This window comes from Ptychodera flava, chromosome 11 (assembly GCF_041260155.1).
Source record: "Ptychodera flava strain L36383 chromosome 11, AS_Pfla_20210202, whole genome shotgun sequence".
NCBI classification, from domain to species: domain Eukaryota; kingdom Metazoa; phylum Hemichordata; class Enteropneusta; family Ptychoderidae; genus Ptychodera; species Ptychodera flava.
Window position 1 is genome coordinate 13,329,389 of NC_091938.1, and position 117,730 is coordinate 13,447,118.

Genomic DNA, 117,730 nt, shown 5'->3' on the forward strand with positions numbered 1-117,730 from the left:
GTGTCAGTTTTGTCATGATTAACATTGTTTTACGACACAAACCGCTTACAGATGATAAGATGCATTCTTGGGGTAAACATCTACAAATGTACAGCATTTAAAAAGATTGATACATTTTTGTACAGAAATTGCATTATTGCTATTAGATATTGCCATTATTATGGATTTTTAACCCCAGGAAGTTGGAAAATTTCACACTGATGATCATAAAAAACTGAGATCACATAAAATGACATTTCTACCTTTTCTACACACTAGTTTGAAAATATTGTAAATTCTTGAATGCTGGACATTGCTATTGAGATTATTACAGACAAAAGAAGGCTGAAAATTTCAGCTTTTCACATGCCAACATTAATACAACTGAATTTCAAACTAAAATATTCCTTCATTACCTGGACTTCGAAGAGTTAAATTACTTCTACTCGTATCACTCCTGTTTTAAAACTGACAGCGAGAGTTCCCGCAGAAATAACATCGCCACAGCAAATTAACGTCACTTATTCTTGTAACTGTATAACTGACTATGAACTCATAATAGCAGTAGATTTGGTATGGCTTCATTTTACAAGACAACAATAATAAATAACCACCTCTGTTCTACTGCATGATGAACACACATGAACAAAGTCAAATCTACAGTTTACATGATTTTTGTGATACTCATAGCTGCTCCACACTGGATGCTTGAAAATTTTCCTTTGCATCAACTGCACTCCACTTCTGCTCTGACCTGCATTTCTGAACTCAACACCTCTAACTTGGAACTGTTGTGGATACATCTCAAGCTTGGAGAGATTGCAGATAGCATTTCCGTTCGCTATTCTGCCAATAATGCATTCACTACTATGACACAACACATGGGTACACAATATCTACTTCTACAAACACACCAAATATTCAAACTCCTTAACATCCTTCATGAGGAAATAAAAGTAAAATGCTAGTCATCCTCAGCATCGTCATCCTCATCCTCATCATCATCGTCATCATCATCATCGTCTTCATCATCGTCATCATCATCACTGTCATCTTTGCTGTCGGATTCATGCATAGAGTACACTAAAGATTCTTCCTTAAGACCTCGCACTAGCAAAGGAGCCTACAGGACAGAATATGGTGACAGATGAACACATAAAAAATTCCCAAAAGCAAAGCTTTTCAAAACATGAATGGTCTGGCGAACAGCAATGGCAGACAAACCTCTTTTTTGGTAATCTGCCTGAGTTCCATCAATTTTTTTTCCAATTGCACAGACATTGACAAATACTTTCTACTGAAATTTATCACTATTCAAAAAAGTCTACAACATTACCACATACTTATCTAGTGACCAAAAAGTCTAACATGAAATACACGTTTCTTCATAAATATCTTAACACATCACAACCTATACTTTTTCAAGACTCAAATACAACAGGAAAATATGCTATGCTATAAAGACATTACAATCTTGTAATTATGTTTCTCATGACTTTGGGATTTTACAAGCCAGTTTTCTGAAATCCCATCATTGTTATCACTAAAACTATGTTTGACACCACAATGACAACAGAACCTACGATATACATTCAGTATATTCTCTGCTGTTTATGGTTATATACATGTCAAAATTTCACAGTGTGAGCAAATTTTCAAGAGGTTTGAGCTTCTGGCACGGTGGATAATCTAGAAGCGGCTCGCACAGCACATGCTTTCCTTAACAGAAATGTTTCTGCTGAACAAAGACACAATCACATGAAAAGAGCTACAAGTACTTCTACAACTACTGTTGTTGGGACAGACAGATTGTCTGAAGGATTCAATTTTCATAGTTCATTTCTTTAAAAAGAATTGAGCAAATCCATTAATCCTGAATTGCAGACATATGAGTCATCATAATATTCTCTGAGGTAATATGCAGTGATAAAACAGCTGCATGATCCGACCTTTACTATATTTGATAATTTGTCTCGAGATAAAAATGTCAGTATAAAACTGTCAATTTAAAGATATGACTTGCATCCCAAGCAATCCATACAGTAACTCAACTCAACCCTATGTTGGTCATATTCAGTCATATTCTACACTGATGTGTGGACTTTGCTAGTGATGCTATGATGACATATGCGATCTGAGTTCATATGAGAAAACACCCAAATGTGACATTTTGAAAAGAAAAATGTTTTTCAAACGAAACGTTTCTGATTTGATCCTAAACTAAATTTCATTTGTCAACTTTGTATGGAATCAAAGATGGAGGTCATTGCACTACGCTATTGAACTTGTCTTTTAACTTCCTTCTCAGTACAAGTTCCAGTATATGAACATTCCATCTTAGGAACTTAAAATTCACTGTGCAATTACAAATTTCTCCAAAATGTAATGGCTTTTTTACTTCTTTTGCATGATCTGTACATAATTTTCATGATCAAACAAAATTTGACAACTGCCGTTGAAATAATATATTACAAAAAGACAATATCACTTGAATCTCTGAGAGATATTAATATGCAGCGCACATCAGACAAGTATCTTCAGAATTTCTGCAAGAGAACACCACATTTTGGACCTCAAATTTCAGGCAGAAGTTTAAGAATACACCCACCAGGCTTTCAAGCATATTCTACATGGCTGAAGAGAATTATGTACTTTATAACCCTATGGTTGTGTTCTAGGTGGAACAGGTTTATGACAGGAAAAAAATTATCATTATTGTAGAAAAGATAATGAAATTATTGTTAAAAGAAGGGATACTCTTATGTTAATGAAGTCAGTCAATTTCTTAGTGTGACAGTTGCATAAAATTGAATGCTATGAAAGAAATTCAAAAATCAAAAAAATAATTCTTATTGCGAGTTGTTAGCTGCTGTATAAACACCCGTAGGAAATTAAAAGCATTGTCGGTATGGAAACAAAATTGGGAAGCTGTGTTGTTAAGGGAAACAGCACCTGTTAAGCCGAACCTCTGTGGCATCGTGGCTGCATGTGCTTAAACTCACTTCAAAGTTTTCACCTTGAGTTGGATGGAAAAAAAATAAACAAACAAATAAAACACACTTGGAGGTTAGTACTTCATGGTGCATGGTAATTTTACAGCTTTCATTGCTTGCCTGCTGTGTTTTACATTTATTGTCTGAAATTGTCAGCCAAAATATGTGCATTAGAAGCTGTAATGTCACTAAGTTTACTTAGAAAATAATTTCTCCCAGTTACAAAGCACTTTCTATGATTATGTATGAAGGGGAAATTATACCTTTTCTTCATCCTCTACAATTTTTTAAATTTTAGTTTTTGCAACTTTTGTTATGTTTCTGTGCCCTAAACAAAATTTCTACTTCGCCTTTTCATTCAAATCAAAGTTCAGAGACACAGCACAGTGAAAATTTGCAGCATTGTGTTGAAAACACAATAGAAAAGATAGCTGTCATACTGTAGTGTTTATCATTTTGAACTAGAATAAATAGCAAGGAAGTTCGACAGACCATACATTCATTTCTTATGCTAACTTCGTTTCTGTGTTGTTTTCAATGATGGCTTTATTACCACTGCATTACAGTCTCTTTAAAATTTTAATGGAATTTTCAGAACATCAGTAACATAAGCGGAGTATTTTTTCATATCATTCTTTGTCAAGATGTGATAATACTGAGATATATTAATACTCACTGATTGCTACTGTCAGTGAACATTTATATATTAATATATGTGCAGCAACGTCACTGATTACATTTCAAAATTCTGAATTTTTTTGAAGATTTGAAGAAAACTAGGATCATGAGTGTTGCTGCTTTGTCTTTGTGACATTACAGCTTCAATTCATTGCAAACTCAAACTCTTTCATTTCAGGACATGAACGGACAGAGTTTTACATTCACTCATCAAATCAAATGAAAGAAACAAGCAATGGCAAATGGAACCAATAATGTACCCAGCAATGAAAGCGTAACACAGCAAACACAGAGTAACAGAAAAACCGACCCAAATGAATGCTGCAACAATGTTAACATTAACATGAATTGATAAAATCTGTGTCATTGAACACTGTTTGAGATATTAAAACAACTCTTGGTTTATATGATGGATGGTGAATGAAGGTCAATCAAAACACAGATATAGATTTTTGATGTAGCATGATGAACTAAATTCATAGAGGTACAATATCATTAATATGAAGAACCTTGCCCAAACTAAGATCATTGTGGAGTCTTATATCATGATTTAGTAACTTTCACACTGAAGACAGCCCTCACACATGATTTATTTGAAATGGCTAGTACTTCAAACATAATTTCCTTGCCAACTTGACAAAATACCTTTTTCAGGAATATGTCGGCAGCAATCAGCATGAATTCTTCAGATGTCATCGTTGATGTGTTTCTGTGTTTTGATGAGATGTTCTGCATTGAAGTGAAAAAATATGAATATCCTTAGTCCTTTCATCAGGATACAAATGTTCTTTCATTGTTTGTTGATGGCTACACAGGGATATTATATATGGTAATGAGGGCTATATACCATATGTGGACATATATTTGCAAGATATTTACTTTTTAATATACAGGGGCTGCTGAGCTGTCTGAAAATATGACATGTTCAAAATCAAAATAATAAAAAATTTAAATATCAAACTAAGAAGTACTTTTCTTCTCTTTAACATTAACCTTCAACTTTATCAACTTACCATACTGTTAAAACTAACATCTAAATCCTATCACTGCCTATGTATCTGGTATAAGCACCTAACTTCCTAGTGGGTTTCCATACATTTATATTTCCACTAAGCTGAACATCCTGGTTTCAAAAAAAATTAAGGAAAAAGAAAGAGTAGTGCTACTTTTAATGTGTGTCCAGACAATGACAGAGGAACGATAAACATGCAGTGTCACATACACGTTTTCATATCATAATATTTGATATCACCTCGTCACCACTATAGTTTGGTCCAAACCTATTGATATCAATGGCCATTGTGGACCTGTTTACAGGGCACTGAGGTGAACAGGTACACTTTTACCATCAGGTTTTGGTAATATTATATTCAATGGGTGGTTGGAGCTACATAAAGAGATACTGGGGGGCAAAAGGATTAAGTTAAACCAATATGCATACATATTGACAGCTATGAATGAAATCTGGAAATTCCAAATGTTCAGTGGCTTTATCAAATTCATAATACATCACTTACTTCCAACAGAGATTCTGAAAGTTTCTCTGGTCCAAGTCTCACTCCAGCTTCTAACACACTGCATGGAAAGGAGAATAAAATATTACAAATATGAAACGTAGAACGCACAAAATGCACAATTACAGCCTATTCAGTTAATATCAGATATTTCATTTAAAGATAAGTATACCCTTCTATAACAGTTCATTGACTCTGTCAGAGCATGGATGTCTATGTTTTTACATCCATGGTCAGAGTGTCAAGGCTGAATGAAGCTTAGATTAGACAAGGCATGAAATTGCAACTTCCCAAAAAAATGTGAGCAGACAGTAACTTCCAACTATATTCAATAATGATGAATTTTTAAGTTGCAGCTTTACAGAGCAAATGATGAAGATACATTCTTACCTGACAGGATCACTGGTTGTCATGGAGACCGACTCATCTAATATTTTGAGGGCAGCTTCACACAATTCTCTGTTGGCATTGCCGGTGTTTTTGTTGTCAAAGTCACTGAACAGGTTCTGTGTCTCTTTGACATAATCTGTGTATGTTAAATGTCATGTGAATTAATCAGAAACAAAAAGTTTGACTAAAAAGGTGTGACATACTGAACTTTAAATTTAAAGACTCAGGCATGTGTTGGCCTCATCGTACATTCAGACTTCAAAAGGAATAGCTGCACAAATAGAAGTCTGAAGTCAATCTGAATTTTTCAGTTGTAAAAGTGAAAAGATTCCACACTGGTTTGGTGCAAATCACTACTAACATGCTGGGTATTTCTCTGTGGTGTTCTATACTTCTACAATACAATTAAATGTGCCTGAGGGACAGGTAATGTATTCAGACTCTCAAATGTATACAACACTTTGCTAGTATGCTTCTCGTGTGGACTCATCTCAAAGTTTTTGGAGTCAACAAGTTTCACCATCTTGTTTTTGTGAAAATTGAGACTTTAATTTTTTTCCTATAGAGTTAACAAGGAGTTAGCGGCCATCTTGGATTTCCAAATATCGGTAAAGTATAGGTACTGTAATTTGCTCAATCAGTACATAGTACCAAAATTTGCATGGTAATCCTTTATTTTTATTCTTGATTTTGAAAAAGGATGGTTTAAAGTTTCCTGAGGGGAAAATGGAGCCAAATTTAAATCTTTCCGTGTTAAGAGGCATGCTACCTTTACACATACACTTTTAATGAAAATGATATAGTCATTCCAGAGCGAAGTGTGTGTTGACTTAACATGCATTATAAATTTCCTGTCAGCAGTCTGAGAGAACAAACAAAGACATCACAAACCCTGAAGGTGTATGCTTAATCTCTTTTGTTAGCATAGTGAGAATTAGGGAAGGAATTCAACTGAATATAAATTACTATCGTTTGGCAATGGATGGGGAAAGCATGCTTTTAAAACCTCTCCCTTGCCAAGTTCATATTTCACCATCAGGTCAAGTTAGTTAAAACTAGTGAAGCACAACATGTCCCATATGGTGCATTTTCACAAAATGTTAAACATTTGAAGGCCCAGACATAGATATTATTTTTATGGTATATAGATGCTATAACATACACTGTACTAAGTCAAGTGGCTAAAAATATGTACTGTTTTGGCTCAATACTGCTTTTTACTGACTAGGCAGATGGGGAAGTGATACTGTCTGGCAGGAAAAGCAGTCATATATTATGAAACAGCAGATGTTGGATAAAAGATTTTAAAATGTGACATGCTTTCAATATTGCTATCTGCTTTATCTTCATCATTTCCCAATGAATCTTAGGACCACTACACATTGGACTGGAGAGGGCAGTCTTCTATACACTTTTCAAATAACTGTGAACATGCATGTACAAGACAGTAGTAACTTACCGTTTAAAACAAGACATGCTAACACCCCCGAGTAGTACACATCATACGGAACAACCTCGTAGTCCCGACACTGTATTCTTCTCAACAACTTTTCAGAAATTGCTGTTGGTATATCCCTGACGGAATAGAATACAATGTTAATCAGCCTAGCACACCTTTTTGTGTAAACTTGGTATTTCCGTGTACATACTATGCACATTTCTTTGACAATCTCTCACACAGTGTATCTACAGAAATTGTAATCATTTGGCTAGGGGACATGCAAAATCACATGAGTTACACATTTCAATCCAGATCTCCATTTCTCATGATGATTAGCAAGCTTAGGTACTAAAAAGAACGCACTGTCAAAAGAGATACCATTACACTCACTGAGCTTTCAAAATAGATAACTTCATTCCAAATATTGTAAAACTCAATGTCAAAAGATTGTTTCATGGACAGGGTAGATGGCCATATATTTCAGAAGAATAAATGTATGCACTTCAGAGGAACGGTTTTGAATATTTAGGGAACTGCATTACATATCCTGGTTTAATAATTTAACGATCATCTTGTGAGTTGGTTATCATTGAAACACCGGACGATTACTAACCTGCACAAGTTATTGAGTAATTCTGTGTACACTGTTCCTGTTAATCCATTGTAGCCTTTGGCACCTGTGTGTGATATTGAACTGGTGTTATTTGAAGGTTACAAGATAGTTGGCAACTTTGCAATTCAGAGTCTTCAAGTAGAAGAGGATTCCGGCTTACCCTCTCTTTCATTGTAAATTTTTAGACACGTCTACTTGTACTACACTACATCATATACCTAATCATTGAAAGTATTTTATCCTTTTGTGTACTCTCTAAATGTTTAGATTTTTAGATTCACTTATTTTTACAGATTAACCCTTTGAGCGCCAAAGTCAATTTTGTCACCTTAACAAAATATACCTAGTCAATTTTTTTCAGATTTTTGCCAAAATTTTGATAAAACACTGTAGCCAATGAAATGTGATGTCCATTTAGTCCAAAATTATCAAAAAAATTCAGAAAAAATCATAACAATTGGTAACATGTTGCAATAAAATTTTGGTGGGAAAATTACAGCACTCAAAGGTTAATACGAGAACAATAACACCATATGCTGACAGCCCCATTGATGAAAAAGAACGAAATACATACCTCGTTAGCAATTTTGGCAAATTTACCTCACTGGTTAATACTATTACTGGTACTAATGTATGTAAGAGCGTACCTGATTGGCTGAGTGAGTCGTATGCTGCCACAGCATTCATTTCAAATGCTGGTCTTGTGTAGTGTGTGAGCTGTAACCTCTGGTATGCTTTGGTGACTTTGCCGGCTCTGTTGTCACTTATTGCCTCAAAGCTGAGTGAAAGAACACAATAGTAAATCAAATGAATATACACCTGTCAGGCTACGTAGTAAATAAAACAATGACTAAAACACCTGAAGACAACTTTACAACAATATTTATTTTCTGTTAACTTTAAAAAGCAAAACTCTCCAAGCTTTGAAGGACATCTTCCAGATGTGGATATTTCCCTGCATGGAGTTACTTACATGTAAAGACAAGCAGAAAAGAGTTTGTGTGTGATAGAAAACATACCAGTGTGAATTTACAGAAACAATTTAAGATCAATTTTCACTGGGTATGTGTGTTATACAGTAGTCATGGTTTGTATAAGTTCACCATGTATAAATATGCCTAAATTGTGATAATGCAAGCTTTGACTTTGAGTGACGTAAGATTACAACACAATCATCCTCTGTTTTCTATCCTATATCATAGAAACAATTTGGCTGTTTCCCATTGCAGACAATCCTATTAAAATTGGAAAAGCAATTGAATATCAAGCTTTTATATGAAACATTGAACACTCATTACATCCAGAAAAGAGCTTTTTGTAAATGAGAGCCATGGACCTGATATTTGACTTTATCAGGTCAAAGGGCGGTCATGTCCCTTCTTGGAACATAATTGTAACTTGGGTTATTGTGTTGGTTTCAAGTATAGACTCGGACTAAATAACCAACAATTAACCAATTCGAAGAGAAAGAAACTTACTATTCAGCTAAAAACAGAACAGGATCTTCTGGTCTGTTTTCAATCATTTTGGAAAGTGCATCCCGTAGCTGAGTCCCAACATTTGTTCTTTCTGATAGCAAATAAAAAATATTTAATAATATTTCAAATATTCAATATTTCAAAAATAAAATCACTTAAAAAGTTCAAACGTCTAGCTTGAGTGGTAGTGCTTCTTGACGAGAAAATGTGGCATTCTGAATAGGGCTCTAATTTTGCAGATGATCTTGACACAGCCATATACTGCAGTACGATGGCACGTCACACAGTAAGTGACGCTACCCACAATTCTCCATGATCCGTACACACGGAGATCACTCACTGAACTGAAGCAAACTTCTTCTGTACACAGAACAGCTCAGTCCATATTTCAAAGTTCTGGGACCATAGTTTTGATAATCATAATTCTCTAATTTCTCACTGTGAATAATTAGAAGATCAACCCTTTTCCGAGAGGAGATAGCAATTTTGTGATTTTGTCAACATAGATTTTTGACATATGCAATATTTTCAAGGAAACTAGGGAGTAAGTTGCATCTGGTTGGCAAAAGAAAGGGTATTGATTTTTATTGAATATTTGTAACAAAGGAAATTAACATGTCTGACAGGTGGTATGATGAGACCATCTTAGTTGCTGATCATAGTAACTTTACCTTGACAAGTGTAAATTTTTCGCACCTCCAAACATTGAATTCTTATTCAATTTACTCCTGAATTTTAAAAATGATCCATAATTTTGGAACATAGTTTTAACCAATAATCCTCTAAATTCTAAGTTTCAAATTGTTCAGAAACTGATAAATTGAAGAAGCCTTTAGCAAATGATGTCTGAGCACACAAATCAAGGGAATTGTGGGTAGTCTCACTTACTGTGCGTAATGGCCCTTCGACTTTAGAGAAAATGCTAATACGACCCCAGAGTGTCGGTACAACCATAGGACCCTCGAGAAAACTCTCGAGGGTCTATGGTAAAACCCACGGCTGAACTTGTCATATGAACCGAGCCTCGCAAACGTCACCGCACCCACCACCACCAACGTTGACGTGTGTACATCATTCATATCGAGTCTGTTCATATCATCACAGTACTATATCGAAGCCAAGCTATCGCCTCTGCCATTATTTTTGCCGTTATGCCAGGCAACTAGCTCATTTCGTCGTGCAATCTCCATGACAACGTTTACAACATTGCTCCTGTGAATGCAGTGCAGCTTACAAAGAATCTCTCGAAAGAAGTTCGCTACGGAAAGAATGCACCAGCTCCTCAGACTGTCCGGACCTGGCTAAGAACTGCATAGCAACATACAAGAGCGGTGTCCGCTACCTATATTCTGAGGATAGTTATTAAGCCTACCCAGAAATTCCCTGTTACTCTCCGGTCTGTCGTCTCTCCTCCCCGCCATCTTGTTCATAGATAAACCAAATTTACACCTTCTTGTAAGCCTCTTTTTGGTTGGATCTTGCTATGTCAATGATAATGCGATTGGTGCATTTCTTACTTCTTGACCAATCAGACAAATGCGTATCATGTGCCTAATTTTATTTAATTGGCTGCAAGTTTTGCGCATTCCCGGAAGTTTCCTACTGTAGTTGAATCCAAACAAGCGCCAACCCGGATCTTTCGGGTAACTTATACAAGAACGGGACAAAAGCCTAATGGAAGGCCACCTAATATACACCACGAACTATCTACGGACTGAGTTTATCTAGATTTATTTGTAAAGGACGATTAGTAAGGTTTGTACAAAATGTTCGTCAGGCTCAAGGTGTTGACATTCAGTCTCACGTTATGTTGTCATTGCACTTTCGGCGGTGACTCGTCCAAATTTGATGTTGGCAGAGGACATATGAAACCGTTTGGATTCCAAAGCGACCCTACAGAAACCACAGAAGAGCTGGACTATGTCCCGCACCCTACAGAATTTTACGAAAAGTACGTGAAGCTCCGCAAACCCGTCATGTTCAGAGGGGCTGCCACAAAGTCGCAGGCGTATCACCTGTGGACGGAGGAATATATCAGGAAAGAGTACGGGAACTTGACCGCACGGATCGAGGGAAGACACGAAAATGCTACACGGGTCCCGTTGGGCGAAGGTGGTATTTTAGGTAGAGACACTTTCGATCATTTTATACGCAACTATCAAACAATGGATGCATACATGATATCCCAAGTACCGAAGCCAATGGAGAAAGATGTCGCCATACCTCCCTGTCTACTTTGCGGAACTTTTGCCAAGAGTATACAGGTATATGAAGATAGCTGCAGAAGCGATAACTTTAAGTTTCGGCCTTTCCTTGTAGCCAGACTTAAGATATGTGAATTTAAAATTTCATCATAGATAAATGTTAGGGGTAAGCCAAAAGGTGATTTATGTGGAGTTCACACGTGTACAAATGTCTTTAGTCACCCTTTCATTTACTTTCTCTTTAATCAAAGTCATTCACAATTTATCCTTAAAAAGGGGAAGGTTCCTTATCAGCTTTATCTCTGAACAAATTGACTAACTGTGCACTACTTTCAAAGAAGAACAAAGGACTGAAATAACATAAACAGCCAATGTGAACAGCCACTAATGTGAAAACCAGGGATTGAAAATTGCCCCTTAACATGCTTAACATCATGTGCAAACTCCAACTTATGTATTTTGTTTCTCATGAATAACTACAGTTTTAGCTTGTTCACCTCAGTTTCCTGTAAACAGGTCCACAATACCATTGATAACCATAGGTTTGGCCAAACCACAATCATGAAAGGGTTCAGACCATAATTGACAAGAGTAACATGAGTGGGCAAAGGTTGTGGATGTGGTCTGATCATGCGATATCAAAGTCATAGAGATGTCAAAGCTGGAGTGATAACAGCTTTCAGTCTGTCAACAATGATTACTTTAACGGTACAGTCGTAGTGCATGCTGGTCACTGTTTCAAAGGAGATACACCATACAAACACAAGAAATTAGGCACAGGTTTATGATGTAACTAATGTTACATGATAAGTGAGCCTTCAGAAAGAAATTTACTGACAAATAACCAAAAGGAAACGTGAGAGAGAAGAAATTTCTAAAGTAGGAACACAGGCTATAAATAAGGGTTAATCAATCATGAATTCCTGTCAATTTTCATACAACTAAATTCAACAAGATATCCTCAAGCTTCACTCATTTCTTGGACTCATTTCCTTATCTGTATTTTGCATTCACTCTGAGTATATGCATAACTTTCAGGTAGAATTTGATTCTTTTATTTATTCCAGGAAGTGCACCTGTTTATGAGTGCTGGCGGTGGCAAGACCTTAATTCATAAAGACCTGTATGATAACGTCCACTGCCTCTTCAATGGAACAAAAGAATGGCTGATGATTGATCCAAGTCAGGTTAGTTTTTGTGCAAAAAACAACCCAGCAACTTAATAAAAAAGAAACTCTCATTTTCTCAGAGTTCTACTGTTCAACATAAACATATTAATATTGATAAGCTTCTGCTAAATGTCAAACTTTCACAAGACATATCCCAGTCTGATAGTAAGTGGTCTTTCAAAATTTCTCTGCCAACTGTCAGAAGCTAATCAAATAATTGAAAATTTTTATTTCCATTTGCCATACACTGATGTCCAAGTCCTGTGGATAGATGTTGAAATCAGCTTATTTTATGTGGAAAATTTGTTTCACATCCAGAATTTGTTATATCATAGACCCTCGTTTTTCTCGAGGGTCTATGGTTATATCAAGCACTACCTTTCAACTAAACAAGTTTGATCAAGTATCACTCATTGTCTCATTATATCTAAGAGGGTACAATGTTCTTGTAACCCTCCCACCCCATTTCTCTAGCTATGTATCCAACTTTGACATAGAGGACAATCTGATTGTGCCAAAGTTTGATTGTGAAAGTGTAACAGTATAGAATACCCCAGGTGGTTATTGTGTGATCTGTGTTAATGTGACACACAAGCAACTCACAAAGTGTAAAGAATTTCTTAATCACTTTTTGCTTCAACAAGTCATCTTCCAACTGTTGGGAACATTTTAAATATTACCTTTGGCGAATTTTTTGTAATTAAACAACTTTTCTTTTCCTCCAACACGATTGCAGAGTAACTTGGTGTATTTATCCAGAGACTCCAAGAGAGAGTTTGGTGGCCATGCCATGATTGATGTGGATGCTGTAGATCTCAGAAAGTTCCCCAAAATCAAAGATGTGAAATATTCCCATGTGACCATGAACAAAGGAGACTGCATGTACATTCCCAGTGGTAAGTGCACTGACAATTATTTGCTTCTGGTGAGCTACAGAATGAAGTAACTTCTCTGGTGCTATAGCCGCTGCAAGGGATTTCTCGGGGTGTCGTCAAAGGCAAAGTGCTTGTAAGGTATAAACTTTATCAGCCATGCTTTATTGCAAATCACGTGTAGTTGCTAATGAAGAAAGTGTAAAAACTACAATTTATTGCTAGAGCTGATCTCTTGAATTTTGATATTAAAATATCTATTTCCATTGTCAGTTAGGTCTTCTGACTCTTTCATGATAATATTTATGTAGTGAAACTTATAACTATTGGTATTTCTATTTCTTCCTTGGTCATAGAATACATGTAAGTATGTACTTTTACTATGATACTGGAAAATCTTTCAAGAAGACTTACCTTTTGAAAAACAATGCATGAAGCTCTGCTAATATGTTAGTTAATTTTTTATTGATTCCCAGTACTTATGTTAATTAAGGTTATTTATCAAATTTATTTTTAATGCTACTTTTGTATTGTTGTTTCTTGTTAGCTTCTTTTGTTGTTAGAAAGATTTTCCAGACATTGTTTACACTGAGACTTTCAATCAACCACATAAATGTATCCAGATAATACTGGTCATGCATATGTACCAAAGGGATAGAGAAGATTCAATTTTTTTACAGTACAGATATCCAAACAACCAGATCACACAGGGAACAAATTTATTTGCAAAGCAGTGCATTCAAAGTATACATCAAAACATTCCTGAACATCAAAACGGGAATGCAACCACATCGGAAAATTTGCGTGAATGAAACGTTTTCCAGCTATATTTTACATAATGGATCAACCTTAAAATTTGAAAAGCATGGGGAATGTACTGAAGTATTATGATCAGGGTTCAGGACATTAAATTACTGATCTTTACTGGCAATACTGTGTTTTCATGAACATGGGTTGTGAAAGCAATGCATAAAGGTCAGCAAGCCACATGTTTTGACAGTTAGTATAAAGAGGGTGATTCCCCCCCCCCCCAAAAAAAAATAAATAAATAAATTGCTGATACCAGTTTATCATTGGCTGCTTCAAATCTGGTGGAAGATAAATGCTTCAGTGTTAAAGTAGCTACGGCAAAATGCTAGGTGTGATTTACTCACTGTTCCAAAGTTTCACATTCTAAAAACTCAAATCTTTTCTCCCAATACAGGCCATCTTCATCAAGTACGGTCTAACGGATACATGAACACAGGTGTTGCCATATGGTTCTCAGTCTTGACAAAGACACACAACTTTGATAGCTCTGATTGCGCAGAAATAGAGAATACCAAGCATTCTGGATCTCTGGACTTCAAACCCATGAATGAAGTTGATGTGATCTGGACATCTGATGGGTATGGGGAAATGCATCAAGGTCACCTAGATATATATTATTTAAAGTAAGCTGAAGTATTTCAAATTTAGTCGTCCTGAAAATTTACTTTAGTGCACGTGATAGAGGGACCGTGTTCAGTGCTACAAGCATGATAACTCTATTTACTTTTATCTCCTGCTGTTATAACTTCATTTGATTTGCAGATATTAGCGGTAGAAGTGAGACTGCATTAGAATGTAGTTCAGAACAATTAATCTTAGGGTTGGATCATGGATAAAAGTGAAATATTTTAAGGTAGTATGCGCCTCGAAAGTGAAAGACTTAAACTTTTGCTCAAACTTTCCTTAAGAAATCTTTCAACCATTCTCTTTCAAAATCAAGAATAAAAATCGGGGGTCACTGTGCAAATTTTGTTACTGGAGAAACAAATTACCCAAGATTTACCGATATTTGAAATTCAAAATGGCCGCCATCCCTGTGTTAATTCTATGGAGGAAAATAACATTTTCGATTTTCAAAAAACTAAGATGGTAAAAATTTATCTTACACCAAGAGCTTTCAAATGAACCCCCCTGACGAACCCTTTTGACCTTGAGTACATCACAATGAATCAACTGGTTAAAGTTGATCTTGTTCTGTACACATCTCTTGTGCAATTACAAAGGTGTCATGCATCATAAACATATTTCTTTATTATCATTGGCTCACTGAGAACAAACTCCCATAGACACATACAGTGCCATTGTTAGTTTTACAGTTAGCCGTTCTCATATCAGAGAATAAGTGTTGTATCTAAACTGAATGATTTGTTTCTACATATAGGACTATTTTACTCACCTCTGCAGATGAAGAAGGAAAAATTTGGTTGGAGTCATTCACCAATCATTTCCTTCAGGTATGTTGAATGATTTTATATACAAGATGATTTGAATGATGTGATACATCATTCAAACGTAAACAGCAGCATATTTTCAAAAACCCTACGACCAAAACCTTTTCGGTTTTAAATGCACTGTACATTGATCAAGTTTACTATCATTACAAAGAATGGCAGACACGGGAGGTTATCTCTTACAGATGCAGTTGACATCCCACAAATAAGCATTTCACCGCTGTTACTCCTTCAAAGTCCTTTGCCCCGCTCAGAGAGAGAGAAATATTATTTCACAAAGTGTTTACTGTTGGCTAACATTGCGTATTACTAATGACCCAGTGACTAATGTATCTTGTTCTCTGCAATTGTAACCGAGTAATGTTTCTCTTTATCAGAGAGGTGATAAAGATGAAGATCATGAAGATGAGGATGATGATGAAGATGATGATGATGATGCTGACTTAGTTCAAAGTATCAGAGAGCAGGTAAAAGCACACATTAGAAACAAACATGGCCACTGGATTTACACAAGTTGAAGTTCTTTAAATTGCAAACTTAAATGTGTTCCATGAGAAAGTTATAGAATCAGCCACATAATAGAATTAAACTTTATGCTAATAAGGTAAGAATTTATCAGCAGTACAAAGGTTGCAGTGACAGTCAGGTAGGATAAGCATTTTCATGTCCTTCCAACTATGGCATGATCATAGGAAATCTTATTGTTTGGGATAATGTAAGCAAGTACATATTTATTATTGAGTACAAGAATTCATAAGCCGAAGTACTTGATGATGTTACAAACAGCTTCTCAATTGTAATACTGGTATATTATATTAAAAAATCCATTAACTTTTTAATTATTTACTTTTTTTTTACTTTTTATTTTTTTTTACTTTATTTTACTTAACTTTTTTTAACTTTTTAATTTTTTTACTTATTTTACTTAACTTTTTTTAATTTTTATTTTTTTTTTTATTTTCCATTATATTTTGCTATGTTTGTAAAGTATAGGTTTATTTTCTACTGACAAAATCCTGTTAAAATGTCTGATATTAAATTGGTCATTTGTGTAGTTCCCATTGGCGATTAATAAGTCCAAACAAGAATTTGTTTATCAACAATAATATCACATAATGTACATAATTTGTTGTGTTGGCAAGGCTAATATTATGTATTTCAACTTACTATATGAGAATGAAAACAAAAAACATTTTTTACAGATAAAAATTAATGAGAATATTATCAGAAGTTACAGCCATTATGGCCAAGAAAAATAAAAAGTTTGTTTCTCATCCTTGTGTGCCTCAATTCAGGCCCGCCGCGTCAACCTTTTTTTTCTGCTCATGAGGAAATAAAATGAAAAAAATAAATGCAAAAATGCGCAACGATAGTGCATAACACAGTGCTGTATAAAACAGTGCTGTATACAAAATAACTGACACTAACATTCCATTCAGAGCTGTACACATATGTCAATGTTATATTAAGCTGTCAAAACTGCATTGCTGCACTAAAAGTCAAACCGCAGAAATGTTGCTACAGTGTATAACAAAATATTAAAGCAACACTGCTGTGCATTTATCTCTGCGTGCATTCCTATGTTGTTTTCATGTTTTTTGCTTGTTCGTGTTGGTTGAAGAAAAAAAAAATTCCGAGGAAAAAAAACAGCGTCACCGCGTAATTTCTTGCAATATGTCGAAGATGAGAAATAAACTTTTTATTTTTCTTGGCCTATTGGTGTAATTTGTGTATTGTGCATGTACTACCGTAGGCTGTGTTCACAAGAAAAGAGTGCATAGGAAACGCTTAGGTGTATAGCCATAACAAATAAGCATATAGCAATCACCAGTGTTTTGTATCTTCTTAGTTCAAACATCTGCTTGACCCAGAGGGTAGAGGTTATGTTACCAAGGAAGAGGTCAGCTCACTGACTGTCGACCAATTGAAGGAACTACTTTTGACCTTTGACCACAATGATGTTTCAAATTCCTTGGAATATGAATATGGTTATATCTCTGCAGAGGAAATCACGTGAGTGTTGCCCTTGTATGTTTACGCAGCAGTTAATAAATTAGCTGTTTTGCCAGGAAAAGGGTTTGTTTCAAGAGAAGCTGCATTCATTTCCATTTCAAAAAATTCCATTTGCAAAGATTGCCCGTGAACCAAATGTAAGTGGAGTGCATAAATGCACTGTACGTGTCATGCAGTTCTGAACAGTAAATTTCAGGTGTGCTGAATGTCAGAATTACCACTGCTCTCAAACATCCATGTCCTGTGCTTTCTGTTGTTAGATCTATTATGTTAGACCCCCCCCCAAGAAAAACATAAGGAAGAAAAATCACCATAATAAGATGCCATGGGGTTATATTTGTATTAGAAAAAAAGTGTGGCTTTATTTGAAAGTTGTTATGTGAATTATCAAATATATCGACAATTGTGTGAGCAATATATCTGTCATACAGAAATCAAAGTAGCTGCTGGTATTAACATTAACTCTGTCACCCAATATGTATCTACAGAACTTCATCTACAGAAAATAAAAACTAAGGTTATTACAAAATTTGACACTCCAGGGTGACTTAATCATAGTAGAAAAGTTCATAGAGATAAATCTACCAACAGTGTACTTTCTCATCTTTGTCACTAGATGGCTCTTTCCATTTGATAATTGGTTAATGTTGAGTGCAGCCTTCTGTTACCCTAATAAATACCAGCTTTCATTCCATTGATCCTATTACAGCAATTTGATATCTGGATTATTTGCATTTGATGGTCGCTTCCTTGGAGAAGACTTTGTGCAGAGCTACATAAAAAATGTGGGTGGCACAGCCCCTAAGGCAGAGGAGGTAAGTAATGTGGGGGTGGGAGGGAGAGGTCAACCAATGTTGTGTGACAAACATATCCCCCTTCCATAACTTCATACTGACTTCTTATTGCTATAAAGAATGAGAAATTCATTTTGAGGTTGTAAAGATTTTCATTAGTATATGCTTGATTGGAAGTAGCAAGACTACTTGGTGCTTTTAGTTAGGACAAGGTTAATGCAAGGAATCCAACTCAAGTTTGTGATATAGGTCGAATTGTCTTCCATAAATGCTTGTACAGTCAAAACCAACCATATACCAGTCCATGTCGCAGAAAACACTTGTCAAACATTCTGATCAGGCAAAGGCCACATCAACATTCACTTATCTGGAACATTATTGTTGGTTTAAATCTCATCTGGGTCTTATTGCTGTTTGGTACTCAGATTTCACTGTATTTGTATTTCTGTACCATTTACAAGTACCGTTACCTTCTGAATTTTACATGTACATTCAGCTTATTTTAAATAGCATCCCACGCTTGTTGCACGTCTTTAAAGATGTAACTCTTCTATTTGTGATTTGATAATGCTTTCTTCTTGCAGATTCTGACTGCCCTTGGAGCTGACAGGGACAAGTATGTCACCATAGACATGGTGGATAGGAACCTTGAGCAGGCACTTGCCAAGTACCGTGAAGGAATACCACACGACTCAACAGTTGAACACTTGATGTTTGAACATCTCGTCAAACATGATGAGCTCTGAGTCTCCAAAAAGTGACAGCAGCAAATTTGTGTTCATTAGAATGTCTTTCCTATTGTGTAGCCATTATGTATGTCTATTTTGCCAACATTTCACACCAAGGTGACAGGGGAGCATGCATGTATATCTTCTAAGGTAGTTACTGATAATTCAAAGTGACAAATATGATCTCCTCTAAAGGACTGATATGTGCGGTCATTCCTTAATCAACCATCGAAACGAAGAGGACTGAGCGTACTTCCCAAGGTTTTTTTTCAAGTTTACTCTTTAATTCATAAGACAGTGGTAAAAGTATTCAGAATGCTTTGCATATGATTTACTGATGTTTGTATGCATTGCTTGCTGAGAGGAAATGTCATTGGTTTTTGTTTTTCAGTCTCTCTTTGCTCACAATTTTGATAGGCATGCAGGCTTCAAAAGAAAAATGTGAAAAAAAATTATCGAACGAGATAAGTCTATCAACCACCAACAAGGCTTTGTTAAGTGTAACATTTGATTTGTTGCCATTATCTTTGTTCTATTTGTTGATACAGTTCCTTTTCCAGCTCCCCATCATGTGAAAACGCCAACAAGTTGAATATGTCAACAGGTGCATTGTTGAATATTATTGTTGCAAAACTGAATTGTACTCTAGACTAGAACTAATCTGCCAAAAATAGCATTGCATATTGTATACAATGCGAAGTGTATGCAAGGCAGATATTTTTTATTTTAGTATGCTTTAGAAACAATCAGAAAGAAAGTTTTTGTCAAGAATCAAGACATGTAATGAACATCTTATAAAAAGTTAGAACTATTATCCCATCAAAGAATATGAAAGTAATAAAGTACATTCCATTAATCAGCAGGTGTTTTTAATATTCTATAAATTTTTAGAAAGAAGCTGATATTCTTAGGTTTGCTGTCAAGTTCAAGACAAAAACTGAATGTTTCTGTTAATATGCCTACAGAAAATAGGGTAAGGCAGTGAGAATTTTTTCCTTTTTTATTTTTGTTTTTGTATTACAGGGTGTGACATATCAAAAAACGGCAACATTTAGCGAAATTATGATGGATGTTCAAAAATGAGAAAAAAGTTGAAAGTCGAAAGATTTTAAATAGCCTAGGTTATGAAACATATCTTTTATTTGGCCTTATTGACATTACAAATAGTTTTTACCAGAGAGCTCTTTCCTAGATGAAAAAACTTGACTGGTTTATGTATCTTGCGGAAGCAAGGGAAACCATTGTTGGAAACTGTAATAGGCAGCTTTCTTACCAGAATAATTTTGCCTTCATTTCTGGGTAAAATTCAGGCAGCTTCAATACCAGAATATTTTTTCTTCATTTTACAGTAAAATATTACTGTAGTAAAACAGACTGTACATATGGTGATCAGACTTCAAATATAAAGGTCAAATCAACGCCATTTTGATTCCTCAAAATGCTAGTATATCATTATACAACTTGGTGCAACTGTCAAACTTTTGCATGATGATCAAAATTGTACATTTGGTGGTCTCCTTATCTCTACGATTGCATAATGTCAATATTTTATGAACACATTTACACAAGATTTGTATATTTTTTGAACAGAGCATAGTAAAATTATTATGTAATGAGGTTGTGTTCTTTGGTATGTGTATCTCAAAGATGTGAAACATGTTAATTTCAATGCTTGTGTTATTTTTGTATATACAGTTTAGATTTCAATATTTCATAATACAGCTTTATATATCTGTGTGTGTGTGTGTGTGTGTGTGTGTGTGTGTGTGTGTATATATATATATATATATATATATATATATATATATATATATATATATATATATATACACATACATACACACACACACACACATATAATTTTGTAAAGATCAACTTTCTCCTAGCATAGAATTGGAAAATGTATGTATTATGATTTTAGTTATTAAACTCATTTCAACTCAGACATCTGAATCAGAAACTCAGATTTCTTTTGTTTCATTTTTTGCAAACATACCCTCAGGATATTGAGACAAATGTTATGCATGTTGATTGGAAGGGAAATGTGTAATAATGACTTCATGAATAAAATGAAAGCACACTTCATTTTTGAGATGTTCGAATGATGAGAATGGAACTACAGGAAATTAAGTAGAAAGGTAATATAATTGATCGAGTGAACATTTATGTCACGGTAACATATGACAGAAACATCAAAACAAGTATAAATTTAAGTATAAGAATGAGTCAAAGTTGCATCCCTGCAGGTACAAGGCTTAAAACTTTAGCCACAACATCAACTTTGTTCTTTATCTTATCATGTAGATGTAGTAGAAAGTGTTCATCCATGAAGACGTGGAATTTCAGTTGCATTAAATTGAATTGAAAAGTGACCTTAATGTCATCAATTTCGAATTGTGTTTTCCTTGCTATCCTGCTCTCCTCACCCAGCGCTTATCACAGCGCCCTCTGTAGCTAGGACTTGGTCTTCACACGTCACACGTGAGAACAGTTACTTGCAATTTACAGTAGACCCCCGGAGTAGACCAAATTTTTAAATTCTTTGTTTTGCGTACATACGCGTGTTGTGGAGATTTTCAATGGAAAAACACGGTGTATTTGATAGAACTTGACCCCATAGCTTATCTGCCAACAAATCTTCATTTTCAAATTTGGCAAAATATACTCAAACCACATGCACCAGCATGCTTGCAGAATCACATTGTAAAAGAAGTTCCTGCTTTGATCGTTGAATTGGCACTCATATTAAACGAAGCAATCGGATAACTGAAAGTTAAATTTTCTGTGTGTGTTTTTGAACCGCTACCTTTTCAACGTTTGAATGGACGCTAAACAGAATTTCAATTCGCTGTCCTGAACATTACACTTTTTTATGCGAAAGTCACTTCGTAAATATCACTTTCGGCTCTCAGCAGCATGCAGTATAATTTTCCAGTTACGAAACGATGAATACAGTATACTTGCTGCTTTATGAACACGAAAATTCACAAGCCGCAGTCGAGGACCATCAACAAGCAAAATTCTATCGCATCGATCTTCGTTTGTCTTCACCTGTCATCGCGGGCGAGCTGTGCTAATTTCTGAATTTCTGACCAATAAGAGAAAGCCATGTCCCTGCGCAGAAGACTTTACTGGTACTTGTTCTGCGCATTTCCGGAAGTCCGCGACAACACCTGAGTACTCTTGCAGTGGAGAAAATGCGTCCACCGCGGCTACTGTTGACGGTTTTCGTGATTGCAATTTGCTCAGCTCGTCTGTGGCACACGACGGTTGGCGATGAAAGTTCGTCCGAACTCGATGTCGGGCGGGGACATTTGAAACCATTTGGATTTCAACGCGACCCTACGGAAACCACAGAAGAACTTGACTATGTCCCACACCCCGTAGTATTTTACGAAAAGTACGTGAAGCCCCACAAACCTGTTGTGTTCAGAGGGGCTGCGAAAATGTCGCAGGCATATCACCTATGGACGGAGGACTACATCAGAAAAGAATACGGTAATTTGACGGTGAGGTTAGAAGGCAAGAGCGAGGGTGACTCTAGAGTGCCGCGAGGCGAGGGTGGTATTTTGGGGAGAGACACTTTAGATCACTTCATGCGTAACTATCAAAGCATGAATGCATATGTGATATCCCAAGTACCAGGGCCAATGGAGAAAGACGTAGCCATACCACGGTGTCTACTTTGTGGGAGTTTTGCCAGGGGTATACAGGTATGTGATCATTATCTGGCGCAATGTACTTTTTAAGCAACTTTACTAATTTAGGATGTCAGACAAAAAATATATCGAGCACTATTTTTCCTTCTTTTGTCCCTGTTTATTGCAGCTGTTGATACCTGAAATTTGCCAACACTTGCACATTCTAAAGGACCATGAGTTGCCCTGTAGTTGTGAGGCAAATTGCTTTGAGACGCATCTGAGATTCAGTACAGTCGTCTCTCCGATACATGTTGTTAAAGTACCATGGTGCATCTGTTTCCTGCGCTATGCAATTCAAGGAAACTGAAAGAAAACATTAAGCTTAACACAAATTTCGACCGGCTGATTATTTCACACATATCAAGCAACCTCTTATGAATTTGAAAGAGTTACATGTTATGTATAATTATATCGACGGAAATGGGATTGTTTCTTTTACTCTGTCACCAGGTTCTCCATGCATACATGTGATTTACATATCAATGTCTTTCATATTATTATTTTGTGTCCACACAAACTCTCATTATAGCAATAATTACAGACTTCAGATTAGTCATTTAATTAGTCTCTTTACCTAATGACCCTTTGAATTACCAGATAAGGAGTCACAAGTTACTGACTGAGCAAGTTATAGGCAAAAGTTTGGATGACAACCCACAGCAAGTTAAAAGAACTCAGGTTATTGGTTTTAGGGTGTACACATCTTGTAGACAAATTAAAAAAATCATCTCAAAATGAAAAAAATACAGGCTTGAACCAATCACTAATAGTTTGTGGATAATTTGATAAACACTTCCAGTCAAACACTTTCATTCATTGAGGTACACTGAGTAGCAAAAACCGTGCTTTACACTTCCTTACTAACATTGAATGGAAAAGTTTTGTTTGGAAAGTTGTTGTGCACATTAGTTTTAGATTGTGCACATTTGTCCACCATTGATGAATAATGTGCAGTAAAAATGCAATTGCAAGCCGATTTTGCTTTCATGTTGTTTTGTTTCATTTTTGTTTGCTACCTTTTGTTTGCTACAAAAGGATGAATGACAATGGAATAAAGCAAACCTAATGTGTGGAGTGCAATTAAGAGGTGCTTTTATTCAGTGATATTAAAATATCACATTTATCACATGACAGAACTCATTATGACATAGATGAGTTTTTTCAATAATAAGGTAAGTTCTTTTCAAATGATATGGAGCCAATTGAAGTTAACCCTTTCACAACAATGGTTTGCCCCAAAACCCATTGTTATCAATAGTGATGCCAGACATGTTTACAGGGAATTGGAGGTTAACAGGTTGATAAATATGATACTTTATCATGTTGAATTATGATATTCTATAACATGAACCCAGTATACTTTGTTCTCATGAGAGGTTATTACAGAATTGTATAGAGATGGGAGAGGGGACACTTTTAATTGTTCAATAATTAGTCTTCTGTAGGTGACTGTATTTTAGAATTTACATTTGCACATTTGTTCACTGCAGGAGGTGCATCTGTTTATGAGTGCTGGTGGAGGCAGGACCTTGATTCACCAGGACCCGTATGAGAATGTACACTGTGTTTTCAATGGTACAAAGGAATGGTTGTTGATTGACCCAAAGCAGGTAAGCAAGTCACAGTTCGTTACAATTTCAAGTGTTATCTTAAGTCGTGTATACGTTTAATAGCTGCCCTGTTCCTGTTTCTTGTTGTTCAATATTTTATACACGAACAGCTTTACTGTTAGACTGGAAGATCCGTAACTCGAGGAGAGGATAGGGAGCATCCTCGAGCAACTGATCTTTCACTCTACTTTACTGCGTGTCCAGAGTGTCAACAGCACACCTGAGTTGCCCCATTCATGTTTCTTGTTTACACAAAATTAAACTTCATGTCAATCAATATGCTTTCCTAGCCTTCTTTATACCTTGTATTTTTCTTTGTCTGTTTCCACCACACTCTGAACATAAGCACTTTGAGATTGCCAGTATGGGGCAACAAATGTGCATATGTACGAAAATAAAGTTAATTCTTTGAACAAAAGTGTGTTGCAGATGGGCCTTAGCTTAATATGTGGTTAAGTTTTCAGTTTTACCGGTGCTCTCACTCAGGTTCATATATTATGTATAATAAATGATTGGATTTCTGAGTAGTCTAGAAATTGAAAGCAAAATAGAAATGAGAGAAATGATTGTGCCCTCAAGACTACATAGATACTAAGGTATCTCAGTACAACGTTCCATGCATGGTCAATTTTACTTTCTGCACAGTCCACCATTGGTTCAGTGGCTCTGGCCCTTTTAACCCGTTTCTGTCTCTTCTCTTAGAGTGATCTGGTATACTTGTCTAGAGATTCTCTGCAGGAGTTTGGTGGCTATTCAGAAGTTAATATAGATGCCGTTGATCTCATAAAGTTCCCCAAAATCAAAGACGTGAAATTTTCCCATGTAACCATGAACAAAGGAGACTGCATATACATGCCTAGTGGTAAGTGAATGTCTATAAGTAGTAAGGCACTTTATTTGGCACAGATTGCCATCAAAATAAAGAGAAAGTATCAGTAAAGATAAGTGGAATCTGTTTTACAGAAGTTACAACAAAATTATTATGTGCTTTGATGAATTATTCTTGGCTGTGTGGCTTCAGTGGCAGAGTCAGGACAAATAAGATTTTGAATGTAAAGGTTTAGATAGAGGCGGTCACATTTTGGAATATTACAGTACGGGGAAAAATTAATGAAGGAGTGACATTGCTTTTGCAGAAAGTGATGTGAGATAAATTTGTGTGGGATTTATAGGCTGAAGTGACCATGAATCAATTTTGCTGAAGTGACCATGAATCAATTTTGCTGAAGTGACCATGAATCAGTTAGGCCAAAGTGACCATGAATCAATTAGGCTGAAGTGACCATGAATCAATTAGGCTGAAGTGACCATGAATCAAATATTTTGATCCTAAAATAAGGTGCTGTATGTAGGCTGCAGCTGCTTTACTTTGAATTTAATTCAGCTTGGATGGAAAATTCAAAGACCATTCTGTGAAGTGATGCATTTCTTTCCCCAATGTCAGGTTATCTCCATCAAGTGCGGTCCAATGGATACATGAACTCTGCTGTTGCCATCTGGTTTTCATTCTTCACAAAGACTCACCAGTTTGACAGCTCTGATTGTATGGTAGGAGACAGCACAGAATCTCTCAGATCAATAGACTTCAAACCAATGAGTCAAGTTGATGTTCTGTGGAAGTATGATGGTTATAGTGATCTAAACCAAGGACACATGGATATCTATGTATTGAGGTAAGTAAGAACTTTTATAGAAGCTGTTGCTTGTATTGCGCAATGTGTTAATAGTCAGAATGTCTACATGTATTACTCAAGTTTCACTCACAAGAGCGATCATCATGAGAGAGTACAAAACTCAAGCAATGGACAACTCTGAGTTTTTGATGTGTTTTTTTGCATTTTACATTTTATATTGCATTTTTTGTGTTTGAATCCATGGCTAATCTCTGTGACTATTTTTTACCCTGATTGACGGTTTAAAGGTATGCAGTCACCTGTAATCTAAATGTGCCCATATATGATCAAAGGGGCGTTCCTTGATATTCAAATTGCCCATGTGAGGGCGCTGTTTTTAAAAAGCGGCCACCCGCTTAAAATCTGTGATTGGTTAGATTTTCTCTTTCCATGGTGTCTGTGGCAAACTTGGAACATTTGACAGTATACCTTTAATGAGTATCAATAAAGTGAAAGTTGTGGTTACTTGCCCTGTCCGTACTAAAGAGAACCAAGGCACAATCTGTGATGTTTAATATTTATTGTTTCATATTAGGATGAACTTGCTCATGAATACTCTTGATTTTCACTTTCCGATTGTGTCTGTGATTATATCTTTCTTACAGCATATTATACAAAATGATCCAAATAAAATAAGAAAAATAAACAGCAAAGAGACAAGTGTACCTCTCAAATGCTTGATAATAAAAAATATACTATTTACTGGCAATAGGTACTGACAATCAACTCCATTTCAAATGCTTTGAAAACATAAACATATTATAGCGTTTGAATTTGCCATTTAGTTTGTTTATATATTTTCCATGTAGGACTGTGTTACTGACTTCTGCAGATGAAGATGGAAAGATTTGGTTGGAACCATTTACTGTGCATTTTTTACAAGTAAGTCCTGCAAACTGTACCACTTTTCAGGTTGAGAAACTTTTTATATAATCTCATCATAAAAGATATTCCCAAATCATAAATGAGACTACATAAGAACTTAATTAAAATACTATTACCTGTTTATCCTTTATGTTTAACCCTTTGAGAGCTGTAATTGATCTCAGCAAAATTTTAGTACAACATTTTATCAATTTTTATGAACTTTTAAGAATTTTTTTGATAATTTTAGACCAAATGGACACATTGTTTTTTGGCTACAGTTTTTGATCAAAATTTTGGGGAAAATCTGAAAAAAATTGTCGGGATCAGAAAAAAATTTTCTGTGTTATGTCCTATAAAAGGTTACAAAAATTGACTTTGGCTTTCATTGGTTAAACTGATACACTTGTGAAAGAGAAGCACGCTCTTTATGAAAATTAGCACTTCTAGGGCATCTTGATATCCCATCTATTGTTAAGAGGGCATTTTATCAGGTCAAGTTCCTCAAAGCTGCAGACTGTAAGTACAGTAAATGCATCTTGAGCCATCAAAGGAACTCTGCATTTCTAAGAGATACTGGCTGAAAGAGTTAGAAAAGCCGTCTGTATACCACAGCATTGCAAAGAGAACTGAAGATGATGCAGAGTCACTTCCTTCAGATGGGAAAAAAATTATGGCATCACTATTATATAATGTTGAAAAGTGTGTTTATCAGATGAACAAATTGTATATTGAATGAAGCATCGTCAATCTTTCTATGACATTGTTCTCCCCAGTATTTTCTGGTGGAGTGGTGGCCAATTTGCATAACAATAAATACAATTGTCATGGTATTGTTTCTATTGTTTACCAAAAATAGCCACCACTATATACTTGCTCTGGTATGGAGAGAACACTGTATGATATCAAATTTTTAAACCAAATGGGAAAATGTTGTCTTTTTATCAGGTGCATGATGATGAAGAAGTGGATGATGGTGACAATGATGATGTTTCTGATGAAGTGCAATTTATGAGAGAGCAGGTAAATCCGTTCACAATATGATACAGAAATAAAATTAAACATCTCATTCGGTGTCATAGGAGAGAAGAAGACATTACAAATCAATCATTTTTCCCATATTTAAATAGTTGCTGTGAAATAAATGAGACATTAAAAGAATGATTTTTTTCAATTCAACACAATGTAGCAACCAATTCGTTGGTGATGGTATCCTTGAGACAACAGAGTGATGTACCCATCCTGTGAACTTTGACCCTGCATGTGATTCATGTGTGGCAGAGTATGAAATTATCAGTCTTGTTGAAGTAGTAGTAGTCTTTCATCAAGTTATTATCGATCTTTCAAAAATTAGGTGTATAGACTATCTCTAACCTTTAGCGAAGCACTTACAGACTTGGGTCAGAGGTCGCATTATGTCGGAGCACCTGCAAATGGCTAAATCTTTCAGTCTACCGAATGGACAGAGAGTTAAAAAAGTGAGCTATGCAAGTCTGACAAAGAACTTTGCCGGCTAAAGTTTGAATTACTTTAAAGCAAGTCTTTTTACCTAGCATGTGTTTTTAGCTAATTTAGCTAAGTGTTTAAATTTACTAATTTAGGATGCTGCTAATTGAAACTTTTCCTCATGTTTACCAATGGTGAAGATGTGTGATAAGCTGAATTAAAAACATGGCGATTGCAATGAAAATCGAAAATCGCTAAAACAGCAAGCAGCTAATTCAAAATGTTTTACAGTATCACTTAAGGTTGTACGCGGCTCAAAACTGAAAGACTTGAACTTTCGCTCAAACTTTTCTTAAGGAGACTGTAAATCCTTCTCATTCAAAATCACAAATAAAAAATAGTGGTTACAAATTACGTGAAATTTACCGCGTATGAAATTCACGATAGCCAATATCCATGTGTTAACACTATGGGGAAAAATTAATGTTTGAATTTAAAACAAAACTGGATGGTGAAACTGCATTTCTTAGGCAAGCTTTAAAGTGAGCCCAGACAAACAAACAATATACCTGAAACATCTGAAGAAAATTTTTGTGTGAGTTTTTTGCAGTGCCCGAGGTGCAACAGAAATGGAAGATTATCACTCAAGTTTGAAAAGGAAACTAACACCAGTCTGTTCTTTCCAGTTTATACATTTACTTGATCCAGATGGGAGAGGGTATGTGACAGTTGAAGAGATCAACTCACTGACCATCGACCAATTAAAGACGCTACTTCTCACATTTGACCCCACCGATGTATCTAACACCGTGGAGTTTGAATACAGTCACATAAGTTTCGAAGAAATCATGTGAGTGTTTGTTACATACTGTGACCTTATAATTGAGATCATTAGAATCATAGAATCATAATTGAGATCATTAGAAGGTGACAGTATATATTAAGACCTCAGTTTACATGTACAATGTACCATATATTTTACCTTATCATTTAACAATTGATGTATCTATAGTTATTTATGTACATGTTTATACACACACATATACGTACACACACACACACACACACACACACATACATACACACACACATATATATTTTTTTATTCCTTTTTATGTAACGTCTATGGGCCTTGAGCCTGATTTAAATAAATACATAAATAAATAAAAAAAAAAAAAAAAAAAAAAATATATATATATATATATATATATATATATATATATATATATATATATATATATATATATATATATATATATATATATATATATTTACATCAGTGTATGCAAAAGGGTAATATCAGCGCAAGTGAGTGGGCTCTATCAACTAAGGGATGGTTTATCACCTTTTTTTTCTGTATCATGTGTGTGAGGCTCAGCCAATCACAGTAACTGAATAATATATGAGGTGTAATAAATATATAATATTATTATGAAAAGATTATCACAAAACAATATCATTGCTGACTTGAAGATTCAATCATTAATTCTTATGTTATCCCTGTAAAATGTAATGGAAATTCAATTGCCCATATTGCAGAAATTTGACAGAAAAATTGTTAGAGTCAGGTGATAAGTTCCTTGGCGAAGATTTTGTGAAAAGATATGTTAATGATATTGGTGGGACAGCTCAAAAGGCAGATGAGGTAAGTGACCCAGGTGAAACGGTCAAAGGTCAAATGTTTGAATTGGTTTGCAAGTTTGCTGCTGGCCATAAAAATTATCATAAATCTTGAATCTTCAAAGTTTTAAAATCACCCATGTAGGGGTACCAAATGCTAAACATCTGTTTTCGATGTTGATATGTGTCAAAACAGTAAAAGAAATTCTTGTGTAGTTTCGATTTGGTGCTATAAATAATGTTCAACATTCGACAGTCTCACAATAACGTTTGCTGTATGACCCTTGTACGCTTATCTTGCTGTCAACAGTGTGTCATATATCATCTTTGTTATTTAAATGAGAGTACTTCGTTATCACACATTTATTTCAAGTACATGTATTGAAATTCACCACCGTTATCGTTTCTTTCCTTTCAGATTCTCTCTGCCCTTGGAGCAAGCAGAGATGAATTTGTCACAAAAAATATGGTGCAGATGAATATAGAACAGGCGGTAGAGAAGTTCCGCCTTGCAAGAGTACATGATCCGACTGTTGAACACATGTGGTTTGAACATCTTCTCCGACACGATGAATTGTGAATCCATCTTCAAAATGATATGGAAGGGCTTTAAAGACAAATACGGTGGAAGAGTGTGGTCTGGACACTGATAGCCTATCCTTCTAAAATCAATTCAAACCCATCGTCTAATTGTCTTGTCTTTAAGTCAAATGTTGCAGTTTAGGATAATATAATTACCGGGTAGACCAATCCATGTTGGGTTTTGGGTAAAACTCTATGTTAAAGGAACTGTTAAGGCCAGTTAAGGTGATCAATGTAGCAGCATGAACATGAAGCTCACAATGGGAAACACTTTACAGCATTTCAGCTGCGATCAATTCCGATAGTGTTATAAGACAGAACAAACATAGGGTGCAGAGGAAGTAGTAAAGTTAGTGACCAGGTGTGACTGAAATAAAGATTGAATACGTATGGGCACAAAAAGGGTAAACTTAAAATCAAATTTTGTTTCATTTTAGTACTCTGATGAAGGGTGAGGTATGCATACATATCCAGGCCTGTCACATTGTCACCATCAGGGAAGGTGTGAAAAATGCTTTATTTATGTATATATTGAAGATCAGACGATTAACCTTCAGAAAGGCGAAAAAAGTCAACTTGTCAAACTTTAAGAACATGCAAATTTCCCACTTTTTTGGTCCATTATCTTATCACATCGAAGGTCACTGGAAGTGAGCCTAACAGACAGTTTCATGGACCCTTTAAAATTAGTCAACTGTGAAATGGAACCTGAACTTTTCATATCCAAGGTCACTGGGAGTGATCCTAAGGTTTTTATGTGAGACAATTTCATGGCCCCTTTAAAGTTAGTCAACCGTGGATTGCACTACACATATCCCTCTTGTTATGGTGTTGTAATGAAAGACCGGTTGAGTACACTCTTTCAAGTAAACTTTTATGCACACTACTTGCCATTTTACTTTAGAAGCAGTTCTTCAAACATTTTAAAAAACTGAGGAACAAATTGATTACATAATTTTGTACAGGTGTTTCAGTTCAGGCATATCATTTACAACATGTTAATTGTCAACATCTCATAGAAACATTTATTTTGCAGAAGTTCTTGTCATTTTGCAAGTTTTTTAGCATTTTATACATTTTTACAGAGTTTTATAAACATTTGTAAAGCGTGACAGATATAAATGACTCACAATATTTAAACCGTGGCAGAATATTTAATTTTCATCTTTTTTCATAGACACTGAATGTTATATATGCCATATGGTCAGCATTGCTGCCTTATTGTGTGGCACTAAGAGCTCGGAAAGTTCTAGAACTTACAATGTGAAGTTCATTACTTGATCAGTCACTCTACACGTTAACTAATAGCTCAACTCCACTCAGAGGACGATCGTTTTAGCCTTTGCTATTCCATTATGTTTGAACAAACAAAGTGGCATATTAGAGATTGGATATTTGCGTTGTTTCAATTCAAGTTTGTGGAACTGGGAACAGAGTAATCATGTTGCTAAAACTCAGGAGCCACTGGCCGATTCTATTTCAGCTCTAAAGAATTTACCAAAATCCCTGTCACAGCTCTCAAGGTTTCTAAAATGGATGTATATTTATACTTTACATGGAGTACATTTCACACAGAATGTATTTGGTATCATGGAAATAATTTTGATGAGAGTTTGTAAACTTTGGTGTGTTCTTCAAGTATTTAATAAATTTTTCATGTAATTGCAATCATGATTTTACAATGTCATTGTTTCAAATTCAGTTATGGCCCTAGCTGTCACACCTTGACGATTTAGCCACCATATGCCATTTAACATCTGAAAAATTCCGCAAATACGCTGGCATACATCGAATGCGTTGTGGGTTTTGTCACGTGGTTTTGTATAAGTTAAGAGCATGCTGAAGCACGCTGGTATAATTGTAGTACGGCCATGTATACGTCCAAAATTGAAAAATACATCGAAGTTCAGCATAAGTCAGCGTTTTAGAGAAATTTTGGTATGTCAGTATACGCTGGCTAAATCATCAGGATGTGGAGTGTGACAGGATTAGGTCTCAAGAATGGAGCTTCTTTAATGGGTGGACTAAAAAAAAATAAAGTGACATTCCATCTCTATGCTGCATGAAAAAAGGGTTTTCCTGAAATCAAACAAACTAAATGAACTTTTTAAAACTCAGTTCGTTGCAGGAAATGTATGTATGCCATACATGAGGTTTAATCAGTAATCCTAAAAATAACCCTTTTAAACATCTCAGAAACTTTCATGAAATAAATTTCTTGTTATGTTATGTTTCTTGCTGGACAGTTGACAGCTACTTGAGCCGTTTTAGTCTCTGTGCCACTTATGGTTTCCAGTAGTAAACGAACGAACATTCATCTGCCTATGGACTTTTTGCCGGTCACCTTTTTTTCATGTTGACTTCTGGCCTTTACATATAAATCTTAGATTATCATTACAGGTTGTGATTCGAAAACATATCCAGTTACATACATGTGTAAAAGCAGAGTTAGATGTTAAAGGGAGGGGGTCGTGCCATTTGCGGCTGTGTGACCTTGTTGATAAACATGTGCCTCTTTCGAGAAATTGACCATGAATGTCAAGCAAATGTGAAGGAAACACAGCAATTGATGCATGTTCATAGTTCACCAGTTTTGTAGCTTTCGAATCACTGCAAGACTTTGCTAAATAAACTTTGGTTGAGTCCATTTATGTGAAGCTGCTTTAGCCATGCACAAGGGATGTCAGGATATGTTGAATGTGCAAAACAACAAGTATGGTCCCATAGGCATAGTAACAGACGGGAAGACCCCCCTCCCTATGAGAGGCTCAACAGTGTACAGTGATTGTGTTTTTTTTTGAAAAATTGCCTGGCATCAAAAAGACAAAATTATAAACTTGACCCAAAAGTAGAATCTGACAAAATACAATAATACTGTAGTAAACATCAGTGTGGTAGTTTAACCACACACATATGTTCATTGTTTGTAAAACGGGCTCAACATTGAGTATTGCAACAATGATAGAGGAAACAAAAACAAATTGTCATCATTAGGCCAAGAAAAATAAAAAGTTTGTTTCTCATCCTCGCCCACGTCAATTTAGACCCGTCGCGTCACCCTTTTTTCTGCTTATGAGGAAATACTACAAGGAATAAAATGAACGCAAAAAATACGCGACGATAGTGCATAACACAGTGCTGTATAAAACAGAAGTGTAAACAAAATAACTGACGCTACAGAACTGTACACATAACACTAAAAGTCAAACCGCAGAACTGTTGCTATACAAAAAAAATACATAACTGCTGTGCATTTATCTCTGCGTGCATTCCTATGTTGTTTTCATGTTTTTTGCGCGTTCTTGGTGGTTGCAGGATAAAAAAATTGAGACGGAAAAAAACCGCGTCACCGCATCATTTTTTCAATATATAGGATGATAAACAAACTTCATTTTTCTTGGCCTAAGCGTAGGAAACTTTCCTTGTTCTATTGGATTTCCTAGAGCTGTCACCCCTGGGCCCCTCCCACCCCGTCCCCATCCCTGCCATGATACTCATTGATGACCTATGAAATAATCAATATCAAAGTTCCTTATTTTGTGTTTTATAAATCTTAACATTGAATTATACACTTCCGTACACAATGAACACTGACTTCCAAGGTACGCAGTTTTTAGTCTGTGTTCCCATCTCTTTAGTAGTGACCACCCCTCCCAGGAAATAATGGTACATCCCGAAGCACATACAGAGATCGCATGCTGAACGCATCTCGCCATTTACATACGAGTCTCGAAATAACCTCTTTACAGCGAAGAGATACCGCCTGACAAGATGCTTTCTGCAAGAGTTTTGCAAAGAATTTTGAGACCAAACTGGCGTGTTTTGTCCTGCTATAGCTATGCGACAGTGGCAAAACCAAAGCCTCATTTAAACCCGGACATCCAGTTCAACCAGGTATGCATATCCTCAGACCAAAATCTCTAAGCTGAGTTATTATTGATTGGGTTGGTAGCTGGAGGCAGTGCTCGCGGTCAGTACTTCGTCCCGAAAGCTCTCATCGATACGTCAGTCTTTATTCGAGCTGTCCATATACTGGCGCCTCTGGCGGAACACCGAAGAGGCTATTTGTTGACGCTCGGATTCCTGAAGCTTCGCAATGAAATCGTAGCTAATTTAAGGTAGCTTTCCACCTTTGCGATGACCTATTTTCAAACGTGAATTTTGCCATCAAGATGTGTACTTTTACCCAAGTATTATATATCACCTAAAAGCTATTTCTATGAATTTTTTTGTTTTATCGAGAAAATTAGTGTGCGATGAATTTTTTTGAAGATCTTAGTGAAAGTGTAAAGAAAATGGGTGGTCTCACGTAAAAAAGTTTAAGTCTGAGCGGATAGGGGCTATTGTTTAGGTGTTAACGGGCAATTGGTCTTCAGAATACTGGCTACAAAACCGTGTCTCAGATTTTTGAAAAAGGCCTTAGTTTTTTCACATCGTTGAGTCAAAGTTTATCCACCAATTAGTCTTACAATGCTGCCTAATTAAGCAGCAATAACTCGACTTTAAAAATCTTCATAAAAAAACTGAGACATGGTTTTGGAGACAACCTACTTGACAAACGTCTGTGAAAATCTGGTGAACTTCCGTTCACGCGTTCTCGAGTTAAACTCTTTTGAACGTGCTGCAATGTGACAAAATGCCGAACTGAGAAAAAGGCGATTTAGTAAATTGGTTCGGGTTTTTCCTTTTGAATGGCAATAAACAATGTACTCAATCGACAAAACACTAAAACCAGATAGTGAAATCAAAGTGTTCAACTTCAACAGTATATTCACTCATTGAAATCAGTGTCAACGGTCGAAATGAGGCTAAAATGGGTGAATTTTGGTAGCGTTGTACTCTTTTTAGAGCGCAATCTACACAGTAGCTGATGAGTAAATAAACTTGGGGAGTGCCAGGGAAGGGATTATGCATAATCTGTTGACTGATTAGTTGTAAGGTTTAAATAGAGTATTAACTGTTCGACCTAACTGTCGGAATCTCCAGGCATCTCGATGCCGTCTACACGAGCGTTTGGACTAATTACCTCCATGACAAGCGTACACTGTAGTGTAAGTTTATGGCAGCATTCGATTCGACCTCGGAAACGACTCACGGCTGCGGAATGAAAGCGAGCCCGATGAGTGATATAGAGAAAACAATATTGGCTGACAACAAAATATCTGCGTTTGTATGTGGATGTACATTTGCGGTGTCCTGTGATCATGGAGATAAAAAGAACAGCTCCATGCTGTGATCCATTACGGTTAGAGTAACCGAGGATTCTAGTACGCAGCCATTTTTTAGATCTTCACGCGCCTTGAAAACCGATTAACACTAATCAAACTACGAGAATTTCTGAGACAATAGTTCGTCCTCACTCTGTACAGCATTTCTGTGGGTGAAGACCGTTTCTGGAGTCATTTATGCTAAGATGAGCCAATCGCCTGTCGGCGGCATAAAAGTCAAAGGAGAGAAGTTGAGAAAACATGAACATACAGAAAAGTACGTCATTTCATCAAGCGCAAGTTGCATGCCATAGACCGCTCGTCAAGCGTCATACGTCACAGATAGATAACTCTCTGCTGTCGTTCGTATCCAACATGAGTACCATCGATTCCAGGCGAATATGATATCAGACCCGTTTTCATTACATGTAAATTTCAGGATTAGGATAGTGTTTTGCACTGTATTCAAGTAGTTAGCCCGCAAGCGTCTCATTCAATGGTTTACCCACAGGGCTCATAAATGGCTATATAAGTCAATATTAGAGCGTTTTCTTTCTTTTTCAATGTTACAAATAAACTGGCTGACCTGAAGAGCACAACACTTGTGTAGCTGTCTTTTGTGTAGCTTGTATTGGCATGTATAGTGCGCCCTCAATAGGGAGTGTGATCATATGTAAATGCGACCTTTAGTTCCGTGACCTCTAGCCATTCCTACTTCCTGTCCTCGCTATGCTTACTGTACTAATTTCCCAAGGGGAGCAGCTCTTCGCCAAGCCAAGACCATCAGCGCCGCAAAGTACCTGGTTACTTAAAATGCATCATAAATATTCATATATTTATGTGGGCGAGTCTGCATTAATGAGCGTCAAAAAGCACCAGGGCTACCGGCGACCTCAAGCATGGAGCAACATGTTTGTTACGGCTCTGGAGCTGGCGACTGTTGTTTTTGGCAAAAACGCAGAGCAAAGAAAGTCCGGTAAAGTATTCAGTGCGTTGTACGCGCGATCGAGCAAACATCGTAGAAGCCGTCGACGGCTCACGGGAAAATGGTCGAAAATACGTGTTCTTCTTATCTTCAAGAAAGTTAGCAGGCGTACAGAATGAGTCTCAGGAGGTAGCAGAGACATGGTCTCAGATAGTCAATAATAAAGATGATACAAGTTTATTTATTCAAAGTAGTTCATTATTTTGCAAGCTAAATCTACGATACCGGTCGGTCTCGTAGTAAACTGCCAACGAAGCCTGTGCGTTGGCTCGCAGTGGGACTGTAGCGATGACCTCAATGACCCGAGCGCGTTCGATACACGCCACAAGTGCCGCTGCGATATCACAGCTACATGAAAAGGGGATGGCCTGGTACCACCCAACAATACCAGCACCGACACATTTGTGAACGCAACACTACATTGTAACCACTCTATGTATAAAACCATAAAAGTTACAAGTACTTTTATTTAGTATGCAGCTTAATCTGAACAACATATCAGGGCTCAAAGTTGCGACCATTTTAGTCGCTGCGACCAAATTTGACAAAGTTGCGCCTAAAACATGTAGGTTAATCGCATTTTGCGACTAATTCTACGCAAGGAATAATTCCCACCGTATTTCACAGAGTTTGCAAGGGTCGTGACCCTGAAATCAGACGTGCCAAAAATAGATTTTAATAAACATTTGACGTCGTCCAGCCACACAGAGGCGAGCGCGTCTCTACCACTACTTTGTTTTGATATGAGAGGTTACATGTTGCCAAACAGCTGTCAAGACATGCGATGAATTTAATCACAAATTAAATCACGACCCAATCAAATATCAGTATCATGTCAATGCTGTCATAATCAATTTTATTGAACCAATAACCATCACAGGAATTAGCAGTAACTAACGAAATAAATCACAAGCAAAAACTTTCCCCCACGTGCACACTACCTATATTGCAGTCCAAGATGTCGGGCCCACTAGATCGTTATTTTGGAAAGCAAGGGAAACTCAAGGTCGATCATGTTGAAACTGGGTCTGCCAGTGAAGGAGACGCAACAACAAAAAAACGAAATCCCCAGCAGAACACTAGGGATATTGATAGCACCAGCGATCATACTGTTCACGGACAGTGTACCAGGTCAATCATTCGATGACGATGTTCCGTCTGTGACGTGTACACATGACAAATGGATCCGCAGCACAGCAAGAAACCGAGTCGGAAAGTCGATAGCAGCCACAAAATACAGGAAAAACATGCCAAACAAAAGTATGGGATGAAAAAGTAAAAAAATCCCTTGCAAAATACGTGACAAGTCGAGAATTTTGAGATTGGTTTCGGCACGACAAAGAAACGGACTTGAAATACTGTTACTGTTACCAAATTGTATGTATAAACGCAGATTTAGAAAAAAGTACTACGAGATGAATAATGAATGGCAACTGTTCATGAACCTTTATTTGATATGTACCACATTGTTTGAACAGTTTCAAAAATGCTCCTAGTTTTTTTGGGTTTGCTCCTAAAATTTTGGACTTGGGAGCAAATTGCTCCCAGCTGAAAATATTAACTTTGAGACCTGCATATATATATGCATTATTGGATAAGAGGTTGAATGGGTCACAGTATGTGGAAGGACTGTAACCGGCATGGGTAAACCGTTCAGTTAATAATGTACCATGGAGGTAGTAGCGGACTACCTCCATGCATATACTATGCATACACAACGGGCAACACGACTCAATCAAATCCCGTGCACTTTTCCTAGTGTTTGACTGTTGCTGCTGTTTTAAGCAGAGTTTGAGAAGTACCGTAAAAACCCGATCAATTCGACCAGAATAAAATAATTACTATTTCAAAATCGTCGATTTATTAGGAAATTAAAACTGCCGAAATAATTTAGTGGTCGAATTAATTGGAACGACGAGGATGAAATTTACGCGAGACATGTTTACCATGTTGAGACTGCTTCAAAGCATGGACTGTGAAATTTTGTGAGGTCGACAAATTAGGTAACAAAAAACCTCAAACGCACCTGGGTTTCACATCAAAATCAAAGTGGCCGCGATTACAGACGGAGCGATCTGTGACACTGCCACCGGCCGCTCGACGGACGACGCGTAAGTTGACATCGACGGTGTGCCAGCCCTTGGAAATATATTGTAACTCCCTGACAGGCAGATGAGATAGTCTAATGGCGTTTGATGTTATATTCGATATCAGACTCAAAACAAAACGTGAACAATGCTGATAACATATTGCATATTTCGTATCGAAAACCGGTAAAGTTCGTAACTGGTGACATGTCGCGGCCTGGAGAAAGTTCATCACCATCGATCGAATGTCCGTGACGCTTTTTCTGCCAAATAGACATATTGACATAAGACATATTGCACAGGGAACTTCGCGGTATGGCAATTATATGAATTTTACCGTGAAGAAAATCTGTGACTTTAAACTGGCCGTACAACCAACAGTAAACATGGCGGAGCAATGATACCGACTTCAGATACTTCGATTTTATTTTCATTGCGATCGCTGGTGAGAGCGAGTCGTCCGGTCGAATTTTTTCCCACTGGCTATTCGGCTTTGAATTTTCAATTGCCCTCATGTGCTAAAAACAAGACGGGCGTTCTCTGTGAATCAACAAGTCTTTTGAATATGAAAAAATCGGACATCTGAACCTCAACTCGCAGCTTGAAAGTTGTTCTCCGAATCGGGACAGGGACATCGATGAGGCCGGATTTCACGTAATAGCTATGGAAACCGACGGCTCGTTCGGTGTAAGAAAGCATGCGATGTACGTCTACGTTATTTTTACTGGTTTTGAGAACTTCTAACTTGTAATCTGTATATCTTCGCACATCGAACCGATATTGTATACCTGTCACAAGTGTAGGCCTATAGCTTCGAAATTTTATGGGAGAGACACCACGACTGAGACCGACAGTAGCGGCACAACAAACTATTCCGAATTAGGCCAAAATAAAAAATATGTGCTAGCTAGCTAGCTAGCTTAAAAACTCTGAAAGTTACAGTAGTTTGAAAATGGCGAAAAATAACTTTTTGACTGGTATAGTATACACGGTGCCGTCCAATTTTCAACTCTGTCTCACAAAATTTTTGGCATTTTCAAGTCTGTGTAAAGAAAACAAAAGCTCCTTATACCGTACTCTTACAATATATTGCACAAAAAGTATTTAAAAGCAGATTAGTTAGAGAATTAATGTTATTATACAGCTATATTTTTTTCATAGGGATACCCACAAAATGACTCTTAGCCATATGTTGAAATTTTTTGACCATTTGTCAAAAAAATCGAGCATATTTTAATTCTAAAAAAAATCATAATCCTGGAAGTAGACAAGATAGAACCATCATTCAAACAGTTTTTTGAATCCTGAGACAAGATCTTCAAGAAAACATACAATTCAAGTAAGTTTAACCAAGAACAAAAAAGGGCCTGGTATCCCTATATAGCAGGCCTCGTCTCAAACAAAATGGTGAGTCGCGATGGACATATAACGTGTACTCAATTTTGTTTCGCAAATGCGATCATGGTGAAGAAAGGTCGATTTTGTCTACTGTTACATGTAAACAGAACCGAACATTCAAAGAAATTTTGGAGGAACACCATCCAGGTTTTTCTGAATGTAAAATGTACTATATTCGAGTTGAATGTGCCAGTGATGCTGCTGGGCCGTGGTTGGAAGTACAGCAGACAAATATACAGGTCGGCGAGGCTACAAACAACTTCACCGTAAAATATGTGCGTTTTTCTAGCGAGTGACTGCAAAAAGCTGAGGATTTACCTTTGGATAAACAGTTCACTTTCCTGTCAAAGAATTGTTATTCAGCCATATCAATTTCCGTGGCAGTCTATTCTAATAAACCAATTCAATTCTACTGATGAATATTTTATTTTAATATATTGGTATTCAATTTAAGTGCGTTTCATGAGGAAATTGTTCACTGGTAGTTTGTTTGCGTACAAAATGCACATTGAGAAATAAAAAAAAATGAAAAAAAAATTCCCTACCTACCTACCCTATTTTTGAAAACCATGTAATCAGAACAGCACATATTTTTTTTTGCCTTATGCGTCCGTGTTTAATACAGACATCTCTGTAGGTGATTCTGGTTTCTCAATCGAAATGAATCAAAAGTCCGACATTGACAACATTGACATAAAATATGTCCGAAAACTTTTGTTTTATTCAACCAACTGATTCATCTCCTTTGATATCCCCTAAGTTACATGTGAACAGTCCGGAAAGACTGACATCGATGTCTCCCGGGCCCCCATGCATACAGTATGGCCGTACGAGTTCAAATATTTCAGTGTTATACATTTTCTTGTCCTTCTCTTTCTTTTTGAGCCAGAGTCATTATTGTGAACACGGCTAACAAATAAATAATATTTCTTCACCGTTTTGCAAAATATCTCGTCTCAACCGGGCGCATGGGCAACGTCTTCGCACGTTGGTCAAACTAATGACACTGTAGCCTAGTGTAGGTCAGGATACTACCTCCATGGTCAAAGTAAGATTGAATAAGGAAGACGAAAATGCTGTCATCGATTGACAAAAATGAGAAGGAACGAGTCAGTAAATATCAATCCATAAAGGGGAGATCAAGACTGCCATCCCCCATGATTAATCAACTGAGAAAAAAATATATATTTCGATCGACAGACTTACACAACCAGAGACAGCATTTTATTCAGCTTTAAAATAAGTCACCGCCTTTCCTATAATAACACCCCGTTTGCGTTTCGATCTACTCTGCTCTGTCCCCAATCGGAATGGTGTTAGGTGATAACGCAATCTCGACTGGCTTTTTAACCTCCCAGCGATAAAATGGGAACAAAATAGGCATACGAACTTTAATACCTGTTGCTGTACCACTGAGGTGATCTGCCGGCTGTGTCGCGTACGGGCCATGTGCAATACATCGTGTTTGTAAATATGTTAATTTCCTGTTTATTTCTTGCATACGGCACGCCCCACCACTCTTGAACGAGCCGTCACTCACCAGATTACGTCCTCATTATAAAGTATAATCAAGTTGCCCGCACATGTACTTCACGGCGCACATGGGTCGCTTCGGACATGGTGCTGGCAGCGTCCAATTTTCTTCACATTCTACATTCACGAAGGTTCATTTTTAGACTTTAATGACAATGTCAGATCGGTGTGCCAAAACAATGGCCGTGTCCGTCAAAAAAAATTACCAAGATTTCATGTTTTCGGAGATTCACCATAACAATCATACTGCGGATATGGCCGGATCTGCCTCCCTTGGGAAATTAGTACAGTAAACACAGCGACGTCAGTAAACACAGCGACGTCTGTACGCATGGCCGGCCATATGGAGAGGGAAGTAGGCATGGCTAGGTCACGGAACTAAAGGTCGCATTTACATATGATCACACTCCCTATTGAGGGCGCACTATACATGCCAATACAAGCTACACAAAAGACAGCTACACAAGTGTTGTGCTCTTCAGGCTCAGCTAGTTTATTTGTAACATTGAAAAAGAAAGAAAAACGCTGTAATATTGACTTATATAGCCACTTATGAGCCCCTGTGGTTTACCGACCAATGATGACATGTTGATGAAAACTCAGGGCGATTACGTTATTACGTTGTGACGGTCAAATTCATATTGAAATTTGTCTTCGGTCCTGCAGCATTTTGGCACTGCCATGATAACTGATAACAATGTTGTCGTGTCCATTCCCATAAAATCATTTGATTCACATTCGTCCGGTGTACGATGAACATTTGTTAGTCGACGTATTACCTTGTCAAGGTCGGTAACGAAATGGGACAAGGAAAAACGGGACCGCGGGATTGAAACGACTTCGACATTTCAGTTCACTGCCGTTGTGCCAAAACGTCTGCAAACCAAAGCAGCTATTGTTTTGTGGCGCGTGATTTCTGCATTGCTACGTATTTTGCCTTGGGAAAATTTCCTGTCGATGTCTTGAAGCCCATGCAATTGTTTCCACCTTGTATTTTCTAATCCCAAGTAGTTCAAGAGCCGCGGTTTCTGATATTTCATTTTTATTCATAAATTGTTCAACTCACTCAGTATTCTCATCGAACGGACGTCGGGTTTCTAGACCTTTTGGCGCAAAGTCGTTTCGGCCGCACAATTTCCGACGCCAAGACGTTTAGGCAACGCGACCAAAGACGTTTCGGCACTACCTGGTTGGGGGAACTCGTGCCAAATGTTACAAATCAAAACACTGAGAAGTATAGTGTCAGCATTCACATGCTCTAAAGTTTGTGAGAACATGGTGAAAAACCGTGAGGAAAGAGTTTCATATCATTTTCGATAGCAATAGCCGCCGACACTGTCAAAGTTTGAAAAGCGGCGCCTAAACGGCACTGTAAAAGTCATACTGGTCAGAACGCAAAGGTCACTCTTATGAATATGACTGGTCTGTCAGTTACATATAAGGTTGAAGGGAAAAAAATAAATCGTAACGGGGGTGTCGAAATGTCTTGGGGCCAAAAGAAGCCGAAACTTCGGCCGAAAGAGGCTGAATGTTGCTTGAATGTTGAAGATGTGAAGGGTGTCTGTTGCGGTATTCAAGTGTTCCCGCTGTCACTGAGGCCGCCAGTGGAACGTACCATTTATGTATACGGGACAGCCTCTTCAAAGATGTTTAACAGTACGAAACTTATCCACCACTCCTGGTGCTTTTACAAAAGCACAAAAATGTCCCAGATAAAACATTTAGTGTGTGGGCCATTTTTGTAATCTGAAATTGTACCGTCAACAATGTCATAAGTCTGACCTTGTCCGATTGTGTCGATAAATTATGATCTTTTGGGAGCGGCCACCCCTATGAGAAAAACGGTAAGACCCACCTTTCGCCAGGTACACTCTATAGTCTTGACCCACGCAGTGAACGGTAGGTGTTAATGGGATTTTCACAGCGGATGTTGTCTAAGTGCATGTGAATACTGTGACGCTGCTTGCTTAGCGTAATCCCTTGTCAATCAAGACTTAACGGTAGTCTCAAATGCCAAAATGTACACCTGTGCCTCTCGTACATTTTTATTCCAAAATTTCACCCAAAAACAGGAACTTCACGACCAAGATATTCTACACACAAGGAAGATCAATATTATAGAATACTTTTCAGGGATAAAAGAAAAATCGTGTTTTTATCTCAAAATACCAAAACAAAGGCAGAAAGCTACCTTAATGCGCCATGTGCTTGCTTTCGTCTATTTTTTACATCCATGGTTCAGCGCAGCTTTGTTTTCCTGATGAGGACAATAAGTCCAGGGCTACGTCACAAAGTATCGCAAATGCAACGTGACGTTCCTGCAGCTCGGGCACTTTCGATTGTCCATAGACTCATGATGTCATAAATAACGTAATTTTTCATTTGTCTTATACTTTCACTACGCTCTTGTCGATGTCGTTTGCAGTACCAGTAACTTACTCCACGGTTTTATTTTCAAATTGACTGTAACCTGTATTATGGACAATTTACGGTCAAGGGCAGCTCGACATGGTGTCATAAAATTGGCGTCATCCTCATCCTCAGCCTCTTGGGTCACGCGGAAATGAGGATAAGCGTGACACTACAGCGTCAGCTTCACCGGCGTCAGATCCGATTATTCTCGACTGCATCCGGTGGAATGATCAGTGTAAAAATGATTGTAAAAATGTGCTCCAAGTTTCACATCACTTTAAAAGTTAAATGTTAATCAAAACACCGTGGCGCTTGTATTTCATCATAATAGTAACCTCTCACCTTAATATCCGTTTCTCACGATGTAGTAACATTACAATATTCTTAGCCCTAAGTTCAAATCAGTGTGTGAAATTAACTTAAAATGCATGCTGGTCCGAAGGACCAATAGCAAATGGAATCTACTGGTCCTTCTTGACGTATGTTGGCCAACAGAAAACTGACAAAAAGCCCTTCAAAAATGTACTTTCAATTGAAAAGAGCTGATAACATGGTACATTATCAGTCTCTCCTACTCTGGTGTTGTTATATAATATTGATACAAATAAATGAACAAATATATATTTTAAAATTTAATCTTTTTTTGCTCAATAATATATGCCATGACTACAGGTAGGTATCACCAAGAACCAGATCTCTATGGAAAAAGGTTTTATAGTTCATTCCAAAATTAACATGGGAAAAAGTCTTTCAGTTTTCATTCCAAATTAATATGTAACAAGTCATCGTTGATGACACAGTCCCCACTTGTTAATGGGTACTTTGATTACAGGTCCTCAGAGAGGATAGAGTCCTCTTCATTAGGTCTGTGATAAAAATACTTTTGAATAAATTCGCTTGATACATGTGTGAGTTGTAGTTCAGGACATGGAAAAATCGTAATAAAATGGCCACACGGTGGCCATATTGGATCGTATCACAAAACAAATAAATGTGCATATGTATGACATAGGTCAATGTCCTTGTAGCAAATTTGATTAAAATTGGTTGAGATATGCCTGAGTTACGGCTTGTACATGAAAAAATCATAACAAAATGGCCGCACAGCAGCCATATTGGATCGTATCACAAAACAAATTAATGTGCATATGTATGACATTGGTCAATCTCCTTGTACCAACTTTGAATAAATTCACTTGATACATGTCTGAGTTATGGTTCTGGACATGAAAAAATGTAATAAAATGGCCACACGGCGGCCATATTGGATCGTATCACAAAAAATCAATGTGCATGTGCATGACATAGGTCAATATCCTTGTACCAAGTTTGAATAAAATCGGTTGAGTTATGCCTGAGTTATGGCTCTGTACATGAAAAAATCGTAACAAAATGGCCGCAGAGCGGCCATATTGGATCGTATCACAAAACAAATTGATGTGTATAGCTATGACATTGGTCAATGTCCTTGTACCAACTTTGAATAAAATCTGTTGAAACATGCCTGAGTAATGGCTCTGTACATGAAAAAATCGTAACAAAATGGCTGCACGGCGGCCATATTGGATCGTATCACAAAAAAAATTGACGTGCATATCTATGACATTGGTCAATGTCCTTGTACCAACTTTGAATAAAATCAGTTGAAACATGCCTGAGTTATGGCTCTGTACATGCAAAAATCGTAATAAAATGGCCGCCTGGCAGCCATATTGGATCGCATTACAAAACAAATCGACGTGCATCTGTATGACATATGAAGTAATCCTTGTACCAAGTTTGAATGAAATCGCTCCAGGCATCTCTGAGATATCTGCGTGAACGGACGGACGGACGCACGCACGCACGGACGCACGCACGCACGGACATGACCAAACCTATAAGTCCCCCCGGACGGTGTCCGTGGGGACTAAAAAGTCTTTCAGTCCTCATTTTCAATTAACATGGAAAATAATTCCAGTTTTCATTTCAAATAAACATGGGAAAAGTCTTTCAGTTTTCATCTCATATCTCTACTACATGGGAACAAGTCTCAGTATTATATTGCGGTTCTTAGCGTGTTCCACTGCGATTTTATGAACCTCTGACTAACTGTACGTGTGAGACTAAATTCGAGAGTCTAAAGTTGTCAGTACTAACCACAAACGGACCGGACCTTAGAATAAGTTGAGAAAGCAGATTTACAAGATATGCCGCTACCTTATGGGCAGAGCGATCACCGTATGTAGTGCTCGTCGGCATGGCATGCAGTACATACATCTTCGACTTATCAAATAACAACCAGTCGCGGAACTCATTCTGCCTTTTGCTAGCATGGGGACACACTGACCCATAGTAGGTCTAAATGGGGGACAAATTAATTTTGGGGGACGTGTAATGTATTTCAATAAAACAACACTGTACAGTCATTGTGTGTCATCATGACCTGGTACTATATTTGGTGTTGAATAGGCAAGTCAGATGGGTGCATTAAGGGTAAGAAAGTATATAATAGGCCACTGGTGTTGTGCTAAATTGTTCTAACGTGGAACTTTCAGTATGGTATGTGCATAAACTGCAGAGTTCCCCTAAGTCACCAAAATGATAAGCCAACTTTTTAGCTAAATCAAAAATCTTGTAGCCAATTTGAACAACTTTTAGGCAGTTTATGATCTCAAGTGCAGCAACAGCTTTTTCGGCATTCAGGAATTCCTAATTTTACAAATCAAGATGTTGTGTATGTTGTTCATGATAGTTTTTACATTGAAGAAATATTTGTTAAGTTTTTATTTCATCAATTATCTGTGTTTTTATGACATTAAAGGGATTGAAATACTTTTTTGTCATTTCTGGTGGTAAACTTTTGCCACCAGAATTAGTAGGCAATTTTAAAATCTGGTAGCAATGTGAGTGTATATTACCAGAGATACAGAATACTGATTCTGCAGCATTCAGTCAGTGTTCTCTAAATAATTACGGCTTTCATGCATTGGTGGCCATTTTTAGCGCACATTTAGTATATTATGTATGTATACCAAAGAGAGGTTATCATATAAGGTGAATCGGTTTATTTGCATCCATTTGCATGTCTGTCTGTATGTATGTATGTATGTCCGTCCACATCAAAAACTCCTAAACCGCAGCACCTACTGTCTTAGTATTTGGCACACAGGTGCACCTAGGGCCTAGGGTGGAGATGTGAATTTGTTCAAATGAACTTGTCAGTGTAAAAAATATGCAAATGAGGGGGGAAAGGAAAAACCCTGCAAATTACTAAAACTCTGTAACCATTGGTCAGATTGGTTTGAAACTTGGCATGCAGATTCCTTTAGGTATTCTAGATTAGGTGTGTACAAATGGGGATAAAATTTGCATGTTTCTATTTTGGTGTAATTTTTAGCTCCCATAGCCATATGTATATGGCAATGGAAGCTATTCTTATAGGCTAGGGAAATGTCTGTATGTATGTATGTCTGTATGTCTGTATGTCTGTATGTCTGTCCGTCAACATCAAAACTCCAAAACAGCTGCACATTTCATCTTGATATTTGGTGTGTACATGGATGATGGGCTGTAGATGAATTTTGTTCAAATGAAGTTGTCATTGCCAAAAATATGCAAATTAAGTGAAAAAATGTAAAAACAGTCAAAATTGAAAATCTCAATAACCACTGAGCAGATTACATGAAAAATTAGCATGTAAGTACTTTGGGCTGACCTGAAATAATTGTGCTTTTTTTGATTTTTGATATTGTTGAAAATATACAAATTAGTGCCAAAAAGGCGTTTTTGGTAAAAAATCTTCTTCTTCATGAACCGCTGGTCAGACAGCTTTGATATTTGGTGTACAGGTCCCTAGGGATAACCCAAATTGGATTTGTTCAAATTGTGATGAAATATGCAAATCTGTATTTTTAAGGAATTTTTTTGTCATTTTTGGTCAAAAATTTATTTCATCAAAACCGCTCGTCTGACAGCTTTGATATTTGGTATACAGGTCCCTAGGGATAACCCAATTTGGATTTGTTCAAATTGTGATGAAATATGCAAATCTGTATTTTTAAGGAATTTTTTTGTCATTTTTGGTCAAAAATTTATTTCATCAAAACCGCTCGTCTGACAGTTTTGATATTTGGTATACAGGTTCCTACAGATAAACTAAATATGATATATAGAATATATGATGAAATCTGCAATTTTGTATTTTTGGTGCAATTTTTGACATTTTGGTCAAAAAATGTGTTTCTCAAAAACTACTTGTCTGATGCCTTTGATATTTGGTATACAGGTTCCTGGGGGTTCTCCTAGTGTGATATAGTGAAATTTGATGAAATCTTCAATTTTTGTATTTTTGAGTCAATTTTTGCCATTTTTGGTCAAAATATTTGTTTCTCAAAAGTTACTCATGTGATAGCTTTGATATTTTGTATACATTTTTATACATAATTATGATGAAATCATCAATTTTGTATTTTTGCAGCTAATGTTGCCATTTTAGGTCAGGCCATCCTGAAATGAGCTATCAAAGATCTCAACCATCTTCATCAATACATATGTCACAAAAGTTGCTCTCTACATAACACAGCAGAGCTCTGTCGACTATTGGGTCGCTTGTTTTTTTCAAAACCGCTGGTCAGACAGCTTTAATATTTGGTTAACAGGTCCCTAGGATGACCTTAGTGAGATGATTTCGTACAGTCAGGAAATACTTTATTTTGTATCCATGTCTATAGTAGCTTCAGGGACATTGGCCCTATGTTTAAGATAATGTTGTGATTCAGTAAGCATTTGAAATGGTAAACTGTATTTGGTGTTGAAATGCGGTAAAAAATAATGAGAAAACATAGCTGAGGTGATTTCAGCAGGTTTGGTTTCCAAAAAATATATTCAAAGTTTTTTTCAATGTTAAAGAGTGATTGGGGGGGGGGGGGGGGGGGTCCTGGCAGATTTTGAAAAAAATCCAAACAAATGTCAATAAAAAAATCAGCCACAGAAGGTTTGTCAAAAAGAAAAGGTGAGATAGTGGGAAAAAAAGAATGTACAGTGTATCGGATAAAAAGATGTTCCTCATCAATCTTCCAAACACCCCTTTTATCAAATGGTACACACCCTGATGTATTTTTGTGTGCCATTAAACATGCAGTGTATTTTAGTTTAAGATGTCAATCAAGTTAGGTAAGGATTTGAAAGGAATAGTCAAGTTCACCACAGTTTAACTTTATCTCTTGTGTCATCATCCTTGTGTAATTGGTTAAGTTTGTAAGTTGCTCCAGATGTGGATGTACCAGCTGTTCTGGAAGAAAACAATGTTTACTTTTCCCTATAGGGTTCTGAGTTAATGATTGCATGTTGAAATCTCTCCATGTATCTGGTGCATGGGCAAAATGTAAATATTGGTTGCATGTTATGTATTTCAGTCTATGTCAAATATTGTAAATGAAAAATCAAAAACAGTTTGCTGTGTGCTTGTAAAAGATAACATGTATTATGTCAATTAAATATTAAAACTGCCTTGCAGTTTGATTGTCTTAAAATTATCACAGAAGTAGAAAATGAAAAGAAACTAATCAAATTGCTGTAACATATTCACCCTCAGTGTCTGTAGGCCTATACTTAACTATTTTATCATTACATTCAGCTTTTTGTTATATATCTTTATCACTCTCCATGGGCCAAGGCACACTTGGGGTCAATGTCATCACTCTGTGCCAGTCTGTGAATGTCAGTCTGTCTGTATTTAGGCCCATGTTTCATACAATTGGTGGTTTGTTTTGATAACTATATTTGGTATATAGGGATAACCTAGCAATACAATTTTTTTGACAAAATGTGACATGACTTCGGTGACCTTTGACCTCAAATATACATATTTGTCCATAACTCAGTAACCACAAGTGCTACACCCTTCATGTATAGTATGATGGACACCTTATGATGCCACATATTGTACCTCATTAATTATGTGCATATCTAATTTGAGCAAGCCAATAGAGCCTGAGGTCTGATTTTTGATATATAGGGATAACTATAGGAGAGAATTTTTTTTGACAAAATGTAATGTGACCTCGGTGACCTTTGACCTCAAATATACATATTTGTCCATAACTCAGTAACCACAAGTGCTACACCCTTCATATCTGGTATGATTGGACACCTTGTGATGCCACATATTGTAGCTTATTAATTATGCACATATCTCATTCTGAGCAAGCCAATAGAGCTGGATGTCTGATTTTTGGTATATAGGGATAACTATAGGGAGAAATTTTTTGACCAAATGTCATGTGACCTTGATGACCTTTTACCTAAAATATATGTTTATGTCAATAAATAAGTAACTACAAGTGCTATGTCCTTTGTATTTAGTAGGATGGGAGACCTTATGACAACACATGCTTTACCTCATTAATTTTGCACACATCTAATTCTGGGCAAGTGAATAGAGCTAGAGGTCTGATTTTTTGGCATATAGGGATTAATTTTTTCAAAATGTCATGTAACCTCAATGACCTTTGACCTTGATTATACATATATATGCATAACTCAGTAACCACAAGTTCTATACCCTCCAATTTTGATAGGATACTAGACCTTAAGATGTCACATCTTGTACCTCATTTATTATGCGCATATGTATTTCTTGGCTGGCCAATACTGCTAGAGGTCTGATCTTTTTTCCCGATTTAGAACCATAACTTAGACATGCCTCATGTGTTTCAAATTGGGAACAACGACATAGACCTATGTGCCCATAGATCTCAACATATACACTCCAGTGATACTTCTTAATGACCACATTTCCCTGCCCCATCAAGACTAATACTCCTATTACAAGTGGGGACTGTCATTGTCAATGACTTGTTTAGTTAATGGTTGTATCACAGTATTCAATATTTCTAATTCTGTATTTTTTCCATTTTATATTCTGAATAAATACATTAAACATATTTCACTGTCTCCAGTACATTACATTTAAGTATTTTCACTTCATGCACTTTATCCCTTTCACACATGTTCAAATATCTGACCAGAGAACAAACACTAAATAGTCCAGGATGGGAGCTACAGTGTCATTGACGCTATTTTTTCAGTTTTTAGTCAAAAAATCATTTTCTCCGAGACCGCTAGTCTGATTGCTTTGAAAGTTAGTATACATGTTCCTCAGGATGATCTCAGTCAAGTTTATACAAATTGAATTGAAATTTTCATATTTGTAATTTTGGGGCAATTTTCCCAATTTTTGGTCAAAAATTCTTTTATCCAGAAATATTGCCCCAAAATACAAAAATGCCGATTTCAACCTAATTTCAATGTATGATATGAAGATAAACCTTAGGAAGCTGTATACCAAATATAAAAGCAATCAGACAAGTAATTTTTGAGAAAAAAATTTTTAACCAAAACTGAGAAAAATTGCCGAAAAAAATACAAAATTGCAGATTTCATCAGGATTTGAATACATCGGATTTTGATCAACCTTAGGAACCTCTATACCAAATATCAAAGCTATCCGATGAGAGAGCATATTCGGTATACAGGTCCCTAGATTTGTTCAAATTGTGATGAAATATGCAAATTTGTATTTTTAAGGAATTTTTTGTCATTTTTGGTCAAAAATTTATTTCATCAAAACCACTTGGCTGACAGCTTTGATATTTCCTATACAGGTTTAGAGGAATGATCAAAATATGATGTATTCAAATTATGATGAAATCTACAATTTTGAATTTTTGGGGCAATTTTTGCCATTTATGGTCAAAAAATTATATCTCAAAAAGTACTTGTCTGATAGATTTGATATTTGGTATATAGTTCCTACAGATAAACTAAATATATTGAAATTTTGATGAAATCTGCAATTTTTTATTTTTTGCGCAGTTTTTGCTATTTTTTGTCAAAAAATTTGTTTACTCAAACACTACTTGTCTGATAGCTTTGATATTTCGTATACAGGTTCCTAGGGGTTATCTTAGTGTAATATATTAAAATTGTGATGAAATCTTTAATTTTTGTATTTCTGGGGTCAATTTTTGCCATTTTTGGTCAAAATCTTTGTTTCTCAAAAGTTATTTATATGATAGCTTTGATATTTGGTATTCAGGTTCCTAGGGTTTATTTCAATGTAATAGATTATTATAATTATGATGAAATCTTCAATTTTGTATTTTTGCAGCTAATTTTGTCATTTTTGGTCAGGCTCTCCCGAAATGAGCTAGCAAAGATATCCACCTTTGTCATCACACGTGTCACAAAAAGTTATTGTCTACATAACACAGCGCAGCTCTGGCTTGGTTTTTCAAAATCGCTGGTCAGACAGCTTTAATATTTGGTATACAGGTCCCTAGGATGACCTTAGTGAGATAATTTCATACAGTCAGGAAATACTTAATTTTGTATCCATGTCCATCGTAGCTTCAGAGACATTGGCCCTATGTTTATACAATTTTATCTTCCCAGATCTTCATCAACAATGAATGGCATGATTCTGTCAGTGGAAAAACTTTCCCAACCATTAATCCTGCCACTGGGGAAAAGATCTGTGATGTTGCCGAGGGTGATAAGGTAAGTGACTTGACAATATCAGATCAAGAAAGTCATGTTTTTCCTTCCCAAGGCCATGTCAAATTCCTGTCCCTTCAGATATTTCCAAGATGTTTGTCTTTAAAGGGGAAATCATCTGATTTTGGGAAGGGAGGTTGGGGGTTGGAGGGTTTTTAGAAAAATTGCAGGCAGTTACTGAAGGTCCAGGAAAACAAAATAATTTTATCTCATTGGAGCTTGAGAATCAAATTGTTTTAACAGACAGAAATAAAAAAATATCCAGATATGCCTGAAATCAGCAAAATTACTGAATTGTGATTCCAACATATTCTCTGGATGTATAATCTCTTCTTAATGCTACTTACACAGAACGCTGTTGTGAAACAGTGACATGTACTGGTATGCATACAGTATACTGGAAGAAACTGCATGTTCAAAAATCACTAATTGAGAAAAAATTGTGTTGCTTCTGGATATGGAGAAAATACGATGTGATGCCAGACTAGTTACAACAACAGAAAAACAAGTGGTTTCATATACCTAGTAGTTATACACAAAAAAAATTGCTGCCACACACACTTCTTCCACCCCACCCCACCTCAGAAATCAAATGGTTATCCCCTAAGAGCAGGATCCTATAAACTTTACTTGGTTTTGCTGAGTCGATCAAGTTCCTGGAGATCCCATTATACATTGTATATCAATACAACCATATTAGGGCAGAAAAGACATGGCATACTAGGTGTACCCAAAACTTAGTAGAGACACTCAGTATGCCAAGAAAGGGAAGGCCAATACAACATGAAATGGAAGGCCAATATACCAAGAGAGGGAAGGCCAATACAACAAGAAAGGGAAGGCCAATACACCAAGAAAGGGAAGGCCAATACATCAAGAAAGGGAAGGCCAATACACCAAGAAAGGGAAGGCCAATACATCAAGAAAGGGAAGGCCAATACACCAAGAAAGGGAAGGCCAATACACTAAGAAAGGGAAGGCCAATACACCAAGACAGGGAAGGCCAATACACCAAGAAAGGGAAGGCCAATACACCAAGAAGGGAAGGCCAATACAACAAGGAAGGGAAGGCCAATGCACCAAGAAAGGGAAGGCCAATACACCAAGAAAGGGAAGGCCAATACACCAAGAAAGGGAAGGCCAATACAACAAGAAAGGGAAGGCCAATACACTAAGAAAGGGAAGGCCAATACATCAAGAAAGGGATCGATCGAAGGCCAATACACTAAGAAAGGGAAGGCCAATACACCAAGACAGGGAAGGCCAATACACTAAGAAAGGGAAGGCCAATACAACAAGGAAGGGTAGGCCAAACTAGATAAGGCCAGGAAGAAAAAATAAATTGTTCATCGGAATCGCCGCTTCTACTTTGGCATATTTGGAATTTTTTTTTTTTTTTTTTTTTTTTGATCGCGGCAAATTCTTACTTCCGTATTACAAATATTTTTAGTACTGCCGCTGGTGGCGCCCTACACTGTGTCCGGTTTTCGCGGGCACGGGATTCTGAATGAAACTTCATTCGTGTTCGGACTTAGTTGACCGCCAACACGTTGTTGTTACGTCTAAATTTGGCGAATCACGACGCAAAGTGGGTCGATTTGGCCAGAAATTTGCTCGTTTTGTAAAGGTTAGTACATGTCACATGAGTATTAATTTGATCGCCAACATTCGACGTGATGGCCAACAGTTAGTTCCAGAGACGCTATTCAGTGCAGTGTTTGTCCTGATATTACGTTCGGCGATTTGTTCAACAAGATCGTGACAGCAGATGGACGGTGCACCCGATTGAATGAAAATTGCATCGAAAGTATAAAAAATTACGGCAATGACAAAACACATGGTTGCGTCGATGTTAAAATACGATCTGAATGATGACTATATAACTTCACTCCGATCACAGTACAGTGTTGTTAGACCATTATGTAAAATGTGTATATATAGACAGTGGTAAAGAGGCCAAAACATGGGGCCAAAGTAAAATGAAAAAACTCAGATGCTAGGTCCCACCAGGGCAATATTAAGGACAATACTGAATTGTTGAATTTCAGTGATTTGCTGTACATTTCAGTTTTATTCTGAGAGAATGTTGAAATGCTCAGAATATGTTGTGCAAACACTAACTGTGAATGTAAGGCCTATGTTATTGTTGGGAAATACAGTATTGAATTCAGTTACCATTATCAGTGTTTCTTGTCTGAGATATTTCAGGTAAAAAGGGAAACAATTATCTTGCCTTGTCTGCATCTGTGCAAAAATGCCACCGCGTTACCTTCGGCCTAAAAAAAAAAAAAAAAAAATTTCGCTCGCCGCTCCTGGGACTTGGTCCAAAAATCCGATGAACAAGATTTTTTTTTTCTCTGGCCTAAAGCCATTGATTTCAGGCCTATGAATAAATTCCAAGCATAATAAATCAACCTGATAATAAGTTGATCAGCTGATCATAAATGCACTTAGTATAAGTGGATGTATTTATTCACAAAATCAAGCACTAAGTTGGGCCAAATATATGCCTGCACGATTAATTGCATCATGATTTGTCCTGTCAGATTACAGATCATAATACTGTATGCATAAACAGTCAAGGCACATCTCAGTTTGGGGGGGGGGACTTTTTTACAGAGAAAAAACTCATATTGACTCATCTGCAATATGTCAACTGTTTGTTCATGTACAAAAATGTTGATTGTGCTATTTGAGCAGTAAGTCAGACATTTTGAAAGGCTACTTTTTATATGATGTCTTTCGGCAAAGTACGACGCGTCACTTTTAAAATCAGCACAACACAATGTGGACAACCAGTGTTTGCATCCTTGTATACCCAACATTTGTCCTCAATGTGTCATGTACCGTTATGTATAAGGTCACTCGCCCTATCACCTATGGTGACCCTGCTATTTCACGTTGGTATGGAAATAAACACATATTTGCCCATTAATCACATGTGCAGTGGCTTCTCCAGTTGCCAGGAAAATGAGAGATGTCAGATCTGAACAGCTACAGCTGTGTTATTTGTCAAAATAATTGCAAAGAAGGGACGCTGACTAAATTTCCAGCTCCAGAGTTGTGTTTGGCAGTGAGCAGAGTGAGACAGTGAGAAATGCCCGAGGAGAAATGGCATCAGCAAATTAGCAGACAGCTTTGTGGTTAAGCCTAACAAAAAAAATTGTACTGTTCCAATAACCCGACCTACCTACGGTATAATTTAGTGTCAACCGTAAACTTTTTAAAGCTACGTAAACACAGAAGTAAAAAAAGAAAAACCCGTAAAATCACTCGTTCGTTACTTGGCATTTGATTTTTGCTTGAATGAGGATGTCTTTTATGGTTTTTTTTTCCTTTTATATGTATGATACAATTTTCTAGAAATGTTATAGCCAGTGTTTGACTGCCCTGAACCCCTGAAAAATGCATATTTAAAATAAAAATATTTTGGGAAAAATCCCTGCATTAACCCACCTACCATATTTTTGAAAGCCATGGTATCAGAACAGCACAGTATATTTTTTTGACCTTACCAGCTTTGTCTAGAAGTGAAATGATTTGAACAACCATAAATGTGATAATTTATGCCGCATCTTGCAGTTTCACTAATGCTTTCACCTTTAAACTTTCTTTGACATCAGCATTCTCTGCCTCTCTAATTCATGAGAGATTTTAAATGGATGCTTGGCCCTAGGGCTTTGAAGTCAGTGTTTGTACTGTAGTTTAATTGTTTGCCTTGACATTGGTAGCCAAGTTAGTTGGTGTCTATGGTTCCAAAACTATGATTTTAATTCCTTAATGTGGGTAGCTTTTCGCTGATTGGCGGGAACTTTGTTAGCAATGACTTGGTGTACATCTACAAGCATATACTGTCCTAAATTATACACCGATTAACGGTAACTCATATGGTCAAGTTGTTCAAAATCAGCAGAAACATCAATCCACATCAAAGTCATGTATTAGTATGATTGTTAGTTTAATTGCCTTTATTTAAAGTCGACAAGTCGACAAACTGGTTCAACCAAAGGCTTTTCTCACACAGTGTCAAGTACTACAAACTTTACTCTATGTATATTAAAAAATATAAACAGAAAAAAAACACCGATAACAGATAACCCATGCTACAACTGTGACACAATTTCTACCAGGTCTAGCAAAGAAATTGCCCTAAAGCAAGACAAATGAAAATGATCGTGCATTTGTACTGATGTTCCAAGGTCAAGTGCATCGCAGTATAATTTACATTGTGTGGGACATGTCAGCTCAGTCAAAGGATTAAAGCATTGGAATAGTGCTCTACTAAATTGCAATGAACTTGATCCTCACAGGGTTATATAAAATCTGGAAAACCATTTGATTGTGTTGTTTTATGCATAACACAAATGCTTAATCACCCCCATTAAAAGTTTCTGTGTAAGTGGGAGACAAGTCAATCATATACAAGAAACATTAGAAAGTGAAACACTAAAATTATGTTATTTTCAAAAGGAAATAAAGGTTACAATGTATTTCATCGTAAATTATATTTTGTTACAAAAAACGCGCGTGTAACCTTTGCCAAAGGCCAAATACAAATTACATGTACATTGAGAGTTGTTTTGCTTTTTTATACTTGATTATTTTTAACAGGCTGATGTGGACAAGGCAGTTGTTGCGGCTCAAGAGGCATTCCAGTTAGGATCAGCCTGGAGAACCATGGATGCTTCGGATCGTGGAGTCTTACTCAATAAGCTAGCAGATCTTATTGAAAGAGACAGAGATTATCTTGCTGTAAGTGTTTGATATACACACCAACTGTTGAGCCATGAAGTTGTGCATTAGTGTGCAGAGATCTGTGAGTGTGCTTGCCTGAAGAATTTGCTCATGGCAACAAATAATATGAAATAAATATAATGTACAGAGAAGCCTTTGTTGGAGGCAAATGCCAGTGGAATTATTAATTAGGAACAACAACCAAATTTATTCTTTGACATCAAGAGCAAAGTACCGGTAAATCAATGTAATAAATGTGTGATTGGAAATTGCTCAAAAAACGGACTGAATATTAGATATAACAAATACATATATCCACATTGAAGCATACTGTGATATATTAGTCAATGCAAATTCAAGTGAAAAGAAAGACATACTACTTGCACTGGTGATGCAGGATCAAGTTTTTGCCATGGGTACATGTACATGTACATCACAAATAACACTGTGATGCCATACAAATACAATGACATTTGAAGCTCTTGCTATTTTTATCTCCGCTGTCTGCGATGCGGAGCTTGCACATGTATGATATGTTGATGTGTGGTGGCGTTCAGCGTCTGCCGTCCATCGTCCAGAGTTCCACTTCTAGCATTCAGTATCTGTCAACTTTTTACATTGAAGCTTCTTTAAAACAGCTAGTCCGATTTCTTTAATATTTTGAGTACAGGTCCCAGGGATGATCTTAATCAGATTTGTTCAAATCATGATGAAATATGCAAATTTGTATTTTCAAAGTAATTTTTTGTCATTTTGGGTCAAAAAATCTTAAAAAATCTTCTTCACAAATTCATATTTGGGATGTAGGTCATGTTTATGATTTGGTCAAAACTTTTTTTTACCAACACCGCTCGTATGATAGCTTTGATATTTAGTGTATAGGTTCATAGGGATGATGAAAATATGATATATTCAAATTATGATGAAATCTACAATTTTGTACTTTTGGAGCCATTGTTGTCATTTTTGGTCAAAAACATGGAATTTTTACTTTCATAGCACAAATTTCAAAGACAATTACACCAGTGATGTTCTGCATATTGTCCAAAAGTGGCTAAAGGCATCTCTGTCGTATGTCATCTGTACTTTATACACTTGCTCTTTTGTTTGCTCAAACTGTGTGGTTATGAAACATAAATATTTAGTAGAAATTCGTTTAGATTTCATGTGATACTTTTTACAGGAATATAAACACAAAGAGCACTTCAGACTTTGGCAGAGGAAAAACAATATTGTTTTATCGTTATTTCAGAGTCTGGAAACACTCGATAACGGCAAACCTTTCCATGTTGCCCATGATGCTGATCTAGGCCTGTCAATTAAATGTTTGAGGTAAGATGAAATGTGCCATCATTTGAAGGTAGAGAATGAAATCAATACCTTTTTTCACAAAGTTGAATTTTGTGTAAATCTCGTTTGTGCTCATGACATCACCTACGATACAAGACATTCAAGTTCAAAACAAGCACAAGTTCAGAATAGTTATCAATAGCTTAATGTAATCTTTAGTATTTTAAGAATAAATGTTCCTATATTCATGCCATTGATTTTCATATACGAGATGATAAATCTATTTGATCTTATGGAAGCTAGGTCCTTTGATATTCGAGTGTACGAGGACCTGTCGAAAACCTCGGTAACTACAAACCTGTATGGTTTTTGTTGAGTCTATGGTTTGTATTGTATGTACAACAGCAAAAAGACAAGATTGGGACGCATATGTTCTTCTTTTAATAATTGTTTGTTTTCTTTACAGGTATTACGCTGGTTGGACTGATAAGATTCATGGCAAAACAATTCCAATTGGTACGGATCATAATTAAATTTTGATTATTTGTGACTTCTTAGTTTTAACTCGAAACATGAAATATTTTAATTCCAGAAGTGATAGTTTTAGATTTAACATCTGTAATATGGATTGTGATTACTCATGAAATCTGGCTATGAGTCTCATCCTGTTCCTAAAGCAACCGATAGTGGGAATTTCAAGTTAACTTTAAAATGTTCCTGAAAGATGCAGTGATTTCTGTTGTAGCATGTGTACTTGTACTTCTTACATAAACAATTGTATCATAACTTTTCATCCATTTCCAGATGGGGACTATTTTTGCTACACCCGTCATGAACCTGTAGGTGTGTGTGGGCAAATTATACCGGTAAGTTTTGCATCCATATTTGATACAGTTCCAACACAGGGTATGATATTTGAGAGGGAAGAATATTTTGAGTTCAAAGCATTACAGATTTTCACAATTGTTGAAGGCATGTAATTTTACATGCTTTGTAAATTTGTGTATACCGGGCCGGTACACGGGGCATGTGCTAGGATGTATGGATGTGAGTGTGAATGCCTTATTAGAACTCATGTTTTGTCATGGAATGTCATGAAAACATTGTAACTTGTCATGTTTAAGTTGTCTAATCACCATTATCAGCTAGTGGTTTGTAATATGGTCAAATGACTTTTCGCGCTTGATTTCTTGCCAGGTAGATTTGCATGTAGGTTCAATGGCATGTACAAACCAATAAAACATAGGTTATCTTTCATTTCTCGTAGTTTATTGATGGGACATGTGCTAGCATGGATGGATGTGAGTGTGAATGTTTGATTAGAACTCATGGTTTGTCATGGAATGTCATGAAAACATTGTAACTTGTTACGTTTAAGTTGTCCAATCACCATTATCAGAGGTTTCAATATGGTCAAATGACTTTTGTGCTTAATTCCTTGCCAGGTAGATTTGCATGGTAGGTTTGTATGTACAAACCAATACAACATAGGTTACCTTCCATTTCTCTTAGCTTATTGATATTTAAACTATTTCTCCCTTTTCACCAAATGATCTTTTCTGTTCTCCTTTCTTTGCATGTATTCCCACAGTGGAATTTTCCGTTGTTGATGCAGTGTTGGAAGTTGGGACCAGCCCTGGCAACTGGTAACACCATTGTTATGAAACCGGCAGAACAGACACCTCTTTCAGCTCTGTATGTGGCAAATTTGATAAAAGAGGTAATTGTCAGTTAAAACTTTTAATTACAAGTCATGTAACTCCTCTGTCTTTGGTGTTTGCTCATATAAAAGCACAGAGCATACAGCCAATGAATGAGACAATTTTAATTGAGCTGTGTGTGTTTGATGCCACCTTTCTGTTTGAAAAGCGAAGAGGCATTACGACGAGTCTCAGGGCAGCCCTTTTTGCAAATATTATTGACACAACAACAAGTTATGATAAGAAGATTTAGATTTGATTGATAGATAATAATTTCACTGGTTCAATTCTAGTCATATAACACAAATCATTGGATGACCTGAGCCCATCACTTCAGCAAAATCTTTGTAAAAAGTCAAATTATGAGCACTTTTCTTGTTATCAGATTGGATGAACATAAAATACAAGGAAGAGCTCGATAGGGATACTTTGTGTTTTGAACAAGCTAGCCAAATGAAGAACAATAATTGATCTGTGTAGCCAAAATGCTCATTCTGACCAATTTCCTTCCAAAGGTGTAATTATCCATCCTTGGACATACAGTATACTTCTGTGTACATGTACATGTATGATCGGTAGGAGTACCAGTATTTTGACATGTATCATACTCTGATGTGTGTGTCACTGGGCATTGGAACCACAACGATTTTGACATTTTAAACTTGTTCATTTTTACGTAATTGCTATAACAGTATCTAGGAGAAATTTTTACAAACATTCTTTCATACCATCAGCAATATCTATTTTAAATAATACAGAATGAGTTGAACTCAATTTGTAGTTTTAACCACTTTTTTGTTCAAATCACTTTCATGTGCTGTTGATCAGCAGTGTCTTTGTAATTGTGTTTCTATGTGTGCCATTTTTTTGTATTTCATTTTATTGTATGTATTTTACTGCGAGTGAAAGAAAGACGATTTTCCATTTTTTGGACAATAAAGTTATTCTAATTCTAATTCTAGTTAAAGCCTGTCTCATGAATTTCTTTGCTGATTTCAGGCTGGTTTCCCACCTGGTGTCGTCAATATTATTCCGGGATATGGCCCCACAGCTGGTGCCGCCATCGCTGAACACATGGATGTGGAGAAAGTTGCATTCACTGGTTCTACGGAGGTAATTATGTCACAAAATGTTTAACTTGTAATCACTTGCTCTATCTGTCACAAACATTTCGGACTTCAACTATATTGTAAACATGATGTTTTTAATGATATATAAAATCATAAATTATAAACATGATATCTGGAAAAAAGGATTTGGACCTTGAAAATTGCTGAAAACATCCTCATTGTCTTTGAACTTGATGCTACTTTGAGTGTATGGACCCTGGTTTATCTTTATAAGGCCCCCAAAAATAATTTCTTGTCACTGCGCCTGCACGCATCATTTCGGAACCTGCATGTCATATGTCTTTTTTTAAGGGGTTACATACTCATCGGTACAGCTATCCTTGATATCCCTGTTTGCATGTCCAAAAATGTTCAAAAGAAAACGGAAGTATTATGCAGCCAGTGATAAAAGACAATAACTGTTGCATCAATAGTGCCAAATCAGCATAGTTAGGAATAAAAAAAAAAGAAAGGAAAAGAAAGAAAAAAAAGAAAACCATGTCACCGCATCACTTTTGCTGAATGCCAAGGACCAGAAACAGGGGTTTGTTTTGCCTAACTGTTCATTGTATACTTCAGTCTTGCCAAACAGCGCTGCATTGATTCATTGCCAGTGTGAAACGTACACTTGTAGTTGCCATGTACTGTCAGAAGACACCACAATGATTGATCATAATGGATATAGTCTGGTATCTGATCACTTGCTGTCTAGAATACATAATGTGTATCAAAACTCTGTCTGTCAAGTTATGAGTGATGCAGGTGATATTGGTCAAAACATTTTCAAAAAGGTTGATATATCGTCATTTATAGGAATTAGAAAAGGGGCAGAGCTCACAGAACATGTATCCTCTCAAATAAATGGAAAAAACCATGATAGTACAAGCGTACCACAATGAGGTCAAAGTGGATCAATTTGTCATCTGCCCAGCTAAAACTGAACATATTGCCAGTGGTATGACAGAATGAGACATCCTTATATAGTTCACAAAGAAGATTGTTTCTTGTCAACATTTTCCACATTTTTTTTACAATATATTTTACCCCTTCACCATAATGGTTTGAACCAATGTAATTGTTTTCTATGGTAAACTTAGACCTCTAGACAGGGAAATGGGGTTGAAAGGGTACACAGTTTAGTATTCCAATGACATGCAGTGCAGCCAGCCAGCAACAAGCTTGCAGTATGTTTACATCTGAGTGAGTCGGAAAGTGAAAACTTATGTCTCAGAAAGATGACTAACTTACATAAAAAGAATTTTAACTTTCAGTGATGTTTGCTGAAATTTTAGGTTGGACACATCATCCAGCAAGCAGCCGGGAAAAGCAATTTGAAGAAGGTTACCTTAGAATTGGGAGGAAAAAGTCCGAACATCATCTTCAGTGATGCAGACAGTGAGTTTGAAAATATCATTTTGTCTCAAAACATATGAAGTCACCTGCCTGCCATGACACAATTCTTCTGAACTTTTTTACCTACTTGCCGTACCGGCAAGTATCCAAAAGTTTACTTGCCCAATGAGTAAACCTGCCTGCCCCAATTTTTTGTCTGTTTACATTTTTTAGCTCACATTTGGTGTACCAATGTGAGGTTATCGTATAAGCTGAATCAGTCATTTGCATCTGATTTGCATGTCTGTATGTCTGTATATTTGCGGGTATGTGCGGATGTATGTCCGTCACACACAAAGGCTCCCATACCGCCAAAGCTACCATCTCAGTATTTGATGTACAGGTAGATGCAGGGGTTGAGATGTGAATTTGTTCAAATGAACACATCAGTGTCAAAAATGTGCAAACGAGGTAAGAAAAAGTGAAATCCTGCAAATGTGCAGGAGGCATGGCAGTGAGAAACAGGCATACTCCACTGATCTTGACTCATTTCCTGTCATTGTTTATGAACTGTTACATATCAACAGACCAGCTGCAACCATAGACAGTAGATGGGGGAAGACCGTTTATACTAAACTAAGAGGGGCTTATTTCTGCTATGCATGTTGCTAAAGTTGACCTCCAGTACCTAAAGTTAGACCTTAATTGCTTTTGTCATTCTTGTTTTTCTGGTTTAAATATTTCTTGTTGTTTTTCTGGTTGTACTGTGCAGAAATCATTGCCATAACATCAACGTAGAATTTTCCTCCACTGAACAGATAGAAACAACATTTATTGTTGATCATCGGTAACCCATACTGGTATATACCAATTCTGATCAAATTTGAGCGACACCGTATAATTGCGGTATTTTTGTTTTGTTTGTATCAATGTTCATGTCAATTATATTGTCACAATCCGTACATGTAAGTGTTGGTGTTTGTGATCTCTACCAACTTGTCCACCAATATTCCAGTGCAAGGTTGGGGTCATAGAGGTGAAGGGCATGCAGACCCATCAATAAATTGGCATCAGCATATTGAGTGTCTTTGGAGTCAGTTGTGGCAAGTGTAAGTTTTAGATTAATGAGGTTAGATTTCCCGAGGGAGGAGAGACAACAGCTGGATATCACTGTGAATCTCTGAATGTTGACGTCTCACAGATTAGTTGTGAGCTGGTCAGTGTAATCCCTGCTTCCGTGACTTGAAAGTCAATAGCAGCTAGCATTGTTTAACAAAATTTCTTTCGTCTTTTATTTGCAAAACATGTGATTATGGTCAAAGTCTGTCACTTGCCCGAATAGGAAAGTGCAATTTAGTTTTACTCACTCAACGTCAGGTTTTACTCGCCTTGGGAAAACGGGTAACCGTTAAGTTCGAGCCCTGCAATTTCAACCATTTCATTGAATATATTCATAACAAGTGTCAACAAAAAAATCTGTATTTTTCACTGCGTCAATTGTTTCATCTTGAATGTGTGTAACTGGCCGGGGTGTGGTTTAGCTATTTTCACAAAATTTAAGATTACATGTATTTCTGCAGATTGCTTTCAGTCTGTCACCTTTCCCAACTTTAACCAGACTAAGGTGTGACAGACGTGAAACAATGAAGCAAAAAATTGATTACTCAGTAAGAAAGTTGTTGCTACTTCTGAGCATCATGAACTTCATGCATCTTTGTTGCTAAGTTGTCAATTGATGAATTGGAAATCTTTTTTGTACACTGCTGACACAGAAAGAAAAGTTTATCAAACAGGCTACAGTGTATAGCTTGAATGTTATCAACTTTATAAAATCCTTTGTCTGCCAGGCCAGTCCTCATACATCCAGCCAAGTCACTTGTAAGCATTAGTACTGCAGCCAAAACCTATTTTATGTGTGTCTACTATAGTCTTGTACACTGTACAAGAATGTGACATTATACTCTATAAGATTGTAACATTTTTGTGCTCTGGAATTGACTGGCTGTGGAGACATTACTGAATTTCACTTGACTTAGCAGGATCAGGACCCTTTGTTGCAAGCTTCTTGGCGTTCTGAAAATCAATGTCATTTCCACTGCTTTGGCAGGACTTGGTCAAAAGGTATGTTAATTTTTCATTAAGTTCAATTGAATCAATTAAAATTAGTCAATTTTTCATCTCGTTGCAGTGCACGATGCCGTGGAAGAGAGTCACTTTGCGCTCTTCTTCAATCAGGGTCAGTGTTGCTGCGCCGGGTCACGAACATTTGTACACGAGAGTGTGTATGACGAATTTGTCGAGAGAAGTGTTGAAAGAGCCAAAAAGCGTACTATCGGCAATCCTTTTGATGACAGCAATGAGCAAGGGCCCCAGGTGAGATGACATTTAGAAACAATACATAATCAGTTTTAACCCTTTCCTTCCTAACTGCAAATAAATGTGTAGGAAAAAGAGGGCGCCCTCATGGGCGAACTGCACATATATGTGTAGATAAACTTTCAACCCAATTAGAATACTCAATTCCTCTTATAGGGGGTATAATGTAATGATCATTGGAAAGGGAATTTCCTGGCCTTTCTAATGATATACATATCACCTGTAACTGAATATTCATACTTAGCACCTAGTTGTTTTCTTTTGCTTGCGCAACAGTTATGCACGTAAACTTTAAAAATGTTGGAATTGGACAGTGTGCAGCTAGGCATCAAATTGCTAATATTTTTATGAAAGTGAGTTTTTTTGGTGACAGACAGATAAAAAGACAACATGCAAGATGACGACAGAAATTTTAATGTGTATATACATGGCGGTATAAAGAAAGACCCCATACCTTCATTGTATATAGTGCTCAAGTTTGAACTTTGATACATTTATGCAAATTAGGCATGTTACAATTTGCAAAAATTTGTTACATTGTTGTAAAACCAAAAGAAAATTCAATACTGGTTATCTGGTTATGATGATATATGACTTAATCATTAACACTTCCAAAACATCAGGTATAATAGCTGTGTTGTGAGTAGGTCTGATATGCTAATTTTAACTCAGGCCATAAGGGTATACAGGGTTTCTCTATAATATAGGAAGGAAAGGGTTAAGGTAGAACGTGCCTAAGGGACAGATATTCAGACTCTCAAACTTTTCTGCTATATCACTTGTGGGGGTTCATTTTGAAGCTCTCGGTGAAAGAAAACTTTTCAACGCCTTATTTCTTCGAAATTCAAATTTTTTTTTTTTCTCCATAGAGCTAACACAGGGATAGTGGCCATTTGAATTTACATATCCGTAACTCTTGGGTTATTTGTTTCTCTACTTCTGAAATTTGCATGGTTACCCCCAAGTTTTATTCTTGTTTTGAAAGAGAATTGTTAAGAAATTCCTTATGGAAAGTTTGAGCAAAAGTTTAAGTCTTTCACTTTCGAGGCACATACTACCTTAAATGTGTCCAAACATTTCCTTTTAGTTGTTGGAATTATTAATCACCATTTTAGTGGCAACTTTGCTTATAATCCTACTAACATAATGACAGCAGCATATTTGTTTTTTGTCTGATAAAGCTGTGCTGAAAATCTTTTTAGTGATGTGAAAGTCATGCACTTTGAAATAAATTTCTCGCAAGGTAAATCTTTGATCAAGTAACTAATACCTGCATATTTTATGATCAAAAGGCAGCAGGGAAAGTTTTTGAAGTATAATGTTTGCGCAGAGTTCGATGAGGGAGATTTGAGTGGTCAAAAGGTGATGCTAAACTCTGGCACTGAGGGCGCTCTTTAAGAAGTTTGTGGTTGGCCAGGCTGAAACGTGAGAAAATAACTCAGAATATTGCAAGAGAAAAACCAAGACATTCGAACTGACCGCATGTCTATGTAATTACATTGCATGCTTTATTTTCTTGCCTGCCTGCCATCCAAGCATTCTGCTTATTTTTCGATAAATTCAAGTTTACATGCTTTTCTTGTTGTAAGGTAGAATGTGACTGGGGGACAGATATTTGGACACTCAAATATTTGCAATTATATACTCTCTTGGTCTACCATTTGTAGAGGCACATTTTAAATCTCTTGATGTGAATCAAGATTTCACTATCTTACTTTTTATCTTAAATTTATATTCCGATATGGAGTCAACACAGGATGGCCGCTGCTTCAAATTTCACTCGTCAGTAAATGTGAAATAATATGTTTCTCTACAACCAAATGAGATGGTGATTCCTGATCTTTATTCTCAATGTTGAATGAGATTGGTTGAAAGTTGGCTTTAGGAAAGTTTGATCAAAAGTTCAGGTCTTTCACTTTGAAGGCACATAGACACCACCCTAAAGATTGATTTTCACCAAGAATGTGGACAGAGCTGTTTCTTAGGGAGCCGTCATTACTTATGGCCTTGGGGGTCACTCAAAAAATTGAAAGCTACAAGGGGGGTTGCTCAAAAGTGGAGAACAAGAAAGGGGGGGCTACTCAATTTTGTTGATATGTACTGAAGGATTTAGTCGAGTTACGAATTAATACAACAATAATAGTAAAGATATGTATATTCATACCCGGTATTTGTGTGTACACACACACACACACACACACACACACACACACACAACACACACACACACACATATATATATATATATATATATATATATATATATATATATATATATATATATATATATATATATATATATATATATATATATATATATATATATATATATATATATATATATATATATATATATATATATATATATATAAAATAGCCATAAATGTGGAGGCACCGTGGCCCAGTGGTTAGGGTAACGGATACACTGTCAGAGGGTGGTGAGTTCGAGACCCGGTTCAAGACCCGGTAGGTCCAGAGTAACGGACTCACTGTCGGAGGATGGTGAGTTCGAGATTCCAGCACGGTGTTGTGCCCTTTACTCCTCAGTGCTCCATTGGGGGAGTTAGTGGGCTATTTACCTCATCCTGTAATTGGGCTAACGCCTGTTGGATGATGGACTGAATAAAAAAAAAAAAAAAATATAATGATAGCTCCCTTAAATCTTTTCACGATTAAATTTGGTTCATCTCCGTAATTTTCATTTGGGTATACAGACATATCATCAATGGAGATGAAAAAGACAAGAATTGGACCTCACATACTTTACATCCTTTGTTGCCACTTAGTTGATTTCAATTGTAATTCACATCATTACGCTGGTTGGTTTGTGTTGTAGGTGGATGAAGAACAAATGAACAAGATCCTGCACTTGATTGACAGCGGCAAGAAGGAAGGAGCCAAGTTGTTGATTGGTGGCAATCGCTATGGTGATAAGGGGTACTTCATAGAGCCCACTGTCTTTGCTGATGTACAAGACAATATGCGCATTGCCAAGGAAGAGGTAAGAAAGAAATCATGATGGTTTTCAAACGGGAGTAATAATTTATCTCAAAACATCATTGCAAATTTGTACCACCCTGTTCAATACTGGAGTAGTTGGCATGTTCCATACATTTCTTCATAAGCATGTTATCAAGTCTTCACCGGTTTGATGCAATCAAATTTAGTTTGAAGGTAGCCTGTGAATATTGTGTATGGATGAGAAAACTTACGAAACTGTTTGAGTAGACAGAAACCGTTGACTAGCAGTGGACGCACGATCACAGGATAGTGAGTTCGAGCCCCGGCATGGCCATGGTGTTGTGTCCTTGAGCAAGGCACATTATTCCTCATTGCTCCTCCCCACCCAGGAGTGATGGGTACCTGGTAGGACAGTGGTTGTAATGTGTGTGTTTAGCTCTGCTGCGCTTATTGGCTGCACATGTGAGCTGTAGTTTGCTCCCCAGGGAGTTGAGTGGTATCACATAGGTCCAGTGACCAGGGGTAATAATAATTGTAAAGCGCCTTGAGCACATGAACTTGTGGATATGTGCGCTATATAAGAACCAAATATTATTATTATTATTATTTAATGATTTTTGTATGTAAGGATAATGTCAATTGGATGATAGTCAATTGATGAGTCAAAAAAAGTTGTGCAATGTATGGATGAGAGAAAAAAAATTATCTCAAATTTTAGAAATTTAAAATGGTTTCCTCAGTGGACAGAAACATTTTTGAAAGTGATCAAAACTTCATATCCCCTTGAAAAGTTTCAAAAATGAGCCACATTTGCTTTAAACAAACAGAAGAGGGTGGAATTTTTAAGAAGGTTCTCAATCTGCCTTTCAGGTGCCTTATTCTTTCTCCATGGCCAGCAATCATCACAATCGTTACAATCTTGACATTTGACCTCTTGTTTACATTGTCTTGCCAGATCTTTGGACCAGTGATGCAGATCATGAAATTCAAGGACATAAATGAAGTGATTCAGCGTGCCAACACAACAGCTTACGGCCTGGCTGCTGCTGTTCACACAACAGATATCAACAAGGCTATCATGATTGCAAACGGCATCAGAGCCGGAACTGTCTGGTAAAAATTACGTTCTCTCTTCGGAATCCACCACCACAGTGTTTCTCTGATATACAAAGACGCTGTCATAACCACAGTGTTTTATTGTTCGCGATGTTTTATTGGTGTGTACTATATATGTTAAAATGTTAATATCATTATGTAAGTTAACTGTGTGATGGTATTACAATCAATGCACTATGACGGATAGCTGTACAACATCATGCCGTATGCAAATTGACAAAATATGTCAGCAACTAAGAGGAAAAGAAGAATGCCCATTTTGCCAAGTAGATGCGGTATTGTCATTATTAGCTTAAAAGTAGTTTTCTTACATGTTCAAAATGCACCAGTTTTTTTGTGTCAGACATGCAATCATGAGCAAAAATACTTTCATATTTTATGTTCAGTAGCCTTGGTTGCTCGGCGCATAAAAAGTTCCAATACTACAGAAACTCATGATGCAGTGGAATTGGTTGCTGTGACGACAGCTCTAGTGTAAATCCCTCTTTGTTCAAAAGTTCACAAACTTGTCCTATACATGTGATAATACAATATAAGCCACAGGGGGACACTCAATTATTCATCCGTCAGCTTTTTTAAGGTCAACTGCTATGGTTTATTTGGTACTCAGGTTCTATTTGATGGATACAAATTGGCACACGATTGATACTGTCATATTTTTTTTTGGTGCCCTGACTCAACCATGGTTAGACCTCTTATTACAGGGACATAGGAATGTAAAGTATTGGAGTGGTTTCAACTTTGCATTGGTCAATTTCAATTTGCAGGATCAACTGCTATGACGTGTTTGGCGCCCAGGCTCCGTTTGGCGGATACAAAATGTCTGGAAGTGGACGTGAACTTGGAGAGTACGGACTGGAAGCTTACACTGAAGTCAAAACAGTAAGTTCTATAAATACAATAGAGGAAAGTGCAAATGGTAGTTTTGCTACAGTTCATGTGATATCAAGAAAAGGTGCTTACAGTGAATTGCTTTGAAGCATTGGCATTAGATGAAGTAGACATATTGTCTAAATCGAGGTGTTGCCAACACTGTCTGGTGCAATTAACAGCTAAGCGGTAACATGAGTCGATCATAAAGAAATCAACTCTGCAAAAGTTGAAACATTGTGTAGCGGGATGTTAAAACAGTACCACACATATCCATGCACTGCACACCCTGCTAACTGCCCAGGACATATGCTGTCAGGTTTATAACGCCTTTCGCATGTACAAATTTTTGAAGGGATGTGTATGGATTGTGTGCTGGTTAAAAATTGTATTGCTGTAATGAGATTGTAATTTGTTGAAGTATTTTATTTTAGTAGTGAATAATAAGTGGGTCAGTCCAACCACAGTCCATATGTAAAATTTGCAGCAGGTACTTGTAGATAATGGATACATGAGGTGTGAAAAATAGTTGACAAGACCCATCTGCTACTATACAATAGATGTTTATGCTTCCTAACGTTTCGGACGTACACGGACGACCTTCATCAGAGGCTATACAGACACAATGGTTAAAAAGGGAACGAAAATTACATTTTGTTCGAATCGGTCAATGAATACGATAACAAATACGCAGATATTTAGCGTATATTAGGCACTGTAGAAATGTTTTGGTAGCATGTAAAGTCTATGGTAGAAATGTGACTACTGTAAAAAAGGAACAAACAAAAAATGAAATAGCTGAAAACAGCAAGTTGAGTAGGGAAATTGAACAATGCAATGTATTGAAAGGTCGATACTGTAAGAAACCAGAAATGAACTTACAAGTTTGTGGAACACGTCTGTTCCAAACAGACGTGTTCCACAAACTTGTAAGGCAGACATGATGTGTTGTGCGGATTGAGTGGTGTTGTTTTGACTACGTCTGACCTCCCGCTAGACATCATTTCAGAACCTGCCCATCATGGCCTTTTTTCTTGGTGTGGGGTGTTACATACTCATCAGTATAGCTATCCTTGATATCCCTGCTTGCATGTCCAAAAATACTGAAAAGAAAAAGGAAGTATTATGCAGCCAGTGATGAAAGACAATAACTGTTACATTAATAGTACCAAACCAGCATAGTTAGGAAAACAGAAAAGAGGAAAAAAAAGGAAAAAAAAAAGAAAACCATGTTGCCATATCACTTTTGCTGAATGTCAAGGACCAGAAAAAAATATATTTTGGCCTAACTTTCTATTTAAAATTTGGTTTAGCAAGTAAATTTTGATATTTTCTGCTAAAATTGATAGAATATTTTAGAACTTACAATAGAGGGTTGCTTTGCCGTGATACAAGAAAATTGTACAGGATTGCTAACTCATAAATGTTGAAAGTGAATCTTATTTGAAATTAGAACACCATTTATAAACAGAAATTATCAGTATTAGATCATTGTGAAAATGATAAAAAAAATACTGCAGGACATTGGCACAGTGTTGTGGAAAGTATGAATACATGATACTTGTGTCTGAACGCATGTGGTATTTTTCGTAATAACCTTATTGTTAAAGTTCTAACATTTTTATTACCAGGACACAAAATGGATTTTGTCATGGCTACATTCAAACAAAGTCGAAACAGTATTTCTTCTTATTTGAAAGGCTGGTAATAAAGTGCAACAAAGAATGTGCAGACAGCCTGTGAACCTACATACATGTACTCAGAGCAAGACAAACCCTGGCATTCATCCAATGGGTGCCTTGAAACTATTCAAACTAAATGTCCACAGATGTGTACTGTGCTTTGGGTGCCTTGAAACTGCAATCAACATCACTAATTTTTTGCACATATTAAATTATCATAATATTGTTCTTGATAGTGCGTGTATAAGAATGGATTACGTTTGTATAAGTGTACACTGTCAAAAAAGAATTAAGAAGTAAATTATGTTCCCGTAGTTTGTGTGTTGGCTGTTTACTTGTTTTTGGTAAATTCCTATTTGTTGTTTATTTCCACAGGTAACTTTGAAAATTCCACAGAAAAATTCATAAAATGGCAGACTTGTCACCATTGGTGCCTTCAAAGATGACAAGATGACACCATGGACAAAATTGATAAGTTACATTACAAAGTTTCCTATGGCAGTAACTTCTTCAATGTACTTGTAGCCAAACTTGTAGTGCTAATAGCCAGTAATCCTTCGCTTTAACCCTTTTCCTGTCAGACAGTATCACTTCCCCATCAGCCAAGTAAGTAAAAAGCGGTAGTGAGCCAAAAACATATGTATTTTCACCCACTTGGCTTGGTATGTTATAGCAGCTTTAGTCTGTAAAAATCATGTTCACAGTATCTCTGTCTTCAGGGACCTTCAAATCTTCAAGTCTTTGTTAAAATGCACCATATGGGACATGTTTTGCTTCACTAGTTTTAACCAACTTTGACCTGATGGTGAAATATGAACTTGGCAGGAAAAGGGTTATAGTCATACACAAATTAAGAATTGACAGGGTTTGTTGTATGATGTAGAGAGATTGAAGAGCTTAAGTTGTGTCTGTTTCAGCTTTCAACCAAAGCATGTATAGCTTTCTTTACCCTTCACTGCAAGAATTTAGTATACTCCTATTGTTTTCCATGATAATATGAGACCTGTACACTTGAAATGGGGGTAAGATGGTGTAGACTTTTGGTTTTTATGTGAATTATTTTTTTGAGCAACTTTCAGTTTACCGTGATGAGATCATGTGGACGTTTACCTCAAAAAAAAAGACAGTGTTGAAAAGAGGATAAGTAACACTCTAAAAAAGCGATAGTATGATAAAAATATAGGGTAGCTTAATATTCAGGAACCCCAAAAAGTTGTTCGTGATATTGTGTATCCCAGATACAGTGACACATTTTTGAATTACATACAACGGGTAACCAGTTTGAAGTTTAAATTGCAAAACATGATCGGATGAAGTATCTCACAAGACATTCTTCAGCATTCTTTCTCAATCAGACAAAAATATGGCCATCATCCTACAAAATCAAGAAAACAATTTCTCAGTCTTTTTGTTTTGTCCATAGAATAATAATAATAATAATATTTTTATCGCTTGCTTGTAAATATAGGATTTACATCACATTTGTGGCAATAAAAGTGTGATACAAAAATAAGTTAAAATTTTCTTCAATAAAGATAAAGTATTACAGTATAATAATAGTAGCTAATAATAAATATAACTAGGTATTTCTTTGTTTATATAAAGTAAAAATATAATCTGCAAGTTGTTCATTAAAAGATAACTCTTGTTTTGTTAGTAGAGAAATAAGCTGATTTTCAGTATCGTCGTTTGGGAAATTGATTTTATTGAAAAAGTACTTTCTTTGGACTTTGTATTTCTGACAGACTAATAAAAAGTGTGTTTCATCTTCAATACTGTTGGTGTTACACTGATTGCAGTATCTTTCAGTAATTGGGGTTTTTGGAATAGTGTGTCTCCCTTTTTCAATTGTTAGATCATGATTGCTAATGCGAAGTTTGGTGAGCAATTTTCTTTTCTCACCTTGTAACTGTGTTAAGTAGGGTTCTAATCTAAAATTATGTTTTATTTTGGCATACATTCTTAGTTTACTATTTTCATCAGTGATCAAATTTTTCCAAAAGACTTCATAATTGTTTGTTAAATTTGTTAGTCCCCACGGACACCGTCCGGGGGGACTTATAGGTTTGGTCATGTCCGTGCGTGTGTGTGTCTGTGCGTGCGTGCGTGCGTGCGTGTGTGCGTCCGTGCGTGCGTCCGTCCGTTCACGCAGATATCTCAGAGATGCAAGAAGCGATTTCATTCAAACTTGGTACAAGGATTACTTCATATGTCATACAGATGCACATCAATTTGTTTTGTGATACGATCCAATATGGCCGCCAGGCGGCCATTTTATTACGATTTTTTCATGTACAGAGCCATAACTCAGACATGTTTCAACCGATTTTATTCAAAGTTGGTACAAGGACATTGACCAATGTCATAGATATGCACGTCATTTTGTTTTGTGATACGATCCAGTATGGCCGCCAGGCGGCCATTTTATTACGATTTTTTCATGTACAGAGCCATAACTCAGACATGTTTCAACTGATTTTATTCAAAGTTGGTACAAGGACATTGACCAATGTCATAGATATGCACATCAATTTGTTTTGTGATACGATCCAATATGGCCGCCAGGCGGCCATTTTATTACGATTTTTTCATGTACAGAGCCATAACTCAGACATGTTGCAACCGATTTTATCAAGCGTTGGTACAAGGACATTGACCAATGTCATAGATATGCATGTTGATTTGTTTTGTGATACGATCCAATATGGCCGCCAGGCTGCCATTTTATTACAATATTTTCATATACAGTGCCATAACTCAGACATGTTTTAACTGATTTTATTCAAAGTTGGTACAAGGACATTGACCAATGTCATAGATATGCATGTCAATTTGTTTTGTGATACGATCCAATATGGCTGCTTAGTGGCCGTTTTGTTACGATTTTTTCATATGCAGAGGCATAACTCAGGCATATCTTAACCGATTTTATTCAAAGTTGGTACAAGGACATTGACCTATGTCTTACATATGTACGTCGATTTGTTATGTGATACGATCCAATATGGCCGCTAGATAGGCAGCCATTTTATTACGATGTTTTCATGTACAGAGCAATAACTCAGACATGTTTCAACGGATTTTATTCAAAGTTGGTACAAGGAGATTGACTAATGTCATACATATGCATGTCAATTTGTTATGTGATACGATCCAATATGGCTGCCTTGCGGCCATTTTGTTACGATTTTTTCATGTCAAGGGCCATAATACTCTAAGGCATATCTTAACCGATTTTATTCAAAGTTGGTACAAGGACATTAACCTATGTCATACATATGTATGTCAATTTGTTTCTTGATATGATCCAATATGGCTGCATGGCAGCCATTTTGTTACAATTTTTTCGTGTCCTTAGCCAAAACTTGGGCATGTCTCAACTAATTTTATTCACCGATTTTATTCAAACTTAGTACAAGGACATTGACCTATGTCATACATATGCACATTGATTTGTTTTGTGATACAATCCAATATGGCCGCCGTGTGGCCATTTTTTTCTGATTTTTTCATGTCCGGAACCATAACTCAGACATGTATCAAGCAAATTTATTCAAAGTTGGTACAAGGACATTGACTTATTTATACATATGTATGTCGATTGGTTTCACGAGATGGTCCTATATGGCCACATGGTAGCAATTTTGTTATGGTTGTTTCATGTCGAGAGCCATAACTCTGGCAAGTCTCAACTGATCTTATTCAAAGTTGGTACATGTACATTGACTTACGTCATACATATACATGTTGATTTTTTAAACAGTAAGATCAAATATCGCTACATGGCGGTGATTTTGATACAATTTTCAGATGTACAGAGCCATAATTCAGACATATTTCCACCAGTATCATTCAAAGTTGGTACAAGGACATTGACCTATTTCATATATATGCTCGTCAATTTGTTTCACGTCATGTAGCAGCAACATGTCAATTATTGAAGTTTCGTAAGTAGGCTTATATGTCAAGAAATACGTACTGCATCAAATTCATGAAACTTTATACAGATGTTAACTGATGTTGAGGTCACATTGCTTTAACATTAAAAAGACATTTATCAGTGTCATTTTAATTAATTTGTAATTGCATAAGTAATGAACTTTCCTAATTAGGATGATATAGCCACAAATTAATACAGCGTCAAATGTGATGAAACTTGATACAGATGTTGATCTCATAGTGTTGTAAATACTGCATCAAACTTTATGAAATATGGTACCAGTGATAATCTGTCAAGTGTTAGAATTGTATTCAAAAATGTTTTGCAACATCCTGTTGATTAATTCCTAGTTGACTCATTTTATGAACTTCAGGATGGTGGCCTACATTGGTTTTATGTTTTCATCACCATGGAACTCATTCTTGGCCATTGAGCGCCATCTGTATCAAAGTATTTTTATCACAGACCTAATTAATGAAGAGGACTCTATCCTCTTAGGACATGTAATCAAAGTACCCATTAACAAGTGGGGACTGTGTCATCAACGATGACTTGTTTTCATTAAACCAGTTATAACTTTGTGGTGTTTAAGTGATGGAGCTTTATCAAGGAGAAAGTCCATTCCATTGTCTTAAATTAAGGCACTTAAACAGTTAAACCAGGATCTATTGTTAGTGTTGTTTACCATTTGCTCCAGAAAAGCTTCTTTAGCAAGATTACAATGTGGCAGTTGTACGATATGAAGCCAGTGTTTAACAATATTAAGTTTGATCTCAAGTAGAAGTGGGAATTGTCCTAGAATAATGTTTCTTGTTCTGCTCCAAAATTATTTCACAGTTCCCAGTGTTCATATGGTGGGTATAGCCTCTTTGTGTATATTGTCCAATGTTATTACTTACACAAGAACTTTAGTACAATCTAGATTTGTCTGTCAACAATGACAATTCATATTGCATGCAACACATTTTTTAACGAGGCCAATACTTTGCATTCGAACGTGCTTTAAAGTCCAACTAGCTGTATCTTTTAGCATTATTTTTATGATTTTACTTTCAAGCTATTATAAGTTTGTGAGAATGTACTAATTTCGATGTGTGTATACACTTATTATTAACTACCCTATTATTATTAACTGTATGTGCAATTTTGAACAAGATAAAGATTACACTGCAAATGAATGTTTGCCCAAATATTAAATTGTTGCCCCATGAAGAAAAGCAAAAACCGTGGATACTGTGCATATCTGCACTGAAATCTTTACATAAACTGCACAGAGTAGTCAATGTAATGTATAGGTGTGAATGTTTTCAACTGTGACACATTGTATGTTCTGTTGCCTTTGTAATATACCAAATGTCATATTGAAAATGGCGGTTTCCTAATGTAGTAAAAGCCCATATCCTTCAGAGGGTAGAATTCAGAGGAAACCAGGAGAAAATATGAAGATATTTTGCGGTCAACAAAGTTAAAGAGTTACAGCTAGTTGGGCTTTAAGAAGAAGAAGAATATGAAAATGTATTTGTGTCATCCATAGAAAACTCTGATTGCTTTATGTGCAAAGGGAATGTACCTGCCACTGTTACGATACCATTGCATTTCACAGGATCCTGATGCAGTTCACTGTGTTAGTGTGTTTTTCTTATACTGAAAATGAAAAGAACATTGTATTTTCATGATTCTTTTTTCTGTTCACCATTTAAACTTGACACCTGGGTCATAGAGAGGTCACTTGTACTGCTCAGGATTTCCACTGCTATCTCAGAAAATTTGATGTCTTTTTTTTTGCAAAATGCTGCAAATCATGCATAATTTGACATCTTTTCCTCAAAATTGTCGTAAAATCATGCATAATTTGACATCTTTTTATAAAAAATGTCACAAAATCTGCATAATTTGACATCTTTTTCTCAACAATGTCGCAAAATAATGCATAATTTGACATCTTTTTATAAAAAATGTCACAAAATCATCAATAATTTGACATTTTTCTCAAAAATGTCGCAAAATCATGTATAATTTGATATCTTTTTATAAAAAATGTCACAAAATCATGCATAATTTCGTGCACAGCGCAGTGACAGTGATCTCATATTTCTTTCAGTATTTTGCTTTTTATGCCAAGATACAAACTTGCCATAATTATCGTTCAGAGTACAAAGAGTAAAGGAGAAAGTGTGTTTGCTGAAAATGTGGAAAAAAAACTTTACAGCGAGGGCATGAGTTATCGGAACACCAAATTAGGTAATTACCCAGCAACTTAGCTGAGCACTTTGCAATTTGACCTGGCGTTTACCTAAACAAGAGTCTGTTTTATTGTCTGAAGACTGATAAGAAATCCACCAAACTCAGCAGGCAGCTCCCACTGAGTAAACAGATATGCCTACATTGGAACAACTCATTGTCAACTGGCATCTAGTTCATGGGAAAATTGTGAAAAGAGGGAATAAGTATTATGATGTAACACAATCTATTGTACTCATTTTGTGTCCTGGGCCTGAACCTGACAGGTTTGCCTCTGTCTGTTATTTTGAATTGAAACATCGCCGCATCCCTTGTATTAATCTAGAGTGTACCAAACTGTCGTCAAATTTACCATCTTCCATGAGCTCACCATCGACGATGATGGAACAATCCATTTTTGGACACCGTGGTGCTAAGCACCAAAGGTGTCCTTTGTCGCCACAATGTCTGTTTGTGTGTCCATCTGTCCGTCCGTCCGTCTGTCCGTAGACAGATTTTGTTCCACTCATAACTTAAGAACCCTTAGGTCCAATGTCATGCAATTTGGTATTTGGTATTATCATGATGAGACTTAGATCTGATTAGATTTTGGTGGGTGTGGCTTATTAATTAATTGCTCATTTGCATATTTTATGACTTTTTTGCCATAGGGCTATATCTCAAGAAATATTGAACCAAATTTGATGTGACTGTACACATACTTAATTACCCTATAGCATAACTATGGTAAAAGTTTAGTAAGTTTGGTTAATTAATTCTAATTTGCATATTTAATGAATTTTTGTAATAAGACTACCAGTATACTCAAGAACTTCTTAAGCAAATGTGATGGCCATACTTTTATCAGCTTGTAGAAACATCATAGTTAAGAAACAATTATTTTTAAATAATGCTACACCATGAATACTGTTTTATGTGTGATTATTTTTTTCAATAAAATAAAAATGTGTTCAGTGGTTTTTCTCATAGGAGTGTACGTTAGCAGTAAGGGGTTCGTAAAGTTGTGTTTGCGGCGCCATCTAGTGGTCAGAACCAGTAAGGCCTTTCAACCTCGCTCTCATGCATCGAGCAGGCATACTTTCTGTGTGTCGCTACGAGATTCAGTTCCTGCTACGTCTATCTACAGTCACACCAGTGGAGCCAGTACGACATTCGGTAAGAGGTTTATTTTTGTATCCGTATTTAGAGCATGTGTTAACTTTGCGTGTACCAATAATATCTGTGAGTGAATGAGAGGTGAGAAGCTGTGTGCGGAAAGACACGGCCTCGAAGGTTATCCAAAGCACGTCACTGATAAGTCGTGTTAAAACGTGTGGCAACATCTCACCACACATCGAGTATACAGTATGGGCCCTAATTATGGTCTAGTTTAAAAAGAGTATCTAAATTTATGAGGGATCGACTGTAATCGTGTTTTCAATATTCACGAGTTCATTCGAAAAATGTTAGTCGCGTGATGACGACGCCATTGTTTTACAATTAGGGCTTGGGCGTGCATTAAAAACAGCCGTTCCCCTGATTTCTACCACACTTCAATTGATTCTTATAGTGGAAACTGAAAGTTCAACCCCGATTTGCGAGAATTTTTGGTTGTTTTTGGGCATCGTAACTTTTGTGGAGTACGAGTCGGGGGCCCCTGTAAGGTTGTGCCGTCACGGACATAGCGGAGTAAGCGAAATGTGGTGTTTACATGGTTCAAACTAGGATATATTTTCATTTTAGCATACCGAGTCTGAAAACAAATGACCATCCTGGTTCCACTTTCAAATTAGTAAATTACTATATCTTGTATTTTCACTGATATCGTGAAACTTGCCAAAATGTCCCGATAGAACTTGTAGACCACGCCGTTTTCCCGTTAAACACAATTCCCCGAATGGCGTCATTTGTTATGCCCAATCAGATTGAGCGTTCTTCCGCACGCTTTCCAATACATTCGACATTACATAGTACAAGATATCGTAAGACGTAATCGTTGCTATGATTGGCGGAAGCGTTTTCATGCCCTTCGGCATGTCGATAGGGGCCATGAGGTAAATTTTCTCAGTAAACGCAATATCAAGAGTTTAATACGAGCGTGCGGAAGTGGGGCAAAGAATATGTAAAGACATTTAACAATTATCAAACGTTTATAACCCATGTGTTGCAAAATGTAACTGGAGCATTTTTCTTTCCGACCATTGTACGGCGGTGCACGGACAGTGGGCTATCGCCAACGGAAATATTCACAATATAGCTAGCAAGGCATTTCTGTGTTCAAGATATGACGGTTGATGAATTTCATTCGGTTGTAAAACGAATTTTAAAATTACCCCTCTGTGTCATAGTGTGGCGTTCAAATTATGGCTAAACATTTCAGTTTAAAATGTTGAAAAATGAAGTGTAGTCCACAGTTTGTTTCAACATATGCATATTTATTACTGGTATGTTATTTCATTTCAATAATTTAGCCCATCTTTAGTGTGTATTTTTTTATTTCTTTATATAGTCCATATTTGTTTAGCGGCGTTCTAAAATTTCTGAACAATTTGCAAATTATTCTGATGATATTTCAGATGCATATATTTGTGGTGATGATAACATAGTTGGTACTTTGTACAAAGATTGTAAATTTTGTGCAGTCCAGCTGCAATTGAAACATCAACTGATAATGGTGTATTAGTTTCCTATTGGATTTATATGTCAGAATTGCACAAATCTGTGCTGAATAAGAATAATGACACTGATCAAGAATCCTATCTGATTTCAGTTTTACAGTGGCTATTGGGAGAATGTTGTTCGCAGAGGAAATGCATAATGTGCATTGAATGTAAAATCAAAATATTTAATATGAAATTTAAATCATTTTAGTGAATCATAGCTAGACAACCTATCTCTCACATATTTTCTTTCTTTTGCAGTACTGGTATTCACTGTGTCTTTACTGCAGCTGCTAATTAAAAAAAGAGCCAAAATAAATCAGAATACACACACTTAGTACACAGACATTTGACAACAACATCCAACAGTGACATTGACAATACATACTAACAAGCAGAAATTGTTAGTTCTAGAATATACAGAATATTATCTCACATAGTGAGTGTCTGAATATTATTCTGAATTGTATTCCAAAGCACATTCTGAAAGTACTCTTCTGGAATATACAGAATATTATCTCACATGGTGAGTGTCTGAATGTTATTCTGAATTGTATTCCAAAGCACATTCTGAAAGTACTCTTCTGAAATATCCAATTACAGTACCTTCTGAATACTTTCTAATAATACTGAGCTTTTCATAGTTCACCTATGCACGTATTTTGAACTATCATTGATAGTGAAGGCATTGACAATAAACATTATGCATTATATATTTAATTGACCTTGACATTTTAGAAATACACTGACAAATATGAAAACAAAAAAGAAAAGTCAAAGAGCATCAAACCTTGCAAAGAAATTACACATGGAGAGCCGAAGGTCTTCCCCAAAAAGCCAATATGAGATTGTCTCAATCAGAGGTGATGGCAATTGTCTATATCTTGCTATAAGTTATGGGATCTACAATACCGAAGATTACCACATACAAATCAGACTTGGTGTTATTGATTATTTAACTGCACATTGGGATGATTATAAAGATGTAATCAAAGTTGAATATGCAAGGTGGCATATCCAAACGAAAGAGGAATATGCACACTATATGAGCAGACATGAACCAGGTTTAGCTACATATGCAGGTCATATTGAGTTGACTGCAGCTGCTATTGTGTATAATGTATGTATCCAAGTACATCTTGACCCTGCAAATAACCCCATAGACACTGTTGGCAATATCAATGGACCACTAATTATCCATCTTGTTTATAGAAATGCCATGCCAGACAGTGGACATTATGATTTTCTGAAACACATTCAAGTTCCATCACAGTTCCTACATGTAGACAGCAGTGCAAGAGAGAATGGATTCAAAAAAAGAGGGCTGATCCAAATTTCAAACAAAATGAGAGAGAAACCGATTTAATTAGAAAGAAAAGAAAACGATGTGATGAAGAAAACAAACCACAAGAGCAACAGGCAGATTTATTTCGAAAAAGAGCCAAGCGGATAGATGAAACTTACAAAGCTAATGAACAAGTGAAAGACAAAATTCGAAAACAATGTGTTCGTTCAGATAAAGATTATAAAATGACAGAGAAAGAAAAAGATCAAATACGAAAAAAGCTTAAACGTTGCCATACACAACATAAAACAACAGAACAACAGAAAGACTTAATTCGAAAGAAAACAATTCGCAGAGATAAACAACATAAAGCAACAGAACAACAGAAAGATGTCATTCGAAAGAAAGCAGTGCGTTTGGATAAACAATACAAAGCAACAGAACAACAGAAAGATGTTATTCGAAAGAAAGCAGTGCGTTTAGATAAACAATACAAAGCAACAGAACAGCAGAGAGATGTAATTCGTAAGAAAACTCTGCGCTTAGATAAAAAATATAACACAACAGAACAACAGAATCAGGCCATGTACAAGATAACAATGTGTTTGGATAAACAATACAAAGCAAAAGAACAACAGAAAGATGTAATTCGAAAGAAAGCAGTGCGTTTAGATAAAGGATAAAAAGCAAAAGAACAACATATGGTTCAACCCACCGTTTGACAATAGCGTCAACACCAACATCGGGCGCAAATTTCTACATTTAATCGACAAATGTTTCCGCCACGATCATCCACTCAGGAAGATATTCAACAGGAATACACTCAAACTAAGCTACAGCTGTATGCCGAACATGCAAAGTATTATCACTTCACACAACAAATCAGTACTTGCCAAGGAAATGGAAAACAAGAACACAACCGCCACCATCGCCAATAAAGAATGCAACTGCAGACAAAAGAGCAAATGCCCATCGCCAGGAAAATGCCTCACCGAGGGCGTGGTTTACCAAGCAACGGTCACCAGAGAAGACAACAATACACACGCAACATACATCGGCCTGACGGAGACTCCATTCAAAACAAGATATAATAACCACATGCTATCATTCCGAAACACAAAATACAGAAACAGCACCGAACTGAGCAAGCACATCTGGTCACTGAAAGATGCAAAGACAGAAATTACAGGATTGACTGGAAAATAATAAAGCAATGCAATCCATACTCCAACGTCACAAAAAAATGCAATCTGTGCCTCCACGAGAAATTCATACTCCTCAGATATCCAGAAATGTGCTCCCTCAACAATAGAAACGAATTAGTATCGACCTGCAGACACAGGAGAAAATTTCTCCTGTGCAGTCACTAATTATTCAACCTTTTGCAACAAACAGGTGCCAACAAAAACAAAACAAAAGAAATCGTTCCCGCCCAAAGTTTCAGTCGATCACAGCCACCCGATGAGTGTAGGCGGCTCTGCAGCCTATACGAAACAAATTTGTAGTGGAAATGTAATATTTTAGATTATCCTGATCAACTCAGTTGTGTATATATATATATATATATATATATATATATATATATATATATATATATATATTTTGTGAAAAGATATGTTAATGATATTGGTGGGACAGCTCAAAAGGCAGATGAGGTAAGTGACCCAGGTGAAACGGTCAAAGGTCAAATGTTTGAATTGGTTTGCAAGTTTGCTGCTGGCCATAAAAATTATCATAAATCTTGAATCTTCAAAGTTTTAAAATCACCCATGTAGGGGTACCAAATGCTAAACATCTGTTTCGATGTTGAATATGTATCAAAACAGTAAAAGAAATTCTTGTGTGTAGTTTCGATTTTGGTGCTATAAATAATGTTCAACATTCAACAGTCTTACAGCAACGTTTGCTGTATGACCCTTGTAAGCTTATCTTGCTGTCAACAGTGTGTCATATATCATTTTTGTTATTTAAATGAGAGTACTTCGGTATCCCACATTTATTTCAAGTACATGTATTAAAATTCAACACCATTATCGATTCTTTCCTTTCAGATTCTCTCTGCCCTTGGAGCAAGCAGAGATGAATTTGTCACAAAAAATATGGTGCAGATGAATATAGAACAGGCGGTAGAGAAGTTCCGCCTTGCAAGAGTACATGATCCAACCGTTGAACACATGTGGTTTGAACATCTTCTCCGACATGATGAATTGTAATCCATCTTCAAAATGAGATGTATAGGCTTAAAGACAAATACCACGGAAAAGTGTGGTCTAGACACTGATAGCCCATCATTCTGAAATCAATTCAAACCCATTGTCTTGTCTTTAGGTCCAACTTTGCCATCAAGGATAATATAATTGGACCAATCCATTATGGGTTTTGGGTAAAACTATATCACATTAAAGGAACTGTAAAGGCCACTTAAGGTGATCACCATAGCAGTATGAGCATGAAGCTATAATGAGAAATGTGTTTACAACGATTCAACCTGATCAATTCCAACAGTGTTATGAGGCAGAACAAACAAACATTGGGTGCAGAGGAAGCAGTAAAGTTTAAGTGATCAGGTGTGACTGAAATAAAAGATTGAATAAGTAGGCACAAAAACTGAAACTCAAAAACAAATTTTTGTTTCATTTGAGTGCTCTGATGAAGTGTGACGTATGCATACATATCTAGGCTACTGGGTAGTTTAAAGGTCAATAGAATGCTCCCATCTCCCCGCCCCACAGATTTATAGGCATTGGAATAACTACAGGAGGTATTTACAATGGTAGGGATAGCACACTTAAAAACTGAAATGGTTCTCTTAAAACAAGCTCTCAATGTTATACAAATGGAGCCCTGTCGCATTGTCACTATCAGGGGAGGTGTAAAAAATGCTTTATTTATATATCTATTGAAAGATCAGACGATTAACCTTCAGAAAAAAGTCGAAAAAAGTCAACTTCTCAAACTTTAAGAGCATGCAAATTTCACACGTTTTTGGTCTGATGTCTGCGAATTGGAAAGTGAACTTGTCATAAAGGTCACTAGGAGTGATCCTAACGTTTTTTATGTGAGACCATTTCATGGACCCTTTAAAATTAGTCAACTGTGAAACGGAAAGTGAACTTGTCATATCCAAGGTCACTGGGAGTGATCCTAACGTTTTTATGTGAGACAATTTCATGGACCCTTTAAAATTAGTCAACCGTGGATTGCACTACACATGTCCCTCTTGTTATGGTGTTGTAATGACAGACCGGTTGAGTACACTCTTACAAGTAAACTCTATGTGCGCTACTTGCCATGTAACTCCAGAAGCAGTTCTTCAAATGTTTAAAAAACTGAGGAGCAAATCGACTACAGAATTTTGTACAGGTGTTTCAGTTCAGGTATATCATTTACATGACAATTGTAAACAACGCACAAAAACATTTATTTTGCAGAAGTTCTTGTCATTTTGCAAGTTTTTTTAGCATTTTATACATTTTTACAGACTTTTATAAAAATTTGTAAAGCATGACAGGTATAAATGACTCACAATATTTAAACCGTAGCAGAATATTTAATTTTCATCTTTTTTCATAGACACTGAATGTTATGCCATATGGTCAGCATTGCTGCCTTATTGTGTGGCACTAAGAGCTCGGAAAGTTCAAGAACTTACAATGTGAAGTTCATTACTTGATCAGTCACTCTACACATTAACTAATAGTTCAACTCCACTCAGTGGATAATTGTTTTATAATAGCCTTGCTATCCCATTATGTTTGGACAAACCGAGTGACATATATTAGAGATTGGATATTTGCGTTGTTTCAAGTTTGTGGAACTGAAAACAATTAATCATAGAGCTACAACTCAGGAGCCACTGGCCGATTTTATTTCAGCTCTAAAGAATTTACCAAAATCCCTGTCACAGGTTTCTAAAATGGATGTATATTTATACTTTACATGGAGTACATTACACAGAATGTATTTGGTATCATGGAAATAATTTTGATGAGAGTTGGTATACTTTGGTGTGTTCTTCAAGTATTTAAATAAATTTATCATGTAATTGCAATCATGATTTTACAATGTCATTGTTTCAAATTAAGTTATGGCCCTAGCTGTCACACCTTGATGATTTAGCCACCGTATGCCAATGTCTGAAAAATTCGGCGAATATGCTGGCATACATCGAATGGGTTTTGTATAAGTTAAGAGCACGCTGAATCACGCTGGTATAATCGTAGTACGGCTATGTATACGTCCAAAACTAAAAAATACATCGTAGTTCAGTATAAGCCAGCGTTTTAGAGAAATTTTGATATGTTAGTATACGCTGGCTAAATCATCAAGGTGTTACAGGATTAGGTCCCAAGAATTTGGTAAATACACAAAGGAGCTTCTTTAGTGGTTGGATTTAAAAAAATAGTAAAGTGACATTCCACCTCTATGCTGCATGAAAAAAGAGTTTTCCTGAAATCAAACAAATTAAATGAACTTTTTAAAACTCAGTGTGTTGCAGGAAATGTGTATGTATGCCATACATGAGGTTTAATCAGTAATCCTAAAAATAACCCTTTTAAACATCTCAGAAACTTTCATGAAATAATTTTCTTGTTATGTTTCTTGCTAGACAGTTGACAGCTAGGGTTGTGCTGTTTTGGTCTCTGTGCCATCCATGGTTTCCAGCAGTAAACGAATGGACATTCATCTGCCTATGGACTTTTTGCCAGTCACCTTTTTTTTCATGTTGACTCCTGGCCTTTACATTTAAATCTTAGATAATCATTACAGGTTGTGATTTTAAAACATGTCCAATTACATACATATGTAAAAACAGTGTTAGATGTTAAAGGGAGTTGTCGTCCCACTTGCGGCTGCTTGACCCTCTTGTTGATAAACAATTATGCCTCTTTCAAGAAATTGACTATGAATAATGTCAAGCAAATGTGAAGGAAACACAGCAATTGATGCATGTTCTTAGTTCACCAGTTTTGTAGCTTTCGAATCACTGCAAGACTGTGCTAAATAAACTTTGGTTGCGTCCATTTATAAGCTGCTTTGGCCATGCACAAGGGATGTCGGGATATGTTGTGCAAAACAACAACCCTTGTATTAGTCCCATAGGCATAGTCACAGACGGGAAGACCCCTCCCCTTGAGAGGCTCAACAGTGTACAGTGATTGTGTATGTATTTATATTATGTTGAAAAAATGCTTTGCATCAAAAAGACAAAAGAACTTGCCCCAAAAGTAGAATCTGACAAAATACAATAATACTGCAATACTGAAACATCAGTGTGGAAGTTTAACCACACACATATGTTTGTTGTTTGTAAAACGAACCCAACATTGAGTATTGCAACAACGATAGAGGAAACAAAAACAAATTGTCATCATTAGGCCAAGAGAAATAAAAAGTTTGTTTCTCATCCTGACCCACGTCAATTTAGACCCATCGCGTCACCCTTTTTCTGCTTATGAGGAAATACTATAAGGAATAAAATGAACGCAAAAAATATGCGACGATAGTGCATAACACAGTGCTGTATAAAACAGAACTGTAAACAAATAACTGACGCTAACATTTCATTCAGAACTCTACACATAAAGTCACTGTTACATTAAGCTGTCAAAACTGCATTGCTGCTCTAAAAGTCAAACCGCAGAACTGTTGCTATACAAAAATACTTAAGCAACGCTGCTGTGCATTTATCTCTGCGTGCATTCCTATGTTATTTTCATGTTTTTGCGCATTCTTATTGGTTGAAGGATAAAAAAATTGAGAGGGAAAAAAAACGCGTCACCGCAACATTTTTCAATATATAGGATGAGAAACAAACTTCATTTTTCTTAGCTTTAGGGTAGGAAACTTTGCTTGTTCTATTGGATTTCCTAGAGCTGTCACCCCCTCCCACCCCTTCCCCATGCCTGCCATGATACTCCTTGATTACACATGAAATAATAAATATCGAAGTTCCTTATTGTGTGTTTTATAAATCTTAACATTGAATTATACACTTCCGTCCACAATGAACACTAACTTCAAAGGTACGTAATTTTTAGTCTGTGTTCCCATCTCTTCAGTAGTGACCACCCCTCCCGAGAAATAATAGTAAATCCCGAAGCTGAACGCATACGAGTCTCGCCATTGCATATATGAGTCTCGGAACAACCCCTTTAAAGCGAAGAGATACCGCCTGACATGATGCTTTCTGCGAGAGTTTTGCAAAGAGTTTTGAGACCAAACTGGCGTGTTTTGTCCTGCTATAGCTATGCGACAGTGGCAAAACCAAAGCCTCATTTAAACCCGGATATCCAGTTCAACCAGGTATGCGCATATGTCCTCAGACCAAAATCTAAGCTGTGTTGTTAATTGATTGGTTGGTAGCTAGAGTGCGCGCGGTAAGTACTTCGTCCCGAAAGCTCTCACCGATACGTCAGTCTTTTCGTTCGAGCTGTCCATGCAGTGCCGCCTCTGGCGGAACACCGAAGAGGCTATTTGTTGACGCTCGGATTCCTGAAGCTTCGTAATTAAATTGTATCTAATTTAATGTGCCATGTGCTTGCTTTCGTCTTCTGTTCAGCGCAGCTTTGTTTTCCTGGTGAGGACAATACCCGAATCACTACTTTCGAGGAGCAGACATGTTTACATTGCATTATGGGAAATATCGCTGAGGTCATAGGGGTCATTCGTGCCAAAATGTGCCGCGGCGCGGCCTCAACTTACGTACGCATGCATGCAGGGTGTTTGAATATCAAAACAAACAGCGTGGAGGTACCGTACTTTCGTGCGCGTACAAGACAAACGTCTGTCGACTTGTATCACAACAAAATTCCACATCTAGGGCGATATTTTCCATGTATGTTATTTATCTTTTATGAAGGTAAACGTGCGGGGCAACCCCAGCCTAGCCCTAGACCTGGTTTGAAAATACGAAACACACATGATACAGAACTGACACTAACACAAACACGAGATCCATAACAGAGAAACAAATACAGACTATCAAAATTGTTTCTTTTAGTGATTTTTTCTTGGTTCATAACGGTTTTCAGGATACAAGAGATATCGATCCCAGCCCCGCAACCAACCCGGCCCCAAGGCAAGGTCGCCTTCGTATTAAACGCATCCGGCCCACGGCAAACTCACGTCTTGGTTTGATTCCGTTGTTTATCATATGTAACTTTTGTAATGAATGTATTATACATAATCCGGAATTAAAAACTATTTGTTGTCGACTGTGATTTTAGTTGTAGAGAAGATCGGACCATGGACGTATTACGTCCATTTTGGACTGTGATCGTATAGTTTAGCAAGTGCCGCCTTCCATTTGCATCGACAATCTTTATCATACTCAACTCACACTAGCAGAGAGTGTATGGTACTTTCCAAAATTGGACAAAGTACAAAACTGAACTTTAAAAAGGACTACATAGTATCCAAGTTGTACAGTTAACAAACTGTTTAATAGTGAGAATGCTACTGCTGCTACTGGAGGGTCGAGCACAGATCTGTGTTCTTCAAGAATATAGGGTCCCCTATCAAGACCTATACTCCATAGGTAAACCTTTTTTTAAGATTTAAGAGCCTTTTCCGTTTGTGTAACACTGGAACAAGTGGAGAAATCTACCCCACTTTCCCAGAACAAATAAAATTAGCTCGTTCTGTGATAAAATTTGTACCATGAAACTCATCATCTATTCCTATTCAATGATCACTCAATCTGAATTTCGATAAAGCTCTGAGAAGAGTAAAGCTTGACAAATTGTTCAGGTATTGTTTCAAAATAAAATTCAGACTTGAAAGTTCTGTACGTACATAATTTGTCACAACCTCAATTTTTCTTGTATCACTTGACATATTCTCCTTACAAGTGATCCCTAGGTATCTTCCTTTTTATTTTCTGTTTAACTGGGTATATGATATCACTCTTTTGAGTGAAAACATTCATATGATTGTAACTTCCCAAAATACAAAGAATAAATTTGCCCAAGGAGAATTTTATCTCTGTTTTTTTAAGCGCCTGTTTCTTAATATGATCTCCTGTCAAACTATTTAACTGACACCAATATTTTAATAACAGACAAAAAAAGATAGATCTTTAATGGAAATCTGATGAACTTCGCTCTCATCCCTTCAATTAGGGTACATTTACTCACTTCCAAGATAAATCTGTAATAAGACATACTTAATACCTTCAAGACAATTATCAGTACTTGTAATTTGAAAGAATTAGTAAGATTAAAGTATCAATACTTTTAGACAAAGTTTTGGACTCACCACCATTTCACTTAAAATTGACTTTCTGATGCTGAATAAAGCTTTCATTGCTTTCTTTTTAAGAGTAAAGTGATTCTGCTTGAATTTTCCATTTGGTGTAAAAACTATACCTAAATATGTATACTGATTTACAGTTTCAATTGCATTTTTCTCATATTAAAATGACTGTTTCTTTATTAAACGGTTACCTTTACTGAAAACCATTGTTTTTGGTTTTACTTAAAGATTGTAACTTATTCAAACAAATCTGTCTAGTTTCGATACTAAATCGTCAGCATATAAAATACAATTTAACTTTAGATCTTCCATATCAACGGGAAAGAAAGAAATGTCCCCAAAAAAATTCGGAAGATGGTTAAGAAATATGTTAAACAATGTAGATGAAAGATTACAGCCTTATTTTACTCCCCCCCCCCCCGAAGAATTAAAGAAACAAATCTGGAATTTTGATTGACGTTTTCACGTTATACTGAGTATTATCATACATGGAATCACAACTTTTGCATTTTTAAAAATAACCCTTTCTGAAACAGAATCAAAGGCTTTTTTAAAATCAACAAATGCCACATAAAAGGTTTGATGATTTTTAGGCCCTTTAGCGGTGTCATTTTATGCGTCGGGCCATCTACTCCTGCATGAAGCGGGACAGATAAACTTAACGATTAGTTTCAAGGTTCAAGACGTGACCATAGCGGCCTGAAGAGCGCGAGCTGCTGGTCGGACGCTGAAAGTGGCCTTGGGTACCTTGTACAACGTTTCAAGTATTTGTTGTGGAAAAATAGCATCATCGTTTCTGAGACTACGTCATAATGTCACTGTCAAAGGTCCAAGGGACCATGATTGGGTGGCGAAATCATGCTTCATTGCGGGAAAGCCTCCAATGGGTTTGGGGTGGTAATAACAGAGATAGGCTGGGAAATCACGGCGTCAAAAAACGTATTTCATTTTGGCCAACTTGGCCTATCTGACACTGACATTACTTTCAATATTTTGCCCGATATGGTTTCACGGTTTGACATCTGAATGCCAGTTTACAAGCGACAGAAGTAATAGTTGAAGTATGCAATGGTGACTCACTCGATCCATTGTCAATGTTCAAACTACATGTATTGTATATCATATCGCTCACACATACATACATACACAGTTACGAAGCGGCCGCAACCCCGGCCGCAACGCCCGTGTCGACAATCATTGCACTGTCGTCAGTGAAGGAATGGTCACACAGATGCTCGTTAGCTTGGTAGTCTGCTAAATCGATCGACTTTCGGCTCGATCTATCTATCCCGTACTCGATCTGCGCGCCACTGCAACCTAGAAACTGCTCCTTTTAGGTTGCAGTGGCGCGCACTGATCGAGTACGGGATCGATAGATCGAGCCGAAAATCGATCGATTTAGCAGACTACCAAGCTAACGAGCGCCTGTGAATAGTGTGAGGTCACTTTGTGCGGAAATACAAGCTATAGCAAAATAACAAGCAATAGGCAAGGTTCAGTCTGCGCGATGTGGATTGCCGGTGTGTATGTAGTGCGTCCACATGTGACGATTTGAGCGTTTTGGCACGAATGACCCCGTGACCTAAGCTTTATTTCCCACAATTCATTGTAAACACGGCCTTCGTTTGGAAGTAGTGATTCGGGTATGAGTCCAGGGCTGCGTCACAAAGTATCAGCACAACGCAACGTGACGTTCGTTTCCTGCGCCCGCAGCTCGGGGCACTTTCGATTGTCCATGGACTCATGATGTTTATAAATAACGTAATTTTTCATGTGTCGTATACTTTCACTACGCTCTTGTCGATGTCGCTTGCAGTACCAGTAACTCCACGGTTTTATTTTCAAAATTAACTGACTGTATCCTGATGGACAATTTACGGTCAAGGGCAGCTCGACATGGCGTATCACGATCACAAAGTTGGCGTCATCCTCATCCTCCTCCTCTTGGGTCACGCGATAATGAGGATAAGGATGACACTACAGCGTCAGCTTCACCGGTGTCAGATCCGATGATTCCCGACTGCATCCGGTAGAATGAAAAGTGTAAAAACGATTGTAAAAATGTGCTCCAAGTTTCACATCACTTTAAATGTTAATCAAAACACCATGGCATTTGCATTTCATAATAATAGTAACCTCTCATCTTAAAGGTACATGGTCACCGTAAATTTGCATATTCCATATACGGTAAAGGGGCGTGGCTTAGCGTATTACCCTGTGACACCTGTAGCTGTCGGTCCTCCATTATTGATACGTCAAAGGACAAGCAGATGACGCTGCTGAGTATGCCATAGTTGGTCGTGTGGGGCGCCCCTTTTTAAAAAGCGGCCACCCGTGTAAAATCTTTGATTGGCTAATAAAAACCAGGTGACCGAATACCTTTAATATCCGTTTCTCACGATGTAGTAACATTACAAAATTCTTAGCCCTAAGTTCGAATGCAACATATGTAATACGTCTACTTTTCAGGCCTCAAGTCATACATATACAAGTTCATTGTTTCATATGCTCTCTAAATAATGAGGGCTTTCATATCACCTCTCATTGGTGGCCATTTTTAGCTCGCATTTGGTATATGTATGTATACCAAAGAGGTTATCATATAAGGTGAATCAGTTCATTTGCGCCATTTGCATGTCTGTATGTATGTATGTATATATGTATCATATGTATGTATGTCCGTCCACGTCAAAAACTCCTAAAGCACAGCACCTACTGTCTTAGTATTTGGCATACAGGTGCACCTAGGGGTGGAGATGTGAATTTGTTCAAATGAACTTGTCAGTGTCAAAAATATGCAAATGAGGGGGAAAAAGGAAAAACCCTTCAAATTGCTAAAACTCTAACCATTGGTCAGATTGGGTTGAAACAATGGCATTCAGGTTCCCTTAGGTATTCTAAATAAGGTGTGTACAAATGGGGGTAAAATTTGCATGTTTCTATTTTTGGTGTAATTTTTTCAGTCAAAAAATCTTTCTCTGAGACCGCTAGTCTGATTGCTTTTAAAGTTAATATATACATGTTCCTCAGAATGACCTCAATCAAGTTGATACAAATTGAATTGAAATTTTCATATTTGTAATTTTGGGGCAATTTTCCCAATTTTTGGTCGAAAATTCTTTTATCCAAAAACTTCTGATCTGATAGCTTTGATATTTGGTATAAAGGTTCCTAAGGTTGATCAAAATCTGATGTTTTCAAATTTCGATGAAATCTACAATTTTGTATTTTATGGGCTATTTTTCTCAGATACGGTGAAAAAAATTTTTTCTCACAAATTACTTGTCTGATTGTCTGATTGCTTTTATATTTGGTGTACAGGTTCCTAAGGTTAATCTCCATATGATACATTGAAATTAGGTTGAAATCAGCAATTTTGTATTTTGGGGCAATTTTTGCCATTTTTAGTTAATAAATTTGTTTCTTAAAAACTTGTCTGATACATTTAGTATTTGGTAGATATGTTCCTGCAGATGATTTCAGTTAAATATGTTCAAATTATGGTAAAATCTTTAATTACCGTATGTATTTTTGCAGCTATTTTTTCCATTTTGATAAGGCTTACCTGAAGTGGCCTATCAAAGATTTCCTCCTTCAGCAACACATGTGTCACAAAAAATTATTCTTTACATAACACAAAGGAGCATTTTCAGCTGCTAGGTCACTAATTTTAAATTTTCAGAGAAATACCTTCAATTTTGTGTTTTGGTAAAGTTATTTCCTAATTATTGACAAAAAAAATACAGAAATACATGTAGTCTGCTGTACAGTATTGATTTGAAATTTGGTTTGTAAATCCCTACAAATGTTCTCATACATGTATTACCATGTCAGAATGAGATGAACAATTGCAATATTTTTTTTATTTTACTTTGTTGTTGTTGGTAAAATATATCTTTATCAAAAAACCACATCCAATGCTGGGTTTGAAATTTAGCATGAAGGTTTCAGTGAGTGATAGTACCATAACTTATTCAGATTGTGTTGATATGAACAATTTGATAAATTTTGAGGAGAGGTTTTCGTAATTTTGCCGAGTTTATACCTATACAGGAACTTAGAGTACATAATGTAGTGATTCAATTAGTAGGTAAACTGTATTTGGAGTTGTAATGCAGTAAAAAATTCACTGGAAAGCAAAGGTGAAGGTGATTTTAGCTGGTTTGGTCTCCAACAAATATAGTCCATAATTTTTTTTCAATATTGAAGAGTATCAAGGTTGTAAATAGTCACCTCCTGCCATCTGGCCATGGAGGAAAACAATGTTTACTTTTCCCTGTAGGATTTCTGAGTTAATGGTTGTATCTTGAAATATCTCCATATATCTGGTGAAAAGAAAGCTGTGAAAGAACAGAGTTGTTATTTTCTTAATTTGTGGGTGAATTTTATCATTTATCTGTCATCTGGTAGCACCACTTCAGCAATCTTCGGATATGACGCTGAAGCTGACACTGAGTAGTGTCGTTTTCAGCGTTAGCTAGAAAGGTCTCCTGAGGATGAGGATGACCATGCAACTTTATGCTCATGAGCTGGATGTGGCGTGTCTATCGTGCTACAAGTAGAGTGCAAGGGATGGATTTCAAGAGGAATGGTACTGTTACTCAGGGTTGCTTGTTTACAGCCATCCAATAATGTGTCCACAGAATTGTTGGTGCCTATCTGAGATATGACACCATAGTTTTTACATGTAATATGCCGATGCAAGGCAAGGTGTGTCAGGTTGACACTGAATAAATGCAGGTACAATACCCAGCACAGAAACACCATAAACAATCCTTTTTTTAAAGGGGCAATTTTTAATCCCTGGTTCTTGCATGAGTGGTTGTTGAATTTGACTGTTTATGTGATAAGTCCTTTGTTCTCCTTTGAAAGCTGTGCACAGTCAGTCAGTTTGTTCAGAGATAAAGCTGATAAAAAACCTGCCCCTTTAAGATCATAGACTATTAAAAGAGAACTCAAACAGGAAGGTATCTTGCAGAGGTCCACTACCTCAGCGCACATTTGTGCATGATTCTTCTTTAAAGGGGCCTCACAGAATTAAAACTTACAACAAATGAAAAATTGCTTTTAGGGATTGAATACTTGTGATTACGGCACATATTTAATTTTGCACACTTTTGTAGATCAATTTCAGTGTCCATTCATATTCAGTTTTGAGTGTGATATACACTTGATAAAACCAAATGCTGGCTCAAGAAACAGCAGTTTGGACCCAGTGTCAGTGGAATTTCACTGTATTTCTTGGATCTTTATGTATAAACAGAGCTGAAAGCACAGACACAGGGAGCCCTGCTAGCCACCACTGACTTTGAAAGAACTCTTTTGTCCAAAGAAACTAAGTATATAGTGAATGCACTGGCACAGTGCTGACTCAAAGAAAGTTTGAGAATTCTTAAATGGAATCAAAAGGTTCTGAAAATATTAATTGTGCTGTTTGGGACACACTGCAGGTACACATAGATGTGTATAGCAATGAGAATTATAGATTCTATGATTTTTAAACTGTGATGTGCTTTCTTTTGTCCATATTAGTTTTAAATGGTGGAGGAATGTACCTTCATGCCCCTGAAAAGAAGTCTTTTCACTGCCATATAGAACGAACTGGTCACGGACTTCCTGTAGATGACCCATGCTTTCATGTACATCACCAATTCATATGTTAAAAATAACATCAAGGTTACAATACCTTTCACCTTTAGAGAAATCCACAGTAGGGGCATTTCTGTAGATGGTACTCTGAACTTTACTATAGGTTTACAAAAGGGCTCTGTCTGAACAATTTCAACTCTTTGTTAGGGGCATTGACTGAGAAATCCGTTGCTGGTTTATGTTGAAACCCAAAGCACATTTTCTGTACATGTATAATTTCTCATATTCATATACCAAAGTTGTGTGTATCACTCAAGACATGCATATCAGAAAAACAGTGGCACTTGAATCCAATTGAACCAAGCTACATTGTGGCTAATATATTCATGCCAAGAGGGTATGGTTGAATAAACATTCTTTTTGTAATATTCTCTTTTTGTACGTGGACTTTCGGATAAACTTTTAGAGCTTAGAAAGGAGTGGTCGGCATGTGAAGGTGAAAATTTTTCAGGCAAATATGCCCGATTTGGTCAAAACATTTCGATAACAAGTTGTCTGACTTTTTCAAATTTCATTTCTTGCTTCCCAAGGATTACCTCTTCAAAAAGGTGTTTATTGACAGTGTAATTTATTTATTTCTCTATTTATTTGGATAACCAAGAGGAGTAAATTTCTAATTACAGGCTCCGCAAAACAGAGAAAATACATAAAATTACACACAAACATACAATTGACGGAAAACAAGTTACAATGAATATACGAATCATGAATGAAAATAATTCATTATACTTGTTTTACAAAGACTAAATCTGTTAAAAATGTTAATGCTGGAGCTTAAATTTGCATATCACAGTAAATGAATGCCCATACATGCCATGGTTTTGATTGTTGATCTAACAGTAAAGAGACAGTATGGGGCAACTGAATACCCTGTATCTGCACTTAAGGTAGTGTACCAGTAGTATGTACCTCAAAAGTGAAAGACTTAAACTTTCGCTCAAACTTTCATCAAGAAATCTTTCAACCATTCTCATTCAAAATCAAGAATAAAAATCTGGGGTCACCGTGCAAATTTCGGTACTAGGGTATCAAATTACCCAAGATTTACAGATATTGAAATTCAAAATGGCCACCATCCCTGTGTAAACTCAATGGGGAAAAATACAATTTTCGATTTCCGAAAATCTATGACGGTGGAAACTTTTTGTGCGCCAGAGCTTTAAAATGAACCACACAATTGGTAGTTCAATATAGAATCGATGAAGTTTGAATGCCCGAATATCTGTCCCCAAGGCGCGACGTTCTAGCTACCTGAAGAGAACACTGTATATGTAGGTTTGAACAGTGATACAAAGGGAGGATATTTCATTTTTGTTGTTTTTATACAATTTTATCTTCCCAGATCTTCATCAACAATGAATGGCATGATTCTGTCAGTGGGAAAACTTTCCCAACTATTAATCCTGCCACTGGGGAAAAGATCTGTGATGTTGCTGAGGGAGATAAGGTAAGTGACTCGACAACATTAGATCATGAAAGTCATGTTTTTCCTTCCCAAGACCATGTGAAATTTCTGTCCCTTCAGATATTTCCAAGGTGTTTTTCATCAAAGGGGAAAATCATCTGATTTGGGGAAGTGCGGGTTGGAGGGTAATTTTAGAAAAAATATTTATTGGGTGCAAACCTTTTAAAGGAACAAAATCTGCCACTTTTCATATCGAATTTTGTTTGATACGAGATACCGGTACTACTTATATTGTTTGATATGTTGAAAGACAATGAATGGGTGACCATGCACATATTCGACCCCGGTTTTAGAGACGATAATCGAAACCATTGCGAAAATCACGGTCCCTCTATCACCGGTCTTGCAACGGCAGGTTTCCTATTGTCCCTATCCGCGTTGACGGCAAACAAACCATTCACACTTGATATCGATACCCAACAGGTCAGTTGCCGTCCTATGAATATTCAGAAAAATTCAGAAATTCAGAAAAATCACCAGCATGTAATGCAGTTTGGAGTTTTGCCCTTACGCACTGCGCATTTGTGTACACTCGAGGTAATAACAAATGCAACATGACTTCCTCGGTCTGAGCAGAACATGTGGAAATGACATGGAGATTTTCTCGATTTACACAATCAAAATATTGTTTGGAATTTCATTCTCGAAGAAACTGTCGACACGGAATGCCAAATTTGAAATGTCAATGGTGATGAGGTGAACGCAAGGATTAAACAGCAGCCCGGAGCCAACGTCACGTAAGACAGCTGCAGAATGAGCGATCCGATTGCAGCAGAGTGGAACGTAAACAAATCATGTAAACAAAATAAAGGCTACGAAATTTCCAAACTCAGAAGGAAACAAGAATGTTAAAGTACCTCACCAATTTATAAAAGACATGTTTTGTCCATTTAGTTCAAAATGAATACACTGCATTTGACTTTCAAGTTGTAAAAGAGTCTAAACTTCACATTAGCTGGTGGTCGTTGCGAACTAAGGATCGTCCATTATTACGCATTCATCGGATCGTACCTATCGAAAACGACTATCAGTGTCTCATTTCGTGTAACATTTAGATCGCTCAAAATCAAGAAACCACACTTTTGTGACCGATTTCAAACAACTGTCACAAGTTTGCGTACTTATTTAACTATAGGACATTTATCGACGAGGTTAAGTTCAGGAGGTACTGCTCACGATAGCCGCCATCTTGACTCAAAACATCAATTACTAGTTCGAAAAAACACTCGATATTTCAAGCGGCATTATGATATGTAGTCGCCAAAAACCTGCCCACCAATTAAAAGCAGGTTTAAGCCGTACGATGAGGATAGTAGTAATTTTAGTCTTTAAACGTACACCAAGAAAAGGAGTCTAAAAATCGAATACTTTCCGATCACCATACGGGCAAAGGAGATCAAACACGAACACAAAAATCATTGCAAATGTTACAAGGAAATGCTGCTAACTACGGTATACATATAAGGCAACCTGAGACAATGAACATTTCTGCTCACGGTAAGATGATTTGGACTCAAAAGGTTTGCTGATTTTACAAGAAAATGGCTATAAACTGGCTATAAACACAGAGCACTGCTTTCGAAAATGGCGCCAAACGCTCAGCTGATCGCGTCGCTACGGACTGACCCAATCGTCACGGTGATTCACACCTTTGACAATGGAAATTAATCTGCGTCGCCAGACCGGTGATAGAGGGACCGTGCGAAAATGAATTAATGGTCATGACCAATTATTCATTTTCACAATGGTTTCATTTAATTTGTCTGAAACCAGGGTCGAACATTTGCATGATCACCCATTCATTCATTATCTTTCAACATGTCAAACAACATAAGTAGTATCTCGTATCAAACAAAAATGGCCGACTTTGTCCTTTTAAAGCAAAGGCTCACTAAAAACTACAGGAGCAGCAAATTGGTCATTGGAAATGCAAATAAAAAGTTACAGAAGAGCTAGCTGAAAAAATCTAACAAAGAAAACAAGCCATTATTATCAATCAAACCATATTGTTAGAGATTAAACTTGAAAGGAAATGTTTAAATTAAAAAATTCTTCCTACTATCTACCATATCTGTTAAGAAATGTCTGAAAAAGTTGTCAATTTCTTTGTACAGATCATTCTTGTAATTCTTTGTAGAATCACCCAGGAAAAAACATATCAACTCCTTTCTTTCTCTGGAATCCTTGAGTAAGTTCATCACTATTATTCAACAGCATTTCTTCAGTATCAGTCATTAATTGTTGTCTTTCCGTTAAGAACTGATTACATTTGAAAAGAAAATGTTCCAGTGTCTTATCTTCATCTTAAAACAATATCAGAATATGCCTGAAACCATTATGGAAAATTACAGAAATCTGATTCTCACATATTCTCTGGAAGTATGATTCTCTTCTTAATGCTACTTTACACAGAATGCTATTGTGAAACAGTGACACGTATCAAAAAAATCAAAAATCGGTAATTGAGAAAAAATTGTGTTGTTTCTGGATATATGAAAAAAACCCAGTGCGATACCATACTTAACAACAGAAAAACAAGTGGTGCCATATATTATAGTTACACACAAAAAAATTGCTGCCACATGCACGTCCTCTACCCCACCCTGCGTAACCTCAGAAATCAAATGGTGATCCCCTAAGAGCAGGACCTTATACACTTTACTGGGTTATGCTGTGTCAAGTTCCTGGAGACCCCATAGTATATAAATGCAACCATATTAGGGCAGAAAAGACATGGCATACTGGTTTTCCCAAAACTTAGCACAGACACTCAGTACAACAAGAAAGGGTATGCCAATACACCAAGAAAAGGTAGGCCAATACACCAAAAAAGGATATACGTAGGCCAAACTATAAAGCATGATTTCAGGCCTTTGAATAAATTCCAAGCATAATGACTCAACCTGATAAGAAGTTGATAATAAAATACTCTTTGTATAAATGGATATGTTTATTCATAAAATCAAGCACGAAGTTGGACCAAATATATGCCTGCAGGATTAATTATAATTGTATCATGATTTGTCCCGTCAGATTACAGATCATAACACTGTATGCATAAACAGTCAAGGCACATCTCAGTAAGGGGGGGTTGACTTTTTTACAGAGAAAAAACTTATATTGACTGATGTGCAATATGTCAACTGTTTGTTCATGTACAAAAATGTTAATTGTGCTATTTGAGCAGTAAGACATTTTGAAAGTCTTCTTTTTATATGATCTCTGTGGGCAAACTACAACGTGTCTCTTTTAAAATCAGCACAACACATTGTGGTCAACCAGGGTTTCCACCCATATATACCCAACGTTTGTCCTCAGTGTGTGTCAAGTATGTAGGTCGATCACCCTATCACCTTTGGTGACCCTGCTATTTCATATTGGTATGGAAAAAAACACATGTGCCTATTAATCAGAATGATAAACTTGCGTGCAGTGGCTTCTCCAGTTGCCAAGAAAGTGGGGAATGCAAGATGTGAACAGCAACAGCTGTGTTATGTTCATCAAAATAATTGCAAAGAAGGGACGCTGACCAAATTTCTAGCGATAGAGTTGTGTTGGGAAGTGAGCAGAGTGAGACCGTGGGAAATGCCCAGGGGGGGGGGGGGAATGGCATCAGCCAATCAGCAGACAGCGTTTTAGTCAGGCTGAAAAAAAAAATCATACTGTCCCAATAACTGACCTACCCTACAATGTATATTTTACCTGTCAACCCTAAGCTACGTAAACACAGAAGTAAAAAAAGAAAAACCCGTAAAATCACTCGTTCGTTACTTGGCATTTGGTTGTTGCTTTAATGAGGATGTCTTTTATGTCTTTTTTCCTTTTATGATGCATTTTTCTGGAAATGCCTTTTTTTATGTATGATACATTTTTCTGGAAATGTTATAGCCAGTGTTTGACTGCCCTGAACCCCTGAAAAATGCATATTTAAAATAAATATTTTGGGGAAAAAAAATCCCTGCCAACCTACCTACCCTATTTTTGAAAACCATGTTATCAGAACAGCACAATTTATTTTTTTGGCTTTACCAGGTTTGTCTACAAGTGGAATGATTTGAACAACCATAAATGTGATAATTTATGCCACATCTTGCAGTTTCACTAATGCTTTCACCTTTAAACTTTCATCGACATCAGCATTCTCCGCCTCTCTAATTATGCTTGGCCCTGCCCTTACGGAAAACCTATGTCCACAGTAGATGAGAGTAGATCTACGGACCGTCTGCAGTAGACTTTATGTAGATCTACATGAGGGTTTTGTAGATGAACAGCCACAGCAGTTTGTCTACATGAAGCTTTGTCTACAGATATTGTCCACACCAGACATGACTATGTCTACATTTTGCACTAACTTCGTCTACGCTTGATCTACACTGATCTACCATATAATCTAAGGGAGTTTCATCTACAAAATTCACTTAGGCAAACAAAGACTCATCTACTTCTAATTCAAAAATCACCATCTTGTCTACATTTAATCTAATGTATTGTTTCTTGCTGTATACTATGTCCAACAATCCAATCTCTTCAAATTCTATGATTGGCAAACTGCAGGCTCCATGCGAGAAGGCATGAGTAAAAGACAAGACATTTTACCTTACATTTGAATATATACTGTACAACAATAGAGAGAAGAAATTAGTGAATTCATTTTCATTTCATCCTAAGGCACTCCTGTTTAACTCGAGAAACACAAATGCAAAATATCACAGGGATCAAACTACAATTTTGTGGTAAAGTTAAAAATGCAAAGATTATCCAGTAATTAATTTTTGAAAAAGTGACTTTAAAGTGAATCACAATAAAAAGAATAAAAAAAATCAATGTTTTCATTGATACTTTCTTCAGATTGGTCAATACAGTAGCATCTAACCACGGGCCGGACACTGATCTAATTCATAAGTTGTTTTTTTTTAGTTATGTGACTATTACAAAACTTCATAAATATGCAAGTGAGCTATTTGTTAACTGCAACCACAGGGGCTCACAAATGGCTATATAAGTCAATATTACAGCGTTTTTCTTTCTTTTTCAATGTTACAAATAAACTAGCTGAGCCTGAAGAGCACAACACTTGTGTAGCTGTCTTTTGTGTAGCTTGTATTGGCATGTATAGTGCGCCCTCAATAGGGAGTGTGATCATATGTAAATGCGACCTTTGGTTCCGTGACCTCTAGCCATGCCTACTTCCCTCTCCATATGGCCGGCCATGTGTACAGACGTCGCTGTGTTTACTGACGTCGCTGTGTTCACCGGGCTCACAAATGGCTATATAAGTCAATATTACAGCGTTTTTCTTTCTTTTTCAATGTTACAAATAAACTAGCTGAGCCTGAAGAGCACAACACTTGTGTAGCTGTCTTTTGTGTAGCTTGTATTGGCATGTATAGTGCGCCCTCAATAGGGAGTGTGATCATATGTAAATGCGACCTTTAGTTCCGTGACCTCTAGCCATTCCTACTTCCTGTCCTCGCTATGCTTACTGTACTAATTTAGTACGGTGAACACAGCGACGTCAGTAAACACAGCGACGTCTGTACGCATGGCCGGCCATATGGAGAGGGAAGTAGGCATGGCTAGAGGTCACGGAACCAAAGGTCGCATTTACATATGATCACACTCCCTATTGAGGGCGCACTATACATGCCAATACTAGTCTGGTTCCCTGACCCATTTCCCCAGTAGAGGGCGTGGGGAAATATAGGGTCAGGTACCGGCTAATGTAAACATGGACGCTATTGGGTTAAAATAAAACAGGCTGTGATTGGATGAAAGTAACACTTGTAACTTTTTCTCATGTTTCTTGGGTTTTGCACTTTCAGGCTCACTTGACACCAACTTCTTGTTTGTACCACAAAGCCGTGGAGGTAGAAAGAAAGACTTTTTACCTCCATGATTTAGCCACTGTGATTTAGCACACCTCTTGATACTTTTAGAACGTCGACATGATGCCTGGCATTTTTCACGAAATTCGGACACCATTCTATCCATCGAAACCAATCGTCGTTCACAGTTCCAACAAAGTTTACTTTCAATTAGCTGTGATATCGCAGCAGTACTTGTGGCGTGTATCGAACGTGCTCTGGTCATGGGGTCACGCAACAGTCGGCGATGACCTCAATGACCCTAGCGCGATCGATACACGCCACAAGTACTGATACTGCTGCGATATCACAGCCACCCTTCAATCACCTCCATTTCCCTGTACTTCTAGATTAATCCTTTCAGTTTATTTTTCCCGTCTCGTGTGCCAATGTTTTTGGTTCGGATACCAGTGTTCGAACATAATTCTGATCCAGTCGAATTTTGACCGGCGTTTTCATGGTAGCAGCCATATTATTTGTAGCATGTTCTGTCAGGTGACTAACCTCCGCCATCTTGAACAAAATTCTGTTCAAGATGGCTACCCGGTACCTGACCCTATATTTCCCCACGCCCTCTACCGGGGAAATGGGTCAGGGAACCAGACTATGCCAATACAAGCTACACAAAAGACAGCTACACAAGTGTTGTGCTCTTCAGGCTCAGCTAGTTTATTTGTAACATTGAAAACGAAAGAAAAACGCTGTAATATTGACTTATATAGCCATTTGTGAGCCCCTGTGCTGCAACTTTATTTCCTCGGCTTCATATCCAACAAACAATCAAACGAACCTGTTTGATATCCCAGCTGCTTTTAATTGTAAAAAATAAAATCAAAACTATCCTCGTATAAAACTTTCTGAGTATCATTAAGTCACTGCTGAATCGTGTGAAAATCAGCAGCCACGGCCCTATCTCTCGGTCAACTTACAAATAATTGTATTGACATTGTTATCATTGCCACGTAACAGATAAGACTACGTTACAGTGTTATTTTGGCAATGGCATTTCAGTACACATGCATAACACGAGTCAGCTTTAAAATTACCAGTACTGCTTTAAGTAATTTCTTCACCTGAGCGACGTATTTTCTTGCATTTTCATGAAGAGTTCGCGCATGACTGATCTCCCCACCACCTTTCAGCCTCCACCTCTTGCTCTTTTAGAGCAAATGACCTTGTAACTGGCTTCGATTTCCGGGTCAACTGTGAGAGTTGACCTTATGCGCATGCGCAATCAGAAGGCGCCATGTTTTCAACGGTTCATCATATCAATGCATATCGGGGAGAGAAGCCAGCCTGCTCACCATTCGTACTTCAACAAATCTTATTTTTCAAGCACATTTTCGTCATCTGTACACCTTGGAAACAATGTGACATCAATTCTGATATGCATAGAAAGTGTTCCGATCGAGAATTACATCGGGTTGAGACATAGGTTTGCATAGATAACTTGACGATGGCAGTGCCTCTACACTGCCAGCTGTACTGGTACAGCGGTAATTGTAATGCAACTTGTAAGGTAGGCCCGTGAGCTTGAGGTAGGCAAGGTTTGTTGATCGCCTGTTTTAATACCACGACCATATGAATTTGATTGTGTAACATGTAGAATATTTCAGTTCTAAATTTTTTAATAAAGCGTCGTTGAATGTACTGAAATGCTTTGTATGCAGTTTATTCTGTTAATCATGTAATGATGTATGTACAGTTGAGAAAGATTTTGAAAAATTTGAGTAGGCCTAAGCATGCACAATGTTCTACTCTCTATTTCGACCTGAATACCACTCATGATCGGTCATTGAATGATTGATTTTTCCAGCGTGAGATATCTTATGCAAAGGTCCATCGATACCATGGTGCTCAGTGAAGTTGCCACCAAATTACATCAAGAGGATGTTGTTGTGATATGCAATATTGTGATACTCATCATGAACTGCAGCCCTAGCCTGTGCTACACCATGACCATTGGTCAATTCTTAAAGTCTAAAAATTGATTGACATGTTAACATACTTACATTTTCATTTTCAACACTTTTGCAAGATCTCCATGCCTCACTAATTTCTAGTTCTTTGTCTTAGCTACATCTTATACGTAATTTATTCCATCTACATCTTGTCTGCCTTTCATCTACATTTTATCTACTCTCTAAACTATGACCTGATGATTAATATGCACAAAAGTAGACGAAGCAATAGATCTACATCTTGTCTACATGTCATCTACCTGAGATCTACATTTCATCTAATTTTTCATCCACATTTTGTCTACATTTCATCTACTCTCTGAACTATGACCTCATTAGTATGCACAAAAGTAGATGAAGCAGTTCATCTACTGCCCAATTAAAATAAAGTCTACTGTAGATCTAATGTGGACTAGATGTAGATCTCAATTTTCCGTAAGGGTGGGGCTTTTAAGTCAGGGTTTGTGCTGTAGTTTAATTGTCTGTCTTGACAAGTTAGCCAAGTTTGTTGGTGTATATGGTTCTAAAACTATGATTTTAATTCCTTAATTTGGGTATCTTGCACTGATTGGCGGGAACTTTGATAACGATGACTTGGTGTACATCTACAAGCGTATATACTGTCCTTTATACACCGATTAACGGTAACTCAAATGGTCAAGTTGTTCAAAATCAGCAGAAATGTCAATCCACATCACAGTCATGTATTATTATGATTGTTAGTTTGCCTTTATTTAAAGTCGACAAACTGTTCAACCAATGGCTTTTCTCACACTGTGTCAAATAATACAAACTTTACTCTATGTACATTAAAAAATAAAAGAAAAAAAAACATTGATAACAGATAACCCATGCTACAACTGTGACACAATTGCTACCAGGTCTAGCAAAGAAATTGCCCTAAAGCAAGACAAATGAAAATGACCGTGCATTTGTACTGATGTTCCAAGGTCAAGTGCATCGCAGTACAATTTACATTGTGTGGGACATGTCAGCTCAGTCAAAATATTAAAGCATTGGAATAGTGCTCTACTGTATTGCAATGAACTTGATCCTCATAGGGTTATATAAAATAAAGAAAACCGTTTGATTACGTTGTGATATGCATACCACAAATGCTTAATCACCCCTGTTAAAAGTTACTGTGTAAGTGGGAGACAATGTCACTAAAATTATGTTATTTTCAAAAGGATATAAAGGTACAATATGTCTTTCATCGTAAATAATATTTTGTAACAAAATGCATGTGTAACCTTTGCCAAAGGCAAAATACAAATTATATTGTGAGTTGTTTTGCTTTTTAGCTCATATTTGGCATATGTATAAATACCAAAAAGAGCTTATATGGTGAGTCGGTGGTGTCTGTATGTTAGTATGTGCGGATGTATGTCCGCCCAACTCAAAAACTCCCAAACCGCCGCACCTACCATCTTAGTATTTGGTGAACAGGTAGACCAAGGGGTTGAGATGTGAATTTGTATTTATACTTGCTTATTTTTAACAGGCTGATGTGGACAAGGCAGTTGTTGCGGCTCAAGAGGCATTCCAGTTAGGATCAGCCTGGAGAACTATGGATGCTTCGGATCGCGGAGTCTTAATCAATAAGCTAGCAGATCTTATGGAAAGAGACATAGATTTATCTTGCTGTAGTGTTTGATATACACACCAACTGTTGAGCCATGAAGTTGTGAATTAGTGTGCAGAGATCTGTGAGCAAGCTTGCCTGCAGAAATTTTCTTTGGCAACAAATGATATGAATGAAATAATTTAAATGTAAGAAGCCTTCGTTGGAGACAAATGCCCATGGAATTATTAATTAGGAAGAATAACAAAATTTATTATTTGACGCCAAGAGCAATGTATATCAACATAATAAATGTGTGATCGGAAATTGCTCTAAAAACGGACTGAACATTACTTGTAATAAATACATATATCCACATTCATGCATACTGTGATGTTAGTTGATGCAAATTCAAGTGAAAATAAATGTAAGACATACTTACTTACACTGGTAACTTTTGATGCAGGAGTTGTTACCATGGGCACATGTATATCACAAATAATGTCACACCTTGATGATGTATAAATACAATGACATTTGAAGTCCTAGCTTTTTTGAGCTGAGCTCCGGAGCTTACACATGTATGATAGGTGGATGTGTAGCAGCGTCCAGTGTCTGTCATCCATCATCCAGACTTCTGCAACCATGCAGCCTTCGGCATCTGTCAACTTTTTACATTCAAAGCTTCTTCTTCAAAACAGCTAGTGCGATTTCTTTATCCCTTTTCCTGCCGAGCGCCCTTGTCCGTTATTCTCCCAAGTCAGTAGAAAACCGCCCCATAATATGTGCCTGCAAAAGATTGGCTCTCCTGCATGTTATCCTGCCAGGCATTTTTGCAGAAATCGCCCATTTTCAGGGTAGTTTTAGCCGTACTTATACGTGTTAGACTTCGATAATTTCTACATGCCCGTAGACAGGGGAAGGAGCTCAAGGGTTGCTGCAGAAAAAAATTGAGGTCACCGGCTTTGTTTGCCCCTGGGAGTGCGTCAATTTATTGCCGTTTCATGTTTATTTTTTCGGAAATAAACTCCTTCAGTATTACGTACGTCCGCTAGGCACAAACATCACCTCACTCGTCTGTTAGTCAGAGACCCTGAGGGTCGTGCTAGGGTGCAGCAGCACCGTCAAACCTGTCCTGTTTCCCCAGGGTAGGGTCAATTGAATACGTACCTCCAACGACTTGGCAGTGTAGCACAAAAACTACGTTTTTGCCGTTGTATTAACGACATGGCTGAGCCATTGAAGCACAGCTTACGTAGTTTTGCCAGCTCAGTTGGGAGTTGGCTTACGAGTGTTTACCGTTCATTACTGACTTAATCGAGTGGTCCTCAGTCAGGTACGGGTTTGTACCGACATGGCTTGGGCTGCAGCTAACCAGTGATAACCAGTCACTACCCCCAAGTCTTCAGTTCACTTTTGCGATGCACGGGTGCAACGCAATATGCTTCCATTGTTCTAGCCATCGACGTGTCCACATGCTGGCAGCCATATTGTACTGCTAGCTGGTTTGCATAACAAAAGCAGTCCCTGCTAAATGCAGACGGTATCCCCGTACATGTAGCATATTGACCTCATGTGCCCTTTTGAATTCTCTGTACGCAAACAGCGTACGTAGTTACCAATGCATCGGCAAGAGGATACGTTTGCCTGCAAACCAGAGCCAGTACTTCGGACGGTGGAATAAATAAAAAATCCAAAGCTACGTCCATTGAATGGCACGGCCAAGGCAGTGAAGGACGTTGCCTGGCTTGAACTTGCAGAGCTGAAGCCCAGCTTAGTACGTCGGACACCAGTTTGTAATGGTATTTCCGAGTCGTTCATATCCGTTCCATGGGAGGAACAAGTCGAGCCGTCCCGTCAAAAATACGTTCTCATTTTCAGTCACGCACAACTGAATAAGTGACTTTCGTCTCGCACCATCGGCATATCTGCCAAGTCGTTTGCAAGAGGTAGCCTTCTAGATTAGCATTGCCGAGTTGGTCAAGTTCGGCAGCAATCTGTATAGTGCCAGGCAGCCAAGTACGTCCAACTCCGCCAGAAAACGTCACCATGCTATCCTGCCAAGTCCGCTAAAAAGCGGTAAAAAAAAACCAGCCCCCCTCGGGTGTGGGGGACTGGCGGACAGGTTTCTGCACCTTTCCCTGTCCTTGGACTCCCTGTGAACCCATTTCGAGAGCAAACGCCGTTCCTCGCCCAAAACCTGTCCTCGAACGACCCCTAGCGTGAGCAAGGGTTTGCTACACGTAGTTCCGTCGACTAGGCAGGAAAGGGGGTACCAAAAAGGAGCCCGATTTCCACCGCCTTAGGAGGATAACGGCCGTGGCTGCTCAGCTTCTAGCTACACCGAATTTCAAGCGGATTTTCACCGACTTGGCAGGAAAAGGGTTATATTTGCAGTACAGGTACCAGGGACGACCTGAATCAGATTTGATGAAATATGCAATTTTTGTATATTAAGGCAATTTTTATCATTTTCGGTCAAAAAATCTTTAAAAATCTTCTTCAAAAGTACTGGTCAGACAGCTTGATAGTTTGGATATAGGTCATTTTTAGCTCACATTTGGTATACCAATGTGAGGTTATCGTATAAGCTGAAGTCGGTGGCGTCTGTATATATGTATATGTGTGTGTATGTACATGTATGTATGTACCGGTATGTATGTATGTGCGTACGTACAGTATGTCCGTCAACATCAAAAACATGCGAACCGCTGCACATTTCAGCTTGGTATTTGGTGTGTGAATGCATCCTGGGCTATAGATGGGATTTTGTTTAAATGAAGTCTGCATTGCCAAAATTATGCAAATGAGCTTACAAAATGTGAAAATGGTCAAGAATTAATATCTCAAGAACCGCTGTTTTGATTGATTTGAAAATTTGTGTGCAAGTACCTTAGGTGAACCTAATACAGTTTTATGAATATTGTGAAGATCTCTTTAATTTTGTATTTTTGCTGAATTTTTTGGTAATTTTTCTCATTTTCAGTAAAAATTATTCTTCTCTGAAACCGCCAGCCCAATCGCTCTCAAATTTGGGTTAGATCTTTGTGAGGGTGTTACTTTTCTAATTTGTTGAAATTATGACAAAATTGGGAAAATTACTATTTTGGAGCAATTTTGTCATTTTTGGTCAAAAAATCTTAAACGGTATTTTCTTTTTAAAACCCCTGGACAGACAGCTTTTATATTTGGTACACAGACGTACAGAGATGACAATAGATAGATATGTGGAAATTGTCCTGAAATATACAAATTTGTATTTTTAAGACAATATTGTCATTTTTGGTCAAGAAAACTTGTTCTCAAAATTACTTGTTTGATAGCTTTGTAATTTGGTATAAAAGTCCCGAGGGATGTTATTAGATAAATTTTCTGTTCAAAGCGTTTGGAAACCCCCAAATTTGTATATTTTAGGTAATTTTCTCAGTTTCTGACCTTAAATTACCTACACCAGCCCAGGATATGTTGTGAGACAGTTTCGAAGGCTGTGAACAAAATTTTGTCATATTTGGTATCAATTTGTAGGAAAATTTGATCCAGAAAACAAAGCTGAGGTGTATTTTTTCATCGCAGACCAATTTTTGCAACTTTTCTATGTAAGACATACAAGAACTGATGAGAAATTTGGATCCAGGATAATTCCAGATGTTGTAATCACCGCCCACAGCGGAAGGCATTTCACTATCTGTAACTAACTTAAGTGCTGTTTACACTAGCATGATAACACTCATAGCATTAATTAAAAATTTCCCAAGGTTGTAAATACATTTCCTGTCATCTGGCGTTATGTAATACCAAGGGATGGAACATTTGATATTCAGGAGGGGGTAGGGTCTAGAAGATTGATGAGGTAGCATTACTTTTTACCAGATCCCTTGTACATTTTTTTACCCACTCCCACCTTTTCTTTTTATCAAGCCTTCTCTGTCTATTTTTTGTTGTTGACATTTGGTTATGTATTTAGGATCTGCTTATCCCATTGCTATAGAAGTTGATATGCATGTTCCTAAAAATGACCTCCAGTACCTAAGTTGGAGACCTTATTTGCTTTTGTCATTCTTGTTTTTCCTGGTTTAAAGATTTCTCGAATGGACCAATTCAAACCGAATGTGAGCACACTGTCCTTGACGGTATTTTTTGATAATGAAATTGTTTGAAATATGCAAATTAGCTCCAAAAAAGGCGTTTTTGGTAAAAAATCTTCTTCTTCATAACCGCTGGTCAGACAGCTTTGTTATTTGGTATACAGGTCCCTAGGGATAAGCCAACTTAGATTTGTTCAAATTTTGATGAAATATGCAAATCTGTATTTTTAAGGAATTTTTTGGTCATTTTTGGTCAAAACTTTATTTCATCAAATCGCTCGTCTGACAGCTTTGATATTTGGTATACAGATTCCTACAGATGAACTAAATATGATATATTGAATATATGACAAAATCTGCAATTTTGTATTTTTGGTGCAATTTTTGCCATTTTTGGTCAAAAAATGTGTTACTCAAAAATTACTTGTCTGATGCCTTTGATATTTGGTATACAGGTTCCTAGGGGTTGTCTTAATGTGATATATTGAAATTTAATGAAATCTTCAATTTTTGTATTTTTGGGTCAATTTTTGCCATTTTTGGTCAAAATATTTGTTTCTCAAAAGTTACTCATCTGATAGCTTTGATATTTGGTAGACAGGTTCCGAGGCATTATCTTAATGTTGAAATTATGATGAAATCATCAATTTTGTATTTTTGCAGCTAATTTTGCCATTTTTGGTCAGGCCATCCTGAAATGAGCTATCAAAGATATCCACCTTCTTCATCAATACATGTGTCACTAAAAGTTATTCTACATAACACAGCAGACCTCTGTCAACTGTTGGGTCGCTTATTTTTTCAAAACCGCTGGTCAGACAGCTTTAATATTGGTTTACAGGTCCTCAGGATGACCTTAGTGAGATAATTTCATACAGTTAGGAAATACTTAATTTTGTATCCATGTCTATAGTAGCTTCAGGGACTTTGGCCCTATGTTTTTTCTGGTTGTACTGTGTAGAAATCATTGTCATAATATCAATGTAGAATTTTGCTGCACTGAACAGATAGAAATAACATTCATCATTGTTGGTACCAATACTACTATTATGTTTGTCATTTTTGGTCAAATGTTTTTCACCCAAACCACCTGTATGGTAGCTTTGATACAGGTTCATAGGGATGATGAAAATATGATACATTCAAATTGTAATGAAATCTAAAGTTTTGTACTTTTGGAGCAATTTTTGCCATTTTGGTCAAAAAATTTGTTTCTCAAAAACTACTCGTATGCAAGTTCCGAGGGATTAATCTTATTGTGATATATTGAAATTATGTTGAAATCTGCAATTTTGTATTTTAGGGACAATTTTTGCCATTTTTGGTCAAAAAAATTGTTTCTTAAAAAAATACTCATCTGATAGCTGTGATATTTTGTTGACATGTTCTTAGGGATAATCTTAATATGAGATTGTGTATTTTTGCAGCTCTTTTTGCCATTTTTTGTCAGGCCATCCTGAAATGAGATGTCAACGAATTGTCTACCTTCATCAGCACATGTGTCACAAATAGTTATATTTTTATTAGTCCCCGCGGACGAAGTCCGGCGGGGACTTATAGATTGGGTCCCGTCCGTGTGTCCGTCCTTCCGTCCGTCCGTCATCAACAGTTTCTCAGACACTGCTAAACCAATTTTGTTCAAACTTGGCACAAAGGCATAGCACTATGACCTACAGATGCACGTCGATTTATTTTGTGATACGATCCAATATGGGCACGAGATGGCCATTTTATTGCGATTTTTCATGTCTTTGGACCATAACTCAGACATCCTTGAGCACATTCTGCTCAAACTTAGCACAAAGGCATAACACTATGGCTTTCATATCCATGTCAAATTATTTCGCGATATGTTTCAACATGGGCGTGTGGCGGCCATTTTGTTGCGATTTTTCATGTCTTTGGACCATAACTCAGACATCCTTGAACAGATTCTGTTCAAACTTGCCACAAAGGTATAACACTATGGCCTAAATATGCATGTCAAATTATTTTGTGATACAATCCAATATGGCCACGAGGCGGCCATTTTGTTTGCGATTTTTCGTGTCTTTGAACCATAACTCAGACATCCTTGAACCGATTCTGTTCAAATTTGGCACAAAAGCAAAACATCATGTCCTTCATATGAACACCAATTTACTTCATGATATGATCCAATATGGCCGACAGGCGGCCATTTTTTTGCGATTTTTTCATGTCTTTGAACCATAACTCAAACATCCTTGAACCGATTTGGTTCAAACTTGGCACAAAGGCAAAGCACAATGGCATACATATGCATGTATCAATTAACCTTGCGATAGGATCCAATATGGCTGCAGAACTGCCATTTTGTTGGAATTTTGCATGTCTTTGAATCGTAATTCAAAGGTCATTACACCCATTTTGTCCAAACTTGGCACAAAGATCAAGCACTATGGCATACATGTACATGTCAATTTACTTCGTGACATGTTCCAATATGGCTGCCAGATTGTCATTTTTTTCCAATATTGCTGTCAGATGGTCATTTTTGGATTTTTTCATGTCTTTGAGGCTTAATCATATGCAAATATTCTTTAACCAATGTTGTTGAGACTTGGTACAAAGATAAAGTACTATGGCATACATATGCATGTCTACTAATTTTGTGCTATGATCCATATGGCCAATAGACAGCCATTTGATTAAAATTTTGGTGTGATTTTTTTATGTCTTTGAAACATACACATAGGTCACTGTCCCTTGATGGACTGATTTTGTTCAAACGTGATACGAAGATAAAATACTATGGCTGCATTCTTGTGCACATTAATTTGTTTCATTACATGATCCGAAATGGCTGATTACAACAACATACCCGATCCCATACCATTTCAAAAATTCCACCAAACCTTGTGTATAATATGTGCCATCATGACACTGGAGGCAGTAAGGGCATCGTTGTGTGTGATGTAATCAAAAGTTCCTTGAGTGGTCATTACCGGCAGAGATGAGTCATTTATTGAACGTTCCTCAGATTACTTTATTATGCAAGTCACAGGCCTGATGTACCCGTTGCATCAATGTCATTCCACAGCTACCTAGACCACAGCTACCTAGACACCAAAGATTATAACAAAATGGACAAGCGGGGACTGTGTCATCAACGATGACTTGTAAGACAACTGAGCTCTGTCGGCCATTGGATTGCTTGTAATGTTCAATTTCTTTGGTTCAGGTCAAAGTCTAATATAACAATTGAGTTTCCAGGATGAAACAAGTTTGTGAAAATATCAGCACTATGATTTTACTCGCTAGTATTTACATGAAATTTTTACTTTCAACGCTCAAATTTCAAAGACAATTACACCAGTAATGTTCCACAGTTTGGTTCAGAAGTGGCTTAAGGCATCTCTGTCATATGTCATTTATGCTTTATACACTTGCTCTTTTTTATAGATCGAAAGATTAGTATACTGTGATATCTAGTAAGTTTTGTATGCTCAAACTGTGTGGTTATTGTAGCGTAAATATTTAGCAGAAATTCGTTTATTGCAATAAATTTCATGCAGTACTTTTTATCAGAATATAAACACTTCAGATTATGACAGAGGAAAACAATATTGTTTTATTGTTTTTTTTTCAGAGTCTGGAAACACTCGATAATGGTAAACCATTTCATGTTGCCCATGCTGCTGATCTAAGCCTGTCAATTAAATGTCTGAGGTAAGATGAAATGTGCCATAGTTTGAAGATACAAAAGAGAATGAAATCAATACCTTTTTTCACAAAGTTGAATTTTGTGTAAATCTTGTTTGTGCTCATGACATCACCAAAGATACGAGACATTCAAGTTCAAAACGAGCCCAAGTTCAGAATAGTTATCAATAGCTGAATGTAATCTTTAGTATTTTAAGAATAAATGTTCCCATATTCATGCAATTGATTTTCATGTACAAGATGATAAATCTATTTGATTTTGTGAAAGGTGCTTTGATATTGCGACTGTACGAAAACCTGTCGAAAACCTATGTAACTGATGTAACAACAGACTTATATGGTTTGTGTTGAGTGTATGGTTTGTATTGTATGCTTACTGGTGAGTACATTATTGAGAGCAAAAAGACAAGATTGGGACACACATTTTCTTCTTTCAATAATTGTTTGTTTTCTTTACAGGTATTACGCTGGTTGGACTGATAAGATTCACGGCAAAACAATTCCAATTGGTATGGATCATATTTGAATTTTGACTACATGTATTTGTGACTTCCTAGTTTTAGCTCAAAACATGAAATCTTTTAATTCCAGAAGTGATAGTCTGTAATATGGATTGTGATTACTTATGAAATCTGACATGTGCATAAAAGTAATGATCGAATTACAGACAAAGGTAGCCTTTCGATTAGTTTTCTGTTCCATGAATTTTGAAAATTCTGAGAATGAATCATCAACTCACATAATAATCTTCATGACAAAATGAGTGTGCAAGCCAAACTGTAAACACAGCTCAAAGCAGCATCAGATCAATAAGGTGAATTTTCTTAAAACTTTGAGTGAGTTTATACAAATTAAATGTGGACCAAGATATAAGGGAGTGTCTTTTTATGGCTGGCTTAGTATGAGTCTCATCCTGGTCGTAAAGCAACCGATAGTGGGAATTTCAAGTTAACTTTAAAATGTTTCTGGCTAGATGCAGTGATTTCTGTTGTAGCATGTATACTTTGTACTTCTTAGGGACAGTCTCAGATTGTTGCATAAGTTCAAGAAACGAAATTCCTTGGTTTATATCAAAACCCCCTCCCCCTAAATGAAAGTTCAAATGAGAGTACAATGTAGCATTTTGCTATTTAGCTACTGAAGAATATCTTTCCCCTGACCACATTACATCGTCAAGTAATCGATCAAATTTGAGTACTAACCGACATAAGTGTATCGCGAACGGGTTGGAAATACTAAGTTACAACAAAATTTGCTCATACGAGTGTGCAGTTTTTGTTAATTTTTACACACAATGTAAAGAGAACTTGTAACAAAAAAATAAAAGAGCAAAAGTGAAGTTCACTAATTGAATGGAGGTCAAACCCCCTCCCCCTGTAAACAAATAAATTTTGCTTTTTAGCTCCTCTGTCAGCGACGCGGAGCTTATCAAATAGGTTGATTATCCGTCGTCGTCCGGCGTCCGGCGTCATCCGTCAACAATTGCCTTCTCCTCTGAAACCACGAGTCCAATTGCTTTGAAATTTTATATGCAGTTCACTTGGGGTGACCTCATTTCAGTTTGTTCAAATCATGGTGAAATTTGCATATTTGTATTTTTGGGGCATTTTTTAGTGTTTTTGGTAAAAAAATCTTCTTCTCTGAAACCGCTCGTCCGATTGCTTTGAAATTTGATATGCAGTTTGCTTAGGGTGACTTAAATCAGATTTCTTCAAATGGTAGTGAAATTTGCATATTTGTATTTTAAAGACAATTTTTGTCATTTTTGGTGAAAAAATCTTTAAAAATCTTCTTCTTCAATACTACTGGTCAGATAGCTTTTATATTTGGTACATATGTCCCTAGGGATGACCTATTTCAGATTTGTTCAAATTGTACAGAAATATGCAAATTTGCATTTTTAAGGCAATTTTTGCCGTTTTGGTCAAAAAATGTATTTCTCAAAAAGTACTGGTCTGATAGTTTTGAAATTTGGTATATACAGGTTTCTATAGATGAACTAAGTAATATATATTGAATTTCTGATGAAATCTGTAATTTTGTATTTTTGGGGCAATTTTTGCCATTTTTGGTCAAAAAATGTGTATTTCCAAAACTACTCATCTGATAGCTTTGAAATTTGGTATAGAGGTTTCTACAGATGAACTAAATGATATTTATGGAAATAATGATGAAATCTGCAATTTTGTAATTTTGGGGCAATTTTTGCCATTTTTGGTCAAAAAATGTGTTTCTCATAAAGTACTGGTCTGATAGCTTTGAAATTGGTTACAGGTTTCTACAGATAAGCTTAGTATATATTATTGAATTTCTGATGAAATCTGTAATTTTGTATTTTTTGGGGCAATTTTTGCCATTTTTTTTTTTTTATTTTTTTTTTCAAATTTTTTTTTTTTTTTTTTTTTTTTTTTTTTGTTTTTTTTTTTTTTTTTTTTTTTTTTTTTTTTTTTTTTTTTTTTTTTTTTTTTTTTTTTTTTTTTTTTTTTTTTTTTTTTTTTTTTTTTTTTTTTCTTTTTTTTTTTTTTTTTTTTTTTTTTTTTTTTTTTTTTTTTTTTTTTTTTTTTTATTTTTTTTTTTTTTTTTTTTTTTTTTTTTTTCTTCTTTTTTTTTTTTTTTTTTTTTTTTTTTTTTTTTTTTTTTTTTTTTTTTTTTTTTTTTTTTTTTTTTTTTTTTTTTTTTTTTTTTTTTTTTTTTTTTTTTTTTTTTTTTTTTTTTTTTTTTTTTTTTTTTTTTTTTTTTTTTTTTTTTTTTTTTTTTTTTTTTTATTTTTTTTTTTTTTTTTTTTTTTTTTTTTTTTTTTTTTTTTTTTTTTTTTTTTTTTTTTTTTTTTTTTTTTTTTTTATTTTTTTTTTTTTTTTTTTTTTTTTTTTTTTTTTTTTTTTTTTTTTTCTTTTTTTTTTTTTTTTTTTTTTTTTTTTTTTTTTTTTTTTTTTTTCTTTTTTTTTTTTTTTTTTTTTTTTTTTTTTTTTTTTTTTTTTTTGTTTTTTTTTTTTTTTTTTTTTTTTTTTTTTTTTTTTTTTTTTTTTTTTTTTTTTTTTTTTTTTCTTTTTTTTTATTGTTTTTTTTTTTTTTTTTTTTTTTTTTTTTTTTTTTTTTTTTTTTTTTTTTTTTTTTTTTTTTTTTTTTTTTTTTTTTTTTTTTTTT

At 36.6% G+C, this 117,730-nt stretch overlaps 4 protein-coding genes and 1 long non-coding RNA gene across 7 annotated transcripts; 4 read left to right on the top strand and 1 right to left on the bottom strand.

The window, feature by feature from the left end:
- Nucleotides 1-645: 645 nt before the first annotated feature.
- On the bottom strand, nucleotides 646-10,542 carry LOC139143542 (tubulin polyglutamylase complex subunit 1-like). 3 transcript variants are annotated; one of them, XM_070713970.1, is made up of 10 exons: nucleotides 10,459-10,542; nucleotides 9,087-9,177; nucleotides 8,256-8,386; nucleotides 7,609-7,672; nucleotides 7,014-7,129; nucleotides 5,555-5,690; nucleotides 5,168-5,225; nucleotides 4,296-4,379; nucleotides 2,932-2,995; nucleotides 953-1,102 (listed from the first exon to the last, which is right to left on the bottom strand). In XM_070713970.1, the coding sequence occupies exons 1-9, from the start codon at nucleotides 10,514-10,516 to the stop codon at nucleotides 2,978-2,980; spliced, it is 756 nt and encodes a 251-aa protein (XP_070570071.1). In that variant the 5' UTR covers nucleotides 10,517-10,542; the 3' UTR covers nucleotides 953-1,102; nucleotides 2,932-2,977. The 3 variants fall into 3 exon arrangements, with proteins under 3 accessions (XP_070570070.1, XP_070570071.1, XP_070570072.1); XM_070713969.1 differs by lacking the exon at nucleotides 2,932-2,995 and having other exon boundaries at nucleotides 646-1,102; XM_070713971.1 differs by lacking the exons at nucleotides 953-1,102; nucleotides 2,932-2,995 and adding an exon at nucleotides 4,664-4,773.
- Nucleotides 10,543-10,653: 111 nt separating this feature from the next.
- On the top strand, nucleotides 10,654-19,321 carry LOC139143541 (uncharacterized). The gene is made up of 9 exons (XM_070713968.1): nucleotides 10,654-11,350; nucleotides 12,358-12,477; nucleotides 13,196-13,355; nucleotides 14,536-14,764; nucleotides 15,523-15,595; nucleotides 15,970-16,059; nucleotides 17,442-17,605; nucleotides 18,315-18,420; nucleotides 18,984-19,321. The coding sequence occupies exons 1-9, from the start codon at nucleotides 10,853-10,855 to the stop codon at nucleotides 19,143-19,145; spliced, it is 1,602 nt and encodes a 533-aa protein (XP_070570069.1). The 5' UTR covers nucleotides 10,654-10,852; the 3' UTR covers nucleotides 19,146-19,321.
- A 2,960-nt stretch (nucleotides 19,322-22,281) lies between these two features.
- On the top strand, nucleotides 22,282-32,291 carry LOC139143543 (uncharacterized). Its single transcript, XM_070713972.1, has 9 exons — nucleotides 22,282-22,840; nucleotides 24,319-24,438; nucleotides 25,141-25,300; nucleotides 25,883-26,111; nucleotides 26,921-26,993; nucleotides 27,924-27,998; nucleotides 29,108-29,271; nucleotides 29,961-30,066; nucleotides 30,460-32,291. Exons 1-9 carry the CDS (start codon nucleotides 22,325-22,327, stop codon nucleotides 30,619-30,621), a joined length of 1,605 nt encoding a protein of 534 aa, XP_070570073.1. The 5' UTR covers nucleotides 22,282-22,324; the 3' UTR covers nucleotides 30,622-32,291.
- Nucleotides 32,292-34,287: 1,996 nt separating this feature from the next.
- Nucleotides 34,288-77,566, top strand: LOC139143561 (aldehyde dehydrogenase, mitochondrial-like). Its single transcript, XM_070713995.1, has 14 exons — nucleotides 34,288-34,517; nucleotides 52,682-52,786; nucleotides 57,395-57,535; nucleotides 58,770-58,849; nucleotides 59,274-59,323; nucleotides 59,612-59,673; nucleotides 60,399-60,527; nucleotides 61,507-61,620; nucleotides 62,909-63,011; nucleotides 65,137-65,321; nucleotides 68,161-68,325; nucleotides 69,241-69,398; nucleotides 70,169-70,283; nucleotides 72,329-77,566. Exons 1-14 carry the CDS (start codon nucleotides 34,395-34,397, stop codon nucleotides 72,359-72,361), a joined length of 1,563 nt encoding a protein of 520 aa, XP_070570096.1. The 5' UTR covers nucleotides 34,288-34,394; the 3' UTR covers nucleotides 72,362-77,566.
- Nucleotides 77,567-106,889: 29,323 nt separating this feature from the next.
- LOC139143567 (uncharacterized) lies at nucleotides 106,890-115,131 on the top strand. Its single transcript, XR_011554633.1, has 3 exons — nucleotides 106,890-106,899; nucleotides 114,513-114,592; nucleotides 115,046-115,131. It is a non-coding gene; the product is annotated as an uncharacterized lncRNA (long non-coding RNA).
- Nucleotides 115,132-117,730: the final 2,599 nt, after the last annotated feature.

Excerpts from the sequence above, each read along its gene's own strand:
- LOC139143542 (XM_070713969.1), bottom strand. The coding sequence starts at position 10,516 with ATGAACAAGATGGCGGGGAGGAGAGACGACAGACCGGAGAGTAACAGG. Across the intron at positions 7,130-7,608 it reads TTACTCAATAACTTGTGCAG|GGATATACCAACAGCAATTT; the intron begins GTTAGTAATCGT and ends CTATTCCGTCAG. Across the intron at positions 1,103-4,295 it reads CCGACATATTCCTGAAAAAG|GCTCCTTTGCTAGTGCGAGG; the intron begins GTATTTTGTCAA and ends TCTGTCCTGTAG.
- LOC139143541 (XM_070713968.1), top strand. The coding sequence starts at position 10,853 with ATGTTCGTCAGGCTCAAGGTGTTGACATTCAGTCTCACGTTATGTTGT. Across the intron at positions 11,351-12,357 it reads CTTTTGCCAAGAGTATACAG|GAAGTGCACCTGTTTATGAG; the intron begins GTATATGAAGAT and ends TATTTATTCCAG. Across the intron at positions 14,765-15,522 it reads CTAGATATATATTATTTAAA|GACTATTTTACTCACCTCTG; the intron begins GTAAGCTGAAGT and ends TTCTACATATAG.
- LOC139143543 (XM_070713972.1), top strand. The coding sequence starts at position 22,325 with ATGCGTCCACCGCGGCTACTGTTGACGGTTTTCGTGATTGCAATTTGC. Across the intron at positions 22,841-24,318 it reads GTTTTGCCAGGGGTATACAG|GAGGTGCATCTGTTTATGAG; the intron begins GTATGTGATCAT and ends TGTTCACTGCAG. Across the intron at positions 26,112-26,920 it reads ATGGATATCTATGTATTGAG|GACTGTGTTACTGACTTCTG; the intron begins GTAAGTAAGAAC and ends TTTTCCATGTAG.
- LOC139143561 (XM_070713995.1), top strand. The coding sequence starts at position 34,395 with ATGCTTTCTGCAAGAGTTTTGCAAAGAATTTTGAGACCAAACTGGCGT. Across the intron at positions 57,536-58,769 it reads GAGACAGAGATTATCTTGCT|AGTCTGGAAACACTCGATAA; the intron begins GTAAGTGTTTGA and ends TCGTTATTTCAG. Across the intron at positions 68,326-69,240 it reads TGCGCATTGCCAAGGAAGAG|ATCTTTGGACCAGTGATGCA; the intron begins GTAAGAAAGAAA and ends TTGTCTTGCCAG.